General features: G+C 33.8%; 13 protein-coding genes and 3 non-coding genes across 20 annotated transcripts; 3 read left to right on the top strand and 13 right to left on the bottom strand.

The window, feature by feature from the left end:
* Nucleotides 1–15,171: 15,171 nt before the first annotated feature.
* On the bottom strand, nucleotides 15,172–20,444 carry LOC133309652 (uncharacterized). 2 transcript variants are annotated; one of them, XM_061510446.1, is made up of 5 exons: nucleotides 20,360–20,444; nucleotides 20,007–20,106; nucleotides 15,733–15,794; nucleotides 15,588–15,646; nucleotides 15,172–15,499 (listed from the first exon to the last, which is right to left on the bottom strand). In XM_061510446.1, exons 2-5 carry the CDS (start codon nucleotides 20,084–20,086, stop codon nucleotides 15,482–15,484), a joined length of 219 nt encoding a protein of 72 aa, XP_061366430.1. In that variant the 5' UTR covers nucleotides 20,087–20,106; nucleotides 20,360–20,444; the 3' UTR covers nucleotides 15,172–15,481. The 2 variants fall into 2 exon arrangements, with proteins under 2 accessions (XP_061366430.1, XP_061366431.1); XM_061510447.1 differs by lacking the exon at nucleotides 20,360–20,444 and having other exon boundaries at nucleotides 20,007–20,312.
* Nucleotides 20,445–24,005: 3,561 nt separating this feature from the next.
* LOC133309657 (protein trichome birefringence-like 3) lies at nucleotides 24,006–26,393 on the bottom strand. The gene is made up of 6 exons (XM_061510454.1): nucleotides 26,213–26,393; nucleotides 25,857–26,097; nucleotides 25,557–25,728; nucleotides 25,141–25,340; nucleotides 24,814–24,972; nucleotides 24,006–24,336 (listed from the first exon to the last, which is right to left on the bottom strand). The coding sequence occupies exons 1-6, from the start codon at nucleotides 26,391–26,393 to the stop codon at nucleotides 24,006–24,008; spliced, it is 1,284 nt and encodes a 427-aa protein (XP_061366438.1).
* Nucleotides 26,394–30,775: 4,382 nt separating this feature from the next.
* LOC133309633 (beta-glucosidase 11-like) lies at nucleotides 30,776–34,951 on the bottom strand. 3 transcript variants are annotated; one of them, XM_061510425.1, is made up of 13 exons: nucleotides 34,791–34,951; nucleotides 34,587–34,656; nucleotides 34,285–34,340; nucleotides 34,055–34,130; nucleotides 33,801–33,872; nucleotides 33,600–33,687; nucleotides 33,209–33,464; nucleotides 32,915–33,030; nucleotides 32,030–32,250; nucleotides 31,771–31,802; nucleotides 31,574–31,661; nucleotides 31,333–31,423; nucleotides 30,776–31,172 (listed from the first exon to the last, which is right to left on the bottom strand). In XM_061510425.1, the coding sequence occupies exons 1-13, from the start codon at nucleotides 34,917–34,919 to the stop codon at nucleotides 30,917–30,919; spliced, it is 1,551 nt and encodes a 516-aa protein (XP_061366409.1). In that variant the 5' UTR covers nucleotides 34,920–34,951; the 3' UTR covers nucleotides 30,776–30,916. The 3 variants fall into 3 exon arrangements, with proteins under 3 accessions (XP_061366409.1, XP_061366410.1, XP_061366411.1); XM_061510426.1 differs by lacking the exon at nucleotides 31,771–31,802 and having other exon boundaries at nucleotides 31,574–31,648; nucleotides 31,985–32,250; nucleotides 34,285–34,325; XM_061510427.1 differs by lacking the exon at nucleotides 31,771–31,802 and having other exon boundaries at nucleotides 32,016–32,250; nucleotides 34,285–34,325.
* A 2,880-nt stretch (nucleotides 34,952–37,831) lies between these two features.
* Nucleotides 37,832–37,955, bottom strand: LOC133309667 (small nucleolar RNA SNORD14). Its single transcript, XR_009751360.1, has one exon. It is a non-coding gene; the product is annotated as a small nucleolar RNA SNORD14 (small nucleolar RNA).
* Nucleotides 37,956–38,367: 412 nt separating this feature from the next.
* LOC133309670 (small nucleolar RNA snoR99) lies at nucleotides 38,368–38,473 on the bottom strand. Its single transcript, XR_009751363.1, has one exon. It is a non-coding gene; the product is annotated as a small nucleolar RNA snoR99 (small nucleolar RNA).
* Nucleotides 38,474–38,875: 402 nt separating this feature from the next.
* LOC133309669 (small nucleolar RNA Z43) lies at nucleotides 38,876–38,977 on the bottom strand. Its single transcript, XR_009751362.1, has one exon. It is a non-coding gene; the product is annotated as a small nucleolar RNA Z43 (small nucleolar RNA).
* A 1,318-nt stretch (nucleotides 38,978–40,295) lies between these two features.
* On the bottom strand, nucleotides 40,296–44,678 carry LOC133309635 (protein LIKE COV 1-like). The gene is made up of 7 exons (XM_061510429.1): nucleotides 44,431–44,678; nucleotides 43,641–43,693; nucleotides 42,744–42,853; nucleotides 42,137–42,304; nucleotides 41,945–42,042; nucleotides 41,243–41,369; nucleotides 40,296–40,721 (listed from the first exon to the last, which is right to left on the bottom strand). The coding sequence occupies exons 1-7, from the start codon at nucleotides 44,581–44,583 to the stop codon at nucleotides 40,624–40,626; spliced, it is 807 nt and encodes a 268-aa protein (XP_061366413.1). The 5' UTR covers nucleotides 44,584–44,678; the 3' UTR covers nucleotides 40,296–40,623.
* A 13,347-nt stretch (nucleotides 44,679–58,025) lies between these two features.
* On the top strand, nucleotides 58,026–58,447 carry LOC133309659 (dynein light chain 1, cytoplasmic-like). Its single transcript, XM_061510456.1, has 2 exons — nucleotides 58,026–58,163; nucleotides 58,301–58,447. The coding sequence occupies exons 1-2, from the start codon at nucleotides 58,026–58,028 to the stop codon at nucleotides 58,445–58,447; spliced, it is 285 nt and encodes a 94-aa protein (XP_061366440.1).
* Nucleotides 58,448–59,503: 1,056 nt separating this feature from the next.
* On the bottom strand, nucleotides 59,504–61,622 carry LOC133309654 (uncharacterized). The gene is made up of 3 exons (XM_061510448.1): nucleotides 61,561–61,622; nucleotides 60,531–60,875; nucleotides 59,504–60,392 (listed from the first exon to the last, which is right to left on the bottom strand). The coding sequence occupies exons 2-3, from the start codon at nucleotides 60,873–60,875 to the stop codon at nucleotides 59,784–59,786; spliced, it is 954 nt and encodes a 317-aa protein (XP_061366432.1). The 5' UTR covers nucleotides 61,561–61,622; the 3' UTR covers nucleotides 59,504–59,783.
* A 2,442-nt stretch (nucleotides 61,623–64,064) lies between these two features.
* Nucleotides 64,065–68,040, bottom strand: LOC133309649 (uncharacterized). Its single transcript, XM_061510443.1, has 5 exons — nucleotides 67,673–68,040; nucleotides 67,104–67,169; nucleotides 65,285–67,006; nucleotides 64,992–65,136; nucleotides 64,065–64,789 (listed from the first exon to the last, which is right to left on the bottom strand). Exons 3-5 carry the CDS (start codon nucleotides 66,983–66,985, stop codon nucleotides 64,146–64,148), a joined length of 2,490 nt encoding a protein of 829 aa, XP_061366427.1. The 5' UTR covers nucleotides 66,986–67,006; nucleotides 67,104–67,169; nucleotides 67,673–68,040; the 3' UTR covers nucleotides 64,065–64,145.
* A 17,873-nt stretch (nucleotides 68,041–85,913) lies between these two features.
* On the top strand, nucleotides 85,914–88,512 carry LOC133309651 (rop guanine nucleotide exchange factor 9-like). The gene is made up of 7 exons (XM_061510445.1): nucleotides 85,914–86,196; nucleotides 86,401–86,517; nucleotides 86,778–86,932; nucleotides 87,093–87,167; nucleotides 87,276–87,551; nucleotides 87,655–87,975; nucleotides 88,069–88,512. Exons 1-7 carry the CDS (start codon nucleotides 85,914–85,916, stop codon nucleotides 88,510–88,512), a joined length of 1,671 nt encoding a protein of 556 aa, XP_061366429.1.
* A 1,423-nt stretch (nucleotides 88,513–89,935) lies between these two features.
* LOC133309656 (probable protein ABIL5) lies at nucleotides 89,936–93,879 on the bottom strand. Of its 2 annotated transcripts, none has more exons than XM_061510452.1 (8): nucleotides 93,557–93,879; nucleotides 93,387–93,469; nucleotides 91,906–92,053; nucleotides 91,184–91,283; nucleotides 90,997–91,033; nucleotides 90,517–90,674; nucleotides 90,351–90,415; nucleotides 89,936–90,221 (listed from the first exon to the last, which is right to left on the bottom strand). In XM_061510452.1, exons 1-8 carry the CDS (start codon nucleotides 93,644–93,646, stop codon nucleotides 90,138–90,140), a joined length of 765 nt encoding a protein of 254 aa, XP_061366436.1. In that variant the 5' UTR covers nucleotides 93,647–93,879; the 3' UTR covers nucleotides 89,936–90,137. The 2 variants fall into 2 exon arrangements, with proteins under 2 accessions (XP_061366436.1, XP_061366437.1); XM_061510453.1 differs by having other exon boundaries at nucleotides 93,641–93,879.
* Nucleotides 93,880–95,678: 1,799 nt separating this feature from the next.
* On the bottom strand, nucleotides 95,679–97,013 carry LOC133309658 (protein NONRESPONDING TO OXYLIPINS 2, mitochondrial-like). The gene is made up of 3 exons (XM_061510455.1): nucleotides 96,821–97,013; nucleotides 96,548–96,666; nucleotides 95,679–95,974 (listed from the first exon to the last, which is right to left on the bottom strand). Exons 1-3 carry the CDS (start codon nucleotides 96,949–96,951, stop codon nucleotides 95,955–95,957), a joined length of 270 nt encoding a protein of 89 aa, XP_061366439.1. The 5' UTR covers nucleotides 96,952–97,013; the 3' UTR covers nucleotides 95,679–95,954.
* Nucleotides 97,014–103,023: 6,010 nt separating this feature from the next.
* Nucleotides 103,024–111,132, top strand: LOC133309634 (peroxisomal fatty acid beta-oxidation multifunctional protein AIM1). Its single transcript, XM_061510428.1, has 18 exons — nucleotides 103,024–103,243; nucleotides 103,360–103,431; nucleotides 103,579–103,641; nucleotides 103,735–103,791; nucleotides 103,908–103,975; nucleotides 104,082–104,163; nucleotides 104,275–104,330; nucleotides 104,587–104,889; nucleotides 105,127–105,213; nucleotides 106,113–106,287; nucleotides 106,725–106,846; nucleotides 107,087–107,250; nucleotides 108,119–108,373; nucleotides 108,758–108,879; nucleotides 108,990–109,111; nucleotides 109,299–109,447; nucleotides 110,111–110,249; nucleotides 110,756–111,132. The coding sequence occupies exons 1-18, from the start codon at nucleotides 103,150–103,152 to the stop codon at nucleotides 110,798–110,800; spliced, it is 2,175 nt and encodes a 724-aa protein (XP_061366412.1). The 5' UTR covers nucleotides 103,024–103,149; the 3' UTR covers nucleotides 110,801–111,132.
* A 767-nt stretch (nucleotides 111,133–111,899) lies between these two features.
* On the bottom strand, nucleotides 111,900–131,146 carry LOC133309643 (protein tesmin/TSO1-like CXC 5). Its single transcript, XM_061510438.1, has 8 exons — nucleotides 130,563–131,146; nucleotides 128,069–128,176; nucleotides 126,853–127,030; nucleotides 125,589–125,942; nucleotides 125,057–125,157; nucleotides 124,890–124,984; nucleotides 120,697–121,110; nucleotides 111,900–112,443 (listed from the first exon to the last, which is right to left on the bottom strand). Exons 1-8 carry the CDS (start codon nucleotides 130,808–130,810, stop codon nucleotides 112,205–112,207), a joined length of 1,737 nt encoding a protein of 578 aa, XP_061366422.1. The 5' UTR covers nucleotides 130,811–131,146; the 3' UTR covers nucleotides 111,900–112,204.
* Nucleotides 131,147–136,033: 4,887 nt separating this feature from the next.
* Nucleotides 136,034–141,443, bottom strand: LOC133309648 (uncharacterized). Its single transcript, XM_061510442.1, has 11 exons — nucleotides 141,105–141,443; nucleotides 140,572–140,772; nucleotides 140,381–140,465; nucleotides 140,206–140,281; nucleotides 139,762–139,938; nucleotides 139,549–139,651; nucleotides 138,141–138,250; nucleotides 137,839–137,928; nucleotides 137,660–137,740; nucleotides 136,611–137,456; nucleotides 136,034–136,347 (listed from the first exon to the last, which is right to left on the bottom strand). Exons 1-11 carry the CDS (start codon nucleotides 141,376–141,378, stop codon nucleotides 136,255–136,257), a joined length of 2,136 nt encoding a protein of 711 aa, XP_061366426.1. The 5' UTR covers nucleotides 141,379–141,443; the 3' UTR covers nucleotides 136,034–136,254.
* Between the last annotated feature and the right edge of the window lie 608 nt (nucleotides 141,444–142,051).

The raw sequence follows: 142,051 nt of genomic DNA, 5'->3' as shown, positions 1-142,051 counted from the left end.
TTCAAAGAGACAACTAAGTGATGATTGATTGTTAAAACACCGTGGAGTTTCTAAACTCATACTCATTCATATGACCAATGTTGTTAAAATCGAGATTTTAAGTAAAATCGGAAAGGAACTAAAAAATCGTAAAACGTAAAATTGTAATGTAAAAAAATCGTAAAAGCGTTTGGAATATTGGTAAAATCGTTTTGATGAAAAAAATCGTAAAAACGTAAAATCGTAGTGATAAATCGAGATTTTAACTATGCCTATGACAATATAGTGTGTATATGAGGGTAAACATTTATGCTTTTAATGGTTTCTTAATTTGATGTGTTTAGATGATGTATGCTGAGTTACATCATAAGGAATCACCTATGTGAGAATGAAGTGAGGGCTGCTTCTACGAGAATTTATAAAGGCTGATTCTCTAGAACACTTGCAAAACCAGGCAAGTGTCCTAAGGCCAAAATGGGCACAAGAAAAGACCAACAATATTAAGGAAGCAATTATGTGACTCTTATTGCCTTGGTGTACACAAAAGGTCGACAGTTTAAGTCGCCATGACCACTGATTGACCGAGTATATTGATAGGTTTCACTAGGGAAGGTTCAAAGGTAACCCCTACCTATATGCAATTGTTTCTCGTCAAGGAAGCACATTTTGCGTTCATGTTCATATGCATTTGGTCACGATGAATTAACTTTTTATGCATGTGAGGGATTGTTGGATTTTTCATAGGTTATGAATAAGTAGTTTGGTATTGAAAATGTGTCTTTTCGTGTCGAATAGATGTATTGTTTCATCAACAAAAATCCTCGTTGGGAGACTCACCTGCCAATGCTAGGTAACCTACCCGGGTCGGACTGGACATAGTTGGGGCGAAGCCCCGGAAACCAATGGAGCAATCCAAAAAAAAAAAAAGTGCCTTTTGAATTGTGACCTTATGTTTTCTATAAATATATAGAATCATAATTTTAGTTTTGTTCTGTTTTTTCTATGCATTGTGCATCCATACCATAATAGTAGATAGAGTGATTCCTCAGACATTTAGTTATGTTTGTTCAGGCTTCTGATCGGCAGTGCCATCGTTTTGAAGACGTCAATCCGTTCTATCCTTGGAGGCAATTGTTCAACAACCTTCGACATCCATAGAGGGAACAAATTGTCTTAAGTAGACAACATCTTGTGGGCTCGAATTTATCTACATATTGACATCTCTTTCATATATATCTTGTGAGTTCGTTCCTTATTTTTATTACACTTTAATTGTATATTTAATTATAGCATCTTCATTCCACGAATTCAAATCTCTTGGTAATTATTCATCCACTGTCTTCAACAACAATTTTTGGTTATTGTTAAAACATTAAGACCATTAGATATAAATGGGATCAACGACCGAGATGGAAAGTATAAATTACACTCATAAAATAATCATTCATGACCCATATATATATATATATATATATATATAATCAATATCTTATACAATTATATATAGAATATATTTATAAATTATTTTTATTTCTACTTAACGACAAATTCTGCATATTTATACTGAATGGTGTAGGATCCTCCTCATTTTATACTCTATCAAATATTGTTTATGTATATAGAAAATGTTGAGACTTAATTCAAGTACAATCATATAAAATTTGTCCCAATATAATTACATTAAAGCTAATTATGCAAATTGTCAATAACCTCAACAATATTTATTTTACTTCTTGAAGAAAAATAATTTAATTAGAAGCATCATAAATAAACTTTAAAACAAAAACCAAATAAAAACATTCATAAGTTTTCATAAAAAAATTACACGTTTTGAATAAGGTTCAAATACAAACAAGGTTCAATTACAGTCCTCGTTTGGTGCTTCGGGAAGCAAAGTCATGCAGAAGCAAGCTTCACATCTGAATTTTCCTTCCCCTCTGTGCTTTAATTTACTTTTCCCATTAACATGCAAAAGCTGGTATTGTGAAGGATATGATAGTAGCACCAAATATGACAAAATTAAACTTAATATTTATTTGTATGCGTAATGTTATCTTTCAGGCTATCTCCAGTAGCACAGGTCGCTACATCACGGCGAAAGAATTTTAACTATTAAAATAATAGAATTGCTATCAAAGTTTATTTGAAAAAATACTGGCAAAACATTTTTATTAAAGAAAATTGATCTTTGAAAATATAAATGAATTCAGAGTCTATTATAAGTAGGGAAGATATTAACAACCTATATCGTCCGTTTTTTAAAAAAACAATTACCTTATATTAGTTGTGTAAATTATTGATAAAAATTTAAATATTTATTTGACAATGAAAAATAAAATAAAATTTATTTGTTAGAAAAGAAAACTAATTTTTGAACTTAACGGGAAGAGTCTCGCTCTAACATATCCCTCGGTGCAATAAGAAACGCAAAACTACGTCGTTCTATATATAGAAAATATTTATGTGTTGGTTGACTTTAATTCTTGAAAACATTTTTAAGAAGTTCATTTAAAAATTTCAGATTTGAAGGTTTCATATTATCAAGCCATCACACTTAAAATAATCGAAAATGATAATTGTAGGATTAACAAATTATCTCAATTTAGCTAATCTTTTATTATGAAAAATAAGTAAATTAATATAAAATAATAATTTTAAATAAGCTTAGGTCATCAAGCTGTCACAACTAAAATAACCAGAAAAACTATGAGATTTACAAGTTATCACGGCTAAATTAACCCCTTTTAAAAATAAATTTTATATTATTATTTTTATTATTTTAATTTTTCTATAAAATTTGAATTACCAAATCGTCATGACTAAAATGAGTCAAAACAAAATATATGGGATTAACAAGCCTCCACGGTTAAATTTCCCTTTTTATAATATGCTTGACGTTGTTATTTTATTTCTTATTTTTAACATTTACTTATATTTTGAATCAATTTCCCATAAAGTCCAATTATATTATATATTTAAGCGATAAAAATTACGCTGCGTTACACTATACGCTTAAGATGAAAAAGATTTTGTTACTGCACCATTATTAATATAGTTCATATATAGTAATACAACTTAGAAAAAGAAATAAAAATAAAAAAAATCAACAAAAACATAAGTCATATCGCGTGGAATACAAACACATATATGTACAGCCTGAATTCTAGTTATCGAAGTATTAAAATATTTACCTTGGTCTCATTAGTATTATCTATGCAGTATGGATTTGTTGTTCTCAAATTGATTAGGATAACCATGTATCGACAAATAATAAAAACACTAGTGTTGTGTCCATTCCTAATGACATTTCTACATCGATAGGTGTATTTTATCAGAGAAGGAATCTTGCAAGCATCTTTGCTATTATCACATGCATGCGTATACATAGATGAAGAATTGTTAAAAACAAAAAACATATGGCTATAAAAAGATAAGAGCGTTCACATGCTTTGGTGGTGATAGTAACAAATTGACAATATTGATAAGAGACAAACGTGCATCACATGCAAATCATAATGTTATAAGACAAAAAGACAAACCAACAGATAAAAAAAAACATGTATTATAAAATCAACACGAATTGATTGTTAACCCAAACATGATATGATATACATGTGATATAATAACAAGACGACAAAAATTGAATAGTCATACTTGAATGATATGGTTGCAAGCTTTCCGGTGACCGATTAAATGACGCCCAATCTCTTATTAATGCAAACAATTTTCACTTCAAATAAAGTAGCTACTTGCTTGTTTTGGTGCACTTGAGGGAAAGTGGTACAGATTGCCAGAATTGGCGAGCCAATGGTGATGAAGTTTGTGTACGGAGTTTTCAAAGAAAAATCCCCCTCCCCATATTCTTTTCAGAGCCTATTTATAGACGGGAGTGAATCCTCTCATGTGAAAAAATAGTCATATAGTCATGTTATTTGATCACAACCACTTATTGATGAATGAAATAAGAGAGAGAAAAATGTATAATTTTTAAATGAGTAGTTGTGATCAAATAACATGATCATTTTTTCACATGAGAAGATCCACTCCCATTTATAGACACCCTCCCATCAGAGGCAATAATGATCATGCTCATCTCTAGATAAGATTCCTTAGCTATTCCACAACATCACTTCCTAAATCAAATCACATTTCACATTGTACCACTTCTCCCCATGCTTCTCAACTTCTTGTATCGAACTTGGCATTTGTGGAGTGCAACTTGTGATGGCAGATGCTAGTTGGGATGGTTTCTACTTTGTGTTTTGTTGTGATAATGCTATTGTGCGGGGATGGGTCTATGACACTGCAATATGTGATGAGTGTTGTTAAAAAGACATTGGGTGAAATATAAAATCATCGAAAGATTTGAATCCGTGTAGTAAAGATATTGTAATTAATTCTACAAGAACAGTACAATAAAAGAATATGATAAACTCACAGGATGTCATCAGATGTAAGTATGCAGAAAAAATCCAAGCCCAACATGTGTTATTTTCTTAAGACAATTTGTTCCCTCTATCGATGCCAAAAGAATTTCGACAATCGTCTCCCAAGATAGAACAGATCGCGTCTCCAGAATGTGATGGTACTACCAAGCTAGAGCCCCCGCGAACATAACCAAATGCTTGAGAAATCGCACTCTCCAAGTCAATGGCAGTACACACTAATACTATGAATGCATGGAGTAACTTAGAAAAATTCGGATAAATTTTTCTGACGGGCTACATGTATATATGGACACCGGTCTAACACGATGAACCGCCACCAGCTAACCATTGCGATTGACGGCAGGGAACCAGTACTGATTCGGTTAAACTAACCGAACACTTGAAAAAATTCAAAAGTCAATGGACATGACTGATAAGGAATTGCAGGGGCTGTTTGGACAAAAAATAAAAAATAATTTAACAAAAAAAGAATTTAATTTTTTTATCTCACACATAACCATACCGTACCATGCCAAACCGACCGGCAGCGCACACGTCTAGTGGACCAAGGGCCATCTACGTCCTCCCTCCTCCACAAAAATGGTATGCCCCAAGGGGCAAACTAGAGAGGTGAAGTTGAGGCTTATAAACCCTTCCACTTCTTATGTCTTGTCCAATGTGAGGCTTCTACCCACATACCCCTTTCACATTCCCTCTTTCTCTTCATTTTCAACCCACTTCTTATTCATAACCCATGGGATTTAGACACAAAATGCAACAATCCTCCATATGGATAAAAAGTCAATTCATCGTGACCAAATGCAAATGAACATGAAAGCAAAGTGCGATTCCTCAGCAAGAAACAATTGCATCGAAATAGGTAGGGGTTATCTTTGAACTTTCTCTAGTGAAACCTATCGAGTGTACTCGGTCAATCGGTGGTCATGATGACTTGAACCGTCGACCTTCTGTGTACACCAAGACAGAAGGAGACACACAATTGCTTCCCTAACATTGTTGGTCCTCATTATTGTGCCCATTTTGGCCCTAGACACCTGCCTGATTCTGTGAGTGTTCTAGAGAATCGGCCTTTATAAATTCTCATAGAAGCAACCCTCACTTCACACTCACATAGGTGATTCCTTATGATGTAACCCAACATATATAATTTGAACACATCATATTAATAAACCATTAAAAACCTAAGTGCTTACCCTCATATATAAAATGTCTTGTCATATGAATAACGTATGATCTTTGAAACTCCATAGTGTTAATAATCGATCATCATTTAGTTGTCTTTTTAAACCTTGTTCGTGGGATCTCCACTCATCAAGGTAGAGTTATCGCAATGATCAACAATTGATAGGCTTTAAACCCATCCCTTTTGACAAATTCTCAACCAACTCTCTAGGAGTCCCTTTAGTCAACGGATCCGTTATATTCTCTTTAGACTTTATATAGTCAATTGTAATGATTCCATTCGAGAGTAGTTGTTTTACGGTATCATGTCTATGACTATATGTTTAGACTTATCCTTCCAATAGCAGCTTGGCTATCACAATGTATGCAAATGGCTGGTACCGACTTTGGCCAATTGGGAACATCCTCAATAAAATTACGAAGCTATTTCCTCATCGGCTTTATCCAAAGCATTAGGTTTTGCTTCCATAGTTGATCATGCAAGTCTGCTTGGATGACTTCCAAGACACAACACCCCCACCAAGAGTGAACACATATCCACTTTTGGATCTAATGTCATTAGAGTCGGTGATCAAGTTTGCATAACAGTACTCTTCTATAACTGCAGGGTACTTCTCGTAATGCAAAACAAAGGTTTGAGTGTGCTTCAAATAACCCAAAGCTCTTACCATAGATTTTCAATGATACTCGTTTGGATTGCTAGTAAAGAGACTCAACATTCTTACTGCATAGGCAATATCAAGTCTGGTGTAGTTTATAACATACATAGAACTGCCTAATACTTGAGCATACTCCTTTTGTGCTTCCGCCTTATCAATATTCTTCAACAGTTTAAGATTAGAATCAATAGGGTTATTTATGGGAGCTATATTCAAACTCTTGAATTTCTTAAGGACTTTAGTAATATAGTGAATTTGTGATAAAGCTGACCCTCCAGATGTTCTATTGATTTTAATACCCAAGATAACATTCGTTATCCCCATATCTTTCATATCAAATTTACTGGTAAGCAATTGCTTAGTAGCTTTAATCATTCGATTATTGCTACCTATTATCAACATGTCGTCCACATAAAGACAAACTATGGCAAATCCTTTCTCAGTATTTTGAATAGACACACTTGTCATATTCATTAATTCAGAAACCATTCAATAATATAACTATATCAAATTTCGCATGCCATAGCTTTGGACCTTGTTTTATCCCGTAAAGGGATTTTATCAAGCAATAAACTTTTTGTTCTTGTCTTGGGACCAACTAAGCCTTCAGGTTGTTCTAGATAGATCTCTTCTTCTAAGTCGCCATTCAAGAAGGCGGTCTTAACATTCATTATATGTATTTCTAACACACTCAACACTGCTACCGTGATCAACATCCTAATGGAAGTAATCCTTGTAACAGGTGAATAAGTATCAAAATAGTTGAGACTTTCACGTTGCATGTAGCCTTTTACCACAAGCCTAGCTTTATACTTATCAATAGTGTCATTTTCCTTCATCTTCTTTTTGAAGACCCACTTACTTCCTAGAGGCTTATTGCCAGGAGGAAGGTCTACCAATTTCCAAGTATGGTTCGATAGGATAGATTCAATTTCACTATTGATAGCCTCTTCCCAAAATGGTACCTCTGGGATATTATAGTCTCTTTATACGTTTGAGGTTCATTTTCTAACAGATACGTCAGAAAATCAGGTCCAAAGGATATGGCTGTCCTTTGCTTCTTACTACGTCTAGGTTCATCCTCTACAGGATCGACACTAGTCGTAGCATCCCAAGGTCTCACAACGTTATTGTCATTATTACCACTTGATTCATATACCTTGTTATACGTAAATACGTCTTCAAAGAACGTAACGTCCCTTGACTCAATAATCGTATTAACATGTATAACCGAGACATCGGATTTATAAACCAAAAACTGATACGCACTACTATTAAGTGCATAATCAATGAATACATAATCTACGATTTTAGGTTCGATTTTCAACCTTTTAGTTTTAGGAACCGCAACCTTAGCCAAGCACCCCCATACTCTCAAGTATTTTAAGGCTGGTTTCTTTCCTTTTCATACTTTATATGGTATATTGTGTATCTTATTGTGGGGCATTTTATTAATAATATATTTAGTCGTCAAAATGGCTTCCCCCCTACAAGTTCTATGATAAACCGGATGTGATCAACATAACATTCATCATTTTCTTATTGAGGTGCATATGGAGCAGTTGTGTGGTGTATAATACCAGCCTCTATACAGAATTTCTCGAATGGCCCATCATATTCTCCCCCATGATCACTCCTTACTACTTTAATTTTCTTGTTAAATTGATTTTCAACTTCACTTTTATATTGTCTAAAAGCTAAAATTGCTTCATCTTTACTATTAAGTAAGTAAACATTACAATATCTACTGCAACCATTAATAAAAGTAATAAAATATTTCTTATTGTCCATAGATGGTACAAATTTCATATCGCATATATCAATATGTATTAAATATAGCAATTTGGTTGATCTTTCAATAGAAGTAAAAGGTACTTTTGAAAATTTTGATTCAATACACATTTGACATTTATTATTTGAACATTAAATTTTAGGCAATAAATCTAAATAAATTAAACTTTTAATTGACTTAAAATTAACATGTCCTAATTTTATGCCATAAATTAGAAGACTCAAGCAAATAAACAGAATTAACATTATTATTATTAACATCATCATTGGTTACAATCACTACATTCAGTTTGAAAATACCTCACTAATATAGCCTTTTTCTACATACACATCATTCTTGGAAAGTACAAAATTATCAAAAACAAAGACAAGCTTAAAACAATTCTTGCTCATAAGAGATCCAAGCACTAAGTTCTTGCGAATATTAGGCACATGGAGCATATGATTAAGTGTCACGATCTTGCCAAAAGCTATCTTCAAAGCCACCTTCCCAACACCTTCAACCTTTGATGTAGATGAATTACCCATATAGAGTTTTTCATCATTTTTCACAGGAGTGTAGGAGGAGAATATCCATTTGTTTGAACAAATATGCATGGTGGCACCAGTGTCCACCCACCTCTCTTTAGTGTCTCCCACTAGGTTACGCTCCAACACCACCGCCAACAAGTACAAATCTCCAAGCTTTTCAATGATATCAACCATGATGGCTTGAGTGGTCTTCTTCTTTTTGGATTTATGTGGCTTCTTACAATCGTATGCGTCAACCACAACAACTTTCTCCTTATCAAGTTGTTGTCCTTCTTCTAGCTTAGGAGCAACTTTCTTGAGAAAATATGCTAGACTCATGGTTGTCAAATAGAACAACATTTTCTGTTGCCAACACTTGAAATCAGTTCCATTGAAATTTTAGGCTTCTCAGTAAGAGTCAAAATAGAAGCAGTTGGGTGAACCAAACTTATCTTGCTGAAGCCATTTCAGTTACACAAACATAAACTTCGATCAATCACACATGTTAATATTTTAATTGCACAGTAAGCAATATATAATACAGAAATATAAAATATACTGAACACATATTCAAAGCACAAATTGTATTAAGATTATTGTTAAAAAGACATTGGGTGAAATATAAAATCATCAAAAAAATTGAATCCGTGTCGCGAAGATATTGAAATTAATCCTACAAGCACAACACAATAAATGAATATGATAAATTCACTGGATGTTAGAAACAGATGTTAGTATATAGAAAAAATCCGAGCCCAACATGTGTTGTTTACTTAAGACAATTTATCCTCTCTACTGGTGCCAAAGGAATTCGGACAATCGTCTCCCAAGATAGAACGGATTGCATCTCTGAAATGTGATGACACTACCAATTTGGAGCCCCCTTGAACACAACCAAATGCTTGAGAAATTGCACTCTCTAAATCTATGACAGTATGCACTAATACTATGAAAGCATGGAGTAACTTAGAAAAATTCGAATAAATTTTTCTGACGGGCTACATATATATATAGACAATGATCGAATACGATGAACCGCCACTGGCGAATCATTGTGACTAAACCGCCACTAGCTAACCATTGCGACTGATGACAGCGAACCGGTACTAGTTCGGTTAAATTAATAGAACGCACCGTTTCGGTTGACAAAATTCAAAGTCAACGGACATGACTGGTAGGGAATTGCAGGGGCTGTTTGGATAGGAAAAAAATAATTTAATAAAAATAATTTAATTTTTTATATGACACATGACCGTACTGTGCCCGGTCGAAAGGATGGCGGCGACTTGCATGTGTGTGGTGAACCAAGGCCCATCTACGTCCTCCCTCCTCCATAAAAGTGGTGTGCCCCAAGGGGCAAGCTAGAGAGGTGAAGTGGAGGCTTTTAAACCCTTCCATTTCTCATGTCTTGTCTAATGTGAGACTTCTACCCATATACTTTTTTCACCTTCCCTTTTTCTCTTCGTCTTAAACCCACTTCTTATGTATAACCCATGAAATTTAGACACAAAATTCAGCAGAGAGACTATTATCGATGAATGCAGGATTTCACGTGATCCTGCAAGGATGGCTTTTTTTCCTTTCTTTTTCTTTTATTTTTTATTTCACCTTTTAAAATTAAATATCTCATTTTATAATTTTGTCATTATTTGTATTTTATTTTTTTTAAACAATACACAAAAATTAAAATAAGAGGACAAAATATAGTGTTCACACTATCTAAATCTAATTATACATCTCACAATATTTTAAAACTTACCCAATTATTTTATAACTAATAATAAATAATAAAATTTATTGACAATAACATCACCTTAATTTACTAATTTTAAATTACCATTAAATCATTTTTTATTTTGTACTAGATTCATGTCAGGAGCCTCAAGTTTGGCTAGACCAACTTGGACTAGCCCACCATCAAGTAAGAACCCCTATATAAATAAAAAGTTCCACCTCACACATATGTTATTTGGAACTGTAATCCTTATTTGTTTTCATTATGCATACCTCCTTTGGCTTTATGCCTTTTGTCTATGCACAATGATCCGCCATTATTCGTGGTTGTCTACTCCATAGACACCGTTATTCCGCAAATCCAACATCAACATTTGATCTCAAGGACAATGTTGTAAAAATGTAGTGTCGAAATGTAAAAGTGGATCGTGTCTACGTTTTTATGACCAAAATCGAGTCAAAACGATAGTTGAAACGGGTTTTGAGTCGAAACGGTTCAAACGTAGTGTTGAAATGTAGAAACGGTTGACTCGGCGAGTTTATCGAGTTGACTCAATTTTTTTTAAAAAAAACACACAATTAGATCTGATGAAGAGACGAGAAAGAGAAGCAAAGACGAAGAAGAAGAAGGAGAAGGAGAGTTTCATCGCCAACACCTTCACCGTTGTTGGTTGTTACTCCAACCCAAACCAAAACACAAAAGAAAAAGAGCATTTCAAGTTGCAGTTGTAGAAAGAAAAACTGATGACATTTCTTCTTACGTGTTTATATGCTTTCTTTTCTCTTCTACTCTCGCTTTAGTTTTGGCACTAAACAGTTCTTGATGCAAAGCATTTAAATTATATCCACAATTAAGAAGGGAGAGAGAGACAACAACGTCAATATTAATAAAAGGGAAGAGGAAGAGACTCATCGCCACACTTATGCTTATATATTATCAATAGCGGACCTAGAAATTTTTTTAATGTCTGCACACTTAGAATAAAAGAATAAAGGAAAAAAAATTTAAAGAAAAATTTAAATATATTAAAATACAAAAGAATATATATAAAAAAACTTTAACTTAATATAAAAAAGTAATCAAGAGTCACTAAACTGTTACAATAGAACATTTTGGGTCCTCAACAAAAATTACGAACCTCAATTTAATCTCTTAGGGAAAAAAAGTCTACTCATGATCCTTCAGAATTCAAAGAGAGACTCAGATAATCAAAATCGTGGTCTTCTGAAATTCAAAAAGATTCACATTAATCTCTCAAAAGGACTAACATGGGTCTATTTTAGATTTTAGAGTGATCACGAGTCAACTTTTTTGTAAGAGATTAAATTAGATCCTGTGATTTTTGTTCATGACCAAAAATATATTTTATTTTATTTTTCTCCAAAAAAATTATGTGTGCACTAGCAACACTAAAATATACACAGGTCCGCCACTGTATATTATTATAATCAATGCTTTAAGTAATTAATAAATTCATGAATAATATAAAAACATATATAATATATTTTTTTTTTGCATAGTTCAAAAATATATATATATATATATATATATATATATACATGTAATAATAAAAAAAATTATATATATTTTTAGTCATTAATTAACTTAAATTTAATAACTTATAAGATTAATACATTAAAATCATTCTATATAAATTAAAACAAAGATTAAAATTGACATTCTTATAAAATAAACATGTTTGTGGGTTTTGGTTTCATATGTGTTGGATATATATTTTATTTTTAATACGTTAGTAAACTCTTACGTTTCGTTTACGTTTTGCGATTTTACGTTTTTGCTCACCCTTATAGTTTTTACGTTGACTCTACGTTTTATGTAGGGATGGGTAAACTTCAATTCCTATTAAACATTGGTGAACACACTCAGTGCAGCGCAAAACCATCAGCACCAGCAACAGCCTCCCCAGGAGGCGCAACAACAGCGTGTGCAGAACCTTAATATGCTGGAAAATAACGTCTCAATCAGGCCCACACACAGCCTACCAAGGAGAAGACCCCAAGCGAGCTATGATGGCCTTGATTTTGCAACACCTTGATGACATGGAGAGAAGAATGGGGAAATAAATAACATGAAAAAAATGCCTCTCCACCAGTGCCCAATAACCAAGGTAGTAACACATAGAGCGGAATGCATGACGTCCACTCAGACCAGCAATGAGCAAAGCCTGCAGTCCAAGCAACAAGCAAGCTTGCATATCTAAAATATTCAACCTCACTTATAAATTCTTTCTATAAAATAAAAAAAAGCCTCGCTATAAATAAACAATTTTATAAGAGTTATGTCGTAGGAAAAGTGATTCTGTAATGTTATAGAGATTCGTTTTGCGTGCCTTAAGTTTTTTTTTTTGCTTCAAAAAGCGCGGATCCCACAAAATATCGTGTGTGTAAATTTTTTTTTGTGTATGATGAATGTAAACCCCATAAATAAAGTATTCAACCTCACTTATGCTCTCTCAAACCCTAATTCTTATTTGGTGTCACTTACGCGTGCGCACACAAAGGGGTGCTAAACGAGTCAGGGGCCTTTGGTTCGGCTCGTGAAGGCCTAAGCTTTTATGTCTAAAATTGATTGTTGGAACCAGACTTAGACTTGTATAAAAGCTCGTTTAATAAAAAGGACTCGGGTTCCAATTTAAAAGCTCGGCCTTAGAGCCTCTCAGGCTGACCTAATATATTAATTTTTATTTTATTTTATATTTTTTATACTACTTGTGATAACCTTCTCTCTTTCCTCAATCCATTTCATCCCATTTCTAAACAGACTTTTTGAATGATTTTATTTTATATTATGCTGTTTGGATATACATTAAATTTATGAATATTTATGGAATTACTAGTGTTGTTAATTGTATATTTTGTTTGGATAAATTTTTGTTGTCTTATTTTGTTTTAAATAGGCTAACAGGCTAAACCAGGCTTTTATTTTTTGTAAATAAGACAGGCCACAGGCTGAAATTACATTCATAACAGGTAACAGGCTTGGTCAAGCTGACATATTTAAACACATGCTTAGCTTTTTAAGACCAAAATTCGACTCGGCTCGACTTTACCCGTTAACACCGCACGCACACATATCTTTTTTGGCTTCTTTGCTTTTTACCTGTGCACAGTAATATGCTACTCCAAAGATGCCGCTTGTCCTCAAATCCAATATCAATCTTTGATACTCAGGGATCAAACATATTCAACGACTGCAAATTAATCCCTAATTATATTCTCTCCCATGGTCTCTCACCTTTCTCAAACCGTCATGCTCTTCGGCGAATATGACGATGGCATGCTGGATCATCTGAAATATGTGATAAAAAAAATTGACATTTACTTAAAATGACGTGCTCAAATATGCTCTTCTTCATAATGATGTATTGAATTTCCAATTGTGAAACATGACTTTTATTCATCTTAATTAAAATTTTAACTCTCACATTTTATTTTTCATTTCAATTCAGTTTCAAGGCCTAGCTTCCAAAAAATGAGACTGAAATTAACGCAAATCAAGTGTCTAGGCGAATGTAGAGGTTGGAACATCAGCTCAGGATACAAGAAAACATATTATACATGGCTTTCATCGAATTTCGTCGTCCTCACACTCCAATCTCCAATTATTTCATCAAAATTAGCAGATATGGAGAGACGATAAGAGATGAGAAAGAAAAGAATTAAGATTAATTGACCATCGTTAAATTAAATCTAATTAATTATATCAGTAATAAGAGTGACAAACTTAGTGGTAAATATAACGTCACCTTTTATATTGTTATAATTTATTAAAATATATCATAAAACATCGCATAATTTAAACTTTTTTTTTCCTTTAATGTTAACATAATTATACATAATATTCAAAAATATATTATCAAATTATCAGGTTGTTTAAGTCTTGGCCCAAACACGGGACATGCTTGAGCAAGATTGGGTTAAATTAAACCCATCCCAATCCATCATATAAACACCATCTAGTGTTAATTTACCTCACATGTCATCTTACAATAGGGTGAGGTTATTTAGGTAATCATGGTATGCATTGTCAATCTTCCAAACAGCTTTCCTATTAGATTGCATTTTATTTCAGATAGCTCATCAAAAGATTAAGCAAAAGAAGTGTGTGACATTATTCTTCACTATAATACAATGCAACCTACTTTATAAAATGTGATGCACCCAACCAAAAAATAACCCTATTGAGCTTCTTAAATACTCCCTTGTCACCCCGCTCCTTATAAAATGACAAGCTTGCGTATTTTTTTGGCTGCTAACCAACCATGTTTGCATTGCCAACTTGTTCTGGATACTCGCCTTAGGCTCACCAATTGGATCCAATCTCTTAAAGCCCACATCTAGAACTTTCTAAAGAGCACCCATGGCAAGCCATAGAGCCTCATCACTGGAATATCTCACTTTCTCTACACTGCTGTCCTTGTACACTGACAATGGACAACATGTCTTGCCTCAATACAAGACATGACTTGATGAAACAGCTCATGGGACTAACCGGTTCACGCCCCCATGCTAGAGGACTCTCTTCTCTAAATACCCTCCTCACACATGGAGGAGGGGGTTTCTTCTCCACCTTCTACATTTGTTGTTACTCTGCCCACAGGTAGAGTCATCCTTGAAACACCCCCCCCCCCCCCCCCCCCCCCCCCATGCATACCATGAAAAGCCTCACTAGTGCTTTGATCTCTACCATTACAACTATGAACACCCCCTATATCAACATACTTCACCTTCCATGGGACAGAATTTTATGTACCCCGCGATACACAACCTAAACAACAAACTATATTAATCTCGTACATTTCAACATCACTTGCCCGAGCAACACATTCACACCATAAAATGATTAACAAGATTCCTGTTTGCGCATTCAATTCCCATAGAACTCACTTTAAAAGATATCATACTGTTATAGCCTTCAATAATTTAAAATAAAAGCAGACTGATATGATGTGACATAGTATCATAAACTATGACTAATATCCTAATCCCGTTTTCTGTTCACCAAACAAACTGGAAGAAGCCATTACATCGCAGCTTGATATCATGGGATAAGATCCAAAACCAACTACAAAATAATTTACATACACCTCCACGAGTATCTTTGGCAAAGAGGATCAGGACTTTATTATCTTCAGCAGTGTAGCAAGAATACCAAAATCACTGGTTCTTGAAAGACTGGAAGAAAAAGAAAAAGAAAAAAAAGTTAAAAGATGATCATGGCATTGTCAGTAGCTGATTCAATACAAGAATGACTGCATACAACCTCTATATTTTTTGAGATATCCTTGATCTGCTCAGCTAGCTCCTGCTTCTTCTGAACGGCTGCCAGAATATATAACACTAGGGTAAAACTGATTTGTTCACATGGTCAATAGAATAACAAAAGACAATTATTTTGCTACTACTACCTTTGTTTGAAATATCTTCAATCCTCCTTGATGTCCTTACTGCAAACCTCTGAAATGAAGGGCTGGGAAACCATAGTGTCACATTAACAAGAGATAATGTTAGTAAACAAGAAAACAAGAACTATACACACAGTAAGTGAACTTAGATAAAAAGCAGAAAAAACTTGAACATAAAACGCAAACATGCTTCAAAATCCGTTCTACTTGATTTGGAATCCAAAAGGCAATTATAAAAGCACCAATCCTCTTTTACCTTGAAGTTTTACTCTCTTTTACCCTCATAAAATATGATTTACTCCCTTTAAAATCTTGATTTTGCAGCAAACCTTTTTATTCTAGTTCTCCCACTGTTTAGGGGTAAAGATGCACCCCCACTGATGAGCGTTGCTCTCCAAGAGAATTCCAAAAAGCATAGATGCTAAATTAAATTTATGTGCCCGTTGACTTGATACCTTAATTAGTTTATTTAGTAGTAATACATTTACTATCACATTGAATTTTTAAATATAATTTAAATTATGCATTTGATACATAGCATCAAATATCGATTTATTTACCGATTATCATATAACAACAGTAGTGTTTTTAAAGGCTGGTGGCAGTTCATGGTGCAAGCCAATAATCTGCCATGGAATTATGGTGGATGCTGTTGCAGTAAATGACGGATGCATGATGGCCATGTTAAAAAACTATAAAATATATTATAAGACTTACATAATCTATATGATAAAAATCTAACAACTTGTATGAAGAATAATAAACATAATTCAAATACTTTTTAGCATATCAAACTTCCAAGTAGTATTACAAACTCTAATAATACAAATGCAAATAAAAGGAAAACAAAACACAGACAAGTACAAACTCATAACATAATGTGTCATACATAATGTCAATGGAAAGTAAAAACTAACAACAATTGCTACAAATCATAACAAGGATAAAGGGGTGAAAAAAGGAAGGTGGGTTTAATCAAAGAAAGAAGCAGAAGTGAAAATACAAGCCATAACAAATATGTGTAAGTTAATAGGTAAGGGGACACAAATGAATTATATGAAAAATGGCCGCCCTGAAACTGAGACAACGAAACAGAGGATTTCAGGTGAAGGAGACTCACTGTGAGTATTCACGGCAGTGAGTATTCAGGTGGACGCGGTGGATTGTTCATGGTCATTCACTAATTTGGAACTTTTTGGCTTCTTAGTATGAGATGAGAAGGCTCTGCTTTGTTCAAATGAAAAAAAAAAGCATGCGAGAAAAGAGATTTCACGAGAACCAAGACATTTTAGAACAGAGGGAGACATTAAATTATAGGTCTATGGTCACTAGAGTCCACAGTAGGAAGGGCAAGCAATGATGTAGACAATCTATTATACTTTAGTGGCTGACATGTATGCTCAGAATTGGGGAATGTGTGAAGAATTCTATTATGTTATGAAGTCATGAATAAAAGGGGAATGGATCACGTATGAGGTAGGCATTCTATGAGTGAATTTGGGACACCTCTGGTGTATTGGGAGAGCCACTGATTTTTCAAAGTGTCAGTAATATTTTCTTTCTTTTGTTACTGTAATTTGGATTTCCCAGAAACTATTATCAATATACATTCAGTTCTTTCTTTTTATTCACTTTGATTCTCTGGTACCTATCGTTAACACTTGAATGAGAGATGCTGTAGGAATCAGAGAAAATGCAGTTGCCAGAGAAGAGATAAAGATGCATAAAAACTCACTCATTCACATTTTAGAGAGGGTTTGCGAGAGATGCTGAGTTGCGAAAAGGTTCAAGTGAGGTTAGGTTGCAGAGATAGAACAGCTGGACAAACTAGGGATTTTGGAGTGAGGTGGACCACAAAATGCTCATCAGGCCACCATCTCGGTCATGGGGCCACCTTGGCACTATGAAAAGAATGGCCACCATGAAAAGTATGACCACCATTTTCTGCCATGTGAAATCCGCAATGCCATGACTTCCTGTTGGCGTTTCTTAGATTTCCGCCACAGCATGGCAGAGTGGCACCATCATTGTGGCAATTTAACAACACTGAACCATGCTCACATGCACCCACAGTTTTAGGAATAAATAATTTTGTGCAAATTTGACGAACAATAATAATATTGCCTTTCCAATTTTGAAAATGCAATAGTCAATCTATTAATTACACTAATCAGAGCCAAAACTACTTTATGTCAGTCTTAACAAAACAAAGAAAAAAAAGGAAAGAATCAATTTCTGTCTCTGCTAATGGCTCAAGTTTAAGCTGATTAAGAATCAACAGTATGTCTTTGTCACATAATTGATGGCAGGGATCACTGTAAAAGAGTGTATCAAATATTGATGGTTCACAGGATAAGAAGGATGTGAGGGTTTGCTACTTAATTTTGGATTTTTGGCCCATAAATATAAAGCATAATATTGTTTGCTTTCCAACTATGTAAAGGTAACATTAATGCTGTTTACAAGGTTATTTTCCATGCTTTCAATATATCAGGTTCAGGTAATGTGTGCATCTTCAAATGCAGATAGTTCCTTGTGCATTGTGATACACAAAACCGTATTTTTAATATTCTAAACATAATTATCAATCGCAGATTGCAGCACATAACACCCAACTCCAAAAAAACCATAGAGGTATGGTGGATAACCTTATAGCCTCTACAGTGAAGTCAAGAGAAAACAGAGGCTGAAGTGTGATGTGGTAGAGCCTTGTTGGAAAACAGCAAAATAGAGGAGACAAGAAGGGGAGTGGATCAAGAGATAACAGAGGCAAGGAATCTTGTAAGTAGAAGGTGAAGTGGGTTGAAGAAAAAATAGTTCTAACGAGAGAGTGAACTCTCATTAGCTTGCCGGAAAACTGCTGAAAATGTGATGAGTTAGGCCGAAAGTGAGTCGAGAGCGATAAAGAGGCAGGAGTCAAGAATCAGTCAAGAGATAGGGTTGCAAACTTCAAAGGTCACATTATTACAAAAAGGGGTAATAAAACGAGTATGCCCCTATAATCTGGAATCACAAATCTTGGATTGAATTTCGAATCATAAATTTTGATATAATTCACGATATGATACTGAATCGCACCATTAGTGATTCATGTTTCGATACCTGGCCAGTTGCAATACATGTCTTCGATACGTATCGTTCAACGCGATACAAATCGATATATCGGACTATGAATTGCAGTTTCGTGCGATTCAGTATCGAATCGCGTATCATATCATAATTTACGATTCGGAAATCAAACCAAGATTTGCGATTTTCAATTTGGAAATTGAAACGACAATCCAATCCAAATCCAATCTAATTTGTGATTCAAATTCAAAAACAAATATGAAAAGTCACTATTAATTAGGGAAAGGAAAAAAGATGTGATTTGTGATGCAAATTTAAAAATGAAACTGGAAAGTCACTATTAATTAGGGAAATGAAAGAGATATGATTTGTGATTTAAATTCAAGACATGGGAGATGAGTCAGATGACTACAATAATGATAGTGATATTGATAGCATAATTTGGTTACTTATCTATTTTGCTAATTATATTTTTTGGAATCTGAATTATATGATATTAGATATTTTTAAATTATTTTTTATTATGTTTATGAATCTTATGACTTGATACGATTTGATACAATTCATTATTCTCGATAAAAAAAATCAAACGATACACGATATGTATTGCGATTCAACAACCTTGTATACAACTATGTCAAGTCTTTCCGTAATCAATGAATATTTTCAAAACTTCAAAATTAATGCAACAGTCAGTTCATTAATTCTACTAATCCACGTGCTAATATAGCTCGGTCAGCCTATCGGGAGCTTTCCCGCGCAATCCCATGTATGGTTAGTTCAGGATTTCCAAATTTTCCATCTTTCATATTTTTCTTTCACCTCTTGTTTGATTCCCTCAATCCGAAAAAGAGGGTAAGTGATCAAAGAAATAAACAATAACAATCTTCGAATAATGATGTTTGCTCTAGTCAACACAAAAGCATATGATTCATGCACAATCCACACAGGCAATACTAATATGATAAAACCCATAGCACAAGTTATCATGGGTATACATACATACATACATATATATATATTCATGCAGTAGAATCTCACAAACTCATTAAAATTCCAGTGCAAACCCTAGAGACACTTAAAAAAATCAGAAAAATTGAAGCTCTCTCTCGCTTTATCAGGGAAGGTTACAACCTCAAAAATCAAACGCATGAGTCAAAAACTAAATTCTATAAAATAAAAATTAAAAAGGTGGCGAAACTACGTACTTGTTGGCAAGACTATTGACAACCACTTCATTCACCACGTAAGAGATAACCCTGTGCAAGAAATTCCCTCCACCGGCCATATTTGTCTCTAAGCTTCAAACTGCAAACGATTCAAACATCACACAACACAAAAGAGCCAAAACCATTAAACTGTTCAAGCCTAAAATTTCAAATTTTCATGCAGTTATCAACAATCTCTAAATTTTCGTTCAGTTTTTCTTTTCTATGTGGAAGAAAAAATAAATTCAAACAGAACAAAGAATAAATACTAGGATTTCAAAAACAGAAATGGGAAACTGAGAATTGGAAAAATAAAAAAAGCGAAGAGAAAAAATTGGAGAAGAATGGCGAACCTTGATCGAAATTGAGAGGGAAGATTGAAGAAGAATCTGGAATACAAGAAACAAAAAAAAAATAGAGCTTTGAAAACGACACGTTAGCGTTGAGCTTCGTTTATATAGACGACAACATGGGTAACAAAGGGTTTTGTGGTAAAACTGTAATTTTAGATACTAGGATGATTATTTTTTTTTAGATAATTCCCCGTTAATTATTTAGGTTTTTTATGGACTAATATTAAAAATAATTGAACACATATTTTCATCCAGTCTGATCAATTCTAGTGCTTACCATCTTTTAATATACCAGGATGGTTACAAATATGGGTTTTATAATTCTTACGTAACATGAGAATTAAAATTTTTCTACACACCTTTCGATTTTTGTGCTGATATGAATCTCACACATGACTTTTTTTAATATATGGGTCCCGCATACTTTTATCTCTATGACATAAGAATTCCCTTCTCTCATGTAACATGAGAATCGTAAAGCCCTATAAATATAATAGTAAAGAGCTTGTCGTTCAAGAAAGGATCACATGTACTAAGTTGTGGCTGCTTTTTTTTTTTTTTTTTTCAAGTACAAAGTTGTGGCTGCTTTTGATCTCAAACAAATTGAAAAGTAGGGATTTAATTAATTATAGTTCAATAAATATGACCTAATAAATTACAATAGTTAAATTAACGAAAATCAATATTTAAGATTTAATAGTAAGAGGTAATAAAAAAAAGAGGTAGTAAATATAACTTCTCACTTCTTTTATATATTGAAAAGTAAAACCATTTAAATATAATTTTGTAAGATATTAAATATATAATGTTAAATCATTTTATAAAATCCCTAAATCTTAGTGTGTGTTTGAGAGCTTTTACTTTTAGTATTTCTTTTTTTTTACTAGTTAGCTTTTACAAAAAATACTAGTTAGCTTATTTTAGTCAAATATTATTTTACAAAAAAATTTGGGTAGGATATTGTAACAACTAACTAGTATTATTATCAATGTTACTACCAATCAATTTCACCGTTAGATCGATTATTTGTTGATCCAACAGTTATATTTATTTCCATCTTTCTATGGTTATAATTTCCCATATTTAATGTAAAAGCATTAAATATGCGAAATCATAATCATACAAAGATGAAAATAAATATAAAGTATTAAATATGAGAAATCATAACCATACAAAGATGAAAATAAATATAACCGTTAGATCAACAACGATCTAACGGTGAAATTGATTGGTAGTAACACTAGTTGGTTGTTATAATATCTTTGCCCAAAGTTTTTATCTTTAAAAAACTTTTTTTTATAAAGAAAGAAAAAAACTCCTAGAAGAAGTTTTTTTAAAATGTATATCATCTTTTTGGAGTTCTTACTTCTTATATTTATTTTCCAATTATATTTTTATTCTAAATATTTATTCATAATTATTATCATTTACTCTAATAACAAATCATTTCATTTCTATCCTTTTTAAAACTCTAAGAGTAATTTTATATAATCATCAAATAACTTTTAATTTTATTTTTTAAGCTCTTATTTTAAACTTTAACTTAAAAAGTAATTTTTATCTTAAAAAAAAATACGTGCCCACTAAAATTAAGAGAATATTGTTACCACGGAAGCTCTTATTATTACCACTGAAGTTAAGTTACCTGTTTACCAAAAAAAAAAAAAAAAGTTAAGTTACCAAATGTGTCCACTGAAATTAAGAGAATATTGTTTTCAATAAAAGTTTAGTGTATATTTAGATTAATTTATTTTTATGTAAAAAAATTTATAATAAAATCTGATTGATAGAGCTTTTTTCTTAAAAATTAATCCAATCAAAACCTGCATGGAAAATTAATCCAATCAAAATCTGTTCGAATCTCTCCGGTACCACCTTTGGGAGGGGTTTAAAGCCTTAATCCTGGACCCGCCCTAAATCGGATTAGTTGCGAAGCAATGAACCAATTGGAATATTTCCAAAAAAAAGTATCCAACTCGGTGCATTTTTTTCTAAATAAGAAAAAATTTATTTCATTTGAATTCATATTTTTTTAATTTTTGTTTAAATCCTAATTTTTTTAGTACATTAAATCCTAATTTTTTTATGTCTGTGTGAAAGATATTGGTATTACTGTAATACCGAAAAGAACTCTAATGAAAGAGAGGTTACGTCATGCAACAAGTGTTAATAAAGACTTCATACTCACAAATGACGTATTTAAGAAAGAAATGCTAAATGATAATTAATTGCAATGGATGTATAAGTCCAAGTGAGTCTTACAATTTCAGGAGTTTAAAATCTCAAGGGGCGTTTGCTATAAGGATTTTTTTATATAGATTTTTTGATATTTGGAATTTTGTTTACATATAAGAATTGTGAATTTTTTTTTCAAAAACATGATTTTCTCGAAATTTTGATTTGTGAACACTTTATAACAATATTATTAAATCCGGACCGGTGATCGACCCGGTCGGAGTACTGGGTCAGTGGGTCACTGGTTCAACCGCATGAACCGGATATATATATAAATTTATATTTTATACTCAATTATATAATAAATATTTTAAATGGTGCAAGTAGTTTAGTAATTTATATCTTCATAACAAGGGTTCGATTCCCACTAAATGCTATTTTGAAATAATTCTATTAAATAGATAATATATATATATATATATATATATATATATTAAATGGTGCATATTAACTAACAAATAAACTCAGCTTAGTGGTAAGTATTTGTTGGACATCTTCATAGGACTTGAGTTCGAATCTCAGCGGCTGCAGTGATGATGGTGCCACTAGCGCCAGCAGTGCAGTTTCTGAAATGACAAAAATTCACTTTTCCAGCATATTCTTGATAATCGTGATTTCTAAACATAAAAAAATTTCTCCTCTCTCCTTTTAAGAGTCATCAGTTTGGGGTGATTAGCTCAAAATTATGTGAGCAATTGTTTATACAAGAAAAAACAGAAATACATTTACTAATTTACCCTACAATCTCATGTATTTTTATTGAAAGATTATACCGATCCAAACAAGGTATTCATTTTGTCTTAAAACATTTTTTTTCCTTATTTTCCCCTCCCCTAATATAATATTATAAAAATTCACTACTTGACATCAAAATATTTAAAAACATTTTATTCAATTTTACTGTTCCAAAATTGTTGCTGCACAATTGTATAGGAAGATTATGCAGAACTTCAATAATTAAAAAAATTTGAATTTTTTTTTTCTTTAATGTTTTTGGCCAACCACTGTACATTGAGGAATAACAAATTACTATGCTCAGGTTTGATCCAAAAAGTTAGTCCTTATCCTTAGATTAACTAGAAAAAAAGGAAGAAAATGGGACTGTTTTTATTTGAAAACAATGTCACAAGTCATGAAATTTCTGGGCCTTACTTTCACTTGCAAGTATGAGACTTATTGTCAACACACAGGTTAGTTGTGGAGATGACTATGTATGTGTCAATGTAACCCTTTTAGGTGCTTTGATGTGCTGGAATCTGCATATAGGTATTCATGATGCATTATATTTATATCACACAAATGGCATTAAAAGATGAATGTACAGACACAAAATAGTTGACATCTTTTCATGTCAGAAAGAGGAAAAAAATAAAATAAAATAAAGGCATGCATCTTTGTACAAAGATATTTGTTATAACATTGCCAAAAATATTTGATTCCATGTATCAGGAACTCCAGGCAAACACCAATGTATGCAATCTGCATTTTGTGGATCAGCTCTTTCCTCTTCAGTTAAGAGCTTCCCTCCATTTTCAGTGTAAACTGAGGAATGACCATCAATCCTGTACTCTGAGATCTGTGTTATGTTAATGAAAGTCACTGGAACTTTCATTCTCTTCACCACTTTGGTCACCACACTCATTATGCTCTTATCAGAACCAGTTCCCCAGTGCTTCTTTTTCCTTACTGGCTTTGTTTCATTGAAGCATTTGACACCTTCCATGTTGCCCCAGTCTTCACTTCTGAGAAATGAAGACAACTTATACTTGTTAGAATCTCTTAAAGAACCATTTCAACCCAAAATCTTAAGGTGTTGAGTGAAGGTCTTTTTAATGGTTTATATTATTCTCTAACACACTCCCTCACGCAAGAGTCCCTTAGACTTGAAATTTAGATATTGCACAGATCCCATTTTTGGTTTACCTTCTTGTGCTCTTATTTAATTTCACTAGAAAGTGGGGGACGGTGAGGATCAAACTCGTGACCTTATGGTCATTGAGACTCTGATACCATGTTAAGAACCATTTCAACCCAAAACCTTAAAGTGTTGGGTGAAGATCATTTTAATGATTTATATTATTCTCTAACAGAATCTTAAGCAATTTACTGATAACGTTCAACAAATTCGAGGTGTATAAAGCAAAGAACTACTTGACTAATAGCCTTATAGCTTAAGCTGGTATAGAAAGCTGAACTTGAAGTTTTCTTAAGAGAGAGACCTTGTGTGTGTAGGTGACATGGTTGTGAAAAAGACCCTGGTTTTGTTTGGATTGATAGTTGTGTCGACCCAGTTGGCCCAGGTCCTCAAAGCTAACTTATAAGCCACTGGTGCATCAAATTCTTCAAACCCTTCTTCTCCATTGGAGAATGAACCCCATCTGAAATTCATAAACTAGGTGTTAGACACCATTTTCTTCCTTTTGGTTAAAAGATCAAATGCCATAAGAGACTGTTTAATGTTTATCATCAATAACAAAAAGATGAATGACATAGAATATGCTGATTTAGTGAGTAGTTTAAATCAGATAGGTTCAAAGATAACTTACAGTGACTTAATCTTGGCACTACTCATCCACCATACATAGGTGTTGAAAACAAGGATATCCACTCCAGTCCAGTTTTTGGCTCTCTCTGCTATAGCATCCACTTTTATTATCCTTTTCTTTGTGTCTCCTATGATATTGATATCAGTGTTGGACTCTACAAGGTATGGGGCCCAATAGAATTCTATAGTAGCATTGTATTCCTATGAAAGCACAGATACAAAAGGAATTAGCTTGAATTTTCAAATGAGTTGATGTCCAAGAGTTAGTATGTTCTATTCAAAAGAAATCCTAATAGTTACAACTTTTATTGTATTTGTGTCAATTACATGATTGAGAAGCAGAAGAGCCTCTGGTTAAGTTAGTAGATGATCGTGTCAAATACATGATCTTTGACCATCTATTCAATGTATCAATACCTTGGCTTGGAAGACTGAATGAATGCTCCCTAGTTTCATAGATTTCTGATTTTGAGGTATGACCCATTCTACCAAACAGACAAAAGATTCCCACTGGTTTCTTTGCAGTGAATCCCCTACAAATAGCAGCCTTTTTCCTCGAAGCTTTTTGAGGGCTAGCTGTGGATTGAATCTACAAAAAGTAGTCATTTTGGAATGTGGGTTACATCAGCTAAACATGAATATCCATGGCCAAAAAGTAGGTGACACATAAATCAAGTTCTGCAATCACAATTGGCATGTTGGAAGTGTGAAACTTACTGGGGTAAGGTACAATCTTCTGGCTGCCACTCCCAATAGGGGTAATCAGAATCTTTCCTCCCATTCTTGATACAAGAGAATTGTCTATCTATATAAGGGCAACTTATGTCAGAGTAAAGAGGCTTCATTGAATGGTTAAACACCCATTTTCCATTGGCAACATTGCACTCCTCTGGGTCAAAATCAAACCTGTCATCAATCCATGATGCATTTACAACCACCTCTTCTACTCTTTTATCACCTGCTAGGACAATCATGATATGAGACATCACTGCATTAGAATAAAAAATGGTAACAAACATAGCAGGCAAAGATGAGATGAGAATTGTGCTGTAGCATATGTGAAGCTAACTTACTAGGTTTTGGTTTTGTGTTCTTTCTAGGACAGGATTTGAACTTGAAAATGGACTTGGAGGAAAAGAAACTGAGTCTTTCTGCATACAAGACAGCTATGAAGAGAAGAACACTGATTGTAATGATAGTGATGGGTAGAGGCAGCTTTCCTCTGGAAGGCTTCATTATTCCTGAAATGATCATGGAGAAGGAGATGATAGAAGCCAAAATGTGGAAGAAAGAGAATGAATAGATGCACAGCACAACAGAATGATGAGGACATTATACAAAGGGTTTAGAGGGAAGGTTTTATGCATTTTTGAGTAGGAGTGAAGTTAAAGCATAGTATACTTTAGTAATTAAGAAAAAAAAAAAAAAAATTGGTAAAGGATACTGGAGGTTAAGGAATGAGTTGAAAGGCTAACATCTTGGGCTCCTCATACAATGTCAATGAAGAGGAAGCTATGCATTAAGCTACCTATCATGCTTTCTAGTTTCTACATTATTACGTAGACTCTTTAGAATATTCATCATGTGGGAAATATACTAATGGAGGCTTGTTACGTCTCTGATTCTCTCTCTTATGACTTGTAGAATATTCAACAGAACTTTTCCCACTATCTAGCACATGTTTCTCAGAAATGATTACTATACAGAAGAATTGTTTCTTACACCACCTTTTTACATTACTTTTCGATATACGGATTAAGCATTGTGTATGGCTCACACACATGATTGGTCTATTGTGCAGTGTTGAACGAATCCCCAAGTAGTATTTGTAATGTACACGATTTGCACAACAAAAATACTGTGGAAATATCAGAATTCATTTAAGTGACAATTTGAATTTGTTTAAGCATTGAGATTATGGACATTTTTTGAAAAGTTATTAAGTCTAAATCTTATTATTAATGACATTATTTCAAGTTAATATGGTATCTGTTTTAAATTATACACCTAATTGTGATTTTCTATTGTTCTCCGTTTAATAGGTGGAATCATGTTCAGCAATTGAATGTGGTTCTACTCAAACAACTACCAAACAAGAATGCTAAGATCACAAATCACGTTTGGAAGTGATTCCTAACATTGAACTAAACATGCCCTTCTCTATGACACAGAATGTAATCAAGCAATATTGTTCTTCTTTTCACAATCTATATCTATCTCTGTAAATTATGCAAGGTTGTTCCAATATTGAGTGGGACGTGATAACTTCCAATATGTTTTTATTTGAATAAACTTTTCTTTCTGATAGCAACAATTAGTTACATGGGCAACTTTCTTCCTTTCTTTCTTTTCTCTCCCTTTTTCCTGTATATTTATTTGTCTTTTTGTGATTTTTTAGGAACTTTGAAAAACTTGTACCTTCTTACCTTTTTGCCATGCTCTTTCTTCCAAATCTTTAGAAGCTAGATTGGATGTAAATTGAAACTAGAAAAATTGGAAAGAAATGGCCTTGTCAGTTTTCATTTTTGGGTGGGAATTGCTATTATGTTACTCTTAGTAGTGTTATATGATTTCTTAAGAACTTTACCTTTATGCAAACAAGGGAGAAGAGATGGTTCAAATGTACTTTAATTGAACCTTAGAGGAAAAAAATAAGGTAGATAAAAAGGGTGACTCGATCGAACTTAACATGAAGTGAGAAACAAAGTCAAAAGTGTAAGAAAATAAAAAAAGTGAAAATAAATTAAGTAAAGTTTCTTAGAAAGAAATAAGATGTTGAAGGTTGAGTTGCGTAAAGACTGAAAGTATGTGAGGTACACGGTTGGAATGTACTTCAAACTTAGCATGAGAAGGAAACTTACTTGAATTTTATTGCAGAAGAATAGTATTTTGTTTCTATACATGATTTAGTGATTTGGCAAATAACTCTTTTTTAGTTAGAATTATTTTACAATCTGAAAATGATAATTGATTTGCATATTCAGAACATTTCTGTTTATAAAGTCCAATATAAGATGAAGTTACAATATACTTATCAGAAGAGATGTGCATAAGTCGAATCCAATCGAATTTTTTAAAAAATCAAATTGAATTGGTTTAAATGGTTCGGTTCAGTTCAAAAGTGGTTCGGTTCGGTTGAAAATGGTTCGGTTCGATTCGAAACCGGTTTGGGTCAACTCTATTTAAAAAAAAAAATTTATAAAAATCAATTTGGTTCGGTTTGAAAAACGGTTCGGTTCGGAAACGGTTCGGTTCAAAATGGTTCGGTTCTTAAACTGGTTCTAAAAATCGATTCTTTAAAAATCGGTTTAGTTCATGAATTGATTTTTAAAAATTGGTTATTTTAAGGGCGGTTCAGTTCAATTTTTTGATTATTTTACACACCCCTAATATTTATTTCTTTAAGTTGTACATAATACACCACAAAAAATACCTTTCAGTTTGTTTCCTTGTGCAGATCTAAGTATTTTCAACACGGGTCAAATCCTATTAAAATATTCAAGCTAGATGAAGTCATTAGCAAGAAACTTGAGTCTTTTTATTAAATGCACTCCGAGTAATGAGTAGTAGTAGCATGCATGCTATAGGTCTAATTAAGTATATACAAATTGTCACATACAAATTATTCATTATTCACATGAAATTATGAAATATCATTGTTTAATAAAGTGGGGTGTGAAGGGTGAGCTGTTTTTGTGGGAATATCTTCCAAAGAAGTTGTAGCAATGCAGCAATGAACTAACCCTATTGCAGGCTCTAACAATGTGAAAATTTCAGTGGTGAAAGCCACCCAAGATCTGGGGCTTTGAAAATGTTTCCAATTTGGATATGGACATTACAACTTGATATACACACAGTGGTTGCACTAACCAAATCACAGACCGTACAACTGAAAATTGACCTGAAAATCCTTAAATTAACGACAATCATAAGTGTTAAATCCACTATTCAATCCTTAATCAACTCAACAAAGCTTGATTGGGTGACTCCAAAGCATGTAAGTTGGAAACACACAAAATCAATCACAAAATAATCATTAAGCAATAGAAACCACTAATGTAATCCTGCATCAACATCAATCTCATTACTATAATTGGGTATAATGAATAAAAAAGTACCCAACTTGCATTGTGATATATTACGCTGTTGCTTGAAAAAATGAACTTCACCAAATGCCATTACATCAATTTTCCAAGTGTAGGTAACAAAATGTTCCCTCTAACTTTCTTTGCTTCTAATCTTATTTAGAAAGTATAAAGACTGAGTTAAACCCTTTCCTCCTTTTTCTTGCTGGACCTGTGGGCCCTGAATGAACCCACTTGTAGGGCCCAAGAAGATGGGTTCATGTTGTACCTATTTGCTCAGCAACTCATAATTAATGTCCGATTCAAAAAGGTTTTAATTTTTTTTTTAAAATGATTTAGAATAGAGAAATGATACTTGTATATACTTTAGTTATTTTTGTCATTAGATGATTTACTTATTTTTAATAATTTAAATTGTAACATAACTCACATAATTTATGCTAATAACGTTTAACGTTTTTTTAAAGATAAATCTTATCAAATTGGCCGAAATGAATTGGACATAACTCATCAAGTCACATTTTACAAAAAATAAAAAAAAATTAATATGACGCATTGGTTGTTTGAAATTTAAGTGCTAGTGAGATGTGGTGAAAACCTTAATTTAGATAGAAATAGAAACAATGAAGATTTCTAAGTATAAAAAAGTAAACATTTAATGTTTTAAGGTTTTGAATAAAATATAGGGACTAACGTATGCTGTTTTTTGTTTTTGTTTTTATAAATGACAACTATCTATAACTTAGAGCCCATTTGAATTGCTTTATTAAAAAAACTGTTTTTATGCCTTTTTTTAGAAGTAATTTTTATAAAAGTTAAAGCTGTTTATATTTTTTTAAAAATATTTTGCTTTTGATTTCTATTTTTTTAAAAGTTAAAATTTTTGGTTTTAAAAAAAAAATAGATTTTTGATTTTTGAGATTAACAAGTGTAGAATTAGTGATATTTGGACACAACGTTGACTTTTATACCCTATTAGGCCATAGTGTTAGGTAACAAGCAGAGCCATACAGGATTAAAAGAAAAAGCTCAAACGCTTTGGGATGTCAAAACAGTGATTACACGTAACACGAAACACGACACGAATCTTTATTCGTGTTAAAATTTTCAATACAAACATAACATGAATTTTTGCTGGTTGATACGACATAATACGAATGTCACAGCAAACTATAGATCAAAGTGGTAATTGACAAAAAAATTAAAAAAATAGGTTGAAATTAAAAAAAAAAAAATCACAAATATTTTGCATGTCATTTTTCTCAACATGAACACGACATAAATTTTTTTGCAAGTTAATCAAACACAAATTTTCATAGTGTCACGGATTGACCCGTATATAATAACCTGTTTTGACGCCCATTATTAAACCTTAAAGAAGATCAACCGTAGTGCACACCAAACAACATTGAATACATATCAGCTTGTATACTGTGTAATTTCATTTTGTCAGACATATTTAGCTTGAAGGAATATGAACACTCGCAAGACAAATGCTACTATCGTCATAATATAGTAGGACAGATACCTCATGTCACACTGATAAAAAAAACTAGTTAAGTTTCACATAATGACACCATAAACCATGTCATTTTATTCATTCACATAGTACCATAGAGTAGAAAATTATCAAGTGCCCCTCCCCCAAAAAGAAAAATAAAAAATCCTCAGTTTTAACTTGTGCTGATTACTTTAAGTGGAATTATGCAGTGTGGGAGCAGGTGAAAGCACACGTGCATTCTTCTCAATTTCCATGGTGATCTTTGGGTCCATAGGCTTCCTGTTCAGAAAATCTGAGTACCATTCAGCAGAGAGCTTAGGGTGTCTCCTCAAGTCTGGATCCTTCACATCTATGTAATATAGGCCATAACTTAATTCATATCCACTTAGTAACTCGAATGCATCCAAAAAGGACCATACAAAATAGCCTTTTACATTCAATCCACTCCTTTCAATGTGTCAAGAATAAAGGAAAAGAAGAGGAAGGAAAAAAAACATAGTTAGCATTCATGAAACAATGGACAGATAAACTATAGAGGTGTCATGTTAAGACATCATACACCCTTTGTAACGTCCCTACTTGAAAATGAAAATCAAAGTAGAGGTACCTCAGTGCATCAACCATGCTCCCAATATATTCATGCAAGTACTTAACCCTCGGCCAGTCATCCAATGATGAATTTCGAAGTGTTTGTTGGCCTGCAAAGCTCAAAAAAATCTTACCACACTACTTGATAATTGGAACCTTGAATTTGTTAATAAAAGAAATGTGAAGCTTTTGTAATGATGATTTCAGGGAGATACAAAGATCATGTCATAAATTGTTGGAAAATAAGAAAATCGCTATACCAATTTCGTGTATGTAAATTGGAAAATTGCCATAATTGTTCTTCAATGAGTTTAGCACCCCTTGCAAACTCCAGGTTGTGATTGGAATCTAAAAGAACCATCTGGTTAGTGGAAAGCACTGAAGATCCATCTTCAGAAAAAGAATAAAAAGAAATAAACAAAGAACTGCACCATTTTCCTAGAAACTCTACTCTTACCTCACATGAAGATGCATCGTTTTGATCAAGTCCTACAACCAAAAGAACATTAGTTTGCTCTCTTACTACAACTCATTAAAGCTACTGTTGAAGCAAATAATAGCAAGAAAATATGTCTATCCATGTACAAGAAGTATCTTGATTCATAAAGTTGAGGATGAGATATCAGAGAACAAGGAAACATCTATGTATGAGTAACTTGTTAAAGCTCAATGTAGAATAATGTAATCAGAACAGCAGGAAACGTGCAATAACATACTGTCAAGTTCCACTGCAATATCTGCATTGAAATCTCTATCTTCCTTGAGCAGGCTGTCAGGATTGTTCTTAACATAAAATGTGTAGTAAAAGTTTATTCCTAAGAAATCAATTGAGCCCTTAACCATATTTGATTCCTTTTGGGTGAAGGAAGGAAGCCTTGAGCCAACATTCTTTTTCATTATATCAGGGTAATCTCCAAATGTAAAGGGATTTAGAAACCTGCAATAGCAAATCATAGACAAAGCCTACAGTTACAATTAATGTATAATTGAATGCTATGCCTTCTATTTGATTGGGAAAAAAATGTTGGATTTATACGAAAATATCCTTTGTTACAAAACTATAAGAGATACAAAATCATTCTCTGACATTCATCTATTGTATGTAAACATCAAGGGGTACTGATTTTGATCATTGTCAACACATTCTTTATAATTTAACTTAAAGGTACAGTTGCATGTGTGTTGACCATGTTTTAAGCTTGAACTACTCTTATACGAAGTGACATGTTAGATGTTGGATGTATTAATAATATAGTGCAAATAATATGTTCACATACAATCCCAATAGGTGAGAGCATGGTTATTTGAATCCATATGGACTGAGGCCTAATCGCTTGAATTAACTCCAGGGTTTTCCCTAAGCAGAAGATAATACGGTTGAGCATTCTAAATCTGATGTCTCGAGTCTTGATGTAATACTTCAAACACCTCTAAACCCTTCTCTCTCAAACCCATAACCTCCAAATATCCGTTGTCTTCACTTAACAGTTTGTGTTTTATTTTTATATTTTGGGGTGAAGTTGGCCCTTTGCAATCCCAGAATGCAAAATCGGGTGTCAACAGACATTAGAGAGAGATATCATTACCAGATTGTTACTTACCATCCGTTACTGAAGTCTTGGACTCTTTGAGTGGCACTTATATCTTCACTAGTATTTGTTAGTGGAACAAGACCAAAAGTAAGGAGATTGAAGCCAATAAACCCATGCTGCATGCCCTGCATTTAACAAAGATTTGTTTTCTGAACAAATTATATGATGACTATCACCATTTCAATATGACATCATCATGATCATCTCATATGCTATCCTGTTGATTATGGTCCAAAATGCAAATGGAAGGCCTAATGAGTGACAAAGTTGAGTGGTGCATGTTATGTACAAGATAATATTTACCTGGTATTTCTTCCTATACAATCTGGCAGCTGAAGCATGTGCTAACAACATATGATGGGCTGCCATATATGGCTCAGTTGAGGAATTTCCTCTGGAGCAGTTAGTTATAGAGGAAGGAGAACACCGCTGAGGTGGTAATTTTCCTGAATCATAGCCTCCAATTGCATACACATTGGCCTCATTGACCGTGGTCCAATGCTTAACTCTGTCACCAAATTCTCTGAAGCACACATCCGCATATGCTGTGAAGTCTTTCCTACAAGCATACACATATTGATACTTTAATCACAATAAAAACCATTTCTCAATTTTGTGCCAGATGCACTTGGCATGATTTTTGTCTAGCACAAGATGGCAATACAATTAGAGACTTGGAATTTGGGAACCATACACAATTCTTCGACTAACCCATCCTCCATATTCATCCTCAAGTGTTTGTGGCAGGTCCCAATGCTGTAATGTAACATGTGCTTGGATTCCTACAAGATGAGGAAACATCAACACAAACAATTACATATCAGCATATATCTTGGAAGAACCTCTCTTAGGTGTTAATCAAAATTTAAAAGGAAAATCTAGTCTTCACAACAACCATGACTTAAGAGTTCATTGATAAGGTTGTTGTAATACTGTAATCCCTTGAGATTGACTGGTCCTTTTCCATCTGCTAGTACATGAAAACAAGTTGTTTAGAACAGTAATCGACATAAAATTTTGATCAAGGCAACTACATTCAAATGAAGTCAGAGATTCATTGCGCCTAAACCAAAACCATGTGTGAGTCAAATACAGAACTTTAGGCATTGATTTAAGAATCTCTCATAAACAACATATTGGTAATATTACCTGGAATAAGTCTAGACCATGATATGGAAAATCTATAAGCATCTAAGCCCATGTTTGCCATGAGTTGGACATCTTCCTGAAGGAAATCAAGGTTAGGTATGTAATTAGTGCAAAGTATTTTTAAGTTGAACAACATCAATTTAAAGCCAGTTATATACATATGATGCATCTTGTGCATGCATATCCCACTTTTTTCTGATTCTCTATACATATATTCCAAAGTCACAGACCTTATATTTATGATATTGGTCGCATGCAATATCTCCATTACCTTCGTACATATTCCCTGAAAATATATTTGAAATCTTCATTTTTTTAAATTAAAAACTCAATTAAGAAATAGAGGATATTATATAGGGACAGGTTATATTTACAAACTTTTACAAACTACACTATATTCTCCCGGAAGAATACAAACTTTTACAAACTACACTATGTTCTCCCGGGAGAATACAGTGTAAATTGTAAAAAAATTCAAAAAAGTTTGTAAACGGATCCTGTCCTTATTATATATGTGAAAAGAGGACTGAACCATTTCCAGCATGAGCAAATGTATCCCATATGCTTGCCTTCCTGCCATCATCATCTGCAGCACCTTCAACCTTTCACATTACCCCAATTATATAAATATATGGTTAAATACTTAATCAGCAACAGATAGAGTGGTTTAATACTTAATCAGAAACAGCATCAAAAGACTAGTACAGTGAAACAAGAAATAGATTGAGAGAAGAACCTGATAAGCTGAGGTTGATGCACCAAAGACAAAGTCAGAAGGGAAGTCATCTCTGGTGAAGGTATAAGCAGAGGGGAGCAGTGCTATTAACACTGCTGTCAAAGCAAACACCTTCAACATCAACCCCATACTGCTTATGCTTTCAGCTGTGTTTTCAGTCAATCAACCATATATTTATTGAATTCTTAGTAGTCAAATGTGTATGTGCTTCTTTTTGAATTGTATAATCTAGCTTGTTTCATTCAGATGATGTATATTGATGTCAGAAAAAACAAGACATGTATAACACTACGTGTTGATTCCTTACCCAACAAAGTAAAAGAAAAAATGTTTAATTAATTCACGTGGGACTTTATGTTTGTTTTTAATGCTGCTGCAGGATGTTAACTAGTTATTGGCCTTAAAATTAACACTTATTAGAGTTTATACTAATTAATCTTGTTTAAGAAATTTATACATACGTTCTTAATTTGTTATTTACAACAAGAAATGATATAAGAATTAAGAATCGTATATAAGAATAACATACAATACGTAAGATTTATATAATTTTTCAAATAAAGAGATATGTCAGGTATAACATAAAGTGAAGAATGCAAAAAGGTTATCAATTATAATAAACATTAAGGTAAGAACTTTATGGGTATTATTTAATACTTTATTAGGGAATCAAGAAAAACACATTATATAAGGAAATAGTGCTCTGTTTTAAGAATAAAAGAGTAAGAGCCGTGTCAAAGACTTCTAGCGTGTAAAAGTTGAACGCGACGTGCTGAATATGATAAAGAGAAAAATGTTTATGCGTGCTGCACGGAAAAAAAAAAAGAATAACCATGTTCGATGTGATTTTCGAGAAACTTGCTTCCAAGTTCTCCAAATAAAATATGGAGTTTGTATTTTTCATTTAAATCACATAATAAATTTTTCTACACACATAATATTTTGTGGGATTCACATTTTTTGAAGAAAAAAAAAAATTATGGCACGCAAAACGAATCTTTATAACATTACACACTCACTTTTCCTACAACATAACTCTTATAGAACCCATAAAATATTGTGTATATTTTTGTTTAAAAAAATTTACATGGTTTGATCGTGTAAATAATATAAGCATCATACAAAAAATGAACTCAAAGAAGATATATATCTTTAAATTTTTTTGTTAGCCACTAAATTAAACTATAAAAATTATAAATTTTATTTTTTTATTATACTAACTTTATAGTAAAACGATTTATAATTAATGTTGCTTTATTCTAATTTTTTATGAATATCAAAAAAAAATTTAGTCCTAATTATCAAATATTTATTGACATGAAAAATTTTCTTGATTCATTCCCTTGTATTATATTAGAGTTTTATTAATGTTATATTACATAACATAAATATAGTTTTCAACACACACAATAACGGGGAGAGAGAAAGTGAAATGATGAAAGAAAAAAAAATTATGTGGACCCCACCTCTTTAATGTGTGTTAAGAAAGTGAAGTTATGTAAAATAATAAACATAAAACCCATTATATTATTACGTTGGTGTTGTACATATACATAGCAAAAAAAATTATTTAATAAATTAATTACGCATTTATTACAGTTTTGAAAATAATTACGTATTTATTGCACAATAAGACACTCATTTTGGGCGTCACTCAAGAGGCAATCACGCCTAAATTTGAGCGTCAATCATCAGGTGTTGACACGTGTCATATGTTTTTTTAAAAAATAAATAATAATTTAATCATAAAACTTTCGAAGAAGGCCATAACTTTTGACTTGGGTATCCAAATCAGGTAATTTTTTTTTTATTTCACAAAACTTTTAAAAATCTACGCAATGACATCTCATTTGAGATATTTTATTTCTTACAAACACAATTTAAATTTGCAAAAATAGTATTATAAAAGCGGTTAAACCCAAAAGTCTCTGAGTTCTGGATTTGTGATTTAATATCAAAAAAGAAATCAAGATTTGATGTGTAATTTAAATTAAAAAATAAAAAAAAAATTATTTTTATTAAAAAAAATTTGATTTGTGATTTAAATTAAAATAACAATTATTATAATAAGGAAATCAAAATAAAAATTTGATTTGTAATTTAAACTCAAAAATCAATTTTTAAAATGTGTATTAATAAATAAAATAATTAAATAAATATTTTAAAACTCTAAAGAAGAAAAAATTTATTTTTAAAAACATTTATAAGTCATCATTAATTTCAGACTACGAATCAAATCACAAATCAAATTTTTAATTTAAATCACAAATTAAATCTTTTTTTTATATTAAATCACAAACCAGAACTCAGAGGTTTCTGAATTTAACCGTTCTTATAATATCATTATTGCAAATTTAAATTATGTTTGCGAGAAATAAAATATATCAAATAAGATGTCATTGCGTAGATCTTAAAAAGTTATGTATAATCAAAAAAATTACCTAATTTGTATACCCGAGTCAAATGTTATGGCCTTCAGAAGTTTTATGATTAAATTATTTATATTTTTATTTTAAAAATACAACGTGTCAACACTTGATGAGTGATGCCCAAATTTAGGCGTGATTACCTCTTGAGTTACGCCCAATTTAGGCGTCATTGGTGACGCCCAAAATGAGCGTCTTATCGTGCAATAAATATGTAATTACTTTTAAAATTGTAATAAATGCATATTTAATTTATTAAAAAGCATTAAATAAATTTTTTTTGCCGATATGTATATGTACAACACAAACAAAATAATATAATGGGTTTTATTTTTATTATTTTAAATAACTTCACTTTCTTACACACACGTTAAAGTGGTGAGATCGACATGATTTTCTTTCTTTTTCATCATTTCACTTTCTCTCTTTCCATTACTGTGTGTGTTGGAAACTACATTTATGTTATGTAACATAACATAACTCGATGATCACAAGTTAATAAAGGAAAAACAAAAAACAAAACAAAACAGCTGAGTGGTATATTACACATTACTGGTATTAGCACAAAAAGTAAAATAGCAAAGGCAAATAAAAAAAGAGTGTAAAGCTGAATTAGACCTCAGACATCCAAGGAAGGAATGTAGCAGCATTAGCTCTCAAGCCTGGCGAAGGCGAAAGCTCTTAGGCGGCCACTGCGAATGTTTTGAGAAACAAGCCTTTGGATTTGTCATCATCGGGCATTTTTAACTAAAAGAACAAACTCAACATGATTCTTAAAGAGTTTAATTTTGATCAAATAACAGTTGGAAAAAAAAATTTGTCTCCACAGTTCTAATCACAATAGTTTCTTTCTCCTATCAAATGGGAGACAAAACAATGACAACAGAAATTATGAACCAGTATAGAATTAAGGCACTCATCAAACATATTAGCAGAACATAGGATTATAAAATCTTCAATAAACATCCACTACATATACATATCAACACATCCCATTTGGCAGAATACAAATTGGAACCTCAAACATGCAATACATCAGAAGCAAAATCAGCACACTAAGAAAAGAAAACACCAACCACTTGTAAACACTACAAAATAACCATAATGGCTAACCCATTCAACAATAGTACGAAATCAATGATAAAAATTTACAATATTCCATCCTATAATGATCAGCAAGATATTAAAAAAGAAAAGCTGACAAAGTGATCAGATGGATAAATTCAATATGAGGGACTTTGTTCATCCCTAAAGCACTCCATTATTCCTGCTAAAGGGGTAGACGAAAAGTCCCATAAAGTTCAAAGGGTAAAACTATCTACAATAATTAAAAAAATATATATATATGTACCCACTCATTCAAAACTACTAAAAGATTTTGCAATTCATAGAGAAATTAGATGAAATGCATACTATCAGCCAAAAAAAATGATGTTCGGCCTCATAGAGAAGATTAGATTAGTCTACATGAATAATTTCAGACATATGCTTGTCTATTTTCTATGATATAATCATTGGCCGACATACAACACAAAAAGGCAATGAAACTAAGAAAAACCTTTAAAAAAAATACATTATATAAATATCTAAGAAAATTTAACCCCTCAAAGAACAATGAAAAAAGAAAGAAAAAAAGGAACAATCGTTTGAATATAAAGGGGACTCAGAATATGGGTGGTGATATATCAGGATGGTCGGCAAGGCCCGATTAGGCCAATTACGACGAACGAGACCTTAATAACATCGAAATCGTCACTGTCCCGCTAATGTTTTAACTACCAACGAATAAAGCAAGTTCATAACCAAAAAGTCTAAGAGCATAAACAACGACCCCCAAATGCTAAGGAAGAGGGATGAGGATTAAAAAAGGATCTTTACGGAGGAATTGGAAAACCCTAAACGAAAAAAGACGAAACAGATCAAGGTGATAAAAGGAAGAGCTAGGGTTTTAAAGAGGAATCTTGACTCTAGAATGTTCGTGGGCTAATTCAAATGGGCTTATTCAACAACAAAAAATTAGTGGGCTTAATTAATAACCACAATATTATATTAAAAAAAAAAAAACAGAGCTACTTTTTAAATTATTGAATCAGTTTTTGAATTGAATAGTCATTATCATTTTTTGTTTTTATATTATTAAGCATAATTAAAATATTATTAATATAAATATACTTAAACTATATAAACAGAGTATTAATATTGTTGTTGTTGTTATTATGTGATTCGTTGTCAGTTGTACTTGTGCTTTTTGTAAAAAAAGGAATTAGAAATCCACTATAATATGAAAATGAATATGTCTTCTCTTTTTTCTCCCATCATTTCTTCATTTAAAAGTAAATACCATATAACAATATAAAGGAGGGGATTACTTCTCTAATGTTGTACGAGAGAAGTTTTCTCTAGTATGAGAAAAGTTCTCTCGTGTTAAGAGACAAATAAAATAGATCCTATTGATTTTTAGATGAAAAAAAAGACACATTTTTCGAAGTGAGAGTAACATGAGAAATCAATCTCATATAACATAAGAGTATGATTTCCCTCTAAAGAAAGAAAAAACTGGAAAATACAATTATTTTTCAACTTGTTACCACTCTAAAGCATAAACCAAATTTAAGATTATATATTTGTGTTGCTTGGGCATTTGCCCTCCTTCTTTACCAAAAATATAATAAAAAATTATGATTATATCTATTTTGTACATCGAAATTTCGAGCATTCACGTATCAACAGATTACAAGTGCATAAGGCCTTGTACGTTTCAAATTTATAGAGAATGAATTTTTTTTTCATATTAAAATTTTACATATTTAATGTCAATAAAAATTACAACTTAGTGTTCTGCATTGTGAATTTGAGACAATAATTTACCTTTAAAAAAAATGAACTTTAAAAAATTTCATCAGAAGACTATAATTTTTTTTATCAATGCTGTAAATGCTCTATTGATACACTTTATTCACTGATGCAGGCACACCCACAATTATAGCATAGAAAATTAGAACTTGCAATTTGGGCAAACTAAACCTTAAAAGTAATAGTTAATGGTTGCATCTCGTGTAGTTAGCTGGTTAATGATAACCACACAGAAATACTACATTAAGTGGAAAATCGTTCTACAAAATTGAATTGCTATAACAAGTGGGGAACCACTAGATTATACACAGGTAAAAATTCGAAACTCCAAGCAGAGAATAGAATTTTGTATGCCTGTCAAACAAACGCTAAATTCTACATTCTTACACACAAACGAATGTTACACATGCCATCAGAGTAACACTTTCTCAGCAATCAACGACATAAATTAAATACTAGCATTCGCAACACAAAATGATTGCATGGTCATTCTGATGGCTCCATATAATGATACCAAGGTACTAAGACAAGAACATCTACTATACCCTTCACTCTCAGCTTCTGCTGGGTCTACTTATATCCCCTGGTATAATGCGGGAATCAATAGTTGATAGGATCTGTGGCATTGACATGCCTCCCGAAACAACAATTTCTGCAAATTTTAAACATTCAAACATATGTTAAAACTAGAATGGAATGAATTAGATGTTATTGTTATTATTATGCCTTTTAGCATATCCAGGAATAGATGATAACCCCAAAAAATACACTCACTATAGACACATTCAATGCCTGCAACTTAAAATAAATAAACTAGCCTGGAAAATGATGGTTACACATATTATGAGAGGTAAGTGTAGAATCTAGACAGTATGTTGTGGTAGGAGTGAAGTGTCATCTAGAGACATGTAGAAAGAAGTATGTGACTAAGTGCATGTATAACTATCATTACTCATTAGTCCCTATCCTTCTATTAGTTATCCCCCAAATTTGCAAGACCAAAAACCTATATGTTCCTTTTTTAGTAGTTCGTAAGTAGAGGGAGCCGCAGAAAGGAGACTCAGTAAACAAACCATCTTCATAAAATAACCATAGTGAAAACTAAATAAATAAGCCTGCTTTGACTAATATAACTCGAGAGTTTGAGCAACTATAAAGACAAGAACCACTCACCAATTCCTTCACGAACTGATAAGTTTGGTCGAATGACATCCTTGGTGTTGACAAGAAATATATCACCAATATAAAGATGATTTGTAGGAACATAGACACAGCACAGCTCCTCGTCTCCAGAATAGTTCTGTAAAAATTTTAAAATTTTTAACAAAAAAGAGAGATTTAATTTCAACATGTAATGTGTAAAACCTTTATAAACACAGATAAACTTCAAAAATTGACAATAAACCTGTTTAATCAAACTCTCAAGTCTCAAAGCATCAAATACTTACTCATGTTAACTTTCCAATAACTTAATGCATATATTTCTTTAAAGATACACTACACAACAATAGAAAAAGAACCTAAAAAGCTAAATGGCAACTAACATCACAACAATAATGGATGGAAGGGATGGCAACAATTGGAAGCAATATGATTCATAAAGTAAATGATCATATGAACCTGTATATCACCCAAGCAAGACATAGATTAGCATACTATCAACAAGCATGAAGCAATAAAATAGTCAAAACTTTTCCCTTCCAGACTGTGACACAGTTCCGTCAGAAAATAACTAAAATTACAGCATAAGCAACATTATACTATTTATTATAGTAGTGACACCGGGGCATAAGTAACGAAACTCCAATTCAAGCAATGATGCAAGAAAAATCTTCTGAACTTAAAAGACACCAAACAATGAAGTTTCTCAGAAACCTGAAGGACAACAGATGAGGTGATGAATCCTAAAGCATATTCACCAATACGTGGATGCCGAATGATGGCTACTTCTTTGAAGGCTTGTGTATTTTGATCTGTGACAACACACATTTTACATTAACTGTTCTCACCCAATATTTCAGTCATACCAGTATCACAATTAAGAGTAAGATGTTGGCAAACACAAACCTGGAGAGATAGCAGCACTAATCTGCTTGGAGGCACTATAAATATGACGAACAAGTGGCATTCGCTTGATAAACCACTCCCCAAGGCCTAAGACAGACGCACCCAACCAGGATGACATGAAAACCCCGACCAAGAAGATGAAAGATATGGAAGTTATGAATCCAAGACCTGACCAAGAAGTATTAGCATATAATGTTGATGTGTTTAGACACAACAGCCAATGATATATCCATTTTCAATACAATCAATTGACTTTACATTGTTGCTCCATTGTACATTTCAACTTGCAATAAACACCCCTCTCTCTCTCTCTCACAAGGACAGCAAAATAGAAAAGAACAAAAAAGAAATGAATATTATGAAAACAAAATTATTGAAATATGCATCCAAAAAAACTATATAGTAAATAGCTATATTTTTAGCAGCCTCATGCAAAAAATAAAATTTCCTTAAAACAATCCCTGCTACAAGACAAAATAAGTTGTTGATCATACACATGCCAAAAGAAAAAACGGACACTATTTGCCGGGATGCAGGAACTTGGTTACACACAATCTTTACATGAGTAAGGGTTAGTAGTGAAGTATCATAAAACAGAAGCACTTACCAAAAATATCAATTCCAAGTTGAGCATATATTGGAGAGAAAAATCCATCCACGAAATGAATAAACCACCATGTTATATAGAAGGTGATAGCAATTGGAAAGAGAATGACACTGCAAAAGAACTAGCATTAAGTTATCACCAATTCACCAACAGATAAACAAAGGACCTAATGATTTCGAAAAAGAAAAAAAAACCAAAGCATCAACAGATCCCAATTCCCAATAAACACAGGTAACCTTGAGGCAGAAACATAATTCTGCAAACCTTACATGCGTACAAGCAGAGAGGTGAATATTGACAAGAACAAATATTCTTTGCATCAAGCTTTCTACATAAAATCATCTTTGATGAGTTAAAGTTCAAGTATTTCTCCATCACCTTGTCCTTCTAATTCCAATCAAGTGATGAGATAGCAGCGAGATTATTACATATTTTTGTGGTAATTATGTTGAGAATAGTCATAAAGGACTATAAATTAGTTAGTGGTGTTCAATAAGTGATCTGGAGATTTATGGTATAGATTCCAAAACCTACGCTTTTCGTTCAATAAGGATTTCCAAATAAATAAAAGAGTATCACTTTGATTCCTTGAATATTACTAGGAATATATATCCTCTCCTATTCGAGAAGGGAAGTAAGAGCTTTCCAACATACTGTAACTATTATGCACCGTAGCTTTCAGTTCATAACACAGCACCTTTAACACCAACACACCAGTAGCAACAAAATTCAGACAAAAAAAAGTTTAAGAAATAAATTACACTTTAAAGAATGTAAAGCATGCAAAGGACATATTTATTCCGGAAACGTAAATAAGATCATTAGCAAGGATATGCAACACATATCATATATCCATGCTTGAATAGCAAGATATTAGATTGAAGAAAGAATGCGCACCATCCAGTCATGAATTTTTTTGATGCCCAGCTCCTAACGACTTTGTAAAATGTCTACAAAATTGACGGAGACAACAAATAGCAATCTGTCAGACGAATAGTTATGAAGGCAGAGAACATTCTCATATGCCATGCAACTAAAAGAGTGGGATAACTCTTATATGGTATTCAAAATCATGAAAAACGAAAAACTGAAAGAACATTCACTTCATATATATATGAATGCACATCTAGGTGAGAACTAGTCAGAAGTCTTCAATTTACCGGTGACAAAAGTTCATCTACTTATGAAAAGGAAATTACAGTCCCATTCATTATATAGCTTATAATTAGCACTACACAGCTTCACTTTCTTACTAATTTCGCTATCCCATTTAATTCTGAAATCAAATTGATGCATGATACAATACAAACTCGGATTATCCACTTAAATCTTAGCTGTATTGAACCCTGACACTGCTCTCTATTTTGCAAAACCAATTTCTTGGTGCCCAAAGCATAGCATGAGCCTCATCCATGTTGTGAAATCAAAAAATATGATTGCCCCTCATTACATATCTTATCATTCCAGCTTATACAATCCCTAATTGGTTCATCAATTCACATAAGAATAAGGGGAAAAACAAAGCCAAATCAAAGTCAAACAAAGAAACTTACAAGTAAATCCCCAAAACCGACGCGTTCAACACAATCCAGAATAAGCAAATTGAAGATTAAAAAGAGCGAACGAGAATGGAATGTTTGCGGTACTCAATCATCACCCTGATTAGGGTAGAGGAAGAGATAATCACCTCGCGGCCAGCATGATGCGAGGAGGAGGAGGAGGAGGTGGTGGTGGTGGAAGAGGAGGCGCCGCCGTCGACGGCGGAGTCAGCGACGGGGATGAGAAGCTCTCGATCTCTGTCTCTAGTGGTGATTGCCATGGGGGGATTTTGATCACCCATCAAGCGATGCCGTTTTAGAATTCAAAATACAAAAAGCCTTTTGTTGTTTGCTCGCTGCTGCTTCTGTAACTCTTCCTTGCGTCCTTCGGAGAAACCGAAACTGCAACCCACAATCGTTAGAAAAAATAAAATTTAAATATTATTTTAATAATTATTTATGAAAACATAGCTAAACTAAAAGTATATTCAATTCAGATTTTAAAAGATTTTTGTCAGATAAATTTTTTTTTAGATTTTAAAAGATTATTTATAATTAGAGAGACTTTGGAGACTTTTTTAAAAGATTTTTTTTACAATCAAGATTACACAAAATTGGATTTTAAAGGATTTTAATAAATTTTATAAGATTTGAAAGGACAATACAGATTTATAAGATTTAAAAATCATATGAATTTTTAACAAACATTCAAATTACAAGAGCCAATAAAAAAATAACAAAGAAATGCAATTATATTAATAAAAAAATAAAATCTAATATAATTTTCTCAATAAGTAAAATTCATGATAAAATTTCGTTTGGAATTTTTTACAATTGATCTTGTAAATCTTGGGGTTTTTGTTCTGCGTGATGAGAGTTTTCTAACCACATATCACATGTATGTTTTCATTGAGTATTTCAAGAAAACTAAAATCTTAATTTCTGGGTTTTATTACATTAAAGTTTAGAAAATTTCTCAAGTTATTTTCAATCAATACATTGAATCCTTAAATTGCTTTGGAACTTTTGAAAAATAAGTTTTTAGTGATCTATTGGCACAAAAATTGTTTGAAATCGTTTCCTATAACGAAGGAATTTCTTTCATGAATGTATTGTTATGAAACATAGGGTTCATATTATGAAAGTTTCAATCTTTCTTTAAATCGATCTTGTTTCATTGATGTAAAACAAAAATTGGTTTAGGGATTTTCGTTTCTTGTTATTTTTCCACTATTTTATGTTGTTTTAAATACAAAAATCACATTTTTTGTGCCAAGAAAAATCGCGACTAATAACTTGAAAAATTATTTTTAAATTTCCTAAAATCGCTCTAAAAATTGCTTTTTTGAGATGGATTATATTAAAATCTTGTTGGGTTGTTGTTTCTGAGTTGTTTTGTGATGAAAATCGCTCAAAAATATGTTGTTTTTGAGCTTTGACGAAACTCTCATGGCGGAATCCAATTTCGAGCGGGTCGACCGGCCAAAGGAAGAAGAAGACACTGCACTAGAGAAATCTCAAGAAATCCTAGGGGTTAGGGTAAGATTGTGAGAGAGGTATCCTATTTATATTTCTCACTAAAAAGTCTCACGAAATCCGCACCAATAGATAATTCATTAAAATCGTTAGATTTTTGAATACCATAAGATTGCTTTTCCTTTGTTCAAAATCCTAATTGAATTCCAACGAATTGGACGGACTCTAAAATAATCTTTTAAAATCCTAATTGAATATCACGTGACTTTTTTCAATCTTTTAAAATCCTAATTGATTACCATTGAATTTTTTTGTCCAAAAATAATCCATTAAAATAATTTGAAATCTCAATCCAATACACCCCCATAAACTGAGTCATGCTCAAAATAGGACGTGACCACTCATGTCCAGTATGAGACTTGACCTATGAGAGAGATACGCCCTACATGGGGCGTGAGTCAAAAAGAGAGAAACACACCCAGTGTGGAGCGTGACCCAAGAGAGAAAAATGCCCTATGTAGAGCATGACCAGGGGCTTGCATTTTTTGGGCGTGACTAACTCAATTCTCCCCTATTTAAACCCCCCTCCTCTCAACACTCTTTACAACTCTCCTCTATTATAAATTATACTCTTACATATATTATCACTTGTTTATTCATACTCTATTTTGTGTTTTTTTTAATCTATTTAAGAATAAGTTTACATTTTGATTTTGTTCATGTTGTTCTATATTATAATGGTAGGAAAGTGAAATTTCGACGTGGTGTAGTTTTTGAAGGCAAGAAAAGGTCAACATGTATGAAGCAAAACTCAAAATTTGGCGAATTGCATTAGAAAATTCATCAAAAATTAGCTCTCGAAGGTAACCAACCTATCACTCTGGTCGCGACAAGATTATAGCAATCTGAACATTACATGGGCTTTCAAGTTATGGATGATGAAGATATAGATATGGTAATGGAAGAATTCTTTAACCAGTGAAGGAAAGATTATTTAGAATTCTACGTGGATATTGCCGGAGCAGAGGATAGAAGTTTACCTATGAGGTCAGTTGCTTTTAATCTCCACGTAATGCATTATCATGTGTTGCTCCATTTGTTAACATGTCTGAAGAAGATGAAAATGACCTTACTTGGGTTATGGAAGAGAATGATGATGAAGACGATGATGAAAATATTGCAATGGAAGATCATCTTCTTGCGGAGGATGCTAGTGCTTCGGACAATGATGAGGAATGTGGCCGGTCCGCGACTCAAATCCAGCCATATCATGATCGGGGGGAGTCTTGAGTCCCAGAACATCATGACATGGGCTTGAGTCAATTACCATAACATCTTGAAGGTATGTTAATAAACAACTTATATATACATATATGGTTTTGTTTATGTAATTTTTTCTTTTTGTTACTATTATTAATACATACATGCAGGTGATGATATTGTTACTCCTTTTTGGGATGAAATTCCACATTACACATACATTGATTGGGATCATCTAAGCGAACAATAATCTTATACCGAGGGTTCGGGATCAGTCTAGGGCCAATGGCAATTAGGGGGAAAGTTGTTTGTTAAGTAGGAATTTGCATAAAAAAAGAGAGGCTCAGATAACAATCAAGTGGAAATATCATAAAGGAGCATTAAGAAGCGATTGTGGGGTATATATTATAATTCTCTATAATTATCTTAAGTCACTAATCCTACCATACGTCACTAGCAATTACCTGAGCCACTAACAATTTCCTAAGTCAGTAACAATTATCTAAGTCACTAAAAATTTCCTAAGTCAGTAACAATTATCTAAGTCACTAAAAATTTTCTAAGTTACTAACAATTTCTTACGTACTAACAATTTCCTACGTCACTAGTATAACATATCTATTGATATAATTGAAAAATATAGAAAACAGATATTGAGACTTACTTGACTAACAGAGCTTTGCTGCACAAAAAACTCAAAGAGAAATCTAGAGAGAAGCCAGAGCAATATTTTAGAGGAAATGTGTGAAGTGAAAAAGTGAAAAAGTGAAAAATGAGGGTTTATATAGGGTTCCCAAGTCACGCCCCACATAGGGCGTGTCTTTCTCCTTGGTCACACCCCATGCTGGGGGTGAGTGGTCACCCCATTTTGGGTATGACTAACTGCAATAGATCCGTTTTTAGTTTCAAAATAGCTATATTTTCGTAAATAATAATTAAAATAGTAATATTTAAAACTTTTTGCCACAATCAATCTTCTCTTTCTTTCTTTTTTTTCTTTTTTAAATTTTTGTTTAGCTATTAATCTATAGGGATATTATTTCTCATGAGACTATGAGACAATTCGTTTTTTTGTGTGATGCATAAGATAAATTGTCTCATGCAACATGAGAAACAATATTCCCTTAGTCTATATAGGATAAGTTATTCTAGGACAAATCCATAATATTTCACAAGAAAGTTTGGGGGCTAATTAACTAAGTGTCGGAAATTGACACATAAATCGAGAAAACATAAAGGAGAAAGGGAGAGAAAAGCGACACAGTAATTTATCATAATTCACTCAATATAGGCTACGTTCAGCTTGTTTGTACTATATTCATGTAACAAGTCATTCGATTTACAAAGAAATATGAATAAAATTTAGATAACCCTAATAACAACTATTTATGGTCTTAAGTCCAAACTACTAAGGAAAAAAACTCAATTGGCTTTCTGCTGACCCCACAAACAAAGTCTTTCGTCGGAATGCGAAATAGGAGTCATACCCAACACTAAGGGCTTACTTAGGTACTATGCAATTAACAAAATAGTTTTATTTTTGTTATTGAAGACAATGGGTGATATTAAATCACTAAGAGGTTTGAACCCATGTATAAAGCAGAAGAGATGGATGATCAAAATTATCACTGTGCAATAATGGAAAAATAGAACAAACTTACTTGTTGTCAATAGTATGGAACAGACAGATGAAGAGTAAATGCATAATTAGAATTAAATCTGTCCCACAGAACGTGTCTCCTTAAGACAATTTGCCCCCTCACTGATGCCAAAGGTTGATGGACACTTGTCTCCTAAGATAGAACGAATTTCGTCTGAAGAGTGGCGGCACTACCAGTCAACAGCCCAAACGAACACAACAATATGCCAGAAGGATTACACCGGATGAAGAACAGAAATATGCAAACCGGAAGGGAAGAAAAATTCCGGCAGAGTTTAAGTGAAAAAAACTGGATAGGATTTCTTGGGGGGGTCAGTGTCTATTTATAGATACTGACCGGTCATGATAAACCGCCGTGACTGACGGTCGCGAACGGGTGCAACCGGTGACCGGTTCGGTGAGCAGACACAACCGGTGACCGATTCACGAAAGGTAAGAACTGATTCGGTTCAAAAATGCTCAAAAAACCGGAAGGGAAGCAACGGATAGTCCAGGGGCATTTTTGGACAAAAAATTAAAAAATTATTTAATAAAAAATTATTTTTAATTACATATATGAACCGAACCGATTCGGCCGGACCAGTTCGGTGAGCAGACAGTACACAACCAGTGACCGGTTCGGTTCAAAAATGTTCAAAAAATCGACAGAGAAGTAACGGATAGTCAAGGGGCATTTTTGGACAAAAAATAAAAAAATTATTTTTAATTACACATATTAATCCCACCTAGCTCCTCCCCTTTAATAGACGGACGGCGGCACGTGGTGAACTTAAGTCCACCTAGCTCCTCCCTTCCACAAAACGTGTAGTGACCCAAAGGCCAATTTTGGAGAGTGAGGTGAGAGCTTATAAACTCTCTCACCTCCTACTAATTATCCAATGTGGGACTTCTTAAACCCACACACCCCTTCAACTTCTCTTTTCTCTTTCCTTCCTTAACCCACTTCTTATTCATAACCAATGGATTGTGAACATAAATTGCAACAATTTTCATATCTGGAGACTTGAAATTTGCTAAGGTTATTATTATTGTAAAGAACCTTGGGATACACCATCTCAAAAGCTAGCTCAAAGGTTGAGAGTGTCCAAGGCCTTATAAACTCCACATTAATTGCTCATACAACCAATGTAGGACTATATATCTCAACAATTATAGTTTCTTAAAACATTAAGAAACACGAGTTTCCTTCGTGGATAGCTACACACTTGCCCAGACCCAGTTTTTTTTTTTTTTTAAATACTTAAAATTCACAATTTAACTGAATGCCAAAATTTAGTACTCTCGTTTAGCTTATCACTTCCTTATGGGACACCACTTTTATATGGATTTGCTCTTCTCTGTTTATTGACCATTTGAAGTTGTATTTGCTGCAAGCATTGTCTACACACTTGCCTTTGTCTCCTATGGGAAGATAAAAAATAAACAGATGGTGGTCCTTCTAGATCCTGATGAGATTATGATGGGACCTTTATCATGAAAAAATAATCAAAATATTTTTTAAGTTAAGGCCCACTAGTGCATGGCACGGTTCTATCTATTAGTTGCAAAATTAGAAGATAATGGGTGATTGAAAAGCTGCATTGTGTTTTGTTTTAGGGTCAGTTTGGTATGTCAATTCTAAGAGGTAAAGGAACCCACAATTGATTAAAAAAACAAGGGAATCCACAATTGTTTGGTATGTAAGACATGGTGAAGCAGAACGAATATGTGGGACCATAATTTCTCATCCCTCCTATTCAAGAAAAAATATTTGTGTAGCAGAAGCGTAAACAAACAATCAATAATATTAAATAATTAAGGGGTTTGATTTTCTCATGTTAAATGAGAATTCAATTCTCATGTTGTAGAGATAAAAAGCATGTGGGACCCATGTGTTAGAAAAAATTATATGTATGACCCATGTCAGCACGAAAATCGAAAGGTGTGTAGGAAAATTTGAATTCTCATGTTAAATGAGAATTATAAAACCCAATAATTAATGATAATACATACTATTAATTTATGGTTTGTTTTTTCTGCAGATAAGTTATCTGCAGACTACAGTAAGCCCAATACGACGTCGTTTTGGGCAAAAATCATGGTATTTTTGTAATTTTAATTTATTTTAGAGTTATAATAGACTTTATATTTAAAATTTTTAATATTTCAATACCAAAATAACGTCATTTTAAAAATAAATGCAGATAACTTATCTGCATTAACTGCAGAAATATTTTTCCCATTAATTTATATTAAATAATCACACGAATCTTTTATGTTATGTAATAATTTGTCACTTATTCATTTGCGTAATAGCCATTCTGCACGTTGCTGTTTTTTTTTTTTTTAGGATTGAGGAGGAGTGGAGAAAGTGAAGTAATATCACATGTTTTTATCCATCTCAATATTATTAACATATATTTATATTTTTCTATGAACTAAATAATTGAAGGAAAATGTTTTTTTGTTGACTAATATCGAATAAGGGAAGTAACAACTCCTATATAGTATTATTTCTCTTTTATTTCCCATCTTTCATAATAAACAAAGCCTTATTGAGGACGGGGGACAACATGCAGGAGTTAAAATGCAAGATTAAAGATGAATTATGTTAAGCAACCTAATATTCTTCCTTTTTGTTATGATGCCAACATCCTTTTGTTGGGCCGTGCACAGGGAGCTCATGGCGGGAGGAGACCGTCAACTATGGGCCAAGTGAGTAACAACATTAAGTGGGCTCGGAACATCACAATCAAACTCAAAATCTTAAGGCATTAGGTGCATGGGTCCTTCCACTTATATGGTACTCACTTAGTCCATTCTTAACCAATGTGGGACTTTTTCACTCAATCATTCACACTTGAATTCCTCAACATCTCCCCCTCAAGTGTGAGTCCAAGGCCCACATTCTTTCCCCCTCGAAGAGAAGCTTCTGCGAGTATTCATGGGGTTCATCAATGCTTGGCTTCTCTTTAAACATTGGCTTTCTATCAAGGCTTGGTTGCACTCATCAAGACCTTGGCTTCCCACATCAAGACATACTCGGATCACCACAGGCCAATCCACCATTAGCTTTGAACCAATTGTTGGGTCGTGCACAGGGAGCTCATGGCGGGGAGAGACCGCCAACCATAGGTCAAGTGATAAGCAACATTAAGTGAGCTCGGAACACCACAATCAAACCCAAAACCTTAAGACATTAGGTGCATGGATCCTTCCACTTATATGGTGCTCACTTAGTCCATTCTTAATCAATGTGAAACTTTTTCACTCAATCATTCACATTTAAATTCCTCAACACCTTTATGATTAGTAGTTAGTATACGTTTATGCATGTGCTTCATTTCCTTAATATATCAACATGGTGAATGTGCCAATTTTTTATTTTTGTTTTAATTAAATAAGATATATGACTAAATATTAGCTACTAATTATTAAGAATGATAAATCCAAAAATATTTAAGTTGGATCACACGGTTGAGCTTGTGAAATGGGATTTCTGTGAGATGCTTTAAGGGATAAGTGTCTTGAGGCTGAATCTCTCAGTTGTTTGGGGCGACTGAGGGGAGGTACATGTAAAGTACTTTGATATTCAAGTCAGTATATGAATAATAAGTTTCAGCTAAGATAGAAAGATGATTATGTCTTAACTTCAAGCCTATATTTATATAGTAGTTAAATGTCCAGTTTATACCGCCTTAATATGGTGGCACTTAATCTTATTGGTGCGCAAATGTAGCTCTTGTAAGTTATTTCATGGACAAGATATTTATTTGTGGCTATATCTCGAAGGTATAGCGAGAACCAGATATATTTCCCTTAGCCATTACCTATTAGGGTGGCTATAGAATCCTAAGACTTTCTTTTGGCCGTATATCAGAGTATATGTGAGATTTTTAATGTACAACAACATTTCCTTAACCTTGAAGTCTTATTATTGGGCTATTTGGACCCTTCATGAATTGAGCCTTATATTTTGTATGAGCTAGGTCTAAATAAAAAAATAAAAAATAAAAATAAAAATAAAAATATTTGTTATCAAAATAAAAAAAAATAAAATAAAAAAAAATATTAATACCTTAACCAAAATAACGGCACTAATAGTTTTATAAAAGTACATAATAAATAGAGGAAGGATCTGTTTATAATTTTTTTTTACAAATTACACTAAGTATGACCGGTCATACTTAGTGTAGTTTGTAAACAAAAAGTTTGTAAATATAACCTTCCCATAATAAATATATGCAAATTATATTACAAATACATTTGCATGTTTCTTCTCATAATCTTAGAGTTGTTTTGTCCTCGTAATAAAACCACACCTAATTGCTGTGTAATTTGAAATGAAGCAAGAATTTATTTATAATATAACTGTTGTTGCAAAATACAAAAAGCTTTAAATATTGGTTGTTTTTAAAAAAAAAAAAAAATCATTTTATATGTGGGGTTCCTTAGTTTGGTAACAAGATGTTGACCATGGATTAAGACAAGGGCGGCACCATTACAAGACCAATAAAACCTCACTTTTTTTCATAATTTATTAATATTATATATATATATATATATATTTGGTAGAGATTAATATTATATTTTAATATATACATTTTATTTTATTTATTTATTTATTTTTACTAATTGTTAATGTAATTTCAGGTTAAGGATGCTATAATAGTAAAGCTTTCTTCGAAGTGACATCCCTGATTGAAACTTGTTTATTTGTTATAGATTAGAGCTTTTAACTTTTCTAATTTAATGCTTAATAAATTTTATTTTATTTGAATAAATACTTTTTTGAGGAGGCGTGAAAGATTTCTTTGCACTGTCCCAGTGTGCGTGCACATGAGTTATATTGGGAGAAGGTGTGCATAATACTTGCAATGTGCATCATTTTGTGTACAATGTGTATTATATTAATTTTATTAAATAAATTAAAGGCTTCATTAGCTCCCATATTGGTACTTTGTCAACAAGTGAATGTGATGTATGATGAAGCATTGGAAATTTGGATTGGCGTGAGAGATGCAACAACTTCAACTCGGAACCTTGTGAGGGCATGCTGCAGTTTTGTTTTTTGCATTAAAACTTGTTTAAAAAAAAAAATTAAGATGGATGGAAGACAAGTATGAGAAAGATAATGTTCAATTTGTCACACTAGTTTCGAAATCCATTGTTTAAGAAAATATTCATCCTGATTTTTATTATCTTACAAACCAGTTTAATTGTGAAGCTGTAACTTTGGAATCTAAACTTAATATATTGACTAGTTTTTATGTATGAAACAATCATCAAATCAGAGGTTGTTGAAATTCATACTTTTCATGTATGATGATAAAGCATAAGAAAAATCTGTTAGCATAGATGCTGCCATTAGAAAGATTGATTCCCTGTTAGAAGCAATTGACACTCTTCCATGCACGGTGCTACAGAAGCAATATTAAAACAGCGTGCACAGTGCATGTTTTGTGCGTGGGGCGAAAATACCATGATAAGAACGTTTGTTAAAATATTTGTCCAGCACATTTGATATGTTTTGTTATAATAATGCAGCCAGTTTCATAAGTGACAGATACAGATCAATCTCCTAAGTATTCATTACGGAATTAGTGTTCATGTCAGCTTCTTTCATACAATCCCGTAGGGATCCATTACGGGACCAATTTTTTTTATGCAATCCCACATGCATGTCATATGACATCCAAGTCAGTCTCGTATGTCTCACATATGAGACTTTCTTTTTCAATACCTGACAATTTTTATTATATCATTCACCAATGATTCTGTGCATTCAAATTCGTCTTCTCTTTGCTTGGTTTTGTTTTATCCGATACTGTTAACAATGTAAATTTAACAATATCTGTAGCAATATAATATGCGATAGGTTATTCTGCCTACTCCTTAATTTGTCTACTTTGCCTACTCTTCTCAATACCGTTAAATTATAATATCAACGATGAAAGATTTGCAAAATAAAAGAAATTCTTTTATTCCTTACTCTCCCCTTTGCCCATATTTTCTCTCTCCTCCTTATAAGAGAGTCTTTGGAGTTCAACTTCACCGAGAGACAACTAAATCAAACACACGAATCATCAAATTGTCCGAGAAAGACCCTTCCCATCTCAAATTTTCAAAACTCAAAAAGGCATTATTTTTTTTTCCTGATCACCAAATACTAACACCCCCATCCCATTTTAATTTTAATTGTAATCTAAAAATATATTTCTCCTGAGCTTGATGCAATCTATCAAGAAATCATTGAAATCTTATGGTTCTTACAACAAACATTCCATAAGGTTTTTCGTAACCGGAAACCCAGATTCCAAGCACAAGCAGTTTCCAATCCTCCACATCAAGAATCCACCACCACCACCCATATTTGATGACCGGAGATGTTATCGTGAAGATCAATGAGGGAGGACCTGCTCAAGGCAACAAGATTTGGAGCAGGAGAGAAGAGAGAAAAGATGAGAGACAGAAGAGAAAGAAAGGAATAAAATGATTTATTTTATCTTACAAATCTCAAATCTCCACATTGGATGAGATTGTAATATAATGATGTTGAGAGCGTAGGCAATATAGGCAGATTAAGGAGTAGAGAGAAAAATCTATCCCATATAATATACATAAAACTATCTTAACAACTTCTATCCAAAAATAAATAAATTACTTTGATATATATTTAATGACACTATTAAAAAAATAATTATTAATTATTAACTTATATCTTAAGTAATTTTTAGTGAATTTTACACATATAAAGTTATGTCATTTTATCCCTTTTATTAAATTTATGAATGAAAGGGATTTTACATAAGATTGAGGAATTAAATTTGTGTCATTTTTATTATTGATGTAGGGATATATGAGATGAATGTTTATATGAATCTTTTTAAATAAATGTTTTAACACTTTTTTTTATTACTTTTGGTATTGAAAGTTAATTATTTTTTGGTGGTCAAAACTTAAGCTTACCATATTTCACATTGTTTGTTATTTATGCATTAAATATATTGCCGTCTCCTTTTAAATTTATATTAGCTGTGGACTTTTTCAAAACAATATTGGAGTCCATGCCAGGATGGATCATGTTGATAATTTAGGATTTAATATTAGAGTGATGCCTATTCAACTTGGGTCAATAAGCATGATTTGTTTTTTATAATTATTATTTAATTTTTAACTTTCATAAACATTCATTAAAAAATTAAATTATTAATAAAAGATAAATAACATGATATAGAAAATTTGTTAATGTAGGGTTTTGGATATACCAGTGTTATAAAAACCGGATCGACCCGGCCGAGTTGACCCGAAAATCGTTGAACCGGTCATGTAATTGATTCGGTTTTCATATTGGACCGGCCATGTTACAGAATCGGTGTGACCCGGTACGACCCGACCGATTTCCATAAAAATCAATGACCCGGCCGAGTTTGTAAAAAATAAAAATAAAAAAATAATTTATTCTCATCAATTAATCTCTTTCTTTTTTTACTCTCAAACACAAATGATTTGTTTTCTTTTGAATTATTTGAGTGATTTGTAGCTTATACTTAGATTATGTACCTACAACACTAATATTTATCTTGGTTATGTAATATGCAGAGAATTTTGATTTGATTTATAGTTAGAGATGTCGTTTACTGAACTTGAAACATCAGTATCACAAATATTATATGTTTGATTACTCTTTTGTTGGACAATGATGTGTAATTTATTATTAATTTTTTAAATATTTGAAATTGATATATTTTTTTACAGGTATTTAAGTATATTTATAATTTTTTAATATAAATTATAGATTTACATATACTTACTGGATCATGCGGTTAAATTTAGTGATCTACTGATTGAACCAATGACCTAGTACCTCAACCGGGTCAATAATCGACCAGATTTAATAACATTGGGATAAAGAGCTATTTTGGTGTTCTCTTTTCTTTTAAATTATTCTTGTCATATATTGTATTTTCATACCTTGTAGGCTTATACATCAAATATAATAGTTGAATAATATTGAACTGAAATGTTGGAGTTATAATCATTAGTCAATTAGTGTTGGCTTTGTTTAGCTGTGGGGAGATCATATACCAACAGCCTTATTCTATACGTATTTAACAATCACATAATTTTACAGCACAAGACATAAATTCCAGAAGAGATAAGAGGATCCAAAATTGTTTGAAAGAGGAAACTAAAAAGAACCTTCTCTCTTTCAAGACATGTCATAATGGAACCATTATTATAATAATACGGATAAAGTCAAACAACAGACAAGTTGTGTCTCTTCAGCTATTCTTAATTGGATAGCACACGTTATTTGGTTTGTAATTGATATGGGAATTAATTTTATCATTTAAGAAGGATAAAAAGAAAAAAGAAAAAAGGGATTATATGTACACACATTTAACTTAAGTTAATATATTTTTATAAAAGAACATTGTAGAAGATGGAAGAAAAAGTCAGACATTAAAATTCGTTGGTGTGCTACTCTAGGACAGGGGTATCATCAACATTTGGCTGCTCTAAGCACTGGTCAATTTTCTTGTCTATGAAATTAGAACTCTAGTTTAACAAATTCTTATTATAACATGATTTAATTGAAAGAAATACATGGAGAGATTTAGTAATTAATAAATATGAATATATGATTATCGATCCTTTCTGCCCTGGTCAAAATATATAAAACAATTCTTTATTTTTGAAAAAAGACAAAAGAAAAAAAGACTTTCTTCCTTAGATAATTAAAAAAAATTATATAGTTTAAGTTTGGGTCCCTTTTTTCTCGTGTTGCAGGAATTTCTGTAAAAAAATAAATAAATAACTATGTACTACGCGTAGTACATAATTATAAGAGATATGAACAAAAAAATTTAATATTATAACTATGTACTATCCGTAGGACATTTTTTTTTTTTTGGCAGGAGTTTATAACTATGTACTATCTATAATATATAACTATTTTTTCTCGATTGCCAAATTCCTACAATATAAGAATTCTTTTTGCCTTAAAAGTTTCAACTTTAAAATCTGAATATGATGAGAGCTTCATTAGTAAATGGAGAAGGAGAAGAAGGATTCGACAAATACAAATGCAGACAAGATAGCTACTTATAAAGGTGGGGTTATGTGCTGCTCTCAATGTGTTGCAACTTCCTTCATCAATTACTCATTCCAAATGTATCACTATTGAAAGGTGAGCTTCAAAGCTGCATCATTTGTGAATTGGGGTGTTCTTTCATAGTTTCTGCTGCCAAAATCTTAGCCATTAATTCTTACACTATCTTTTGGTACATAATCTTATATATAGAACAAAAATAAGGAGAAAATCTGGAATTATTTCTGGGATTTCTAGGAGAGAGGCAACATAAGATGTTGGAAGGAAAAGCTATGGTGAAAGAAACAGACATGCCTTTGAAGATGCAAATTCAAGCCATGTCATCTGCTTCTCAGGCCCTTGATATCTATGATGTTTGTGACAGCATATCTATTGCAGGCCACATCAAGAAGGTGCATCACTTTTACTCTTTTCTTTCTTTTTTTAACTGAATGTTCACCATTAATTGTGGTTTTAATGTTAATTTGCTTTATGGGTTTGATTTTAATTAATTTCCCTTAGTTAAATAGGATTGTGTTTGGTTTTTCAGGAGTTTGATAAGATGTATGGAAGTGGCCAGTGGCAATGTGTAGTGGGTTCCAATTTTGGGTGCTTTTTCAGCCATTCACCAGGGACTTTTATATATTTTGCTGTGGAGACCCTTAATTTTCTTATCTATAAGGGAGCCTCCTCTTGAAGTTTCATGTATGAGCAGAACATATATGTTGTAGTACGGAACATTTATGCACTACTGAGGAGAGGGAGGTTAAAGAGTGTCCATACCTACGTTATCAATGGGAGCTTTTAGATTTCATATTAATTATCCTATCTGAAGTGTATTAATCAAACCATAAAATGCTCTTTGCATTTCATTCATTTCTTCCCTTTTGTTTTTTTTTAATAATTTGCTATGACTATTTTTTGTTTTGTTTTTTGTTTTTAAAGATATTCCAATCGATTTACGCTTTAGGACTTGTCTGATTCAGGGTAAATCTCGTATTAAGATTTTAAATCCCTCTCAGATACAATATTGGTGAAGATCGAGAACATGTCATCACCCTCAACTGCTCAATTTTCTAGTGTCAACTGAGCTGCCATCATTTTTTTTTTAATGTTTATACCATCCCTGATTGGTTCATCAATTCACATAAGAAGAAGCCAAACAAAGAAACTTACAAGTAAATCCCCAAAACCAATGCGTTCAACACAATCCATTCACTAAGCAGCTTGCCCACAACATCCCATGCAGGCAAGTTCTTGAAATTGTTATCAACTAAGCAAACCCTATAGCAACCTTGTGGTGACCATGTGGTCCACATTACAATGCCCTGGACCTGTGGGTGTGAGTATGCTTCCCTAAGTACGTGACTGCAAAACTTTAACAAATTAAATACATAAATGAGTAAAATATTAAAATCACATTTTGATTCAGAGCTATATTTTTTTTTGCCTAAAAGAAATGTCTCTATGTTTACATAATTACATCCCAAGGCAGACGTCAGCATAAGCAATACAAACCTTATCAACAAAGTAGAATATGTTATTCTAGAATCCTCAAATTGTTGCATCAGAATAATCATCAACTAACCAGAAAAATTAATCAACTAATCAGCAAAATTCTGCGTACAAAATTCTCACTAATATAATTAGAATAGTCATCAACTAATCAGAAAAGTTAATCTGCATACAAAATCATATTTTGCATAAATAAAATGTCTTTGAATAGGCTGTACATATACAACCATATATGGATACAAAATTCTGCATACAAAAGTCTCACTAATATAATTAGACTAGTCATCAACTAATCAGAAAAGTTAATCTGCATACAAAATCATATTTTGCATAACTAAAATGTCTTTGAATAGGCTGTACATATACAACCATATATGGATAGCCATATACATCCACATATGCTTCAAAAAAGACTAAGATGAACAAAGTTTAAGATCATCAACTAGTCATCAAAATCATCTAAGTTTACTATAAACAGCCATATACATCTATAGGCTTCCAAAAAGATTAGTACTCAATTACAAAGACTTAGCCAATAACAAAGCCACCAAGCAATCTCTTTCCTCATGATCGCCTTGCATGAAAAGATCTATTATATAACCGTCCTTGGCCATGATCATGGCAACGTGAACCCTTTGAGACACACTCAATCGTTCAATCTTTCTCAATTCTTCAAGAAGAGACATCCTTCTGTTGCTTCCCTCTGCTTGATAATCAAAACACGATACCAACCGCTGGATATTGTCATTAATGTTTTGGTAAGCCTGGCTAAGCTTCTTCATTGCAGCTACCACTTCAACCAATGCCTCCTCCTCACTTCTGTCTCTTTTCCTAGCCCTTCTAACAACAGAATTAGACACAGGAGTATGTTCCACACCCTCTTGAGTTGCATTGTCGAGCATTGGATCACAATTAGTTGTTTGTGGAGTGTCTCCCGTGAGATCAAAGACATCATTTGCTCCAGTCCCACTCTCAACAAATACATCAGCTTCTTTGTCCATTTTTCCAATGGCATTTTCTGGACCCTTTGCATTATCTCCATTAGCTGCATCCTTGCCAAAGATTACACCTAATTGATCAAAGTAAGGGAATGGCTTCCTGTAAAGCCCTTTAGCATTAGGATGAGTCTGCAAAATAAGCATATTGTTAACATTAGTAGAAAAATCAAATATGCTCATGAAATAAATTGACAGAATTGAATACATAATTTAACACTATAAAATAAATTGACAGAATTGAATACATAATTTAACACTATATTTCACCTTCACCCATTCATCGTAGATTTCTTTCTCAACTTTAATTATCTTTTCCTTGTCATTCCAACAAAATCTACTACCACCCATAGGCCCCATCATTGTACAAATGGCATTGTACTGTTTTTTTAACAGCTTAATTCTTGATGTGATATGAGGGCTAGCTTTCAATGTACAACGAGGTATCTTCTTAAGTATCATCTTCTCCAGATGATTAGCAAATCCAGCCCTAAATCCATGATCTCCTTTCCAAGCTAGCCCAATTTCAAGAAGACAATCCACAAGTATTTTGTCCTCTTCCGCGGTCCAGGTATGATTAATTCGTTTCCTTGATTGTTGACCGTGTTGAGCCATCTATCGAATGCAAAAAACAAAGTGTGGTAGGGTGGGTAAAAACAAGAGATAAAAGGATAGGCGATTAAAATGGAAATAAAAACATAATGACATAAGCTGTCTAATAGTTATTATGAGGCACGCAATGTGAAGAAGGCTGCCAATGATCTCCAACAACCAAAAAGTGGCTCGTGAAAAAGGCGGCATCGGCCGTAAGGATGGCCCAAGGCTCTTACACGACCATGAGCAAAAAATGCAAACATGTAAGACTGAGAAGCATCTCCAAGACCTAAACCTAAGCACCTAAGTCAAGGTCACCTAACAATGCCGGCATATGATTATATACCCACCCCAATGGGTAGTGTAGCACAACATCTACAAATAACAAACTAGCAACATACTAGGATAAGCAAACAACTCATATATCTAAGAGATATGGTCTAATATCATATTCCCTAACAGATCGATTCACACTCAAACTCTCTTATGTACAGGTAATCCTATCTATAAATAACGGGGTAAGCCAATTAGATACACACACACACACACACAAAAAAACCTTCAATCTATAATAAGAAGCTATCACACTAATTTCTAAAAGCAACCTTAACAATGCAAGTTACCACATCATTAAAATCAAAAGGGTGGAGAATAGACGAGTCAAACATCATGTGACAGTATACACGAGGTTGTATTGCTATAGAACCTGAATTTCCACGAGGGATTGGCCAGAAAGGGAGACAGGGGTTTGAGAGGTGGGAGCGAAACTCCAGCTTCTGCAGTGTGTTTTGCGTAAGGTAAAAACCCTATTTATGCTTTTTATAATATTGGAACGTCGTCGTTTCCGGTTCAATGTGAATAACTTTTAACTCATTCCTCTTGCAATTTTTATAATCTTCAATACATTTTAGGGGGAAAGTGGAGATTAAGGCGGGCTTTTTTTTTTCTTCGAAAGTTTTTTTTAAAGTATTTTTTACTACAAAATTTGTTGGAATCAATGTTATTAAAATCGGTTCGATCGTTGACTCGGCTGAGGTATTGAGTTACTGGGTCACTGGTTGAATCGCATAACTCAATAATTATATCAAGTAATTATATGCAATTCTATAATTTATATTAAAAAATCTATAAACATACTTAAATATCTAAAAAAATGATGAAAATTTCAAATATTTTAATATAAAAAATAATAAATCACACATTATTATCCAATAAAGGATCTAACAAAAATATAATAATCGTGATACGGGACTTCAGATTCAGTAAAAGATATCTCTAACTATAAATTAAATCAGAATTTTCTGCATAGAGCATAATTGAGATAATATTAGTGTTGTAAACACATAACTTATGTAAGTCAATAAGCAAAAAATACTCAAATATGTCCATTATGATTTATTTTTTTTTGAAAAAAAAAATCTGGAATTTTTTTTTTTTTTGGGATTGGGCCGAGTTACTGGTTTTCACGAAAATCGGCCGAGTCGCACATGTTCTGATGCATGGCTGGTTGGTTGCTTCACCCGGACCGGTTATATGACCGGTTCCCGGGTCGATTCGATTTTATTAACATTGGTTTGGATATTTGCTTAATAAAAAAAAATATAAGTCACAAAAAAGTTAAAAAAATTTATTCTTTTTAAAGCGAAAAATTTTAGTTTATAAAAACATAGAAGTCAAAAGCTAACATTTTTTTAAAAAATCAAATATTTTTAAAATTTTAAATACCTTTAATTTTTGTAAAAACACTTCTAAACTAAGAGCTCATTTGTTTGGCCTTTTAAAAAAGTAGCTTTTATTTCTTGCTTGTTTTAGAAGTGTTTTTTACAAAAGTTAAAGTTATTTAAATTTTTAAAAAATATTTGGTTTTTAACTTTTACTTTTTTTAGAACTTAATATTTTTAGCTTAAAAAAAATAATTTTTTGATTTTTTTTATAACTTTTGATTTAGACATTCAAACAAATTTATAATAAGAAGTGCTTTTTAAAAAAAAACTTTTAAATAAAAAAAACTCATCTAAACGGATTTTAATAGGAAATAAAAAATCTTTTTTTTACAAGCTCTTCCAAATAGGTCCTAAATTATCTGTTACAATCTAAGGGTCGAAGGAATTAAGAAATGATATTTAAAAATTGTATTTTTTTTATTTTATATAAATTCTATCAAAACACCTTTCTCGATTCCTTGAAACCACGTAATTTAAAAATAATTATCTTAGGATAAACAAACCAATATTTTAGAGTTGCTTTTGACGTAAGAGTAGTGACCGACCCACGAGAACATATTTCATTTTCTCGGGTCAATGGATTACCTTCACATTTTGCTAATTGGATTATGACAACCAAGTTAACTTTTGCATTTGTATGCACCTCGTGTAACAAATATTTTTAAATTTATATAAAATTAACAAAAAATAAATTAAGAGAAAAATATTTGAAATTATTAAAAATTGAGTAATTAATTTAAATACTTTTTTTTTGGAAAAAAATAAGTTAAGAATGACGAGTTATTTTTTTGAGAAAATAATAAACTAATAAGTTAAATCATTATGAAGAGAATGCAATTGATTCCCATCTTCATTTTCTCCACTTTCTTTTTCAAATTTGATTAAAAAAAAATTCAGAGCTTTCTTCCCTTATTGTAAAAATGTATTCTTGTTACACTATTTCCATGGCTAATAAAGTTGGTAATGCATGGGGAAAAAAAAATAGTAGATACTACTTGGTAGAAGTCACACCAAATGATCATTAACTATGATTCCCCTCTCTTGCACATTTTCAATTGCTTGAAATTAACATGTAATGTCAAATAATGAACTATAGATAAATCATATGTATAAGTATTATACTACGGGCCAGGATATACTTACCACCAAAAAAATTTACCATCTTTACAACAAACTTAATCTCCGTTGATTTTTGTCAATCTAACGGTTATAATTTATTGAAAATTATTGGGTCACATTTATTAATTAATTATTAATTTCTAATAAATACAATAAATTATAATCATTAGATTGACGGAAATCAACAGAAATTAAGTTGGTTGTAGATATGGTAAACTTTTTTAGTGATAAGTATATCCTTCCCCGTTATACTACTCTAGAACTAGAGTTTTTCATAGCAAAGTTATGACTACTCTAGAACTAGAACTTTTCATATCAAAATCATGCAACTTCTGCAGCCAATGCTTTCAACTCTTCTATCCCTGTATCAATTCAATCAGTCCTTATATACAAGTTGAAGATGCCGATATCTAAAGGCTGTATATTATCCATGTCTCAAAATATGTAATCATAAATTTACAATTACCTCCTCAATTAACCCACATAACACTAGGTTCTCTACTTCATTGACAACTTGCTCAGCTTCATCTGCAGAAAATCCATGCTTCCAACCCCAGTTCCATATTCCATTTATCAGTCCATTGTTGCATTTTATATCTCTCTCCATCATTGCATATATACTATCTGAAGCAAGTTTCTTCCCAGAATTCTCACTGTATGATGTCAGATTCTCAATGGCATTATAAACTTCTTGAACCAACCTGCCTAAAGAGATGTGTAGTCTTGAATTCCCTGTGCAAGTTACCAATAAAGGGTGAACTACTTGTGACTCCTGAAGGCTTTTACGCTCAGTGAGTTCATTTGCACAATCCAAGAGGAGTCTAACATTGCCTATTACATTAGTTTCATATTTTGGTAGGATAATAGGACAATCAACATCAAGATTGAGGAGCTCCTCTGCATGACCAACAAATGATTGACTAGTTAGAAGCAAATATTTCAGCTCAGCAATGTCTTTGTCAGGTTTGCAATCGGTTTCACGGATTTTGGTGCTGTCATCAGGTTCCTCAGTAGGGATAGCATCATCTTCATGCTCAGACTTTAGCATCAAAATATCATCACCTGAAGAACTCTGGAACTGCTTACAATTTTCTGCAATGTATCAAAAAGGGAGAAATAAATCACATAAAATATACCTGTTATATCATGACTCATGAAGAAGCTACACATTTATTCCCAGCGTAATGATATATGTGCTGCTATCCATACTTCTTTTTTCCTTCATAACACAACTTTACATGCAAAACCTAGTTAACTTTGATATGTGGCACCAGTGAAAACTTGAAAAATTTACCTCTAATCCTATCTGCTGAGGCATCTACTTCATGCACCGTTACGAGATCATCGGTTATTGTAGTGATTATTCTAATCTCAGTGCAATCATCTTTACAAGAAACATTGATGATCTTTCCTTCTTCTTCTTGACCTAATTGTTCATCCTGTGCAGAAGAATAGCGAATTAAAACTCAGATTGAAGGCCTTGCTTCATTCATGGATTACTTAACCGAAACTCTATTTTCTACAAGATAGTTCAAACACTGCTACATTTCCTAGAGTCAAAAAAAATGACAGCAAAAGTAGACTTACAACTGGTTTAGCTGCTTCAGGCTCAGCAACAGACCTTTGCTTCTTCGTCTGATTCTTTCTCTGTTCCGTCGAATTATTGAATTTTTTATTCTTTGGTTTTGAGATGGTAATTGAATTTGAAGCAGTGCTCTTTTTGCAGGGAATCTCATTCTTATCAATTCTGGACCCGCTTTGTGGCTTCCTCAACTTTGTAATTGTAGAGCTGATTTCTCCTTGATCTTGAGATTTTGTCACACCCTCAGGTTTTGAGATCTCCTTTTCTGGTTTCTTTTTGCTAATGGTACTGGTCTTTGCTTTAGCTTTTTTAACAACTGTTTCACTTACTTGTGATTTGTGACTAGCATGACCACACAGTTTTACCTTACCTCTAGGAGCCTTCTCATTTTCAATAGGCTTGATTTCTTTTGCATCCAGTTCCACAACCTCTCTGAGACGCTTAGTTCTTTCCTCTTTGATAAGCCTTTTGGATACATGTTCTTCCATTTCTTTTCCCATGTTGGTGGTTGAACCTTCTCTGTGTTTGAACTTTTTGGAAGGGACTGCTTTTGCTTTTAGATTTCTAAGGGACAATTCTTCTGGAGGAACTGGATCATAAGTTTCCACAAATTCATGGTGTGGAGTATATCGAGGTTTCATAAGTACAATGGGTGGTAAATCACCAAACTGTTTATAATGGTGATAATTGGAATGAAGGACCTTAAGCTTGGGCTCTCTGACAGAACTCTTCTTCAAAAGTCCATTGAAATGAGTAGTCTCAAGAATTTCCCTCAGGGTCTTATGTCGCTCTGGATTAACCTTCTCAACTACTAAACCATTCTTTCTTACCTTGGGCATATCTATCTCAAATATAGGTCTCTTCTGATTCATGATCTTTTGACTCTCCAACTGTTTCTGCAGAACAGTTGGAAATGATCTTGAGGGGACTTCTTCTAAACCCATCAGCTTGGCAACCAGATTGGGTCCTCTTTCCTTCCTTGAAGTTGATGGTGAAAAAGAAGAATCCGAAAGCATGTCATTCCAAGCCCCAGAAGATTGGCTTGAGTTTGTAGAAGGAAATACTGATGCTGAATCCAATCGTTCAGTGATTGTGCCTGGCAATAGATTTTGTCTAACCAGACTCTCCTTAATCACTTTCTTAAGTTCCTCCGTGCAACTACTTGAAGAACCATCAGCTGAAGGCCAAGGTCTTTGATATCCCATTGGATAGCATTGTTCACCAAAATGATCAGAATGTGTTGTCCTATCAACCACCTTTGCATCAATTCTGCCCCTTTCAGCTTTCTCATTTTGTTTTCTCTTCGAACGAGCCATATGTTGTGAAGCTTCTTGTACCTTGTGAAGCATTACTAGAGATTCTTGCAAATCAAGGGCCCCTTTTAACAAATCTTTTGCAATATCTTCAGACCTTCCATCATACCTCACACCCTTAGACCATGAATCAATCATGTTGTTCAACCTTTGAGCCCCTCTTGATACTTCCACGAGCTGCAAGGATGATTGATCAAAAGATCTTTCTGTTGATCCTTTTGAGACCTTCTCTTCTTTGTCTGGCTTGTTTGTTAAGGATGTCTCCAAGCTTTCGGCCGTCCTGCGGCTTTTTGTCTTGTCCTTCATTTTCTGAGAATTGGTCTTGTATTTCCTCATAGCCCCACAGTCAACAACTCCTTTTGGATCATCACATGACATGAATGGTCTATACATGACTGAGTCCTGGGGTATATTCTGTCACAGAAATTTCATCAACAAACTGAGATGCTAAATTGTATTCTAACAACCAAGACAAACACCAATTGTTATTAAAATCTTAAAGAATACTTACATGGTCTTGTCCTCTTGGATACCACAGTTTGTCTACATCAGACAAAAATAATACTTGTTTGTCCTACTGAAACATATGCAATTAATTAATCAGTCCCCATCAAAAAATCAAATCCATTTAAAAGCCAGATATAGATCAAGATAGAAACAAACAAAAAGTCTTGATCATTTAACCCTTGAGTTTTGAAAATTGAACTATTTTCATATGTTTTCAATTAGATTCTTGAAACATGCACAGACAAAGAGTTGAAAATCTGTAACTAATTAAAATCTGAAATCAGAAAGGACATAACTTGGTAATGATCCCAAAAACTCGAACTTTAATCACAAAAGGTCATAATTTTCATGAATCCATTGACAAGCTGAAATATTTTAGTGATTCTCTGCCAAAATTTTCTTTTCTGGATAACAAAAATATATACTCTCTGTTTGTTCTTCCTAAGAGTAGACGAAACCAAACATTCACCATTCTCTGTTTTCATCTTCAAAACCCAAAAAAAAAAAAAACAGTTAAATCCAAAAACACACACAAAAAATAATTCAGAATTCATGGTTTCATGCAGTACTTACCCTTAAAAAAAATTCTTCAGCTGTCATTATCAGCAGCACCAATCCCAAAACCATGAAAACATAACCCAGAAAAACAATCCAAAAAATGTTACTTTTAAGGTGAACTGGTGAAGACCCAGGAAGGTTTAGAGAAGTTTCATCCATGGGAATGAAGCTGCAAGAGACACAGATCCACAAGGAGTCGGTGCATCATTGACTTTTGTGAGTTTTTGTGAGAAGGGTAGGGGTAGGTAGCAACTAGAAGTACTACTGTGTTTGCTACAAAACAAGAACAATGGTTTTGCTTTGTTTAATAATAGGTAATGTTGAGAGACATTGAGATCGTTGAAAGATTATGGATGTCATAAATGGAAGCAAAATGGCTTTGGTCGTACACATGTTTTCAGTGTTCCAAAGAAGCAAAACCTGTTTCAAAAGCATAAGAGTGAAAAGGCAGAGTGGTCATCACTGTCTGACAGAGTGGAAATTGGCTCCACGCAACCATTTCATGAAAACCAAAGATTTGGAACTTTCTTTCTTCAAAGTTATTTACCATTTCATTATTTTTATTTTTATTTTAATAAATTACCATAAATGGGTTTGTGTTTATGAGTGTTTTCATGAGTCAGTTTTAGTTTAAAATAAAATAAAGTAATGAAGTTAGTAACTGTTTTGAAGATGGAAATTATTAGATAGGGACAATTAATTAAGGGGTTTTGGTTAATTGCTGTCATACGTAAATGATTTGGCTTTATGTAACGCCTGACGCAAGTTACATGCAAGCATACGTTATTCAAATAAAATATGTTTTGATATGCTTGTTATAATTATTAAATGGAACCATGGACACAAAAGTCTTTATATCTTTAATTATGTGAATTAAAGTTTTTATTATATTTTGTCATGTAGCTTCGAGCAAAATATATTGTCTCAAATGCTGCATATCCATATAGTTATACGCATATCGTTCGGTGGGATAATTGATAATTTAATACATCGGTTTAAAATTTCTTATTTATTTTATATATATATATATATATATGGGATTCGTATGAATTTATGTAAGAAGAGAAAGAAAAAGAAAACATGAACTCTATACACATAGATAAATTTATATCTTTACTAGATTTATTTATATCTTTATCTTTTAAATTTTTTATCAGGTTATTTTATTATTTAGTCATTTTTAAAAAAATTCTTTTCTTAGTTCTTTTTATTTAATGCAGAATCTCCTCCAGTTACCTTCAACATTGTAGCGAGCTTAATGGACTCAAATAATTTATGGGGATTGTTTTTCTCGTTTAAGAGAAAAACAATCTCCTACACATATATGAGATAGAGAATAATGGAGTGGAAAAAAAAAATTTAAATGGATCTCACGTTCAATTTGTATATAGTGCATGAGAAAATAATTTCATGCCACATAAAATTATTATTTCCCATAAATTATATCATTATTGTATAAAATTTAACAAATGTGTAAATAAACGGGAGAAATTATAAACAAAGTGTCAACTTTTAATAAAATTATGATTTAACATGAGAAAAATATCTATCATTTTAAAAGACATAAAATTGTATAATTTTAAGTGAAAGAAAAATATAAATTAATATTTTTTATTTAAAATTAAATTATAAAATCACTCACTTTCTCTCCCTATGATTTTTATTATTATTTTTTTCGTAAATTCCCTATGATTTTTATTATTTGTGTCTTTCTCTCAGTTAAAATAACATAACTATATACCCTTTAAAAGCACAAACTTCAAACCCTTTAACGTAACCTGTTTATTCTCAAACCTATTGAAACTGGTCGAATATATCCTACATACCTGAAAAAAAAAATACAAAAATTTACTACTTTTAAAAAATAATAATAATAATAGAATATGTATAAAAATTTCAAAGGGAAAAATTACGTATGACATAAATTATTTATCAAAAACTGCAACTCAGTTGCGTTGAAGTTATTTTTATTGAATAATAGAGGATAAAGAATTGATAGTTTGATGCTAGTATAATAAAAGTTTTTTTATGTAAATAAAAATTAAATGTATCCTTTTTTTAGGTTTACATATTGAAAAAAGTGAATTCCAAAAGAAAAAAATCTATCTAAATATTTTTATATTTGACATGTTATCTTTCTTTTTAAATTATTTTAGGGTTTTTTTAGTAATTAGATTATTACAAATTTAGAAAACATATGGAGTTATATGATTTTTTAAACTACTAATTAATTTTTCAAATTAAAATAAATCTACAACTTTATTATTATATGCATATTCTCCTTTTAAAAGATAATATTTAACTGCATCTACGTGCTTTCTATATTGATAAAACAAGGTGTGTTCCCAAAATTTTGCTTTATCATTTTTTTAGAAAGTTGAGCCACTATATATGAAAGTAAATTTAAAAAAGTTAACTTGGATAGGAAAGAAACAAAAAGAGATAAGTCATTTTGGTATGTGAAAAAGAAGAGTTCTAATTTGTAAAGAAAAAAATAATAATTGAGGAGTGAGGATAAATAATAAAAAATTGAATTTTTTTAAAGTTTTAAATGAAATTAATTTTAGAAAAATATCATAAAATTTCAAAAGTAAAAAGTGCATACTGACATACTGAAAGTAGGTCACTAGATGGTTGATATAAACGACAAAAAAAAAAAAAAAAAAAAAGAGTCAAGAATTGAGCAGTTCTATTCGAACCTAAATATGGAAGAAATGCATTATTAGTTCTAATAAACGTTAACATATTAAGTGAAAGTCCGAAAATGGTTCAAACTTTAAATTTGAAGTTTGCATAAAATAGTTTATAAAAAAAAAAAGTTTGCATAATAAAATATAGGGAAAACATTTTCTGACGTAGGATAGTTGTTTTCACCTGTCAATGATTTTTTGATTTGCACGTATTATTTTTTATTTTTTTAATAGATATGACCTCACATAATGTGTTTGTAGTATGAGAAAATTTTCTCACGGTGCGTGAAAAAATTAAAACCCTAAAACATATCGGCTAAAGAAAAAGTTAAAGGTAAATTGCATTATAATCGAGAGGGATGTTTGAATCTGCCAACAGATTTTTGTTGAAAAAAGAAGAAGGTAAATCACATTTTTCTTCTTTGGAAAAACTACTCTGAGAAAGACAGATAAATCACGCTGCGTTCTCACGAGAAATCAATATGTTGTACATTTTAGTCTATTTTGATGCTAATAAGCCTCCTAGTGACAATTTTTTTTCCCCTTTCTATTTGTGACTCTTAGTGTCATGAGCGGTTATAATTTAAACTTTTTTATTAACTTGAGATTTTAAAAGATGAAATGAAGATTTTGAGTGAAGTTATAAAAAATGATTGTAAGGTTGAACTGTTCTTGATGGGGCATTTTCGGCTTTGGTTCACCGAAACCAATCCATTCATTTTTTATTTTATTTTTTGATATTATTTTCCGGTAATTCAATAGGTTGTTTATGGATTAATCTGAGTTTAAAAGATCAAACACATATTCTTACCTTCACCTACTCAGTTTTCATGTATCAACTGAACTATATTTAGTAATCAATCCATTCATTGTTCACGTACCTCATATGATATACCACCAATTATAAAAATATTTATTAAAGGCAACTTGTTTTTAAGTTTTTTAATTAGTTGAAAGGCACATATAACCCCACCTATCTTTAATGTTGAAAAACTCCTAATTGCATCTTGCCATATTCTTCACAATTAAACCTCTAATATGAAATCATAGAAAAAAAAAATAAGAGAGAGAATATTATCTTTTACTTTATATATATATAAAGGTAATGTTTGAAGATGCTTGGCACAAACACTTTTTTGTTTCCCTAAGTCACTATCTACAATCAATTCCAAGTTTCACCCTTTATCTGTATTTTACATCTGTCAGTTGGTACTATGATGTAAGTTAAAAGATAGTAAGGAGCAAAGCTATTAAAATGGCCCTTTTTATTAAATGCAGTCACAGGACTCTTGTTGCATTTTGCAACACTGCACTTGGTGTCTATCATAAATGTTATTGAATCCTCACCAGTCCTTTTTTTCCTTGTTTGGTTGTTAATTTGAATTGTCGTCAGTGTTTGATATTTTAAAAAAAGGATACAATTCAGAGTTCATTCAAAGCAAACCATTTGGACATATGATAGTTTCCCACATCTCAGACATTTAGTACAGAATTATGGCTGTTGCAAATGAATGTCACACAGCATTAAAGATAAGATTCCTATGAATAAGATAATATTCTTAAAAAAAGAAAAGAAAAATTAAAATCTCAAATTAACATAGCTATCTCTAAATATTAAAATAAATAAAGATACTGAATTATCTAAATAAAATCACAAATATTTTATCATTATTAAAAATAAATAAACACAGATATTCTGAGAAGTTAATCTTTTGCAGGTCCCGCATCATAAACAAAGATTGTTTTATAAAGGCAAAATTTGCAACGTTAATGTAATCACAACCAATGGAAATTAGATAAACAAGGAAAACAAAAATTGACATCAAATTTGTCCCATTCTCAATTATGGTGTTGATTACTAAAATGAGTGTAGTCTTGGTTGCTAATACTTGTGCTTTTTCCTGCTTTATATTGTTAACAATTCCTCATCAACTCACTATCATCTAATTCAAATCTTCATGTTCAGTCTACTTCTTGTGGTTAAGCAAATAGAGGGAAAACATGAAAGAGGAAAGGGTCTTTAATTATTAAGTATCGTGGTTAAATGTGACCATGACATTATGAATTTTAGCAAATACGTATGAGTGTGTAAACATGCAATCAACAAAGCTAGCCTATATAGATGGGTCACAAATCCACAATAACTACAAGCAAACTAATTCTCTTTTATTGTCCAAAGTTCTTTTAAAAAAAATAATAATCTATCGTATCAATTGATCCAGTAATTAGTTAGTGGAGATATCCAAAATTTCACATCTCTATCTAGGCATTATCTACAAAATTTGAATTTGAATTAACAAAAGGAAAGGTTGGCATTTGGCATGTACATGTGAAAGAATTTGCTTGAGTTCAAAATTATAATATGGGGAAATGGCAAGCCGGCAAGTATTGTGACAAAGTATGATAGCAACCGTATCAGTGACCCAAAGAGACATATCATTGATATCAAAGGGTCAAGTCAAGACTTATTTAGAAAAAAAAAAAAAAGGAAAGTGTTAGCCAAGAAGAATTTATCAAATATTTAAAAACTCTTAACTAGCTTTGAAGGATGTTGAACTATTAGAGTAGCATTAATTTGTTAGGATCCTGATTGTAACTATCACGGTTTGTTACCTTGTATATTAAAATAGATTAGCTTGATTTATGCTTTCTGTTCCTTAGTTTTAGCTGATTTCCTGATGTAAATAGATTAGCTTGATTTATGCTTTCTGTTCCTTAAGTTTAGCTGATTTCCTGATGTAAATAGATTAGCTTGATTTATGCTTTCTGTTCCTTAAGTTTAGCTGATTTCCTGATGTAACCAATTGTAAATCTTGGTCTATATAATAGACCCAATTTGATATATCATCAAGCTGCGAATGACAGCAACTTCTGTTATGGTATCAAGAGCTTGACGATCAACAAGCCTTCATTTTTTTTTTTTTTTTCATCATGACTTCCGCACCTAAAACCTTCAAGGTTTCTGATTCTAAGTCACCCTTTTACCTGCACCCATCCGACAATCCTGGTGCTGTTCTCACCACGGTCATCCTCCGTGGACAATCCAATTATGAAAATTGGGCTGCTCATACTTCTCTGCCTTCGGTTCCTTCTGAGCCGTCATCAGCATCCATCTCCATGGCAGATTTTACACCAGAAGTTCTACAACATCTCATGTCCTTGGCTGTCTCTTCTGCCCCTCCAGTTGATAAACTTACGGGTAAAATTTTACACCCATCTTGGATCATCGACAGTGGTGCATCCCAACACATGACGGGCACACTCTCCTATCTATCCAATGTGCATTCTATTTCTCCTTGTTCTGTGGGACTGCCGAATGGAGTTCATGATATTGCTACGCAATGTGGCAGCATTAATTTGGGCTCTTCTCTTCATCTCTCCAATGTTCTTTATGTCCCTTCGTTGGCTTGTAATTTGATTTCTGTATCTCAGCTTCTGCGCCAGTCTTGCTTGGCATTGTTTGTTAATTCTGTTTGTTTGATACAGGACCTAAAGCAGAAGAGGACGATTGGAACGGGTGTTGAACGAGAAGGGGTGTATATATTGTGTGCATCATCAGCTTCTGCTCATGTTGCCAGTACGTCAGATTCTGCAGCACTATGGCATCGTCGTCTAGGACATCCATCTTCCCGTTATTTATCTTTGTTACCTTTTATTTCCAATGCAAACAATTTGGCTCCTTGTGACGTTTGTTGTAAAGCCAAACAACCACGAAGTCCTTTTCCTATTAATAATAAACGTTGTTTACATCCTTTTGATTTACTTCACTGTGATATATGGGGGCCATATCATATGGCATCTACAACTGGTGCCCGCTATTTTTTAACTGTAGTCGATGATTTTAGTAGACATGTTTGGATTTTTTTGATGCGCAATAAAACTGAAACTTCCACATGTTTACTTCGGTTTCTCCACTTGGTTCGCACCCAATATGATGCATCTGTTAAGCGAATTCAGAGTGATAATGGGACTGAATTTTTGTCATCTGTAGTCCAAGAGGCTCTCTCATCCTACGGTATTCATCATCAATTATCATGCACTTACACCCCACAGCAAAATGGACGCGTTGAACGTCGTCATCGTCACATCCTCAACGTGGCTCGTGCTTTGCGTTTTGATGGTCACTTACCTATATCTCTTTGGGGAGAATGCATCTTGACCGCTGCTCACCTCATCAACAGGACACCGACTCCACTCCTTGGTGGTCAGTGTCCCTATGAAGTTTTGCATGGCACTCCACCAAAGTATGATCACTTACGGGTCTTTGGGAGTTTATGTTACACTACTGTTTTACCCAAACCACATGACAAGTTCGCTCCTCGCTCCCGTAAGTGTGTGTTTGTTGGCTACCCTTTCAACAAAAAAGGATGGAAGGTCATGGATATCTCCACTCATGAAATATTTGTTTCTCGTGATGTTTTATTTCATGAAACTATTTTTCCATTGGCTGCAACTTCATCTGCACCTTCTGTCCATGTACCGTCACCACAAGCTGTCTTCACCGATTATGATGTGGCACCTGTTACTGCTATTGATACTCCCACAGCGGAGCTTGATGACAGGGGGAGTTCGTCCTCCCCAGTTCCGGGTTCTATTACTTCATCCACGGATGTCCCTGGTTCACCGGTTCCGTTGACAGAACCCAACACTGCATCTGTGGCAGATATTCGTGAACAGCGTGCCAGACGTCCCCCATCTCATTTAAAGGATTATGTATGCAACACAATGACTACACCCTTTCCTCGTCTCTCCACTTCTCCAATCGACTCAGGTATTCAATATTCCATTGATCATTATGTTTCTAATGCATTATTTTCTTCGCACCATCAGATTTTTCTTGCCGCCGTGGATAGTAACCTGGAACCCAAATCATTTAAAGAGGCTATGCAATATCCTCATTGGCAGAAAGCCATGCAAGCCGAAATTGATGCATTGGAAGCCAATCATACTTGGCAAATTCAACCTCTCCCTTCTGGTAAGAAAGCTATTCCATGTAAGTGGGTGTACCGCATCAAGTACAATTCTGATGGAACCATTGAACGCTATAAAGCGCGTCTGGTTATTGCTGGGAACAATCAGATCGAAGGAGAAGATTACACTGAGACTTTTGCACCGGTGGCTAAAATGACAAGTGTGCGTACATTTTTATCTGTAGCTGTAGCTCGAAAATGGAGCATTTTTCAGCTGGATGTTCAAAATGCCTTTCTCCATGGCGATTTGGATGAAGAAGTCTTTATGCGTTTTCCTCCCGGTTTCTCCCAAACCAAGTCTGGTCACGCCTGTAAGCTTCAACGTTCACTTTATGGTCTCAAGCAATCCCCACGAAATTGGTTTGCTAAGCTTCATAGTTCTCTCCTCAGTTTCGGCTTTGTTCAGTCTCGTGCTGATTATACGTTGTTCACTTACTCGACTGGTTCCCATTATGTTGCTATACTTGTCTATGTAGATGATATTTTGTTGGCAGGTAGTGATCCTTCTCTCTGTGACCGTGTCAAAGCTCATTTACAAACCTGGTTTAAAATCAAAGATCTTGGTCCCCTCAAGTATTTTCTTGGCATTGAATTTGCTCGAAGCAAGACCGGTTTGTTTCTTACTCAACGCAAATTTGCTTTGGATATTCTTAAGGAATGTGGACTTCAAAGTTGTAAACCGGTTGCTTATCCTATGGATCCCAATCACAAGCTTGCTCTTGCTGAAGGACCTCCGTTTGATGATCCTAAACGTTATAGACGTATTGTTGGCCGTCTTGTATATCTCACGATTACACGACCAGAACTTAGTTATGCAGTTCACACACTTTCTCAGTTTTTGCAGCATCCTATGCAGATACATTACGATGCGGCTATTCGTGTTCTTCGGTACATTAAGTCCAATCCTGGCCAAGGACTCCTTCTTCGATCTGACAGTGATCTTCTTCTTCGTGCCTATTGTGATTCGGATTGGGCTAGTTGTCCCTTGACTCGAAAATCAGTCACTGGTTATTTTGTTACTCTTGGACATTCTCCTATTTCTTGGAAAACCAAGAAGCAAAACACAATATCCCGCTCCTCTGCTGAAGCTGAATACCGTGCCATGGCAGCTGCGACTTCTGAGCTTATTTGGTTAAAGTCTTTTCTCAGCTCTCTTGATATTCCTCATGCAGCCCCTATGCAACTGTTTTGTGACAGTCAGTCTGCTATTCATATTGCTTCTAATCCAGTGTTCCATGAGCGTACCAAGCATATCGAGTTAGATTGCCATTTTGTTCGGGACTATCTTCTCAGCAAGACTATTTCTACTCAACATATCCCCACTAGTTCTCAACCCGCAGATATTATGACCAAAGCACTTGGATCCAAACAATTCGATTTTTTGACTTCCAAGTTGGGCATCTCCTCCCTCCATGCTCCACCTTGAGGGGGAGTATTAGAGTAGCATTAATTTGTTAGGATCCTGATTGTAACTATCACGGTTTGTTACCTTGTATATTAAAATAGATTAGCTTGATTTATGCTTTCTGTTCCTTAGTTTTAGCTGATTTCCTGATGTAAATAGATTAGCTTGATTTATGCTTTCTGTTCCTTAAGTTTAGCTGATTTCCTGATGTAAATAGATTAGCTTGATTTATGCTTTCTGTTCCTTAAGTTTAGCTGATTTCCTGATGTAACCAATTGTAAATCTTGGTCTATATAATAGACCCAATTTGATATATCATCAAGCTGCGAATGACAGCAACTTCTGTTATGAACAAGGATACTTATACAAATGGTCCACATTGAAAAAAAATAAAAATAAAATAAAGTCAGCTGCTGCTATTCCTTGTATTTTGTGGTCACTCACTGGTCAGTGTTGGACTGTGTAGAATGAGACATCTTGTTATCTTGTCCTCCCAATGCTCGAATAGATATTTTTGAAGGTTTTCATTATCTTTTTGTATAAGTATGAATATGTTATAATGTATATGAAATTCATTACCTAATTAAATTTAGATTTGGCACAATTTTCCCATGAGTTGATTTCTAAGGCAGCACACACATATATATATATATTTCTTTTTTCTGCGGTTATTGTAAGCAAATTTTTTTGCAGCAGACATAGAAAAAGTAAAATCCACTTTTTTTAAAAAAATCCAAGATTCATCGACATATCTTGACTTTTATGTGTTGTTAGTTGTTACAAAAAAAATTTTTTGCAAGAACAACATAACTATAACTTTTCATATATATACATGTAAATGGAAAATGATTTAAAATTGTAAATCACAAAGGTAAGATAATGGAAATCATCTTCTGAGCACCAAGAGCATGTGCCCCTTCCATTAGGAATGGAACACTTGTACAAAAAAATTTATTTTCTCTTTCCTTTGGATCCACATGTTAGAACATACTTCATTTAGATTGAGGTGGACCATTGAATCAAGTAATGGGTCGAGATCATATTAAATATTTCAAAGATAATGATAGTTAAAGGCTAAGGAATTTAGAACAACTGTAATATGTAAACTTGTTTTGTGTAAAATAATAGTCTCCTTCAATATGGGATTATTATTTCCCAAAACTAGAATATAAATGTCTATTTTCATTAACTGAAGAAGCTAACCTAAGCATTGTATGTTTCTTTATTTCTTCGTGAACCCTTAGTTAACGTCTCACCTTATTTCTTTACTTTGTTTTCTATTCTTAAGAATTTCCGAAGAAGGTGACATTTTTGTGTTTATTAGTGAAAAAATATCAATTGAAAATAAAACAAATCAAAGCCCTAATCTTTTCTTACATACTTTCTCTTGCTTTTATTTGTGTTGTTTAGTAAATAAACTGTGATTTGAATCATTTGACAGTGTCACATTGTATCAGTTTTGAAAGCAAAAAACCATTTGATCCAATCTCTTTGGTTTGATTATGTAATCATCTATTTAGTTTGGATTTTTTAAAATCCGATCCAATTTTATTCGATTTGAATTGGATCAATTTTTAATTTTTGAAAAGTCTAAAATTTATATGAAGATTATTGTGCAAATAACATGTATTTTGTAAGTATTGACTTTGTAAAATTTATATGATGATTATTGTGCAATCAAAAAGTATCAATAAATAATAATCTAGTTTTCAACATAATACAACAAAAAGTTGATATACATCCTTTACCTCCAACAAAAAATTTACAATGTGATTTTTGGGATACGGAATAAATTTATGTAGTAACCCAAAGATACGGAGTAATTTTCAATAAAGGCCAAATTTACAAAAAGTTGTATGAGATATGGAGTAATCCAAATTTTCATCGTGTTGTACAACCCATGCAATAAAAATATATAATGTAGCATATATATATATATTATAAAAAAAAAACATAATATAGATCAAGCATAACTCACCTTTGGGAAATAGGCTCAAGTAGGTAAAGGGTAAGGTTGAGGAATCATTGGATCAGTTTCACAAACCAAATCAAAAACCGATCTAATCCAATTAAATTTTGCATTTTTTTTTTCGATTTTCAGTTTTTCAATTTTCGGTAAATTCGGTTATTGATTTTTCGATTCGGTCATCGCGGTTTGAATCATTTGGATCGATTGATAAACATCCCTACATGTCATATCTATTTAGACAATTTTGTATTTTTTATATTTTTAAAATAAGTATAATAAGATGCACAAAAATTGCATTATTTTATAAAATATTAAGTGATAAATAAGGAAAAAAATAAATAAAATATTATACTGATATCTGGTTCTTCACTACTTTTACATGTCATGCAAACTATAAATATGCAAGTCTTGATTATTATCTTGTATGAAAATAAATAGTATAAAATAAATAAATTGAAATAATAATACTTACAAGGGGAGGAAATAAATAGTCTTCACTACTTTTACATGTCACGGACCCTGTAGGTATAACAGGTTGATCAGGGAATTGAACTCAACTAGCTTTGGGACAACAAACATTGCTAGTGCTCTGTGTTGTCATTAGATGGATTGGGCCTTATGGGCTCAAGCCCATTTATGACAGTGGACATGATGGGCCTAATGGATCGCACACAAACATCTTAAGTTGTCTTCAATTCTAGCATATGTGGTTTGGGTACAATAAGGTATAATGGGCTTAAGTTGAAAAAACTCACATATTGGGCCAAGAGAGAGTAGGTGACATCATGGGTCATGTTGGACTTGATCTATGATGTAAACTAATTAATTTAATTGTTAAATTAATAAAATTAATTTGAATTCTAACTTTGAATTTTGAATTTAAATATAGTCATTAAATTTGATTTATTGAAGATGGAGAAAATAATGGAAACCAATCAATTAGATTAACGTTCTTTTGAAACGTAATCATCATGTAAATACTTGATGTGATTTAATTATAATTTATAACTTATGATTTTATTTTTTTAAAATTTATGATTTAGCTATCTCGTAATCTCTAAATCAGATGGATTTGTATATTACTTTACATAATTCTTTGAGATCTATGCAATGACACATCATTTGTCATATTTCATCTCTCACAAATCAATTGGATTGATTGACCAAAGTTAAGGAAACCAATTAATTGGATTGATTGACTGAAATTGGGGAAACAAATCAATTGGATTGATTGACCAAAATTAAGGAAACCAATTAATTAAATTAATTGGCTGAAATTTGAGAAACCAATCAATTGGATTGATTAGATAAAATTAAGGAAACCAATTAATTAAATTAAATTAATTAACTTTTGATAATTTTTACTTATTCAAATTAATTTAAAATTTTCAATATTACATATAAAAGTAAGAATTATATGTACGAAGTGAGAGGTATATATTCATTTGATAAGTTATTATAAATTTGAAAATTATATTTGATTTTTTTTAAGTTATATATTTTTAATAATAATTCAAATATAATACATATGAATGTATATCTTAACATAAAAAGTTATAACTTAAGTTAATAATAATTGATATACTGATAAATTGAATTTATCTTTTACAAAATTTATAAATTTTTTTATTTAAAACAAAGTGCAGAGCCTTCTAATCGACGATATGAAGGGGAATTTTTTAGTATATATATATATATAATTAACTAATTCATCTTATATTATATATTTAAATTTAAGAGTGAAAATTAAGTTTAATTTGATGTATGATAAAATGTTCGTAAAGCATAAAGCATAATCCACCTTTGGGAAATAGGCTCAAGTAGGTAGAGGGTAAGGTTGGGGGAATTATTGGATCGATTTTCACCAACCAAATCGAAAACTGATCTAATTCAATTAAATTTTACGTTTTTTTTTCTTTCAGTTTTTCGATTTTCGGTTAATTCGATTATTGATTTTTCGGTTCGGTCATCGCAGTTTGAATCGTTTGGATCGATTATTGAACATCCCTACATGTGATATCTATTTAGACAATTTTTTATGTTTTTATATTTTTTAAATAAATATAATAAGATGCACAAAAATTGCATTATTTTATAAAATATTAAGAGATAATTAAGGAAAAAATTAAAAAAAATATTATACTGATATCTGGTTCTTCACTACTTTTACATGTCATGGACCCATGTAGGTATAACAGGTTGATCAGGGAATTGAACTCAACTAGCTTTGGGACAACAAACATTGTTAGTGCTCTGTGTTGTCATTAGATGGATTGGGCTTTATGGGTCCAAGCCCATTTATGACAGTGGACATAATGGGCCTAATGGATCGCACACAAATACCTTAAGTTGTCTTCAATTCAAGCATATGTGGTTTGGGCACAATAAGGTATAATGGGCCTAAGTTGAAAAAGCTCACATATTGGGCCAAGAGAGAGTAGGTGACATCATGGGTCATGTTGGACTTGATCCATGATGTAAACTAATTAATTTAATTGTTAAATTAATAAAATTAATTTGAATTCTAACTTTGAATTTTGAATTTAAATATAGTCATTAAATTTGATTTATTGAAGATGGAGAAAATAATGGAAACCAATCAATTAGATTAACGTTCTTTTGAAACGTAATCATCATGTAATTACTTTATGTGATTTAATTATAATTTATAACTTATGATTTTATTTTTTTAAAATTTATGATTTAGTTATCTCGTAATCTCTAAATCAGATGGTTTTGTATATTACTTTACATAATTCTTTGAGATCTATGCAATGACACATCATTTGTCATATTTCATCTCTCCCAAATCAATTGGATTGAATGACCAAAGTTAAGGAAACCAATTAATTGGATTGATTGGTTGAAATTGGGAAAACAAATCAATTGGATTGATTGACCAAAATTAAGGAAACCAATTAATTATATTAATTGGCTGAAATTTGAGAAACCAATTAATTGGATTGATTGGATAAAATTAAGGAAACCAATTAATTAAATTAAATTAAATTCAATTAATTAACTTTTGATAATTTTTACTTATTCAAATTAATTTAAAATTTTCAATATTACATATAAAAGTAAGAATTATATGTACGAAGTGAAAGGTATGTATTCATTTGATAAGTTATTATAAATTTGAAAATTATATTTGATTTTTTTTAAGTTATATATTTTTAATAATAATTCAAATATAATACATCTGAATGTATATCTTAACATAAAAAGTTATAACTTAAGTTAATAATAATTGATATACTGATAAATTGAATTTATCTTTTACAAAATTTATAAAAAAAATTATTTAAAACAAAGTGCAGAGCCTTCTAATCGACGAAATGAAGGGAGGAATTTTTCATCTTATATTATATATTTAAATTTAAGAGAGAAAATTAAGTTTAATTTGATGTATGATAAAATGTTCGTAAAGCATAAAGCATAATCCACCTTTTGGGAAATAGGCTCAAGTAGGTAGAGGGTAAGGTTGGGGGAATTATTGGATCGATTTTCACCAACCAAATCGAAAACTGATCTAATTCAATTAAATTTTACGTTTTTTTTTTTTTTAGTTTTTCGAATTTCGGTTAATTCGATTATTGGTTTTTCGGTTCGGTCATCGCAGTTTGAATTGTTTGGATCGATTGATGAACATCCCTACATGTGATATCTATTTAGAAAATTTTGTATTTTTTTATATTTTTTAAATAAATATAATAAGATGCATAAAAATTGCATTATTTTATAAAATATTAAGAGATAATTAAGGAAAAAATTAAATAAAATATTATACTGATATCTGGTTCTTCACTACTTTTACATGTCACGGACCCCTGTAGGTATAACAGGTTGATCAGGGAATTGAACTCAACTAGCTTTGGGACAACAAACATTGCTAGTGCTCTGTGTTGTCATTAGATGGATTGGACCTTATGGGCCCAAGCTCATTTATGACAGTGGACATGATGGGCCTAATGGATCGCACACAAACACCTTAAGTTGTCTTCAATTCTAGTATATGTGGTTTGGGCACAATAAGGTATAATGGGCTTAAGTTGGAAAAGCTCACATATTGGGCCAAGAGAGAGTAGGTGACATCATGGGTCATGTTGGACTTGATCCATGATGTAAACTAATTAATTTAATTGTTAAATTAATAAAATTAATTTGAATTCTAACTTTGAATTTTGAATTTAAATATAGTCATTAAATTTGATTTATAGAAGATGGAGAAAATAATGGAAACCAATCAATTAGATTAACGTTCTTTTGAAACATAATCATCATGTAATTACTTTATGTGATTTAATTATAATTTATAACTTATGATTTTATTTTTTTTAAATTTATAATTTAGTTATCTCGTAATCTCTAAATCAGATGGTTTTGTATATTACTTTACATAATTCTTTGCGATCTATGCAATGACACATCATTTGTCATATTTCATCTCTCACAAATCAATTGGATTGATTGACCAAAGTTAAGGAAACCAATTAATTGGATTGATTGGTTGAAATTGGGGAAACAAATCAATTGGATTGATTAACCAAAATTAAGGAAATCAATTAATTACATTAATTGGCTGAAATTTGAGAAACCAATCAATTGGATTGATTGGATAAAATTAAGGAAACTAATTAATTAAATTAAATTAAATTAATTAACTTTTGATAATTTTTACTTATTCAAATTAATTTAAAATTTTCAATATTACATATAAAAGTAAGAATTATATGTACGAAGTGAAAGGTATATATTCATTTGATAAGTTATTATAAATTTGAAAATTATATTTGATTTTTTTTTAAGTTATATATTTTTAATAATAATTCAAATATAATACATATGAATGTATATCTTAACATAAAAAGTTATAACTTAAGTTAATAATAATTGATATACTGATAAATTTAATTTATCTTTTACAAAATTTATTATTTTTTTATTTAAAACAAAGTGCAGAGCCTTCTGATCGACGAAATGAAGGGGGGAATTTTTTAGTATATATATATATATATATAATTAATGGGATAGGATCAATTTACACTGTGTAAGAATAATAAATCTTACACTAAATCTTAACCCGTTGATTTCCGTGCATCCAATGGTTGAGATTTATTGAGAATTAAAAATTAATTAATGAGTGAGACTTAATAAATCTTAACCGTTAGATGTAGAAAATCAATTATTAAGATTTGGTGTAAGACTTATCATTCTTACACCGGTGTAAGATGATCCTGCCCCATAATTAATTAATTCATCTTATATTATATATTTAAATTTAAGAGAGAAAATTAAGTTTAATTTGATGTATGATAAAATGTTCGTAAAGCATAAAGCATAATCCACCTTTGGGAAATAGGCTCAAGTAGGTAGAGGGTAAGGTTGGGGGAATTATTGGATCGATTTTCTCCAACCAAATCGAAAACTGATCTAATTCAATTATATTTTATGTTTTTTTTTTCAGTTTTCCAATTTTCAATTAATTCGATTATTGGTTTTTCGGTTCGGTCATCGCAGTTTGAATCGTTTGGATCGATTGATGAACATCCCTACATGTGATATCTATTTAGACAATTTTTTATTTTTTTATATTTTTTAAATAAATATAATAAGATGCACAAAAATTGCATTTTTTTATAAAATATTAAGAGATAATTAAGGAAAAAATTAAATAAAATATTATACTGATATCTGGTTCTTCACTACGATTTACATGTCATGCAAACTATAAATATGCAAGTCTTGATTATTATCTTGTACGAAAATAAATAGTATAAAATAAATAAATTGAAATAATAATACTTAGAAGGGAAGGAAATAAATAGAAATTATATTTACAATTAAATGGTGTAATTTAGAGAAATGATTAAAAGAGATTATTTTAGAAAAAGAAATATAATATTGGTTTAAAAAATTAAGTTTGTGAAAAAATAATCATGTAGAAAAAAAATCTATCTGCGCGTGTGTGTATATATATATTTATATTAAAAATTATAATCTAATAAAGAATGATGCACCTGAGTGATTGATTTGGATTAGGTTTGAATTTGAATAGGCAATTCGAAAGAGCTTATGAGCAAGACCTATTACTTTGCCACGAGTATCAATAATTTTGGGTTTTTTTTCATACTTTAAGGTTTTTCAATAATTATTAGTTATTTACTTTTTCGTTATTTCTTAGATTATGTTTGAGTGTGCGTTGATTGTGTGTTATCTCTTTTGAATGTACATGATTATGTTTGAGTGTGCGTTGATTGTGTGTTATCTCTTTTGAGTGTGCCTGATTAATCATTTGCATGGAATCAATGATTTACAATTATCCGTTACTCATTATTATGTGGTTCTCCGTCAATTAATCCAAATTACATTTCAAAATCAACAAAGAGATAATAACCATAAAAAGTCTACACAGCTAAGCAATTGGACTTGGGCTTCCAATATTCCTAAGAGGCCCGAAAATACACTTCATCCATCTATAAATAAGGGGTTAAACCAGTAAGGTACACACTCACTCTAAACCCTTTCTCTTAGCTTGTCACGTCTTGTGCACACTCTAAACCCTTTCTCTTGGCTTGTCACGTCTTGTGCACACTCATCTATCTACCATCAAAGGTATCTGATTCTGTCTACACACTCATTCATTGTTAGTTTTTTTTATTCAATCTGTTTTTATATTTTTGGCATGTGATATTTTTATAAGAACAATGGTTTAGAATCAAAAAAAAGCGATGGTAGAGAAACAAAGGGAGGTAAACAAATGCTATAGTTAGGTATGTAAGATTTTCATGGTCATTTGTGGGAATCAATGGCAAGTATTAACCTCTCATCTATTCATTCATAAAACAAACTCAACAGATTATTTCTCTTTTCCTTTTTTACCATATCTGAAACAAATCCCACAATTTTCTGCTTCAGTCATGCACACCACAATTCATTGAAACAAGGGTTAATCTATTCATGTTAGGCATTTTTGCTGACATTCTTTTTAACATATCATTTTGATTGTAGGGGTTCTCTTTGCTTTCCCTTCTTTCTGATCTTTCTCTCATTGATCAAATAGTACATTTTTTTCTTCTTAAAACCCAATCAAGAAGAAAGAACACAACAAACATTGCTTCAAGGCCAGGTTCTACATCAACATTTCAAACACCCCAATTATTTGTTCCTTTGTTTTTTTATAAAACAAAGGAGGTGCAACTCAAAGAAGGTCTAATCAACAATGGTTCGGGCTTTTAATCACCAAAGCAGCATGCAGAAGTCCAAGTCTTTTCATTTCAAGAAGATGTTTGAGATCCCAGGGAAGCATATTCAAGGTTTATTTGATAGGGATCATGATGAAGGAGGTGAACATGATAAGGTGTACTCAAAAAGCTTTGAGTCAAGATATAATAGTGATCAGCCATTGGAACTTCAGCAAATAGCATCTGTTCTCAATAGTGATCATATACCAGCAGCAAACTTGGGTGGTGAAGCACCTAGAATTCCTCCTAAGCCACCATCTGGTAAGTTTTTGCCCTTCAAAGTGCCTGGATTTTAGATTGTAGTTAAATCTATATGATCACCCTGAATGTGATTTGATAAGATCATGTGTTGCTTAGCAGTTAGCAGAAGATCATTAATAAAACTATGTAAAAATTCATTCATTTTGCATGTTCATGAAAGACCACCCATAAGTTGCTAAAAGTTCTTTTTGTGCTTTTAATCAGAAACCAACTTGATGAAGGAAAGGTTTGCTAAGCTACTTTTGGGAGAAGACATGTCAGGTGCAGGCAATGGTGTTTCTTCAGCATTGGCTTTGTCAAATGCCGTAACGAACCTGGCTGGTATATACTTTTTTTTCTCCCCAATCTGACTATTCCTATTGCTCATACTAGCTTGGTAGTCATTGAAATGGTTTCTTCTTTTCCAGAAGAGGAAGCATTGTTTAAAATCATGTGTTATATGGGGTTTGATTTCTGAAACAAGAATTGATAGTGTAGCCTTCTTAATTCAAATTTAAGCACATGTATATTTTTCAGTGTGTGACTAACTGAAATGTATTCTCTAATGAAATTTCCATCTGATTGTTTCTGATGCAATGCAGCATCTGCTTTTGGAGAACAAAAACAGCTAGAGCCAATGGCTCCAGAAACGAAGGCCAGGTGGAAAAAAGAAATTGAGTGGCTTCTATCTGTGACTGATCACATTGTTGAATTTGCTCCATCACAACAGATAGGAAAGGATGGAAAAACTATGGAGGTAGAAAGCCTTATTATGTCTCTCTTTCTCTTTCTTCCTCCACCCCCTTCATTTCCCTTCACATGTAGTACTAATATATGATATAATTAGGAATTGGATGTCCAAAAATTTTAGTTTCACTATTGTCATACAAAATAATATGTTGTGACATTATGTGTAGATCATGACTACTCGGCAACGAACTGATCTTCTCATGAACATTCCTGCCTTGCGCAAGCTTGATGCAATGCTCATTGTATGTAGCTAAACCTGTTTTTTTTCTTCTTCTTTTTTTCTTTTCTGAATCCCTATTCAAATGGCTTGGTTTCACCCATTTTGGACTAACTAGATAGCAATGGAACAGGACACGTTAGATAACTTTAAAGATCAAAATGAGTTCCGGTATGTCTCAAAAAATGAAGAGGAGTCTGAGGGTAACACTAACACCCAAAGGAAGAGTGACAAGTGGTGGATACCAAAAGTTAAACTTCCCCCAACAGGGTTGTCAGAAGTAGCTGGAAAATGGATACAGTCCCAGAAGGATAATGTTAACCAAGTACTTAAAGCAGCCATGGCAATAAATGCCCAAGTACTATCAGAGATGGCGATCCCTGAAAACTACATTGAATCTCTCCCCAAGGTAATACAATTAGACCAAGAAAAAATTAACTGGCTTATTTTTTATTTCATCAGAACTCAAAACTTGTAGCTTTGGTTAATCTTCTCCTTCATGTCTTTGGCAGAATGGTAGAGAAAGCCTTGGTGAATCAATCTATAAGAGCATTACTGTGGAATACTTTGATCCTGGGCAATTTCTCTCAACAATGGACATGTCCACTGAGCACAAAGTGCTTGACCTCAAGAATAGGATTGAAGCTTCCATAGTGATATGGAAAAGGAAGATGAACAACAAGGATGGGAAGTCTTCCTGGGGTTCAGCAGTGAGCATGGAGAAGAGGGAACTCTTTGAGGAGAGAGCAGAAACAATATTGTTGATGATCAAACAGCAGTTCCCAGGACTTCCACAATCTTCACTTGACATCAGCAAAATCCAATATAACAAGGTGAAAACAACATTGCAGCTAATTTTTCATGTTACATATCTTCAAATTATATGGTCACTAACGAAATTTGACTGCTTTCAAAATGAGTGACAGGATGTGGGACATGCCATTCTAGAGAGCTATTCAAGAGTAATAGAGAGCCTGGCTTTCACAGTTTTGTCAAGGATTGATGATGTCTTATATGCTGATACAATGACAAAGAATCCATCATTGGCAGTGAGCAGCAGGAGATATTCATTAGATTCTTTACAAGTGGCACAACAGTTGTCCCCAAACTCTGGGGAAGAGACGAGCAACTTGCATTCTTCAGAGACACCACCCTCAATGACACTCTCAGATTTCATGGGTTGGAGTTCAACCAAGGGAGGGAGTGATATGAAGAAGACTAACTCTACTGGAGACTTAGAAAACTACATGAAAGAAAAAGATGAAAAGGGTATGAGTAAATCTCCTAAATTGGCAACTCCAAAGAAAGCTTACTACTTGGAGAAGCTTGAGTACTTGAATACACTAAGAAGTCCCATAGCTCGACACTAATATCAGTAACAAGAAAGGGAAGAGGGAGTAGAAAAAAAATTGGAACACAGATAAGAAAAAACAGTTACAATGCATGTAAACACTCAGGCTGAGGCCATGGTTATGTAGGAGCAGGACCCTACTTAAGTAGAAACTCTTGTGTATTCTTCCTTCCTTCCTTCCATGGAAATTGGAGTTGTATATATCGGCTCTTATGATTCTTAGACTAACAGGCTTGTACATTGTGTCAGTCAAACTCTTAGATCGTGTCATTGTTTCACTGGTTGTAAATTCTTTACAACCAGAGGAACATTGTCTTTCTCCTTTCATTTTCAGCTCATTTAAATGTTGGTTGCACTTACATTCAAAAGTTTTGAGTTCAATGACGATGACAATTAAGATGTGCTAAATCTAAATCCTTATAATCACAATGATCTTTCCTACCAAAATTACAAAAGACAACAACTCAAAGTGCCTCAAAATACAAATACTTGCTAATAATGTTTGGGTCTTGAATCATAAATGGTTGAAAATAGTTCATAAATGTTATAAATATTGATTATTCTTTCTCAATCATTCTCTCACTCAATTTATATATTTTGACAGCAGGAAACATCGAGAAGAAGCGAAAAGAGAGAAGTCCAAATTGCAAGTCCCGCTCAAACCGCGCGGTTAATGGCGTTAATGGCGTGATTCGCGCCATAAGATCAATTTTTGTTTTCTGATGCACTGAGAGCTTCTTTTCTTAGTGCTTCTGATCTTCTTATTAGACTGAGGATCATCACCTTATTCTTCTTCATTAGGTTCAGAGTTTTATTTTCATTTACATTTAATATGTCTGGGTAGTCTTTTATTATTTTGGTAAGGGTCACAACCCTTAATGTCAACTCCTTGTAGTTTGGTTGACTTTACATTTGTTTATTCCAATTGAGTTTATTTTCCTTTGTTCTTCATCTCATAATTCTTTTAGAACCGATCACTCTATAGGGATTGCGAGAGTTAGGGTTTTCAATAGGAATGTTGAGATTCTAATTCCTGACAAAAGGGAAAATAATTGTTCATGTATGCACTAGGGATAGGCTACATGAACCGCAAACATTAAGGATTCACTGGTTCAAAGGCTTAACTTGAAAAGGGATTTTGAAGGGATTAGGATTCTAATAGGGTTAATAAAGTTAAAGTTACTAAGGAATTAAGGCTTAATTAATCATTTAAAAGATGGTGAATCGTTTGATCAATGGTTAAATTAAACGTATACATTAATTCAGATTACAAGGTGAGGATCATAAAGTGTTTGCGTCTCTTCACCGCAATATTTTCTCAATTATTTTCTCAACCATTAATCTTTTGTTCTTGAATTTAAAAAGAAACTGGAAACTATTTTTACAATCTTTAATTGTTCTTGTTTTTCACAAACCACAACTGTTTTTAATACCAATTTTATTAATCCGACAAGAAAGGAATAGTTATAATAAATTCAGTGCCTCAATCCTCGTGGAGACGATACTCTACTTATCATTTTATTACTTGGAACTAACGGTACACTTGCCGAACGCGCAACAACTACCACGTGAAAATGATAAACCAACAGAACCACTGAGTGCTCAAGACTAACACATGAAGCAATAGGCTCTCCAGTTTTTTCATTAGGTTCGTTTAGTACGCCTTATGAGCCATAAGATGTCACTTCCATGCAAGGATCTTCTATGGCGTGCTACCTTGTGGGTACCCTACAAACAAATTAAGCCATTCAAAATTAGAATATCTATCACTAGGGAAAGAAAAGAAAAGAAAAACAGTTTATAACGCAGCATGCATCAGGAACATGAAACAGATAAGAGTATAGAAGACAAACTCACTTGGAAATGAAATGTAGGATTTGAAACTTTTGTTAGGACTGAAAAACCATCCCGGACTGGTAACACTATAGTTTTAGGATGAAAAGAAAATTATGTTAGAGATGCAACTCAAAATAAAGTTATACAGAAGAACATAGTAATATAACATAATAGTGGAATATGCTACCCATGGCCAAGTTGTTCTGCTCGTTAACTGTAGCAGTTTTTGGCTTCAAATTCTTAGCTGCATGTGGCTTCTGGGTGTACATAAAAAGTGGCAAATCCTCCAGTGTCTCTAGTATATGTTTATCTTCTATTTTTGAAGGAACTTCACTCTCAAAATCTCTGCATTGGATAAAATAATAATAATAAGATTACCACTATTTTAAGCTTATCACTCTTATAACTTATTTGGTTATCGTTAGATCATTTTGAAATCAACGGCAATTATTCTTTTCTTTTTTTCAACTGTTGATTTTAATTTGACCCAATAATAACCAAATTAGTACTAAGAGTGATAAGTCTAAAATAGTGGTAAGTACGACCTTTCGTAACAATAACAATGCCATATTAAGCATGGTTTTTCTTGGTTGTGACAATAAGAAAACATAAGGTCAAAGATTGCTCATTGTCAGATTTGTGAGTGTATTGAGGAATTAAGAGGTACCTTAATTTTTCAGAGCTTGATCTCTCAATGATGGGTGCTGATCATGGAAAGCAATTTTAAAAAAAAAAAAATAAGAGAAAAAAATGAGATAAATGGATATATAGTAATGGACTAACAGTATAATGTAATTGATTTGCAAAATAATTATCCTTATTAAAAGAATCAAGGGGTGACATGGAATATTTACGTGTTGATAAATAACGCGAATGGAATCTTGGCAATTTTTCCCTCCATCGCATTTTTGTGAGGGCAAGCTTATCAGCATATTGTCCACATGAGAAAAGTCTCTGTCAAAAAGCACCATCTTTAGTAAATGTTATTGATTCGCTATAACTATGTTAAGTCTATTTTTTTTTTTCAACCCCACTGAAGCATTTATTTTGTGATAATGATATTCTTGCATTATTTTTTGCATAAATCTTATGGTAGCAAGTTATATATTATGTTGTGTTCATAAATTGTTTATAAGTTATTATGTTATTAGCAAGTTACTTATTAAAATAAGGGTTTGTTTTTTTCTAAAGTTACTTTAGATAATTTTATCTAATATTTACTGAAACGACGTCGTTTTGGGACAGAAATCATGGTATTTTTGTAATTTTAATTTATTTTAGGGTTATAATAGTTTTTATCATTCTAATTTTTAAATTTTTCAACCCCAAAACAACGTTGTTTCGATGAACAATAGACAAAGTTATCTAAAGTAACAGTAGATACTTCTTTCCCTTAAAACAAAGACAAATTAACCAGCAAAGTAAAGATAAACTATTAGCTAACATAATTGGTTGTAAGAGTAATGTTAAAAATTGGCGTGAGAATATTGTTACCCTCTATTTTATGCAGATTCGTAAGTTTCAGATTACATATTGTAATGCATATTTTGGGTAAGTGCAAAGTAATAATACTAACTTGTTTGAGGCACTGGATTCGTGACTCAGCCTCAGAAAATGCGTTTGTCTGAGAAATAAGGCCTTCAAGATTGGCCGAGACGTTTCCAAGATGATCAACTACAGTGACCATGGCCCTGCATATGTATTCTTTTGTGTTCTCCATCACACTGCAAGAGGTACACAAATTCCAATCTGTCACGGGTCAACATGTCCAGCAACCAAACAAACTCTTTCATAAAAATTAGAAAGCACAATAACAGAAAAGGGGTAACAAGATAAAAAAAAAAATCTAAATTTTTTAGTAGTGTGTTTTGGATTTCCAAGCAAATTATATTGGATTTTAATATCACAACAACAATAATATAGAGTTAAACAATATATAACACTTCTTCATATTTTTGGCTTCCTTCCTAATTAAGCATACCTGAGTTATTTACTCTTTTTTTTTTTAATCTCCTCAACCAGTTCATCCTTCGGACTAATCTGGTTCGAGTATTGTCGGACCCTATAAAGGGAGCAGCTCTTCCAAGACCATTTTTTTTCATTTCAAGGGCTCGAATACGTGACCTCTGATTAATGGACACAAGCTCCTTACCACTTGTGCCAATGATATTTGGTTTGAGTTATTTACTTATTTAGCCAACACCCAATAGTGACTTGATTGGTGAGTGGTCCCACATTGGGGTCGGCGAGGCTCTGATACCATGTAAAGAACCTTGGGATACACCACTCCAAAAGCTAGCTCAAAGGGTGGGAGTGCTCAAGACCTTATAAACTCCACATTAGTTGCACATACAACCAATGTGGGACTATATATCTCAACACAAATGCATTTCTTTTTTAATTGAGATATAACCATTTAGCCAACACTCATTTTTTTTAATTGATTATGGGACTAATCCCGAGTTGGAGATTAGTTATCGATGAAGCTCTTTGCCCTCTCCAAAAATATATTTGGTGAAAACCGAATACAGATTTTCTCTTCACTTACTCAGGCTGTATTTCCAAAATGAGTTACACCTATTGAGACAAACAGTCACTTTTAGTTACTGATGTCAGCACACATTTAGTACAAATGCACAATTTTGAACCTAAGCTTTTGTGCTTGTGCCTGCCTATGGATTGTGGAGTCAACTTTAGAGCCGAAACAACATGTAATAATGAACTTCTAAGCCCAAGTCTTTACTGATATGGGCTGTGCAGCTTCAGGGATACCCTAAGCAAAGCCTCTCACAGGCCACGCAAGTGTTCGCAAATTATTCAACACAAAAAAAGAGAAGAAAAGAAAATCAAAGATAACAAGAGCTCATTTAATAAACGACTAATATCTTGACACATAGACATGGACCCCCATAAGGTGGATGAATCCTGAACCTGATAGCAAACTGGAAAAGATGGAAGCATAAAGCTGAAGCCTAAAACCTAAAGCCTAAAGCCTAAAGCCTAAGGCAGAAAACAAGGTTCACATTGGTAAAAGTGTGGTGAGTTTAAAGGACTCACTCTTTCTTCTCCTCGTTTTTCAAGAAAGTGTTTTCACAGTAATCTGCAGCATGGTGAAGCTGAGACCGAAGTTCTCTTAGTTCCTGCAACCACCATGACCAAAAGATGGAACTTAACTGAAAAAACTACAGAATAACAGAAAGAGTACAACACAGTACATGGATATGAACCTTAAGAGACTTGAGAAAGCGCATGCTTTCTTCTACCTCAACCTCAGCTTCTGGTTTTTCATGTGAAGAAGACTTGAAACTCACCTCCATGCTCTTGTTACTGATTCAGAGGAAGAAACAAGGGTTGTGACTTGTGAAGGCAAAGATAGACTCCACAAAAGTTCCTTATCTAGTCTATTTTTTGAATGAGATTTGTGGATGTATGCTTTAGTTTTGTCAAACTTATTAGAGAGTGACGCAAAGAGGGTTATGTTACTTGTGGAGGCTTGTCTTGTGACATGATGAAAGAAACAAAAACTCAATAAAGAGATGATATTACAGCCAAAATAGTAAGCACGCAAAATAACAGTTTTCAGTCCCGTGACATTTTTGTCTTCACTTTTTTGAGCTCATATCTAAAAAGGAACGGTAATGACAATATTGTCTTCACATTGACACTAGTACTATAGCATTACATTCATTTATGCACAATTGTAGCTTAGAATTGCTGATTGAGATTAACATCTGATTTTGATAAAGACAATATTGTGTTGTTTTTACTATAGTACTGTCTCAATCTGACTCCCCCAAAAAAAAAACAAGGATGTGGAAAAAACAAAATCAATAATTATCTCACATCTTGAATGGCACATAAATGATTAAACATTTGGTTTGGATTAAACACCACATGCAAGGGTTCACGTGATGTAGGTATTCAAGCACACTTGTAAAGGATGCCTCACATTGAAGAAATGAAAATGTGCCCAAGTGTCTCAATTAAGCAAATGATTATTTTAAAGAGGATTAAGCTAATGAAGTCAACAATATTTAGTTCAGAAGATTAGTATGTGACAGATAGATTACAGCAGTGCTAGGAAATGCAATTCTTAAAAACAACCCAATGGCCTGAAAGACCTTTTCTTGTTTAGATAAATAAAGAAACTTCAATCTTTTTTTCTTTTTTTTTATACCTTTAGTAACGTGTGCTTCATATAGAAGCTTTTCGTTGACATTCTGATTAATTATGAGAATACCAGTTAAAAAAGAAATTTTGAATCTGCATAGAATGATGTGTCAGAACCAGAACCGTTTTCCAGCTATTTGATAAGAATTAAAGATTAACTTTTTCATGCCAACACTAATAAACTTTTTCCCTTCTTCCATTGAAATAGTTAAGTCATATAATAAACTTTATGTGAGAAACATAAACCCCTTCTTTATTTATTGAAAATGCTTTTAATTGCGATAAATTGAACAGCCAAATATCTAGTTGGACACCTTAACCTTTGCATATCTCCGTGTGAAATAGAACATGAAGATACTAACATCACAAAGTGAACTCTTTCTTTCTCACTTTCTTTGTTTCTCCTCGTTCTTCATAACCTTCCCATATCTCCGTGTGATATAGAACATCAAACATCAAGATACTAAATATACATGGCTGCCAAAAAGAAAAAGAAGAAAGAAAGAAAGAAAGAAACAGTAGTAGTAGAAGAAGAATTCTTTCTACTTTTTTTCTTTCTTCCTTCCTTCTGTTTCCTTCTTTCTTTCTCTTTCTTTATTTCTTTCATTCTTCTCATTCATTCATTCTTCTAGCTCTTCCCCTATTAATTCATGGTTGCCAAGATCCAGGTGCTGAAACTCCTTTGTAGATGCAGTTGTGGTAGTTAATCTTGCACATTCTTCATTTTAAATAGGTTTAAAAGAAATTGAAACGGAGGTTGGGGTGACCTCAGCATATCATCAAGTTAATTCATCGAAATGCCAAAGTAGGCTTCAGGTTGTGGATCTGTACTCATGTATATTAAGCAATACACAAATGAACGCAAAAAAAATAGTTAAATGGAAGATTTTGAAGTATGTTCAGCATTTTTAAACTAAATATACAAATGTTTATAAGGCAACACGAGCCAATAATTAAATGAGAGAGACCAGGAGCTGATCACAAAAATAGCATGTGATGAGTCAGAACCAGTCGAACCAGTTATAGGTTGTTTATCTTAGAAAGTTAGTTACTGTATGATATCTTGTTTTTGTGTAGGGATTAAGTTGATGATATCTTGTTTTTTTAGTAGGCATTATGTTGTTATTTAGAAATGCCACAGAACTGCATTAATCAGGGAAATGCTAACAGATAAATGGATTAAATCCTCAGGCATAAGGAATTGTAAATTTGTAATGCACTATTAAATAACAAGAAAACTCATCCACAGCTTGTAAAACCCAAAATATTCCTTTTAGAAATGTATGAAGAGAAATTGAACCAGTCCAAGAAGTAATCAACATTTTGCACGAATTATCCTCAAAGATATTAGAGATGAGGCCTCAAAATTGCAAGAAAAGGAAAACATCAATATGAACCCTGGCATGTCATCAACAGTAATGCTACTGAGCACCAACTAGCCATTGAAAGGTAATGTCATAAAGGCATGGAAATACCTGTAAAATAGACAAACAGAAACATTATAGTAAGTTACTTTTCTTCAGCTATCAAAATTGTTACCTCATAATCAGATGGAAAAGTGTACTAACCCAACTCATGTAATATTCAGAAAGCTGGGAAAAAAGTGTAGTTTTAAAGCCAGCATGTTAGGTAAAAGCAATTTATTTATTTTTTGGCAAATAATCGCTTTTCATTAAAAGTTTTTTTGGCCCCAAAATAAGCTTAATCAAAACATGCATGTTTAGATATAATTAGTTTATTGTTGTATGGTTAGTTAATTAGACTAAACTACTTGTATAAATAGAATTCAGAGATCATTAGTTAATCCAAACATCGAATGATAGGAATTTATCCTTGTCAAGAACAATGAAGAATACTTCATAATCTTTGATTGTGTTAATTAAACTCCTATCAGAACTCAACTCAAGATACAAATTTTCATTTCCCCCTTGGAGTAATAGAAAAATAAACAGCATCCACAATTTCATATACAATCAGTGTGCTTCTAGAACATTCTTATCCTCAAGTTCAATCTCACATACCCACAAGGACATTACTCATGAACTCACCTTGAGGAACTAAACACCAACCCAGAGATTCAATGCACAAACTTGATACTAATCGTGCTGACGCTACCGCACTATGCAAGGGTAACATCGATCCTATGCTACCCAACTCCACCGGCAACCTAACCAAATCGCAAACATTCAAAAAAAAAAAAACCCAGAAAATTTTCATGAGAAAGGAAACATTTTTATTTCCAGATTTGAGAGAACAAGAGAAAAATCCAATATTTTTTTCTTGGGGGGAGGGGGGGCGTCGAACAGTATTGTTATTCTCACCTCGAAGTGCGAGAAAGGCGTGGTGCAGAGAGGGAGAGTGAAGAAGGCTTGGCAAGCTTCGTTTGAGAGAGAATCTGTAACCGACACGACAACCTAGACAACACCTTTGAGGTTAAGGTTGAGGTTGCCATTGTTGTTTTTGTTTGAGCTTCACTCTCCAAATTGCCAATAACAAACAGACACTTCCTATGTTTTTTTCCCTAAACCTGAAAACTGAAAGAACCATGAATCCATGATTAGTGTTAACGGGCCTATCCATTTGTGGGCTGGGCCCAACAATCCCTAATTGCACAAGTATTTTTATTTGGTTTTTTTGACCCTTATAACCCTTTATTAATAATTAATTACAAAATTAACTTTTATTTAAAATTATTTTGAAAATTTAACCTCCCTAACAAACATAACACTAATCTGCTCCTATTTGACCGTTGACCCTGAAGCCTACCCAGGTATTTTTTGAATTTTTATGCATATTCGGGTAAGGAGAGGTGTACCCGGGTATAGTTCTTGAATTCTAGGAAATTGCTTGAATTATTTGCCCGGGTAAGGAGGGGTGTACCCAGGTAAATCACGTGTAGAAACCCCAATATCAATGGGTTTCGGCCATTGTTTAGAGGTATAGGGGTTTTGCCCCCCAAATCTCTCTCCCTTGACCTCTCTATTCTGAAACATCACACATGCATTTCATCTCATCATTTCAGAAAGCTTAATCTTGGTGGGACATTGGAATTACATCTCCAGACTCCCATTTTGTGCTCAAAAATCCGAACCAACCTCCAAACCCAAAACCTAGATCTAATTTTTGTGTGAAAGATGAGTTCAAGTCCAAACATGGTTCCAGTAGTTATTTACTACAATGTGAGGCATTTTGAAGGTCCGAATGGTGTCCGATTTGAAGGAAAAACAAAAACGATGAAAATCAAGCTGGACACTACATGCAATGAACTGAAGGAGAGAATTCTACAAAAAATGGGGTTATAAGGCATAGAATCCATCCACCGCATGATAGCCAGGTTAGAGACTGTAGTGGATACGGATACAATATACTACATTGGTAACGATACAAATGATGATGAAGATGTGGAGTTCGTAACAGATGCGTTTGTTGAATGGAAAGTATTAGATATATGTTGAAGTTGATGCTGGTCAATCTTCATCTTTACTGGTGCATACAACCACTACTGCACACTGTACTGGTCAAGAAGATACAGTTGTACGATCTTCTGCACCTCCTCAGGTAGCATTGGATGAGGATGAAGATGAGGACTATGTGGACAGCGAAGATGAGGGAGAACCTGAAAGTGCTATTCCAGAAGGTGATTCGTCAGACACTGACGTGGAGGGAAATTTTGACACTGACACGAGCGCCGTAAGTCTGGGTACCCCAGCCTTGTCACCACTTCATGTCGACCTAGTCAGTAGTGGTAAGTTATTAAATTTGAACATTTGCTTTAGACAATTTATTATTTGTGGTGGTATTCATTCAGAAAAATGAGAGTTGATCTTTAGATGCAGGGACTGCGGTGGAGCCTTTCTGGAATGAAAGCCAACATTATTCATTATTAATTGGGCGCACCCTAATGACGAGTTGGAGATCCTATATGGCGATGATGACTTGCACGAAGGTTGGAAGTTAGGAGATCCGTTATTTGTGCAATAAGAATTTGGGTCCAAACCAGAAATGCAACATGTTGTGAAGATACATTGTATGAAGGGGCGTAGGACAACCATAGTCTAAAAAAGCGACGAGTCAAGATTTGTTAAGAAGTGTAAAAACTATGCCGATGGTTCTCCCTGGTACATGAGGGCAATCAAGCCGAAGAAGGGAGCTAATTGGGTGGTCCGTAAATGGGGTCAAGATCACACATGCCTGAATCAGGGCCTGTCACAGGATTATAGACAATTGGATTCATATGTCATTTGTGCGACTATAATGAGTATGTATTCTACTGTCTACTTAGTGGAACTTCTTATTGAGAATATGGTAAAGTTGTGTGTTTTTTTTTTTACATATATGTTAAATGAAGATCCATCTACAAAAACCTCTCTGATTCAAGAGAGAATACAGGGAATATATTGATACAACATATCGTACAGGAAGGCCTGGAAGGCAAAAATGAAGGCCATTGTTAAGTTGTATGGTGACTGGGAGAAATCGTATGGATTCTTGCCCAATTGGCTGACGTATATGACGCAGGTGAATGTGGGTTCTGTGTTCAAGCTTGATACAAATCAATGTTTTGATGAACGTCGAGTTTATACAGACAGGGCCATATTTCACAGGTTTTTTTGGACATCTCACCAATGCATAGAAGCATTCAAATACTGCAAGCCTATAATTCAAATTGACGGCACTCATCTGTATGGGAAGTACAGGGGTACTCTCTTGATTGCAACATCTCAGGATGGAGATGGATTTCTGCTCCCAATTGCCTTTGTTGTTGTTCCTCCAGGTGAGAGGTTGGATGATTGGTCCTGGTTTCTTAGCCTTTTACGTTTTCATGTCACACATAGGCAAGGTATTTGTCTAATATCCGATCGTCATCGAAACATCATAAGGGCGGTGAAAGATCACGCTGGGTGGCAGCCTCCATATGCTTATCATGTATTTTGTCTATGTCACATCGTAAACAACTTCAATACCCGCTTTAGGAATGTGGAATTGAAGAAAACATTGATGAAATTAGGTAATGTACGGTATAATTACTCACATTTTCAACCATTTAATCGTAACTAACCAATTGCATATGTCATGGTTGTGTTGCAGGGTACACATGTTCAAAGATAAATTTCGACATTAGATACAAGGAATTTATCGAGAACAATCCTGAAGTTGCTTCATGGTTGGATGCAATTTCGAAAGAGCAATGGTGCAGGTCGTACGATGAGACATGACATAGGTTTGGTCATATGACAACCAACCTATCTGAGTGTGTGAATAAGGTGCTTCGTGGAGCACATAATTTGCCGATAACTGCATTGGTCAAGATGACATTCAGTAGACTCGTTGAGTATTTCGTCAAGAGACGTGAAGGGATTGAAAAAGATTTCTCACAAGGTTGGATAATTTCAAAGAAGGTTGAGGCAGCTTTGCAAAAAAATGATGAATTGGCCGGCACTTATCGTGTGAGGATATATGATAGTGAGTTGTTATTGTTTGAGGTTGAGGATGCCTACAATCAATCTACACACGAGGTTGGTGACACCATGAGAGTGGACTTAGTCAATCGTACATGTCAGTGTGGTAGGTTTATAGCAAGGAGGTATCCCTGCAGTCATGTATTAGCAGTTTGCAAGGTAGCCAAGTTAAACCATTATGATTATGTGGATCATATTTTCAAAATCCCAACCATTGCTAAAGTATATGCTGCACACTGGTTTCCTATTGGCAATGAATTGTTGATTCCATCCGTTGTTGGGCCTACTGTAATTCTGGATGCCCGGTTGGTACGTGCAAAAGGAAGACCAAAGTCTTCAAGGATTCAGAATGAGAGGATTGGGTTGAGTCTCAACCCTCGAGCAGTCAGAGCAGATGTAAGCATTGCAAGCAAGTTGGACATAACATTCGTACATGTCCATTGAGGCTAAGACAAGCATGATTATGTATTGTTTCCATGTAGCACTTTGTTTTGTAATGACATACGATTTTCGTATTGTGTTTTGTATTGTTTAGGGTACCCTAAACCCTATATCGTATTAGTTATGTATCGTGTTGCATAACATACGTTGTTGACGGTGAAGGAGGGCCCACAAGATGACAAAGTCTCCTTCCAGCACCTTCGAGTGATTATGCGGGCGCTGGAAAATAATATGTGTCACCACGTAATGAAGAATGCGAGCAGACACCGACAAGTTGCTCACAGGATAATGAGCAAAATTCCGGCCTCAGCGTTTGCCCTCCTAGTCTCTGTAACAATGGCCTTCCGGTCATAATCACCAAATATATGATGGATGTCTCCATCATATAGTGCTGCTCCTGTGACACTATCAAAATTGAACCCCAGTAGCTCTGTCCAGATAGGAGCAGTCATGATGATATCAATCCCGCAGACACGGGAAGTCAGCTCGCCATGCGCATAGCCAAGGTTCTGGTAGAAGGCTCTCACCATAACCTCCGAGTATGTGCACTGCATCTCCGCAAGGACAAGTAAATGTGTCTCCTCAAGAAGCGGCACAATGTCGAAACGCTCCAAGTTGAAGAAGGCCGAATCCAGTGATTTCGGCTCGCAAATCCTCCAGCTCATGAAAGACTTCACAAACCTCTCGTGAGCAACTATGTCATCCTCAAACAAATATCCGAACGTCAAGTCCGGAGACTGACTCACAGCAGCCTGGGGATGAGAGGACGACGACCCATCGTGTCCACTCTTGGTTCTTCTCTCGGTATTCCCCACCGGCAGCTTTGAAACGCGTCTAGAACTCATTGCGTCACACTATTAAACTGAAAAAAAAAAACCAAAATCAGAAACATACAGGTTAGGGTTAGGGTTAGGGGTAGTAATTTCAAAAATTAATCGGTGAAAATCATATAACATAACCATGCAAACTACAAAAACGCAATAATTTCAAACGAGGGGGGGACAAACATATCAAAATCAGAACAGATTTGATAACCATTAAAAAAAAAACGAACCTTGGCTGCAGATTCAATCGGTTGAAGGCAGAGATTCACACGTGTGTGGACTGATGATCACAAAAACAAAGAATTTGAGCAAGATTTGGTGTGAGAATCGCGCAACCAACACACCTCCAGCAGCTCTACTCGGGTACCCCTTTGTTGGGTTTCGAAATGGGGCTGCTGGGTTATATAAAAACCCTACCGTCGCGATTTACCCGGGTACACCCCTCCTTACCCGGGTAAATAACTCAAGCAATTTCCCAGATTTCAAGAGCTATACCCGGGTACACCCCTCCCTACCCGGGTATGCATAAAAATTCAAAAAATACCCGGGTAGGCTTCGTGGTCAATGGTCAAACAGGGGCAGATTAGTGTTATGTTTGTTGGGGAGGTTAAATTTTCGAAATAGTTATAAATGAAGGTCAATTTGGTAATTAATAATTAATAAAGGGTTATAAGGGTCAAAAAGCCTATTTTATTTTTATGATTTTTTTATATTATAATTTTTTATTTCCCTATCATTTTTAACTACTTTAGTGCAGACCAATAATTACTAATGCCTTTCATACTAATGCCTTTCATTTTTTTTTAATGAAAAATGAAGATATTTCAGGCTTCCAACATGTATATTTTGAAAATTAACATATAGTCTGAGTGTAACACACAGAGTGACACAGACACATATATAAACTAGCTGAACAACTTTCTGAGTACATGAATACGTTTGGTTAACAAAAGTTGTTCTTAAATACACACCGAATAAATTGGTTCCAGTCCCAATCTTTCATCTTTTTCAATTAGAAATAAGGTTTATAATTGGTGTAGAAAGAGAGAGTGGTGTAGGCAATTCACAACCGGCATGTTCACATGAAAGCACAAGACCATGGCCAAATATTTTGTTGGTTTGATTTGAGAGTTAACTTTCCATTGGACCTCGACAAATTAGTACAGTTTGGGGCTCAATTCAACAAGAAAAAAACACAAAAAACTGAGGACTTGGAGTCAAAGTTTAACACATGAAATTAATATTTTTCTTGTTCTAGATAATTTTATATACTACAGATATATAAAAAGGTGTAAGGTTCATATGGGTCATATAAAGAGAAACATAAAATATAAGTCTTAATATATTTTTATATATGTATAAAATAATTTTATTTACTAAAACACGAGAAATACCGATCCCTTAACATGTTGACAGCAAAACAGAAAAATCTTGTTCATTTCATTAGTAGTTAACGACTTTAGAGTCTCCTCGCTTTCTATTTAAAATAGTTTTTTTTTTCCTTCTTTGTGAACAACTAAACATGTTCCTCGTTAATATATTTGACTATATTTGCCTATGGTTGTCACACTGTACTTTATGTAGTTAAGGAATTGCCTCGTAATCAACCATGGTTTCAATGGCTAGAGTGCACTTTTGCCCAATCATCTTTTATGGTTTCACTAACTTATGGTGGTGATGCCTGCATTTGATTGTGCCTCCTGTTATTCCACGTGTAACAGACATCGTACCTGGTTGGTGAGTCAAGTTTCAAATTGGCTACTTTCACACATCGCGAGTCACACTCACGAAACACCCCACGAAGTGACGGGGTTCTTTCATTGCATTGATTGCAGTGCCAATAAATCACGGTTCTATTTCAGTTTAATGCTAAAAGGATCAAACTGATTCAAAAAGGAAGGAACTTGGGATTTGTTTCGATCAGAGATGGCGTCGGTTAAGGTTGATTTCGAGGTTGGGAATGATGGGGTTGCTGTCATCACTATGTGCAACCCACCCGTGAATGCCTTGGCTATTCCAAGTGAGCTTCACCAATTCTTCTATCTTTGTAAATTGTTGTTGTTGTTGTTGTTTTGTACCAATTTATGTGATATTTTACTCCTTTTTTTGTGTGTGTGTTTTTTGTGGTTTAATTAGTTATTAAGGGGTTGAAAGATAGATTCGACGAGGCAGCAAGGAGGAATGATGTGAAAGCAATAGTTTTGACTGGTAAAGTTTGTTTAGATTGCACATGTGTGATGATTTTTTTTTTTTTTTTATGCTAATGGCTTTGCTTCATGCATTGAATGACCATTTGATTGTCATCAAAGTAAGAAAATTTGGAATTGCTCTATTCCCCTTGTCTCTTGAATTCAGGCAAAGGTGGCAGATTTTCTGGTGGCTTTGACATCAGTGTTATGCAGAAGGTTCATCAAACTGGTAAGTCTATGATTACGTATCCGTCTAGTATAATTGGGTTTGATACAAAATTTAGTTAAATTATGGTTATGTATTTGCTGTTTTTCTTGACAGGGGATATCACGCTTGTCCCTGATGTCTCTGTGGAACTAGTAGTCAACTCAATTGAAGGTTATAAGTTGTAACTGTTCTTTAAGTTTAAGCCTATCTGAGATTGGAACTTGCCTTGATGTTTCTGTTACTATGACTGTTGCAATATTATAAACTAATATTCTTGATAATCACAGATTCCAAAAAGCCTGTTGTTGCAGCAGTAGAGGGACTTGCTCTTGGAGGTGGCTTAGAATTGGCCATGGTCAGTTTTTTTTATTGAGAAAGCATGCTTTTTAAAAAAAAAAAAATTAGAATTTGTCTGAGTGTCTTAATTATTGCATAGAATGTAACACCTTTTCGTTGTGTAGGGATGCCATGCGCGAGTTGCTGCTCCAAGAACTCAACTGGGCCTGCCAGAGCTGACACTCGGTGTTATCCCTGGATTTGGAGGTAATCTACATTTGCATCCTCATGTATTCAATAATGTAGATTAGGAGTAAGGAGCTTTTCATCATTTAGTTGCACTCACTGAAATGTTTACAAAAGTTGTTAATTTTTAAGGCACGCAGCGTCTTCCAAGGCTTATCGGGCTGTCTAAAGCTGTTGAAATGATGCTAGTAAGATGTTGATCATTTATTTTCATTTGTTTGAGCTTCCATTGCATTTTTACTTCAGTAGATGAACCCAAATAATTGTTTAAAATGAGTCGTGCAGTGTAAAAAGACCTGGAATAGAAGAAAGTGAGAAACAAAACTGTAGAGCTTACTTTGTGGTTAAAGTTTTAGAAATAATTGTACTACTCGCTAAATTTGATGAATATAGACTTTGTGGTGCTTTACGAACATGTTAATTTTAATGTTGCATTTCTTGCAGACATCTAAACCAATCATGTCAGAAGAAGGGAAGAAACTAGGACTTATTGATGCCATTGTATCTCCTGATGAGTTACTAAAGGTATCTCGGCTTTGGGCACTTGAGATTGGAGAGAGGCGCAGACCTTGGATTCGTTCTCTTCATAGGACAGACAAAATTGGTTCCCTGTCTGAAGCACGTGAGGTGTTGAGAACTGCCAGACAACATGTCAAAAAGAGTGCTCCACATTTGCCTCAGCAACAGGCTTGCATAGATGTAATTGAGCATGGAATAGTTCATGGAGGATACAGTGGAGTTCTAAGGGTATTGTTATTCCTATGATTGTCTTTGTTCAGAAGGAAAAATGCATGTGTTGTCTTCCTTCCTTTTTCATTCACTCATTTTCTTGTCATATTGCTTTTGAGTTTGAGATAGATGCTTCTTCCTCTTTTTTAGGTATAGCATGGTTAGCATTCACTAGTATCTTGCTACCTGTTTTGTGTGATTTGTGATCAGTTGATTCAGTTTACATATAAGCTAATAACTATAAATTAATTGCAGGAGGCTGAAGTATTCAAGAAATTAGTTCTATCTGAAACCTCAAAAGGTTTAATTCATGTCTTCTTTGCTCAGCGTACAATATCAAAGGTACAAAGCTAGATATGACCTTCCTCCCCTTGTATAACGGAATCTGAACCAGTGCGTCCTTCTTAAGTAGTGATTGGATGACTAGCATAGCTGAACTTGGGCCTTTGCTTCAATTTTTTTAGTTTTTTAATTATTTCAATGTAAATTATGTGTTTCTTGTGTTTGGAAATATTTTTTTGGAAGTGTTTCCATTCCTTCTTGAAGCTATGCAGGTCTATTAAAGTATGCCTTATGTTAGAACTTTTTTAGTCTTTTGCTTGCGAACAATAGATGGCATGGGAAGCTTAGGGCTGTAACATATGTGGATGTGTGGAAGTGGAAATTTTTGCTCTGGATATGGATAATATTTTTGCTTCCTGATATCTTTTCTTTCAAATTGAGGCGTTAATCTATCTATCCCCCCCAAAAAAATATTGAGGCGTTTACTTCTGCAAAACTTACTTGGATTTGTTTCTCATGTTTGGAGATTTATAAAACTTATTGACATATGGCTTATAGTTCAACATAAAGAGAGTTTTCTCTTCTAAAGTCCTACTTTTTTTATAGTAATTTATTTTCTAGTTTGAAGGTATTTGGGATTAAAAAATGGTTTAGCTGACTCTGCTCCATAATTTTATGCAATGGAGGAACTTATTAATATTATTTTTAGTAATTGTTAGAGAAAACAAGATTGTTTGTATGTTCTTAGACAAAAAAGGTTTAGTGATCCTCATTGAATTTGACAATAAGTTCCATATAACAACTGATAAACCAACATTTCGTATGGCTTTGTTTTCAATAGATTTGTCATCTTCTCATTGCTGTCTTTTGGCAGGTGCCTGGTGTAACTGATATTGGACTCAAGAGCTAAGAGACTCTGGTTTATTTAATTTATTCGTTGATTTTCTGTCTTTTGGCAGGTGCCTGGTGTAACTGATATTGGACTCAAGCCAAGAAATGTGAAAAAAGCTGCTGTTATAGGGGGAGGTCTAATGGGTTCTGGCATTGCTACAGCTCTTTTACTAAGCAATATTCGTGTCATACTCAAGGAAGTCAATTCTGAATATCTTCTGAAGGGAATAAAAATGATAGAAGGTGATTATTCCAGTCATGTCAGTGAAGTAGGAATAATTGAAGACAGCAGATCAATTACTAATTGGTTGATGTCAGTGATAAGTTGTTGTCAAGTTGCTATGAGTTGTTCCGTAGTCTGGGATTTGAATACAATTAGTATGCTAAGCAGAATGTTTGCTGAAGACTTTTGTAATATGCACCTGCTATGTCAAACAGTTGCTTTAATATGCACATCATCATAGCTAATATACCCAATTGCTATTTAAATACATATTAATGCTCTAAGCTATAAGTATTATTCTTCATCATATATGGACTTGTTATCACAACTTTGGCAGTATAGTTCCTTGAAATGGAAGGCCTTGATGTTAAGTATGAACCACTCTCATCCTTTATAGATGTAAGTTTATTTTATAACAATTTTTTTTAATTATATATTATTTCACTTTGTATAACAGCAAATGTTCGTGGCTTAGTAATGAAAGGAAAGTTGACAAAAGAGAAGGCTGATGGAGCACTCTCACTGCTTAAAGGTGTTCTGGATTACACAGAATTTAAAGATGTGGATATAGTCATTGAGGTTCGTTGCCTGAAGTCTTTTATTTTTTTTGTTTTACTTGGAAAATAGCTGACATGGTTTAGAATATTAGAATTTGGATCTTTTAAAGAAGTTGGTAAAGTGTTTTTGTTATATACATTCACTATTACGTTTATTTTCCAAGTTTCATGGCACTGAGTACTTTATAAACAGAGGATATATGTAACATTTCTTTGCTGATACTGTTACAAGTTAATTAGCATCAATTTTCTCTCTTTGAAGGCTGTAATTGAAAACGTCAGTCTTAAACAAGCTATATTTAGTGATCTTGAGAAGATCTGTCCTCCTCACTGCATTTTGGCAACAAACACATCAACTATTGACCTCAACATTATTGGTGAAAAGTCCAGATCTCGAGATCGCATTGTTGGTGCTCATTTTTTCAGGTTATTAATTCATTTCTCTTGTTGCTTTTCTTTAAAGGGAAAAGGAAAATTTTAAAAATAAAATAAAATAAAATCAGTGGTTATTTGTTGTTCTGAAAATGATAATGATTATCATGTTATAATTTATTTTTCTTTTTAAGTTATTTGTTTTGCTTTGATGAGAGAAATTAATTGCACGTGGTTTATAACTCTACTTCTCAGGGGAAGGATAGAATGTGAACATTTTCTTGCACAATATGACTGAGCGTCAGAGTTTTTTATGAATAATATTTGTTGTTGAAAATGCTAGACTTTTTTTTTGGGTGGGGGTGTTTGTTTAATCTCTGGAAGCAGGTCATTCCTTTTAATATTTGTTTGTTTAATCGCAGAATGTTTGCTTGACTAACCAGAAGAACCACCCATGTTTTGCATGAGAGTATTATATCATATAAGGGATCTAGAAGCTTAAACTAGTGTAAAAGAAACATGAGTGCGTCATGTCAGAGGTTAATTTAAAAAAAGAAAAGAAAAGATTTCCTAATATGCTATTTTCCCTGGAATGCATGTTCATGTGCTTTATCGTTAATTTAATGACAAGAAGAGGTCTCACACTTGATCTTAGTCAAAAGGCCATCAAAGTTGTTTAATTAACTCAGCACATTTGATTACCTCAAACATGTTTTTGCAATTGGCATATTATTGCCTAAATGAAGGTAAACTCCGTATACACTTACCCTATAAAGTAGCAGTTTCTGAATTCTGGTTATTAATATCGCAAAGCTTAGATATTGAAATTACATTTGACTCCTGTACTAACTACTAAGATCCTGTTGTGAATAACTGTTTGAAAACTAATGGATGCTTTCTGACTTCACTTCTTAATGTACAGTCCTGCTCACATTATGCCTCTTTTGGAGATTATACGGACAGATAAAACTTCTGCACAGGTGATCCTAGATCTTATGACAGTTGGTAAAATCATAAAAAAGGCTCCTGTTGTGGTGGGTAACTGCACTGGCTTTGCGGTGAATAGAACATTTTTCCCATATTCACAAGGTGCCCATTTATTGGTCAACTTGGGTGTGGACGTTTTCAGAATCGACAGATTGATAAGCAGTTTTGGCCTTCCCATGGGTCCTTTCCTGTAATCCTCTTCTCTTAGGTTTTCTGTATTTCCATGATATATGTCAATTAAAATATGTTACATTTTCATTGATTTTTTAATGAATATGAACTCTCTCCGCTCACTTCAACACACACACACATTAAAGACTATATGCATATATCAACAATGCTATGCCACTATCTTGAAGTTTCTAGTTCAATCTAAAACTATCTATGGAAACTTTTTTTTTTTTGTAAGTGTGGGATTTTGAAACACACTTTAGAGTCTCAAGTCACCTACGTATGCTAAAATAAATGACTGGCATTAAGAAAAATTTCATGGTTTCATGGGTACGTAAGGCAGCCAGCATAAGTCTCGCATTGTGGCTCTGTAGTATGAAGTCATTCTTTCTGTGACTTGCAGGCTTCAGGACTTGGCTGGCTATGGAGTTGCTGTGGCAACTGGAAAAGAATTTGCTGGTGCATTTTCTGATCGCACTTTTCCATCTCCACTGCTTGGACTTTTGATCAAAAGTGGGCGAAATGGTAATACTGGATCTATACTCTTTTGAATAAATCCTGCTTTCTTTGTAAAGGGGACAATATGCATGCATATAGCTAATACTTTCTGTCTTTGGCCACCTCTGTCCTATCAGGAAAAAACAATGGGAAAGGGTACTACATTTATGAAAAGGGTAGCAGGCCAAAACCTGATCCTTCAATACAACCAATTATTGAGGAGTCTAGAAGACTTTGCAATATTATGCCCAGTGGAAAGGTGCTTTTGTTTTGCGCGGTCATATAAAGACTCCCGTCTATATTAACATTGAAATGAAGTTGACATTATTTCCTTTCAAGTGATGATTTAATCTTAGCTTCCTCCCTTCTTATAGATGGAATATAGATCCTTGCATTGCCTCTGTCAGTGGGTGAAGGAAAACTAATATTGTTTGTTGCTTTTGCAGCCTATATCTGTTACTGACCAAGAAATCGTGGAGATGATACTCTTTCCAGTAGTGAATGAGGCATGTCGTGTTTTAGAAGATGGAATTGTTATTCGAGCATCAGACCTAGACATTGCATCTGTTCTTGGAATGAGCTTCCCAGCTTACCGGTAGGCTTTCCCTCTTTTTTGTTTTCCCTTCTTTAAAATTGACATAACTAAGAATGGGGAGCAAGGAGGCATAACTGATAATAAGGAATAAAATGGCCAATAACTGATAAGGAACAGCAACAAAATAAAAAAAACAAAACATGGGGATGTGTTGTGTGGAAAGGCAAAAGGTGCTATTGCCTAATTGTGAGTGTTAATATTATTGTCAATCTATTCTCAGTTTAACATATATGCAGCACAGGCTAACTTTTTTTTATTGGGAAGAATAAAAGGGAGAATCTGTTCACATTTTCTGCTGACTCTATTGTGCTTATTATGTATCAACCAAGGACTAATAAAGTGCATGAATTACTAAGAAAGGGCATTATAAAGATATCACATATAGTTATTACATATTTAGATACAACAATCTGCTAACTGTTTGAACTCCTTATAACCAGAACTTATGTCCAGGTTTCAAAACGTAATTGTTTTTCTTTAATGAAGATCCGTTCAAGTTTGTAATCAGTAGTATTCTTTTTATATGCAATAAATAGAATTGATTGTGTCACTGTGCCCCTTGTATTTCTTTCATCTAGCACTTGTGTTTTGAACTGTTTACATATTGTATTAGCCTGATTTATTGTTTTAACTTGTATCTCATTGTAATCACTTTTGTTGCAGGGGTGGCATTGTTTTCTGGGCAGATTTGGTTGGGGCTAATCATGTATATACCAGCTTAAAAAAATGGGCACAATTATATGGTAACTTTTATAAACCATCAAGGTATTTGGAAGAAAGAGCGCTTAAAGGAATTCCTTTGGTAAGATGCATGTTATTTATTATCTATTCAAATTTCATGGAATCTAGTTTTCTCAATCTTCTCTTTGTGCATTTAAAGGGACCAACTAAAACAATCGCAACTTAAGGTTTTTTTTTTTTTTTTTTTTTTTTAACTTGTGCATTTTGATGTAAACTAATAAAGTGAAATTATTGTTGTAGAATCATTAAAAGACTCTTTTTGGGTCACTAACTTATAAAAGAATCATTAGTCCCTTATTTTAATTATATGGATGATTCAATCATTGAATCTTACAAACCTGGCTAGGGAACTTGAGACTAATTTGAATAATTGAAATTTTAAGGGGTAAATTTTTAGGGACCAAATTCTAGTTTAATGTATTATATTTGAACAGAAAAGAAATTTTAAAGGGGCTGTAGGATTGTCTTTCTAATTACAGAACACTCTCTCTCGACACACACGCACACACACACTTTACATTGTTAACAAGAACAAGTGTTTGACGTTGTGTTTTGTATTGTCTGCAGAGTGCACCTGCTTCATCTACTCCAAGGTCAAAGGCGCGCCTGTGAGAAATGATTTTCCGAAGTCTTAAGCATGTTGGATATTATGGGATAGGGAATGTAGCTCATAGTATGTGCTACCGTCCAAGTTTAAATGACAAATGTTTTCAAAAATTTTCTCACCCCTACAAAAAATAAAATAAAATAAAAAGTATTTATGTTTTGTCTTAGTCGGCTAATTTCTGAACATGCATGGTTAGTTCAATGCAATTATTCGGATTACTTAGAATCCTTTCAAGTTTGTGTGTTTTGATTTTACCTGTTTTACATGCTTCACTTTCTAAAGTAGAAGCTAGTGTTGCGCTATTTTTAATTCATATTTGGTTGCTTTGTACGATTTCTTGGGGGGGAAATGAAATGAACCGAATGTATAATATTCGTTGAAGGTCACTTTTTTTAATCACCTGAAGTTATAATTTTGTCATAGGTGATAGTACTTTTAACTACCTGTCGTTTGATTAGTACTGGAGTTGTGACTGATACTTGTGCATGAATTAAAGGGATATAAAACTGAAATGGTGGAAAAAGTTATTAAAATAAAATTTTAAATGCTATTATATGCTTGTTTGCTCCAATCAACAATGAAATGGCCAAATCCTCTTCAAAATAATGTACAAATCTAAAATGTTTAAAGGCTCAAATGCCTAGGCAAAGTCAGTATAAACAGCATGTTGAATTATTGCAGAGCTTGAATTTCAATGCTTGAGTAATTACTATGAAATACAAAATCTGGAACATATCATCTCCAAACTGATATCTTTTCATTTCTGATATGTATATATTTTTTGATACATTGATAGAAATTGAACATATAATTTAATACAAACTACTTAAATCTCTCAGTACTAGACTAATTCTAGTGACTTGGATATGTATATATTGCATACACAAATTTTGGAGAATGTAATTAACTAGCAAATATATAAATGAATCAAATAAAAGTAAATCAGTTAAACTGTCAAAAGAATGCAAATTGTAATGGACATCGGACCAACCTGTAAAATTACATGTTACGTGGATATAGTAATGAACAGAGCAGAAGAAAAGGGATAGGAAAACTTCCTAAATAAAAAAAGTATACTCTGAATTACAAGCTATGAAAGTCATTGAACGCAAAATCTAAACGATATATTTTATGAAATTACAACTCAGCAATTTACAAGCTTTGCAATAAAGCAATGTTGAAGCTGAAAAATTAATTTAGATGTGTAATGACCAAATTAGAACAACAAAATTGATAGAAAAAAAAAAAATTGGTCCTACATGGACTAATGTGGGGGGGCCTGTATGCTTATCAGACCTTTCAAAGGAGAAGGCAGAAAACGAAGACCGGCAATGTTTTTATATTACAGAGAAGTTTTAGCATACCTTCTCATTTCTTCTTTCAATCGTATCACTGGGCATCCTTCTAAGTTAGATTCCTTTCATATCTTTTTCCATCTTCAGCTCAGTTTCCCCATTTTCAGTAAGAACATTACCCGGGATCATAGATGCTGAAGTTGTGGCCCCCGGTGGAACAACAGCTTTGGTAACACCATTGCTAGTGGCTACCTGCTGATGCACTATCTCAGTATTGGTGTTTCCAATGCCACTGATGATAGGGTCTTTTTGACTCTCTAATTCACTTCTGGCCAATGAAGAACATTTTGTTTCTGAAATTGGGAAAAGAAATTAGCCATTTTAACAATAAAGTAGGTAATGCGAAAAGTACATGAGACAGCCCTACATTAAATATATTTTCTACCATAAACAAGTCCCAAAGAACCTAGTACACAAATTTTAATACTGTTCCGGGTTTAACCCGTTGCCCTTATTGGGCCAATAATCGAGCCCATTTCTGGTTTGGGCTTATAGTCGAGTTTACTCCTTTGCCCGGCGTCCACATAATACCCGGCTTGGAACCAAGCTATGAGCACGGATCACGGGTCCAACCCCACAATCGTCATACTCCCGTGCAACCACCATGAACACATCAAGATAATTGTTTTCTACCCACGATTCTCTCTCGTAACCGCTCATAATAGCTATTATATATACACAAACAATATTGAATGAATGCATATTACCTTGAATTCAACCATTCATACCAAGTATTCACACTAATTCCACACCATATTTTCCATAGCATATCCCAAACACTTACCCTTATCCATATTTGGTGTCGACTCTGAACATCTGGCGCCATCTGTGGGGACTGTAACGTTCAATTCCCACCTCCTGTTATGGCTAGTAACTGCAGTTATCAACGTCGAACTGAAAACGGACCACTCCCTGTTGACGATGAAGAGAATTCTTTTCAATCTGATGCTAGGAGTCGTTCCCTTAACACCATTGGACGCACATTGCTCCAACTGGTAGAAGATCAACGAGCATTCTTCAAAGAAAGAAGGAGAGATGGAACTTTGAGGAGAAGGAGGAGACATCAATCTGAAGAGAGACCTCAACATGTATCACAGTAGGGGCACCAAACTCGAACTTCGTGGTCTCCTGCTCCAAGCTACATTCCCCTATCTCCACCTCGAAGGTAGGAAAGGATTCACACCGAGGAGAACATAATGAACCACCAATAGCATTCACAGGAATCCAGGAGCCTACCTGAACAAGTTACTCGGAGTAGAGGAGGACACGATGATCAAAGGAGGAATCAGAAGCGTATCCGGGAGGACCAAGTTGAACATGCTCGGGATTCCGAGAGGACGATCTATCATGAAGAAGAAAGGAGGAATGACAGAAGGATGGAAGGACACCTGGATCACGGGCACTATCATGCCCGCCAACAGGAGAACCAGTACTAGGAGTGTGGGTATCATCATGCTCGCCATTTGGAGAACCAGTACCACGAACACGGGTATCATCATGCCCATCATCAAGAAGACCAACATTTACGAGGAGCACATCAGGGATTCCAAGGCGATTATCGGATCCCAGAACCACAATATGGGATACAGACTATCTATCCAGGCCATGGGCAAGTAGGAGTATTTCCCGGAGGACAATACCCTGGAGGACAGTACCAACCTTTCCAGCCGCAATTTCAAGCAGGACCTATAATACAAGGACCATCTGGAACCCCCCTCACTTGGAGGCCAAGGGCGGAACCAATTCCGACTTGGTTCAGGCAACCAAACGATTTGAAGGTGTTTGATGGAAGCTCAGATCCGAGAGAGTTCAACATTGTGTTCTGAGCTGCAATGTCACTTTGGGAGAGACGAATCCTTTATTATGTAAAACTTTTCCAATTTTTCTGAGGAAGCAGGCTTTGGAATGGTTCACCATGCTTCCAGAAAATTCAATTGAAAATTGGGCAGGTTTGGCTCAGCGTTTTATTCAACAGTTTGTACACTGCGGTCCTTAGCCTAAGACTACTCACAATCTCTGTGGGATAAGACAAAAGCCAGGATAGAAGTTAAGGGAGTACTATGAGCATTTTCAAGAAGCAATTCGTGGCTTGGAAACCCAAACATACATGTTATTGTTCACAATCGAGCTACAATTTGGCAGCCTGGCTAACTCAGGCGAAAAAGAGGCCAACCACGAAGGAGGAGCTTTTTCGAGCGTCTCAGAGAGAGATTGAGTGCAGCTTCTAAGAAGCCATTCAAAGCAAGAGAGCAGATAAACCCACTCCCAGGAGCCAAGTAGATGAAAGGAGACCACGACTGCGAGGAGAAAGATTTAAGGAGGGGTTCAGAGGAGAATACACTCTTTTGAACACTTCCGAGAAGCCATTCAAAGCAAGAGAGCATATAAACCCACTCCCAGGAGCCAGGTAGACGAAAGGAGACCACGATTGCGAGCAAAAGGATTTAGGAGAAAATACACTCTTTTGAACACTTCCCAAGCACAGGTTCTGAAGGAAGTAATGAATACCGAAATGAGGAATGTGCAAAGGCCGCCTCCTATCAGGTCGGCTTATGCTGAGATAGACAGGACAAAGTGGTGCGAATTCCACAGATGCTACAGGCACATGACTAATGAATGCTTCAACTTGAGTGACGCAATTGAGCAGTTAATCAGAGAAGGAAAACTCCAGAAGTATGTGAAGAGAGGAGGTGGAGGACAAGATAATTGCAAAGAAGGAGAAAGAAGAAGAAAGAGAACAGATCGAAGTAGGAGCCCGCCAAGAGACGAAAAAAATGAGGCAAAAAAGGAACAAGGGAAGGAGCCCACCTCGCCACCGTCTAATCACGTAGAAGTCGAAAGAGCATGCATAATTGCCAAAGGGCAGGCAGGTGGCGGAGAATCTAGCAATGCCCGAAAGAAGCATTTGAAGACTTGTTTTGCAATTACCGAGAGACCTCGGTTCAAGGAGGAGCAAAGGAAAACTGGGAAGCAAGTTGTATTTGATGAATTTGATGATGAATTTTTGGATCTGAATCATGATGATCCCATGGTGATATCTGGGCTCCTAGCCAATTATCGGATTAACAAGATGCTAGTCGACCCTGGGAGCTCGGTTGACATTTTTTTCTGAGAGGCGTTTAGACAACTAGATTTGGATCATGATCAACTGGAACCATGCGGATCGAAGTTGTTAGCATTTATTGGGCACAGAATCAAGCCGATAGGATATATCAACCTAAGGTTGATACTGGGCAAGGCGCCTACTCATAAAACAGTATCTTTATCATTTGCAGTTGTAGATATTCTATTTGCTTATAATGTTATACTTGGCAGACCTTTCATGAAGAAGTTCAAGAGTTTCTTGTCCATTAATCAACTCGCAATGAAGTTTGCGACGAAAGATAGAAATACAGCAACATTTAAAGCTGACCAGTTGGTAGCACGGAGTTGTTACAATATGAGTTTGAGGATGCCACAAGAAAGTGAATAAGTTTCCAATAAAACGGAAGAAACCAAGGGGTAATAAAGTGGCGAAGAAAAAGGAAGTCGGGAGAAGGAATATAAGAGTGATGGAGTGGAAGGAAGTCAGAAGAAGGAAGAAGAAGAAGAAAAATAAAAGCAGGTCGTTGGCGAGCAAGTCTACCCGGAGAAAAAGAAAGGGAAGGAGCCCGAAGTGATGCTGAGATGGATCCGCGAGCTGAAAATCAAAGAGAAAAAAAGCCGAAACCCATGGGAGGTATAATAGAATTTCAACTCGAAGCTACGATGGAACAGATAACTAAGATGGGATCTCCGACCTAGAAGAAAAGAAGGAGGACAGAAACAGGTTTACTTCATAAGTAAAGTCTTACAAGGTGTCGAAACTCGGTACTAGCAAGTAGAGAAAGTGGCATTCGCACTGTTGACGACAGCAAGAAGACTTCGACCTTACTTTCAAAGCCACTCAGTGGTCGTGAGGACCAATCAACCTATCAAGCAGCTGTTAAAGAAGCCAAACTTGGAGGGAAGAATGGTCGCATGGGCAGTTGAGCTCTATGAGTTTGACATTAGTTTTGAAGCCCGCAATGCAATTAACGCACAGGTGGTAGCAAATTTTCTGTTGGAAATGACACACCCTGGGGAGAGAAAAGGTGATGTATAATGAAAGTTGTATGTGGACGGATCTTCTAATGAACGAGGTAGTGGAGTTGGAATTAATAGAGAACCCGGAGGAGGTTACAGTAGAGCATTCCTTGACGTTTGAATTTCCAACGTCCAATAACCAAGCCGAGTACGAAGCGCTAATTTCTGGGCTTATCCATTCGAAGGAACTTGGAGCCGAGTTCCTCCATGTTTACAACGACTCGTAACTCGCTACTTCACAAATCAATGGAGCTTACCAAGCACAAGGAGAAATTATGATGAAATACTTGACTAAAGTTTAGAAGTTGATGAAAGGGTTTAAGGAGGTCCGAGTTGAGCACATTCGAAGCAATGAGAACGTTCGGGCAGATATGCTCTCAAAATTGGCAAGAACTAACTCCATGAGTAACTTAAGAACAATTGTGCAACAAAATATCCAAGCTCCAAGCATTGTTTGTGCAATAGAGGAAGGAACTTGGATGACCCCAATTATTTCATTCTTGAAGTATGGGCAACTTCCTGAAGACAAGAAGGAAGCTACCAAGCTCGTAAGGAGGGCGGCTTGGTTTGTGGTATTAGAAGAAGAACTATATCGACATGGATTCAATTCCCTGTTGTTGAAGTGTACTACTCATCCGGTTACCAAGTACGTATTGGAAGAAATACATGAAGGCATAAATGGGCATCACTTTGGTGGGAAGTCGTTGGCAAGAAAGACGATACGGGCGGGCTATTTATGGCCGACTATGGGGGAAGACGCTAGAAAGCATGTACAGAAATGTGACCAGTGTCAAAAAATTTCCAATGTATATAAAGCTCCTTCAGAATAGTTGTTTACCATATCTTCTCCATGGCCATTTTACAAATAGGGGATGGACCTCTTAGGCCCATTTTCGAAGGCAGTAGGAGGAGTTAAGTATCTGATTGTAGCGATTGATTACTTTACTAAATGGATAAAGGCGCTCCTGTTCCACCATCATAGCCCAGAAAATACTTAAGTTCTTTTATCGTAAGATTATCTGCAGGTTCAGCATACCCGAGATAATCATCACTGATAATGGCACCCAATTAATAGATAAGAAGATCCGAGAAGTTGTAGCCGACTTGGGAGTCAAGCATCATTTTTCTGCGGTGGAACACCCGTAGACTGGGAAAGTAGAATCTGCTAACAAAATTCTCATGAACGGGCTGAAGAGGAGAGTTGAAGGATGTAAAGGAAATTGGTTGGAAGAGTTAGACAATGTGTTATGGGGATATCGGACGACGATTCAGTCTTGCACACAAGAAACCCCCTTCAAAATGACGTATGGATTTGATGCAATGCTACTAGTGGAAGTCGGAGAACCCTCTTGGAGAAGAAGGATTGTAGAAGAAGACAAGCAAGAAGAAAATTAGGAATTAATGAAGATTGACTTGGATCTGCTGGAAGAAGAAACAGAGAGAACAGCGATTGTTGAAATGGCCTCCAAGCAGTGGGCAACGACTAGATACAACCGAGTTGTGATAAAGAGGACTTTTGAGATAGGAGATCTAGTACTCAGGAGGGCGGATGTCTGAAAACAAAAATGTTGTGGACGGAAAGCTAGCAACTAATTGGGAGGGGCTTTATTGGGTAGTCGGACGAACCAACTCAGGAGCCTAAAACTAGAGCATTTAGATGGAAAGGTTATTCTAAGACATTGGAATGCGGCCAAGATGAAAAGGTATTATAATTGATTTGATGATGAGGAACTCGCCTAAGTTTTTAGTTGTTTTCTTTTAATGATTCTTTTCCATTATGGTTCAAAACTTAGATTTATTTTCTAAGTTGTCAATTGTAACCTTGAATTTTATATTAATGAAAGCAGCGAGTTCCGACAAACGAGTTAAATCATTTTTAAGATAAAATCAAAGACCCTTGTTACCGAGTAACGACACCTTAGGCACCCATCCTTTTCCAAGTCGGATGCGGGAATATTTAAAGTCCCTTATTGTCTGCGACACCTTGGGCACCCATCCTTTTCCAAGTCGAAAACGGAAAAATCAAAGTCCTTTGCCGACAGAAAATTGGTCTCTTGGGCACCCAATCTAGTCGGAAGCAGGAAAATACCAAATAACAAGGAAAATGTAGCTCAAAGATAATTCATCCAAAATATAAATTGTCCAAAGTCGGAGTATTTGACCAGCAAATTAAAAAGTAAAAACAAAACTGTCAAGTACATCAACGTAAAGCTGGCATCCTGGCCCAAAAAGTGTACATCAGCATAAAGCCGGCATTCCAACCCAAAAAGTGTTACAAAAATTAAGGTGGCATACCACCCTTTCAAGTCTCTTGATTCTCCGGGTTAGCATTATTATGACAGCATCTACATTTATAATATCCGGGTTGGAAGCATCCGGGTTGGTTGAGATAAATGTTTCAACAGAACGAGATAAAAGAACTGTTTTACCATCAACACCATAAGTAAACAAGTCCAAACCCTTGACATAATTAAAAATAGTAACCTGCTTTATATTTTGTAGCTTAATCCCCGGGTTAAAAAAGGCGACTTGGTCTAGCACCCAGCCACAGATTTGATGACCATAAGCTTCGACTTTGTCTTCCATCTCAGCAGTAGCTTTCTTTAAATTGTCTACTTCTAATTCTAGCTTGGCTACCCGAAGATCAACTTCTTGACCTTTTTTGTAGTGCTCTAGTTCCTTCTTTAGCTCGCCATAATTTTGCTCGGCAGTCACTTTCTCTTTTTGAGCTTCCGTTAACTGGACTTGCAGACCCTTCGCAATAAACTTAGCGGTTTCTGCCCTCTTCTTAAGAGCTACTTGCTTCGCATCAAATTTCTTTTTGAAATCTTGATGTTTTTGGATTTTGGATAAAAGCTTATTACGATCAACAAAGGCTAGAAGGGCCATTTCAAAAACAATGAGCCTCTTCGATGTCAGCATCCCTTAAAACTATGAATTTGTTGATAAGTTGGTCTTTAGAATATTGATCCCACTTTTCACGGAGGCCAGAAGTGAAGTACGGCTTCAGCTTATCGAGTGAGTTAGGAGTCAAAGTTAGAGGAGGACCAGAAGTCGTACCCGGGGGAACGATACATTGAACATTTACTTCTTTGTTTTTATCAGGTAAAATTACCCGAACACATTTCTTTTCTCGCTGGTCGCCAGAATCAGCTTGTGTATCAACATCAATATTAATAGGCCCTGAATGGGCGGAACCCATGCCAGAAGTAGCCTGGGTGATAGACAGGGAACTCTTCCCGGATGCCGGAGATTGGGTTTTAGAATGTGTTTCTTGGGATAATTTTGATCTCGGCAAGGGCCTTTCGTTTAGCAAAAAATGATGGATCCATCGTCTTCCCTGAAAGTAGAGAAAAAGTATCAAAAATCACGAGTAAGAAGAACATAAATAAAATTGAATACACTCACTGAAGGCTACTCGAACAAACTCTAAAGAAGAACCACATGCCAATTTTTCTTTAGAGTCAAGGACAACACCCTCTGCTAATTCGGTGGCCAAATCCTTAAACCAATTATAAGCCTCTAGCTCGTTACTCGCTAGATTCTTTGTATTACGAAGATACACGTGAGCAATAGGAGTGTAGTGAGCTCAGTTCCATGATAAGGGGACCCGAGGAGATTCATCTTCATTCAAAAAGAAGGCGGAAGGCACCACAACACCTGAAGAAGGGGAAGAACCGAATGGAGTAGAAGGAAAAGCTTCAGGAACACAAATCTCAAAATAATTTTCCTCAAAGTTTTTCCACTTATCTTCGAAGATGGTACACCACCTTAGTATTCACACTGATTCCACACAGTATTTTCCATAGCATATCCCAAACACTTACCCTTATCCATATTTGGTGTTCACTCTGAACAAATACTTTTTCTAACAATAGCCATCAGAAATTTCAGAACCATTTCAAATGACATAGCCATGTAAAGCATACCAGACAAATCATTAATAATTTACTAAAAGTTAGCTATCTATGTACACCTTCCAACTACAGAGACCATCTTTAGGTCATGCTCCATAGCATCCTTTACAACAGCTTACTTCTAATTAACATGATAAAAAGATCAGAACCACTTTGGCCCTTCAATTTTAGCGTATAAACTACAGTAATGAACCCCCTAAATTATCACAAAGTCTCAATAGCTACAGTTCATGAAAAATAGATAGTTTTGGTGTTTACTGTTAAGAACAAACACTTGCAGAGGAATCGATAGAACATGAATAGATTGAAAGTGGAATAAATTATGCATGGGAAGGGTAACAAAGAGAAATAAACTTACAGAAAATAAATAGAAACAGCCATTTAGATGTTTATCAAAGCTAAGGGGATTAATTGCCAAAATGGAAAGTTGACGGTCTTTTTGCCAAAGTCCCAACATACTAAAGGGTTTTATGAATGTTACCAAAAGTAAAATTATAACTAAAGGAGAGTAAAATATTAACTTACCGTTTATTTCTCCCATAGTAATAACCCTATTGAGAAAATCTCTAAATTTTGTTAGTACAATCCTTTCTTGCTCAGCATAGACCTCTGTCATTCCTTGTCCATAAGGAAATTGTGAAGACGTAGCATGGGCCATTGGCCCAATGGGGGAGGCAGCTGTCATGAACATTGTATCTTGCTCGTCACACATCAAAGCTAAAGTCCCAGGAGACATTGGCCTCCTTTTAGGGACATCAGCGACATCTGAGCTGGAATTGTCTGGGCTGATTTTATCTGTTTGGTTTGCACTCGAACAATCATCAGCCATAGCTTTCTCAACATCACCTTCCTTTTGACTTGGTAATTGCTCTTGAGTTGAAGAAGCAAGGGAAGTTTCTGTCTGATCTTCTGTATGCTTTTCCATTAAATTTTTCTGGTCTGATCATATTAATCACAATAATTGATAAGAGAAAATTAATCAATGTAGACTGACAAGGCTGATTACATGGTATGCAATAAGAAGCATCAAGTGAACCAAAAACTAGGTTGTGAACTTATGTAAGAATACTGAACGTTCTGTGGACCATTGCTATAGCAGTGTTTCATGAATAGTTTCCTAACGATCACTGTACAGAATGCCAAGGAAATTTTTGATGAACAAAAAATGTCACTTTTCAGTAAAATAAAATAAAATAAAGAGGTTTTTTATGTACCCCCAATTTTGGGTCCCCCAAAATCTTCGACTACTGGATTTCCAAATTCACCTGACCGCTATCCTAATGCTCAAGTATAGTTTGTTAGTGATTTAGTTATTAAAGGGACTCCTTGATTAACCACATACAAAAGAAGAAGAGAACAACCAGCAAGATACTATGGTGCGGATTTAGTATATAAGGGTATTGTATTTATTGGTTGAAATAAAAATTCATTAAAGAAAAACAACTCTCACTGACAACCAAACCATATCATGAGTCCTTATGCAACCTCCGTCCCCTTTTCTGGCCAAGCAGATCTAGAATCACATGCTCAAGGGAATCCCTAATAATTTTTCTTTTTATATAAGAGGTCAATCACAATGTAAATATTTTTTAAAAAACTGAATTATAAGCCTAGAAGTACGAACATCCAACATATGCAGAGAAACTGATCAATATGCATAAAACACATTTAAAAAAACCTGTTAAAACTGTTACATATTTGAATTTCTTTTTTGAGGGGGAGAATTCCAAAAAAGAAACTCTTGATACAAATATTCACCATGAAAGGAAAATAAACGTGAATGGCTATTTAAACCAATTTACCCCAATAATAACAATAATAACCATTTCAAGTGTTTGTTTGCGGTTCATGCCAAGTAACTTTAAGAGTTCCTTATTTGGAATGGTCCCTTTGCTTCTTTGCAACGAATACATACTGTACAATTTTTTATCTTAATTCTACTATTATTAACTAATTATATTATTCCGTAAAAAAATTTACTCTTCTACTAACAATACCATACATATATCCTAATTTTTATAATTTTCATCCCCATATCATATTATTTTGCATGTGATACATTTCCATACCGAGACATCATTTTCTCAATTGAAATATCTCATTACGACAATGTAGCCGATAAAAAGCAAGGAATACGATTTCTTTGATTAGTATCTTGTTATTACCATTTGGCAATCAATTAAGGGTTGCAAAAAATGTATTCTGATTCTTAGTGTGATTGTGAGGGGCCTTTAATAAAGTATCCAAGCCCATTAGTAGAAATTAGTTATATATAGATGTTTAGGGTGGGGTTTCTTTAGGCTGATTGTTATTTGTAATTTGGGGAATTAGGAGAGGAAACAGGGAAGCTCTCAAGGCTAGGTTGTTGTCTTGGAGTGGAATTTTTCCTCTTGTTCTTTCTATTTTTTATTACGGGGTTATCGTCACTGTAATTTTTGAATTCTGTTGATATTAATACAAATATGATGGTTTGGTTTATATCTGGTGTTGGAAAACTTTAATTCGAAGGATCTTATTATTCTGGTTCCATCAATTTGGGAATTAGGAGAGGAAATAAGGAAGCTCTCAAGGCTAGGTTGTTGTCTTGGAGTGAGTGAAGTTTTTCCTCTTGTTCTTTCTATGTTTGTTATTACTTTTCTGCAATTTAATTGTATGTTTCATTAATATCATCAATTCTATTTAGGATCCATCAATTTGGTATCAGAGCACTTCCGATTTTGGGAGTGCTTTCTGGTCCAGATATGTTAGAAAAATAAAAAAATAAATAAAAATGTCACAAATAAGAATGAATCTTAACGCTTTGGATAAGGCACGTACATCGAAGGTCATTGAGTTGTTTCAGAAGATGCTAAAGATCATAGATGCTTGGGAAGAGAAGCGAGAAGCTCTAAAGAAAGAAGAACCAAAGAAAGAACAAGAAAAGAGCCTGGTGCAGAAGAAAACAGCAGTAGAAGGACATGCAAAAGACAAAGGAGAAGGAGGAGGAGGGAACGAAGAAGAAGAAGTAGATCGAAACACCGAAGTAGAAACTGACGACATTGATGATGCAGAAGAAACTGGAGAAGACGAAAAAGAAGAAGAAGAAGCGCAAGAGGACGAAGAAGAAGAGGGAAACAAAAAGGGTTCTCACGATTTGTCACTGAGGTCAGAAAAGACGAACAAGAAGCGGTGGAGGAATTTGTGCTTCAGGTGTGACGCTCCCTTCTCACCAGATTATGTGGAGATACTGGGTGAAGATGGGATTGATCCTGAGGAAGAAACCGGATACGAAGACAAAGAGACGGAAGATGCACTTGAAGAAAGGGAGAAGGAACGTGAACGGGTCTGGTCATTTTTAGGGCGAACTAGTAACAGAGCGGTTGTTGGAGTTCGGTCACTAGCATTTGGCAACAGGGCCTTTTCACTTATGGGAATGTGCTGGTAATGATAGGCACAATAAACTCAGCCCAATAAGAAGGGCAATAGAAATAACATTGACTTACTTAATGGGCTGGTAATGACAGGCACAATAAACTCAGCCCAATAAGAAGGGCAACTAAGCGATACAAGAAAGACGGGTGTTGAGGGAACACAAAACATAGGCCGTGGGTCAGCTGAATCACGTCAGATTGGGGGTAACAACAGCAGCGGTGGCGCAAGACTCCAAAGGCTGTCGCTGGAAGAGATGAAGAAGAAGTGTGACTGCTCTCCACCATATTCGTCAAAACCCAAGCTTGCTAATTATGTTGTTGGGTGTGGGAGGTTCAGTACCATAGAATACAGATTTGGCAGCCATGGGCGATGGAAACAGAGTGCAAAGTCTAGGGACGCGCAAGGGCATTCAGCTAGACTTACCAGGCGTAGCAGTAAAGATTGAGGAAATGGGGGGAGGGGGACAAGTTGTCACGTGTTGAAGAAGAAGCGATTATGGAGTTACTGCTAGTACTCCATGAAGTTTCCAAGAGTCCTACTGCAGTTTCCAGGAGTCCTACTAAGTTACCCTCAAGCAGGTTATGTGTAATGTGGTTCAATGGCAATTCTTCTGCCTCTAGCATAACAGGGTCTGTATGTTTTAAACAATGGGATCCAGGTGGAATCCTAGTCTCTTCCTTCACCTTGAGGACAAGGTGAATCTTGAAGGGGAAGTATTGATGGGCCTTTAATAAAGTATCCAAGCCCATTAGTAGGAATTATATATAGATGTTTAGGGTGAAGTTTCTTTATGCTGATTATTATTTTGTTATTTGAGAATTAGGATGGGGAATGGAAATAGGGAAGCTCTCAAGGCTACATTGTTGTCTTGGAGTGGAGTTTTTCCTCTTGTTCTTTCTATATTTCTTATTATTTTTCTGCAATTTAATTGTATTTATAATTAACATCATCAATTCTATTTGGGATCCATCAGATTGTAAGCTCTTTGGTTTTTATTTTTCAGATGCACTAGTGTCTAGAGCTGCATTTACGGTTAATCTGATGAAGTTCTAAGCGATAATTTTAACACAACAAAATTGAAAGACACATGATTAGTCCATTTATAGTGCACACTCATTAAATAGAACTACTCATACTTCAGGCCTGTTGGGAAAACAGGAGAATCAAGGGAAAGTGAGGGGAAAAGAGGAAAAGCCTTTCTACGTAAATACCAGTTCATTCATACAAGGAAGGATGAAAGAAAACATAATCGACTTTCAGAAACCAATAGCAGAATTGATGATTGGCGATGTATGATATCAATATACCTGTAAGTGTCTTTGCAGCTTGTCCAGATACTAGCACCAGAACTGAACAAAGCTCCTTCAGGTGCTGCGGTTGTATAATGTCTGCTAAAAGAGACCTTCAACAATAATCAAGTCTGTAAGTAACCGTATTACGTTTATCTTTATTTCATGTATATAACCAATATTACCTGTACATAAATTTTGAAGGACCTAATGTTGCAGTTCCAACACGAGCACCTGGGACAGATGACAGGGATGAGGAGGGTGCTGGACCTCGGACATGGTTTACCTGGTGAACATTAAAAAGTATTTCATGATTATAGTGTACATAAGCTGAGTAATATAAAATGCCCACGAATCATGATAGCATTTGCTATAAACTGCAGCTAGCGAATATGAACAACTTAAGTCATCATGATATTGAAACAAAAGTTTTAGCCTCAGACTTAATTTGTCTCTATTCCTTCAAACTAAAAATTAGAAAGTCGGACACAATGGACCAAACTTGGGGGGAGCCAAGTTCAATTTAGTAAATACTTAAGTTTAAATGCATCTTTTAAACAAAATGACAAAAATGTCAACTTCTAACGAGAACATAGCTATGTTAGTAAAAATTGCTATGTCAACTCGACTTAAGGTTCTCTATTTCTCTGATTTAACCAACTACCTAATTTAAAATAAACATCTGTACTAGTACCTTGTGCTATGAGCAAGTTTTACCTGTTGTCCCAACTTGCTAATGGATGGATCCTTGGCTGTAGGCCAAAAGAATAGTTCCTGACCTTTTCTTTTCTTGGATACTGGAGGCGATGAGTAGCCAGAGGAACCAATAGCTCCAGTTATGGCAGCATTTGCCGCTTGCTGAATGTATGTCATGTTGTTATTTTGTTCTCCATGAAACAAAGCCTGTCTCTCTTCACTTCCCTCAAAATTCTTGCAGTCCATGCACTTACAATTTTCAGAACAAAGAATATTGGCTTGGAAGCATTCACAGTACTTCTTGAGGCACCCAGACTTTTTACAATGGCACCCCTTGTTATGTTTTCCTAATATTAAAACTTCCCCGGCATCCTCCTACATTTATTGTTAAATTCAAATAGTCAACAATAGAAAAATCAAATATTTTATTAGTATGCAATACTAAAAAATGTTCAACACATTTTCTAATATAAGGAATATTACCAATTCCAGAAACCTTTATTTATCATTTATGTAGAGCATATATCAAGGCACGTGCCAGGTAAATTATAATAAGCTCCCGTCATTCCAGAAAATTTTACCAAGAAAAGTCCAACTTCTTGCGAATACATATATTATTGTATAGATGCGTGATTAAAAATATATAACTTATCTGAGTAACTTCTAATTATATGTTAGCGTTTTAAATTGACTTTCTATGTCTAAGTTGCTAAATAAAATAAAATGAATGCATTGGTTTCATCAACAAGGAAATTATTTTTAGGACATTGGAAAATGGAATAATTGATCAAAATTATGCATTGACAAAAAATCAACATAGTGAAGGCCTGAAGGGAACAGACTAAAGGCAACTAACATAATCAATAAGAATATTTAATATCAACGAATTTTGTTTCTACAAAAATATTTTTTCAGTCATAAGCAAAGGGCCTAATTCCATGATTGTCAATTATGGAATGATGCATCTAATTTAATTGCAAGTTTTTTTACTATGGCAAAAATAATTACATAAAGAAAGTGACCAACAATCATAATACAAAAAATATCCCTTTAGTTTTGCATAAAATCCCACAATGAACTGAAAGAAAAGATATCAAAGGTAATAGGATGAGTATCTTGCATCATTAGATCACAGGATTCACAATGAAACCTAATATACTCCAAAAAAAAATAGGCAAAACTTCTTTTTATCAATATAAGCAATATATCTTAACTATTAATAATCGTCCACAAAATAACACATGGTATACCACACTACCTGTCACAGAAAGTAAGACCTACATACCCTGCTATCACGTGTTCCATGCGGGCTGCTCGCAATTTTGGGCCTAAATGCATTTGGATTGCGCTCTAAAGTAGCTTCAACAGCTTCCCGTCTAGCAGCTTCATTTTCGACATTGTTGAAGCAATTTACACAGTTGCAACCATCACAATATATTCCCGATGCAAAACATTCACAATATCTGCTCAAAAAAATTGGAATTTAGCTTCATATAGCAGCCAATAAGTTGCAACAGTGAACGACCTCCGCTGAAGGGGGAAAATGACTGAAATAGTAAAATGTTTCTACATAACACTCTTATCGATCGTCTTCAAAGAAAAATATATTGTTTCACCACAATAATTCAGATAAAATTGAGCCTAACTTTGCCCATGGGAATCAACGACTTTGATTTAAAACTACCCATGTATAATATAATAAGGAATTTGATGATGGAGACGGAATGAAAAGATTTTTCAATTCCTTTCTTGGTCAAGAGTGTTATTTTCATGTTCCCAATAATTTCCATTTTCCTTGCAATTTCAAAAGTTTTAAATATTATTGAATAGAAAGTTAATCCCCAAAAAATTGGACGGTCATGCTCAAAGCAGGCCACTAACTCCCCATAGTTAACTGTCATAAGCTCGCCCAGGTTGTTTACAGTACCCTATTTGCTGAGTTGCCAGGTTTATGCTTTAGTTCTAACTGCAAACACACCAAACCGATTTCCACTTCATACATTTAATTTTTACAGGTCATCTATCAATCAAGTGAAAAAAATCAAATGCCATCGAAAAAATGAATGAAACAAACAACCACACAAGAGAAGAGGGAAAAAAGAAAATGGAGCAAAATAGCAATGAGTCTTTTAATATAAGGCAACTTAACTAACAACAAAAAATCAATTTTCTAAAGTAAAATGAGTAAAGCCTAGGCAATAATTCTCAACATAACCACAAACAAAAATATATAAATGATGAGTCATTCATGAAAATTCTTTTTTTGTTAAAATGAAAGAAAAGAAAAGTAATTTCTGACAATAGAAACATTTTACTAGTATACTATGAAGAGCAACAAGACCACATACTTGAACAGGATGGTAGATATCTACTTAAGAGCAATTTTGCATTTCATAGTTGCAAATGTGAGAACACGTGCAAGGACATGACATGCACTTATACTCTACATAAACAAGTTAATAGAAACAAGCACACAGAGAGAAAGAGAAAAAATTTCTTACAGCTTTAAGCATTTAGAGTGTTTACAATTGCACTGCTTTTGTTTCTTTGGAGTAGCATCTTTCATTTCAAAGTTAGGTCTTGATCTTGATTGTGGAGATTCTGGTTTCCTGAAAAAGTAAAAATAAGTTAATTGAAGACCAAAACATGTAGCTTGAGCTTTTACATGAAGACATTTACAAAACAGTCAAAGTGGATATCTTCATATAGATTTACTCACAAAAAGATCCTTCAAATCAAGCTAGTCAAAACATAAAGACAGATACCCAATATCACATTCATCGTTATCATGTATCATTCAATCAAAACTTCAAAATAATTTACCACGACTAGGAAACGCCTGACATAGCTTGAAAGAAAATACTTTGAAAGAAAAAGCCAGACGTAGCCAAAAAAGAGAAAATGTTAGTGATGAAAGCATATTATAAAATAGCCCCCTTAAAGAAAAAGTCTTCACCTTGCAGTGATATGAATTAAACTTCAAAAGTAAAGAAAATAACATGCACCATCTGCAGTGACAATAAACCTTAATCACAACCCCAAAAGAAACCAAATAGAAATTTCAATTGACAAGTATTTTACTTTCAAAAGTAAATAAAATTTAAAAGGTATTAACTTATCCAGAATGAATAATCTAGGAAGCACAGATAATTTAAAATGCCCGCCATACCAGTGTCAGAAATGTGTCTGATACTGATACCGTATTAGATACTTAGATTCTTCATAAATGGTAATTTGTATTATATATATATATATATATATATATATATATATATAATATTAACACAACAGCAACAAGTTACCAAAAAATAAAAAAAATAAAACAACAGCAACAACCAAAGCCCTTTACCATTAGGGGGGCCAGCTACTTGAATCAAACAAAGACATTGTCTTTTGTCCAAAACCAATTCTTCAGAGAGGCCATTTAATCCTAGATCCACTTTAATTTTTTGACTTATTGGACTACCTCTACCTCAAATTGTTGGGTTATCCACCATCTGATCAACTCTTCTAACTGGGGCTTCTCACATGTCCACCATCTTAGGCATGATTCTACTGTATTTTCCTCAATAGGTGCCACTCTTACTTTCTCTCTAATACATTCATTTATGATCTTATTTTTTCTTGTATGACCACTCATTCAACGGAACATTCCCTTCTCTGCAATACTTATCTTATGCTCTTGTTGTCCCTTTATCGCCCAACATTCAGCACCATAACGCATCACTAGTCTTGTGGTTATGTAGTAAAATGTTCCTTATATCTTAAGAAGTTTCTATTTCAAATAACACCTGAAACATTCTTCCATTTCATCCACCAAGCTTGAATTTTATGATTTACATCTCTGTCTATTTCTCCATCTAAAAAAAAGAAGAAAAAATTCTCTACTTTTTCCATCAATCATGTTGTGGCCCAATTAATGTCTTTTATTTATGAAGTACTATGATGTTTTCAACTTTATTTTATATTTTATAGTTTGTACGATGAAATACGTAATTTTTTTATAGTTGTATCCTACAGTATTAGTATCCTACTTTTTTAACAACATATCCCCGTATTGTACTCGTGTCGTATTTGACACTCATAAACCATATGAGCGCATCATAGGTAAGAATAATAAATTTAGTATACTTATATCTCATAATCACATCCTCACCATTGAAAGCCCAAACCCATATGGAAATTACTATAAACAACTTCCTAAATTATGTTTGCAAGAAAATTGACAGTTCTAAAGCTCCTATCTAATGCAAGCCCCTAAAAACAGTTTAGAGCTCTGATGGACCTCTAATAATGCGGGTTTACACTCGCAGTAGAGGAAGGGGCACGTGGAAAGCAGGTAGTTGCGTGGGAGGGAAAAAGGTTAGGGGAGGTGTGTCAGAAGAGGATGGAGAGAGAGTGGAAGAGGGAGGAGAATATTCAGGTTGGTTTGGGCAGCCTTGAGCTGAGACCGGTGCACTGATCAAACCCAGTATCTATACATCTAGTTATTTCCTATTAGTAGTTTTCATTTTCATTTCCTATCAATCTCCCGCCATCTTTTTCCCACGTGAAGTAGATAATACAGCAGACCAATATAAGGCAATAAACAAAACGTTAATCAGAGTGAAAGAGAAAAGGAAACAGAAAAAGAATCTAAATGTGCATGGAAAATCTGCTATTTGCTAATTGCAAACCAGAACAATGCACATGCATTGGAAGCTCAGACAGAAAAATAAAATCTTCTACACAAAACTGTGATTCCCGTGAGTAAAACAACACGTTAACTTAAAAATTAAAACCAAACAAAAAAAAAAAGAACTTTATACATAAACTTCCAATCCAGAATTCAAAAAGACCATTTTTTTTCCCAAACAAATTTAAGTTTTCCCAAAGAAACACACTATCAAAACTTCAACAAGAAGATTCTACTAAAAAAAAAAAAAAAACTTCAACAACAAACAGGTAGTAAATCATTTGAACCATAGCCACATTCACACAGTTTCAACAACTCACCCAATCTTAACCGAAGGATGAGGTGTCTGCGGCGGCAACGGCGTCACAATCACCGGTTGCTGCATTTCGGTCTGAGGCGGCGGCGGAGGCTGCGAATGCGATTGCAATTGAGAGTGTTCCGGCACGCCGGAGAAATCAAGCTGCCTCGCCAGCTTCTTCGCCGGAACATCCAACGCCGCCGCCGGAACAACTCCTTCTGATGACGAGGACGACACATTCTTGGAAGCGCCACCTTCACCTTCCCCCATGAAAGACGCAAAAAATTCAAAAATAAAATTATTTTTTAACCAGAAAATTCGAAATTCCTCTTCCTCCTTCAAACCACCGATTGTGATTATTCCCTCAAAAAAATCATAATAATTTCAACAACAAAAAAACGAGCTCGAATTCACCGAGCTTCACAAACCAAAAACAGAAACCATCGATTGCACAGCTCGGGACGCAAAAACGGAGTTCATCGAACAGTTTCGAAAATTCAAAGGTTCTTCGATCCAAACGCGTCAAGGAATAAGATACAGTTCTAGAGAGAGAAATGAATTGCAGAGATTTTAGAGAGAGAGAGCAACGATGAAATATTAATGAAAATAAAAACAAAAAAAGTGCGATTTTGCAGAGTGAAAGGGTCGAAGAGATGAAGCAGAAGGAGGAGAAGCCAACACACACACTCCCTCTCTCTCACAGGCTTTTGAAAATTCAATTTTGTTAGTAAATATTTAACGGCCAGATCTCGTTCTCTCTTCCATCGGACGGTCCACGAAGAATGAACCCATCCACGGTCTGAATTCATAGAAACGTTTCCTACCTTTCGTTGGATTAAAAAATAAAAAATGATTTTCTAGGAGCCTAATAAATGTGTCTGATTTTTTTTTATTTATTTTTTTTAAATGATTTTTTTTTCTCCTTTTTGTACATATCGGTTTCCGAAAAAAGTGATGGATTATATTATCTCAAGTAAATTTTGGATGAATTATATATTTATACACTTTCTTTTTATAAATTTACAATTATATTAAGTATGACTAGTTAGACTTCAATCAATAGTGTATGATCGGTCAAATATAATATAGTTTGTAAGAGTTTATAAATAAAAAATTTATAAATATAACATTTTTCTTATTCTTACAATATTTATACTTAAAGCATACATTTCTTAATATTTATACTTACAATACCTTATTCACATATTAGTTAAGTGTCGAAATTTATAACATTATCTCTTTGCTCATGGCAAAAAAAATTAAAATAATGTATTTAAATTAAATAATTACGTATTTAATGTTGTTTTGTAAAAAATTACACATTTGTTGCACATGAGACGCCCCAGTGAGGCGTCTCTCCCTTGGAGAAGACGCCCCATTGGGGCGTCACATGTGACGCCCAAAGGGTGCGTCTCATGTGCAACCTATATCTACCCCACTTTCCTTTTTTCACTCCTTACTCATTTACCTCTCTAACCGCGGTTCGTAGCGAAGCTCTGCCAACGTAAGGTAAGGTCATAATACCTCATATGTATACATTTAAATTACAGTGCTAGTTAGTAGTACATGTTAGGATTGATTGTATATTAGAGACTTAGAACATTAGGATAGTCACTTAGAAATTTTGTGGCATGCTATGAATGTTGTAATGATATAGTAATTTTATTATTACGTAGTTATTATTATTAATTTTTAATTATGCATTAGGGTTTAGCATATTAATTAGTGATTTATAAATAGTGTTAGGGACTTCGTAAATTTCGTATGTATGATATTATTAATGCGGGAGTGCATAACTTTGTAGTTAGTTAGGTGTGATGATTAGTACGTATTGGACAAGTTGGTAGTGACCTAGAGTTAAGTATTCAGTTAGTATTATATTATTTTTGTCTGATGTATTATTATTATTTAATTGCAAATAAACAACTGTTTTACGTTTTGGCGGGACTTCATAAATTTCGATTCTAGTTAAATAAATGACGCATATGCTTAATTTTTGTGATAATCAATTATGTCACTGCTTAATTAAATTGTAAATAAAATGGAGCATTACATGTGATTAATTTAAATGTTATTTTATATTATATAGTTGAGGATAATGGCTGAGTCATCATCTTCATCGGGATCTGAGTCGGATGTAGAGCCCACCGATCCCAACATGTGGATCATACCTGAGCCGTACAGGTGGGAGGTCCTTCGTAAGATGAGCAGAAAACTCATATTTCACGTAGAAAGCTCATTCGTGAAAAACACAATAAACTTACAAATAATACTCCTTCCTTCCCTCCCTCCAAGTACATGCTCTAACCCGGTTAAAAATTGATGGATCGGTTATAAATTGAGTTCAACCAGTATGTCAAATTACTTTGTTTATTATATTATTTTTTTATATTTAATATATATTTTGTATAAATTTAATTTAAACGATTGAATAATAATTCATTAATTGTAATCTATTAACCTAATATCCAACTGAATCAATAACAAATTGGGGGATAAAATAATATTACTTCCTCTGTCTAAGTAACTTGGGCTGAATATTTAGAAAACTAATAATTTTAATAAAATAAGTTTTATTAAATAAGTTAATAATTTGTTGAAAAATAAAAGAGCACAGGTAATGTATTTAAAGATGAAAATGCATATTTAATCATAATTGTTTATTTTCCTTCTTCTTTTTTGTTTTTATCTCACGTGAAGGGATTATCAGGTGCGACTAGCACTATACAAGGGAAAGAGTTAGGTTGAGATGCGACACGTGTGCGTTGGCCTGATAGAAGCCTAGGTTGGTGACTACGTGGGGGCTTCTAATTGGGTGGCTTCGAATAATTGACAAAAGCACGGGTTGAAAACGAGGGATTCTTTTTTTTATTATTTTTTTAGTTTTTGTAGGATTAATTATTATTATTTTTTCAAAAAAGATTCTTTTGCTCCGTTATAAGTGAAAAATAAAAAGAAGTAGCTGCTAAAATGAAGGGATCCAACGAGGTCGTTGACTTCAAAGAGTAACCACAAACAGTTATATTATTTGTTAGATTGTTTTACCTATTTATTTATTTTTCATGTCTACTAATTTTTAATATTGTTAGATTAAAATTTTAATTAACATTTATTATTTTATTTTTTTCTTAAAATTCTAATCTAATTATGTTAGAGATTGATAAGGAAAATAAGTAGAATAACTTATTCGTTGCATAATACAAAGGATCAAAATTCAGAATTTGTTATCTACCGGTAAAGCCATTTATGAATAAGGCTTACACATTATTTTCATTGCTCTTATAGTCATGATATATTGGTCTTATTAGATAGATTGAATGCAGAATAACATTGCTCTAATTTTATGATAACATATTGAAAAGTATGTTTCTCATATTATATGAAATAATTTTATCTGATACAATACACACAAAAATAGATGAAACTTACTAAGAAAAAAAATGGATCACATGTACCTTTTATATGTTTATGAAATAAATTATCTGATATAACATAAAAAATATTTTCATACATATATAAATGCTCACAATGAAAATGCAAACACTATTTTTAACCCAAAAGTTAAAAACATCATGTGACCAGTTAGCTTCCTTCTAATCAAAAAGGGCTTTTTGATCCTTCCGGTTCAAAATCCAAAACATATAATCTATTTAATTTTTTTATAAATTATTTATCAATTTAATATAAGTGAAACGCGCGTGGGAGGAAATGTGTGCGTTTAAATCACTCATCATCCTATGCATGACTTATGCAAAAGTCAAAATATACTTACCACATGTCGTGCTCTGCAAAATGAGAATAGAATACCTACACAATTTAAATGCACACTGACACAAGAAGCGTTTCTTATATTGCGTTAATTTCTACACAAATCGCACGTTGAGATAAAATGCAACTTTAACGGGTACATTCCATGTACGTGTTTCACTTGCATTAAATTAATAAATAATTTATATAAAAAAAATTAAACCGACCCACAAAGGTAAAAAAAAAACTCGAAACATCCATCACTGTTGTTCTTGAATAAAGTATTTGACCACTGTAGTTGGCCGTACAGACAAGGTGCTGTTCCTATTTCAAAATAGCCAAACTCATGAGTTAATAAATAGTATCAACAACAGGTGTTGATGCCTCTCTTCTTAACACAGGCATTATTAAATAGGATAAAAAAAAAAATCAATTGTTGACTAGATGGGGTGATCTACTCACTGAATCAACCAAATAAATAATAACTTCCAATGTGAAAAATCCTTGCATGAACTTGATGCAGTTATGCATTGAGTTAATAAATTATTTACGTATCATCAATTATCTTAGTTAATCATTAATAAAAAAATGTTTCAATAATATATTGACCTACAATTTGTTTGAATGCTACCAGTAAGGTTTCCCTACTTCTTTACGGGGCGTTTGGTTAAAGAATTTGGTTGAGATTGATAGGGAAATGAGAAGTGGACATCTAAGCTAACCATGTTTGTTTGAAGGATTTTCCACACTTACCTACCTAAATCAGTTTCCTACATAACCAAGTTGCATATGTTTTTCTGTCCATTTAACCGGCAAAAGAAACCCTATGGCAGTGTGGTATTTGTGAAAAGCTACCTAATTGGTCACACTGCATTCTAACCGAAAGACTATCCTACCCTCACTTTAAGTCGGCGTTTTTTTGTACACATGGACGTGATGCCTGATTGTTCAAAAGCAAGGTTATTTTGGTAAAAGCGCATTTTTTTCCCATCTATATTTAACCAAAAGCTAAACATGGACTTTACAAAAGTTACCTAATTTTCCCGGTAAAATTTTTCCCAACCAAACAACTATTTTAACATTTTCCTATCAAACTCACTTCTCAATCATTTCCCTACTGATCACATTTCCCTATGATTCATAAAAATTTCTCTTCAACCAAACGCCCCCTTAGTGAATACATGGGAAGGAACAATTAATTATTAAAGAATGCAGTTTACATCAGCATTCATATTCATAACAATTATATATTCAATATTATTTTATCTAATTATTATGGTACTTCACTGGTATTGGTATAAAATTAAAAAACTAAAAAGTAAAAAAATTTGTAAAATACAAGCTAAGAGTATCCAATACCGATCAACAACCATTTGTACGTGCTTCCTTAGTGAATCTTTGAGAAGGAGCAATTCACAAGAAACTAAGAAATCCCCATATTCAGCAGCAACAAAAACTGCAGTGCCTGTTAGCTGTCTTTCATGATGATCACTTAAGACATCTCCATCATTTGTCCCACTTTACCAGGTTTCATAAGAGGCTCTATCAGCAATAAGCTTGTGTGTTACTTGCAAATATGTAAATGAGTCAACTCTTGCAAAGCCTGTAGGAAGCTTAATTTGTAAAACTTTGAAAAGGTAATTTGAATAAGCTGCTTGGTTACTTCTGCAAATTCTACATCCTATCACTAAAGATGCCCCCTTTGGCTACTTCCACATCCATTAGCCTAAGATTCTAGCACCCCTCTGACTTGAAACTTGTGCCAGGTCTGGCAGTGGAAGTTGAACTTTGTTTAGTAAGAAGCAGATTGTGGCTGGTGGGTGGTCACAGCATGGATGCAGTTCCATTTTGACATGAAATTTGCAGGGGTCAAGGATGGTTATAGCAAGTTCTCTCATTTCAAACTGGGGAACCAACAGCCAAAATATTCTTGCAATCATGATGTTTAGTGTCATGTCACTATTCTGCTATATGAATGAGCTATGACCTCCCCCAAGTGGTATTTTTGGCTTAAATTCCACATGCACCATCAAGCAGGGGCAATGCCTGAAATTAACACTCTGAAAGAATGAAGAATGCATAGTCAGGTACCAAAAGACAAGTGCAGCCGACAATGTTAACCATTACAAAATAGAAAGAATTAAACTATTAGAGAGGATGTCTTCTTTCTGATTATTTGCCAACAATAATTATAAAGATTTATCAATATTCAGGGAGCTTCATGTGTAACCAATTCCTCCAACAAACTTCTAAACAAAGGGGTAAAAATAAGGTTAAACTTGTTGTCTTTATGACTGTACTACTGAAAGAGATGTCAACTTACTGGAATGCTTAGTAATTGTCCTTGTTGATTGATCAGAACTGGCAGGCTTCTCCTTGCAGCAACTGGGATAGATTTTAACAACAGGAGAGCTTTTTTTGCTGATAAACTGGCATAGTGCAAACATGGAGCTGTTTTCTCCATCATCTGCTTCGTTCCGCTCACTGATAAAACCCCGTTTTCTGGGAAGTTTTGGGGAAGTGGATGTTTTGATAACTCAGCAAGATACAGCCAGTCAGATTCAATCATGTGCCGCACTTCAAGTACTTCATTATGACCAACTACACAAGTACAACAAAAGCTCCAGCCTTCCCCACACAAATCCATGTCATAATCAACTAAATAAGAAAGTGCATCTCTATCAATTTTATTGTTCAACTTCCATGTGAGAATAAATCGATCCATGAAGTAACAGAACTTCCCTGGCTGAAGTGATTCGCCAGAAGTGTTAACAATTTTAACTCCATGCTTTGATGCAGAGTCAGAAATGGCCTCAGCTTTAGACCTGAAGCGAGTGGTTTCTTCCTTCTGCAATACAAGAATACTACTGTAGGTTGATTCACTGATTATGTTTAGTCTTTTGGCTTCAGTCAAAACTAACTCAGGATTCACATCCAAAAAGTGGACATTTGATGCATCTGGAACCAAGCGATTTGCATATGATTTTTCATCCTCTATAATTTTTTCCAACTCATCGGAAACACAATTCTCCAATTCTTTGTAAGAGCATGACTCAAAATATTCCATCTTTAAAGGCAAAGGAAAGTCAATGGAACAGCAAACCAGAACTCTGGACCCTCTAGAACCAGGATCCGGGCAAAGGTAACAACCTGCTGCTGTAATAGAGTTCTACAGGATAATGGAGGGATAAAATAAAAAGTCAAAAAGTTGAAATTAATCAAATATTTAAAGAATGCGTCTGCTAACAGGAAAGGTAAAAAATCAGTATAGTCTGAGATAATCTATTTCAGGCTTGTATACAGTTAAGACAAAATGTGATAAACTTGTATACTGTTATTAGGAATAAAGCAATGTGATGGAAGCAGATTTACCTTGCATGGAAAAGTACGAATGTAGTCCATTAGCAATTTCAAAGCACCACCTCTGATTTGCCTATGTCTTTGCGAGATGAACTGAAACAAAATGTTTTACCAATATTCCAACTTACAAGAATATTCACATATAAGTAATAGTTTAAAAGAAAAATAGTCATGTATAAAATGAGAAGTACCTGCAAGATCAAGGAAAGAAACTTCATCAGGCATATGTCCTCAATTTTCAAAGGACAGAGAATCTGTAAATCAATAACGGCATATCCGTGCTGCAAACAAAACCAACCCACAATCTCAACCACAGGATAAGAGTAAATTCTAGGGAAATAGAATAATATAATGTAACTAAAGAAATAAATGATATTTCAAATATATGTACTATTTTTCATAAACATCAACATAGGTAATTAGCTATCCCATACTTAACTTCAAGTGTTAATCAAATAGGAATGAATGGAATAAGTAGTCAAATGATACTCACATCCATGATAATTACAGCATCACATATCAAGCTATAGCAAACTTGATCAACGTATGTCCGTGTTATTCGACATGCAGAAATAATGTTTTGGAGCTCAGACTTGAATGCAACTGAAAATGTAAGAAAACAATAATTTAAGCAACTCAGAGCCTTTGCTTGCCCACAGAAATTATAACTACAACAAAGTTTATTCCATAAATTAGAATAAACTCAATTTGTAGCACACATCACAGAGGACAACTTCTCAGTATGTGATGTGCTTGCCCCAAGACATGGCAGGAGGCTAGTAATGTATGAAGAGTGAAGATAGTAAATCAATCTAAAATATTCGTTTTAAGAAAATAGCCCCCACCCTCCGGCGCCAAAAAATCCCCCCTATTGACTGAAGGAATCATAACAAGAACTTAAGTATAGTGGTTATGGTAGTCATCTTAATTTTAAGGTAAGTTAAAATCTACTTGTTTGTTTATACTCTGAATGATCAGTGTTATTAAGGACTTGGATAAGTATTATTTTACTAATTTTTAACTTCTATCCCCCCTCACTCTCCTGTACAGAGGAATTCTGTTATTTCTGAAATTTTCCTCCAACCTATCTTGTTTTATATTTTTCATTTTAATTATATAAAGCATTGAGCCATTGACTATTGAAGCAAACTGAAGGCTTATTTAGAAATTAGAAGAAGTTTCATTAAAAGAAAAGAAGAGTTACAAAAAGAGGGTTTAGGGTTTAGGGTTTAGATGGGCTTGTAAAAAATGGATGGGCTTGTAAAAAAAGGACTTTTTATACCTTGCTTATTTTAGAAGTGCTTTTTACAAAAGCTAAAGCTATTTAGATTTTGAAAAAAATATTTGGCTTTTAACTTCTGCTTTTTTTAGAAGCTAAAATTTTTAGCTTCCAAAAAAAGCAGGTTTTGGCTTTTTTTCTGACTTCTACTTTATTTTAAAGCAGACATCCAAACAGACTTTGTAGTGAGAAGTGCTTTTTTTTAAAAAAAAGCCCATCTAAACGGGCCCTAAATCCTCCTTGGACAAAACTAAAAAGAAAGCCAGCCACCAAACAGAAATAAAGTGAAACCTCCAAACAAATACCAAGCAGAGGCCACAGAAGAATCCATGTATTTAACACCAAAGAGAGGCAGAGACCAAGAGAACAATCTTATCCCAAAGAATGACTAAGGAAATAGACCCACCTGCATTTTCTTCCTTTTATTCCAGATATTGATATTATTTTAATAATTGCACATGCACAACATTGTATAAGAACCAAGTTTACAAAAAATTCAATGAGTTTGGGATGAACAAGGATGAGTGCTTTCAACCCAAAAATAATGTCAGCTAGAAGAACTTAACAATTTCTTAAAATAATATTCAAGAGCTCATACATAATGCTCATTATCACAACTTACAAGATGACAAAGTATTCAGTGTCATTCGTATCCTATTACGTGTGAATAATGGGCTTTGATTTGTTGGGTCTTCGACCCAATCCTCACTAGCTCCTTGGCATATCTATAAAGATAAAAAAAAATTAATAATTAGATTTCTTAAGTAAACATTCAGATGGGAGGAGAAGTAAAAATTGTCAACAATGCATAAACAAGCAAATATCTTGTGCCAACCTTATACATATCTTCCTTTGAAAATTCCAGAAGAGGTCGCACAAGAAGGATGCCATGGTTTGCTGGAACTTTACAGCAGGAATGAGTATGAGTAGGGAAAATTTGGGAGGTGAAAGGCATGCCTGCAAGTCCAAGCACACCACTATTTCGAGAAAGCCTTAAAATAAATAACTCAGCCTGCATCATTTCTCATAAATCACTACATGTCTAACATCTTGAACAAGCCTTATACATGATAAAACACCACATTTCCCAATCAAAAAATCAATTACTTCTTCAAAATATTGACTTAAGTAGACAGAACATCTATGCCCAGACGTTACTAAATAACTTTTGACCAAATGGGCCAGAACTATTTCAAGCTCCTACATGCAATTCCTCAAAATAATCTGGAAGAATGAAGAGTCAAAGATATGGATAAACATAAAGTATTGCCAATTAAACCTGATCATCAGCATGATGTGCAATAAGCAACACCCCAATCTTCTGTTGGGCACAAACTTCTTGAAAGATCTGGTACCTAAGTTCAAAAATTCAAAATCTGGAATCAGTATACTTTATCAAAGTTCCTGTACAGACATCTAATATTTTCTCAATAAGATGGTTAAGATACAATAACCTCATTTCACGAGCAGCTTCTTGCAACTGACCCTGTTTGGGCCTACCACATGGCCAATCACAGCGAGCAATCTCACATCTGATTCCTGAGTGAAGTGTCTATGTCAGCCAAGTTTATAGTTGGATAAGTTCAAGAACTCACACATTACCAAACTACATAATCAGAGAGAAAGCAGCCAAATTTGAGTGTACCCATTTCAGAAACACGGTGAGAAACAATGTTGGCCTCCTCTTTGCTCTCAGAACGTAGTCCATGATCAACAATTATTGCCAATAGCCCATCTATGAAACCACCACTCTCAGTGCTGACAGCATTAACACCACCACCAATTTTCCATCCAGCAGTTAACACACATAGTGCCATACTGTCAGGGCCACCTGAGACTCCCAAAGCTGATAGGAAAAGAGTCAATGATAACATCAAACAATCAATGAACAATACAGGGAACCAGTGGACTCATTGCATCACTTGCAAATGGACAATATGCAAAAAGTTTCTTCTTTTTTCTGTTAAGAGTAATTTTATGAAACAATTTATCAGCATGTTACTTTTAAGCTTTCATTCTGACATGAACTACAAATATAACAAGAAGGGCACACACCAAGTTGAACAAATAGCAAAAATTTCCAAAAAGGTTAAATTTTTCAGCGTATTAGCATGAACCAAGAGGAGGGTGCATTATGTATTGGGAATTAAAGGAGTGAGACAAAGACCAAAAACTCACCAATTCGGTGATGGGGTTTGAGTCCAGCCATGGCCATTCGCCTGGAAAATACTTCTCTATATTTGGACATGTCAATTGGGCATTGGGAAGGAGAAGAGGACACGCAGAAGCAACAAGTTAATGGAAGAGAGCAAGGTTGAGGATGAGAATGATGGTGTAGAAGATGGGAACCTAATGAAAGCTTAAAACTTTTTGGTGGGGTTTTAGAGAATGAAGCTAATACAGAAGTTGCAGTGAAAGTTGGCGAAGATAATAGGATTAGCCCTCGCGCCATAACCTCTATTCTGGGACAAACAAAAACCACTTGGCAGTGACAGCGATGATCCTTTTTGATGTCCTTCGTTATTTAGATTTTCAGGATTGACTAAAATTTCATTTCCATGGATATATTAATTAGCCATAAGTTATTCTCCCTAATTTTTTTTAAGCCTATTTTATCTATTATTTTTTAATTTCATTAAATCAGAAATCTCAATTAACCCTTTACACTTTCTCTTTCCTCTCAAGATAATGATATAATGATATTGAAGATTGATAGATAAAATAAGGGTTTTTTTTTTCAGTCAATATAGATAAATTATCTTCGTTGAGGCCAAAACGATGTTATTTTGGGATAAAAATTAAGGTATTTTTATAATTATAATTTATTTCAGGGTTGTAATAATATTTTTCTTTATAATTTTTTAATTTTTCAAACCAAAACTACGTCATTTTAGGAGTGAATGTAGATATATTATGCATATCTACAATTTTTCAGTAGTAATTCTAGGTATTATTGCCCAGTGTTGTTAAACCCGACCCGGGTATCGATCCGGTCGAGGTACTGGGTCACTGGTCGGACTGATGGATCACTGGTCGGACCGGTTGACCCGGATATATATAAATATATAAAAATATATATAAATATGAACATATAAATTCAATTACATTCTCCATATCTAAAATGA

This window comes from Gastrolobium bilobum, unplaced genomic scaffold (genome assembly GCF_033153095.1).
Source record: "Gastrolobium bilobum isolate Gb01-03AN ecotype WA unplaced genomic scaffold, APGP_CSIRO_Gbil_v1 utg9061, whole genome shotgun sequence".
Classification (NCBI taxonomy): Eukaryota; Viridiplantae; Streptophyta; class Magnoliopsida; order Fabales; family Fabaceae; genus Gastrolobium; species Gastrolobium bilobum.
Note: the sequence above shows the minus strand (reverse complement) of the source record. Positions and strands in the feature narration are given on the sequence as shown.

Bases quoted from the DNA above. Each gene is read 5' to 3' on its own strand.
- LOC133309651 (XM_061510445.1), top strand. From the start codon at position 85,914: ATGGTTCGGGCTTTTAATCACCAAAGCAGCATGCAGAAGTCCAAGTCT. The intron at 86,518-86,777 runs GTATATACTTTT...GATGCAATGCAG, and splicing joins TGCCGTAACGAACCTGGCTG to CATCTGCTTTTGGAGAACAA. The intron at 87,168-87,275 runs GTATGTAGCTAA...GCAATGGAACAG, and splicing joins AGCTTGATGCAATGCTCATT to GACACGTTAGATAACTTTAA.
- LOC133309654 (XM_061510448.1), bottom strand. From the start codon at position 60,875: ATGGCTCAACACGGTCAACAATCAAGGAAACGAATTAATCATACCTGG. The intron at 60,393-60,530 runs GTGAAATATAGT...CTTATTTTGCAG, and splicing joins TCTACGATGAATGGGTGAAG to ACTCATCCTAATGCTAAAGG.
- LOC133309658 (XM_061510455.1), bottom strand. From the start codon at position 96,951: ATGGCAACCTCAACCTTAACCTCAAAGGTGTTGTCTAGGTTGTCGTGT. The intron at 96,667-96,820 runs GTGAGAATAACA...CGATTTGGTTAG, and splicing joins CGCCTTTCTCGCACTTCGAG to GTTGCCGGTGGAGTTGGGTA. The intron at 95,975-96,547 runs GTGAGTTCATGA...TCTATTTTACAG, and splicing joins TTGGTGTTTAGTTCCTCAAG to GTATTTCCATGCCTTTATGA.
- LOC133309634 (XM_061510428.1), top strand. From the start codon at position 103,150: ATGGCGTCGGTTAAGGTTGATTTCGAGGTTGGGAATGATGGGGTTGCT. The intron at 103,244-103,359 runs GTGAGCTTCACC...TGGTTTAATTAG, and splicing joins GAATGCCTTGGCTATTCCAA to TTATTAAGGGGTTGAAAGAT. The intron at 104,890-105,126 runs GTATTGTTATTC...AATTAATTGCAG, and splicing joins GATACAGTGGAGTTCTAAGG to GAGGCTGAAGTATTCAAGAA.
- LOC133309657 (XM_061510454.1), bottom strand. From the start codon at position 26,393: ATGATCATTTCAGGAATAATGAAGCCTTCCAGAGGAAAGCTGCCTCTA. The intron at 26,098-26,212 runs GTAAGTTAGCTT...TTGTCCTAGCAG, and splicing joins GAACACAAAACCAAAACCTA to GTGATAAAAGAGTAGAAGAG. The intron at 25,729-25,856 runs GTAAGTTTCACA...TACTTTTTGTAG, and splicing joins GAAGATTGTACCTTACCCCA to ATTCAATCCACAGCTAGCCC.
- LOC133309659 (XM_061510456.1), top strand. From the start codon at position 58,026: ATGTTGGAAGGAAAAGCTATGGTGAAAGAAACAGACATGCCTTTGAAG. The intron at 58,164-58,300 runs GTGCATCACTTT...TTGGTTTTTCAG, and splicing joins TTGCAGGCCACATCAAGAAG to GAGTTTGATAAGATGTATGG.
- LOC133309635 (XM_061510429.1), bottom strand. From the start codon at position 44,583: ATGGGTGATCAAAATCCCCCCATGGCAATCACCACTAGAGACAGAGAT. The intron at 43,694-44,430 runs GTGATTATCTCT...TCAATTTTGTAG, and splicing joins CGCATCATGCTGGCCGCGAG to ACATTTTACAAAGTCGTTAG. The intron at 42,854-43,640 runs GTGCGCATTCTT...GTTCTTTTGCAG, and splicing joins AAAAAATTCATGACTGGATG to TGTCATTCTCTTTCCAATTG.
- LOC133309649 (XM_061510443.1), bottom strand. From the start codon at position 66,985: ATGTATAGACCATTCATGTCATGTGATGATCCAAAAGGAGTTGTTGAC. The intron at 65,137-65,284 runs GTAAGTCTACTT...TCTTCTGCACAG, and splicing joins CTGAAGCAGCTAAACCAGTT to GATGAACAATTAGGTCAAGA. The intron at 64,790-64,991 runs GTAAATTTTTCA...GATACATTGCAG, and splicing joins CTCAGCAGATAGGATTAGAG to AAAATTGTAAGCAGTTCCAG.
- LOC133309643 (XM_061510438.1), bottom strand. From the start codon at position 130,810: ATGGGGGAAGGTGAAGGTGGCGCTTCCAAGAATGTGTCGTCCTCGTCA. The intron at 124,985-125,056 runs GTAATATTGGTT...TTATTGTTGAAG, and splicing joins CCTTCAAAATTTATGTACAG to GTCTCTTTTAGCAGACATTA. The intron at 112,444-120,696 runs GTAAGTTAATAT...TCCCAATTTCAG, and splicing joins TACTATGGGAGAAATAAACG to AAACAAAATGTTCTTCATTG.
- LOC133309633 (XM_061510425.1), bottom strand. From the start codon at position 34,919: ATGGGGTTGATGTTGAAGGTGTTTGCTTTGACAGCAGTGTTAATAGCA. The intron at 34,131-34,284 runs GTCTGTGACTTT...GATTTCCTTCAG, and splicing joins ACCAATATCATAAATATAAG to GAAGATGTCCAACTCATGGC. The intron at 31,424-31,573 runs GTATAGCGATTT...TGAGCTTTGCAG, and splicing joins AATTTACATACACGAAATTG to GCCAACAAACACTTCGAAAT.
- LOC133309656 (XM_061510452.1), bottom strand. From the start codon at position 93,646: ATGGAGGTGAGTTTCAAGTCTTCTTCACATGAAAAACCAGAAGCTGAG. The intron at 91,284-91,905 runs GTTAGTATTATT...GCTTTTTGACAG, and splicing joins GAATCCAGTGCCTCAAACAA to AGACTTTTCTCATGTGGACA. The intron at 90,675-90,996 runs GTACCTCTTAAT...TATCCAATGCAG, and splicing joins TCAAGCTCTGAAAAATTAAG to AGATTTTGAGAGTGAAGTTC.
- LOC133309648 (XM_061510442.1), bottom strand. From the start codon at position 141,378: ATGGCGCGAGGGCTAATCCTATTATCTTCGCCAACTTTCACTGCAACT. The intron at 139,939-140,205 runs GTTTAATTGGCA...GAAATGATGCAG, and splicing joins CACATCATGCTGATGATCAG to GCTGAGTTATTTATTTTAAG. The intron at 137,741-137,838 runs GTACTTCTCATT...ATTTTGTTTCAG, and splicing joins TTCTTTCCTTGATCTTGCAG to TTCATCTCGCAAAGACATAG.
- LOC133309652 (XM_061510446.1), bottom strand. From the start codon at position 20,086: ATGGCCGGTGGAGGGAATTTCTTGCACAGGGTTATCTCTTACGTGGTG. The intron at 15,795-20,006 runs GTACGTAGTTTC...ATGGTTTCCCAG, and splicing joins GTCAATAGTCTTGCCAACAA to CCCTTCATTTCAGAGGTTTG. The intron at 15,647-15,732 runs GTAGTAGTAGCA...ATATTCTGGCAG, and splicing joins TGAAGATATTTCAAACAAAG to CCGTTCAGAAGAAGCAGGAG.